Here is a 115,840-nt window from a genome sequence, read left to right as displayed (position 1 = left end):
TGTATGCTGTGAAGGGCCGTGTCTCAATCTGCGTTCTTGTCTGTACTTGTGTTCTTGTGGACTCGTGAAACGTCATCAGTCGCAGCCCAAGTACTGTTCCATTTCAGAAGATCACAGTTAGCCATGTACACAACTAACACCCGGATTAAAAAAAAAAAAAAAAAAAAAAAAAAAAACAAGAAGCTTGCTCTGCCTTTTATAAGCTGCCGTTATCATGGCAACCCTAGAAGGTTCTACTGGGACGCCACAAACCAAGCTTGACTGCTGATGACATCATAGTGGCAAGCTGGTGACATCACAGTGTTCCGTGTTCTCCCTTCTCTGTCACATGACACCAGCCAGCCAATCAGGAACTGTCCTCACACCCTGGCGCTGATGGCTGTGTCTCAATTCAGGGGCTGTATCCTTCGAAGGACGCGGTCTACGAAGGTGTGTCCTTTGAAGGATAGGTAGGCTGCGATGGCAGTACTGAAATGGGACAGTCTACCCTACGGAGTATTTCCTGTTTCCTGTTTGAGATTCTACCCGCCACAACCAAAGTCAGAGCTGAGAAATGAGCCAGAGATTTTGATTCTCTTTTTGCTTCAGACCACAAAATACCAAATGAATTAAGTCAAGGTTAATTAACTGTGCAATTACTTAAATATTTTAAATGTGAACGGGTGGAACTGAACATAAACAAATAAAAGGGCGTTTGAAATGAAGTTGGAAAAAAGAGAACAAATTAGAATAAAGTAATATGTTATATTATTTATTATATATATATTATTTAGTATTATGTATTATATATATATATAAATACTCTCTATATATATAAACAATACTTATAAATAAACTAAATAATACATTAATACATACACACACACACACACACACACACACACACACATATATATATATGTATATATATATATATTTTTTTTAAATATATATATTTAGTTATATGATTTAGTTTATGTAAATTAAGTATCTATAAACTATTAACAAATAACAACATAAGCATGATACTACATACATACATATATAAACTAAATAATACATGAATCCTGGGATACTGTAGGCTGTGAAGGATACAGCCGGTGCATCCTTCGTTTCCGAGGAAAAAAAGGCTGGAAAAGAAGGCTGCATTCTTCGAAATGAGACAGCCTAGTCGCACCGCGGTGACGTAATCGGCCTTCGAAGGATGCAGCCCCTGAACTGAGACACAGCAGATGTGTTTCGGTTGTGGTGTACCTGTGAGTGGTTACCTCTCTCTGTGTATTTAAGTCTGTTTGACTGGCATGTTCACTCTTCAAGTGTTAACCTGGGCTGTGTTTCACAAATTCATAGACATATTTAGTATGTTAGATCTGTGTCAGGATCTGCTTCTGAGAGCCAAACTGACATCAGAACAGCCCTCTATAAAAATAGATTCGCTTCCAGGAATTCAGTACTGGTTGAGTCAGGTTCAGCAATCTATTAACCATACGTAGTTAAACATTAATCAAATGTAATGCTTAAGAATATCAATAAGTGAAAATAGAATACACTTTACTGCCTGGCTAGTGCATTAAACAGCACTGTAAACAAAAAAAACAGTAAAGGACTGGCAGCAGGGTTGCCAAAAACGTACTGTTGCATTTTTTTGCGCTTGCTTAGACCAAAAACTAGTAATGTTACTTGTAACAACATTTTGGGAATTTCTAACTCAAATAACCTTTCAAAATTAAATATCCTCTTATATTTATACGAATATATGTACATATTAGTAATATGACTGACCACTCAAAAACTGAATACTCAAAAAACACAGACCATGTAGTGTTTTCACTTTATTGTCTCAGTGTGAAGTTGTTTTCTAGTGAAAGCTGTTTATTATATTGGTGTTTGTTGAAATTTGATGCGACAATAGGCCAATACAATTTAAAAAGAGAGGGTGAACAAATAAAAGAGATAATTCCAGAATCTGGGCCTTAGAGTCGAAACAACATTTTTAGGGCCTTAAAAATGTTGTTTCTTTCCTGACAGGTATAACTACAGATATTTTCTGTGATGTAAACAAGATTGTTTTCTTTTAATGTTGTCACGCCTGACCCTGTTTCCTGTCTGTCCTCGTGCCTGTGTTGTCCCACGTGACCCGTGCCCCTGTGTTCTGCCTGTGATTTTCCATTACCTCATGTCTCATTTGTAGCTCCACCCCTTCCCCAGGTGTTTCCACTCCCAGTGTGTTTCCTGTTTAGTTAAATAGACTTCCTCTGTCACTTGTCCTCTGTCGGTCTTTGCACCTTCCCCTGTTGGTTTGTCTCTCCGTGTTCTTCCGTGTTTCTTAGCCCTAGTCATTGCCCGTGTTTACCTCAGTTAATCTCTTGTGTATGTTTTCTAGTTTCTTGTTTATTTCCTCGTTTCCCAGTCCTCTGCTTAGTGTTTTGTTTCTAGTATATTCCTTTTATATAATTATATCCCTGCCCTGCTTAGTTTAGTTCCCCTTGTCTAGTTTAGTTTCTTGTTTAGCTCTATGTTCCCTGTATTTAACCTTAGTCATTTGTTTCTCGTTTATTTCTTGTTTTCACGTTTATAGTTTATTGCCTTGTTTATTTTCTAGTTTATTTCCCTTGTATATATATTCCTTATTTTGTTTATTATCATCGCTCGTTTGTTATTGGTTATTTGTGTTTCTTTGTTACATGTTTACTTGTTCCTCGTTTCCTTGTTTCTTTGTTATTTGTCACATCCGTGACAAATGTAAATGCAATTTTTACAGCTTTTTAGCATACATAAAATAAAAATAATATACATAAAAATGTATAAATGGATTTTACTTTGGAAAACCAATTGCACTAAAAAATGTAACTATAAATGTTATTTTTAGGTTTTGTTTACCTAATGTCTACTATATAAGTGTATTTAAAACACAGTTTATTTTAGTCTATTTAGTTGGACAGGGTTCTACAGCATAGTCATGTTAAAAGTTAATAATATAGCTGCAATCATTAATTGTCGATGTCCAAGCACAATTTAGATAAATATTGATGTACTTAGATAGGGAAGTTCCACAATGTCAGAAATGCCTGAGGTTGGGATCAAACCCACAGCCTTCTCATTCATAGGTGCATGTTTTACAGGAATGCCACTTGGCAACCATGGCAAACTGTAGGGTTTTCAGGCAGTTTATTGCAAGATAGTACAAAGGAAGCCATCACATTCTTTGCAAGATTTACATGCTTTGCATTATTATTGCTTTTATGAAATATTACTAAAATGTTAATATTACTAATATGGAATTCATTTGTTAATTTGTTCACCATTTGACAGTTTACAACAAAGTTAAAGATCCAGCTATGCACACAATTCAGGCTGCTCTGCTTATGCACTCTAGCCAAAATATGCACTTTGAGATTCCGAAGATTATTTTGAGACCTGATTCGTGACAATCTGATGAAAATATGAGAGTAGTTTGAAATTTCATTTTTTTCTTTAATAAACTCCAGCCAAATTTGTTTAATTATTGGGTTGGCCTTAATAAGTCCCTTATCAAATGGGCCACAGATGCAGCAGGCAAAGTTTCAACTTAACTGGGATCCGTAGTGGTTGTTGAAATTTGGATTCCTTCCAAACAATTTCCAAAAAAACTAATCAGATTCTGTGTTACCAATCTTTAGACTTTTATTAGAACTAAACTCCACCCCAGTAGCATTAATTATCACGTAGCATCGATTTGGTTAATAAAAGTAAAAATGTGATATATTGAAAAATTCCAAGATGCCCATGGTTGGGATCAAACCCACAACTTTTTTTGTCCTAAGGCAAATGCTTTAAAAAGTTCGCATGTGTTTAGGCAAATTATTGTTGCGATTTAAAAATCCAGCACTTTTTTAAAAGTATTTACAAGTTTTGTAAATACTTTTTTATTTAAATATTTTTTATTAGCATTAAATATTATTACTATTAAATATTATTGAAAAAATATTATATTATTTGGGGTTTTTATGGCCTTGTGGAAATAAATTGTCAGTTTGGGCACAATTTCATAATCTACAATAAAGTTATATAAACATATAAATATAGATAAATATCAACATAAACCATTCTGAACTGAAGTTTTTTTTTTCAATCTTTTATACTATTTTAGCTATTTTCCACAAATTGCTGTGAGATCTGTTTTGCAAACATTTGATGAAAACCCAGAAACTAGTTTACATTTGGATTTTTTTATCTTTAATAAACTGCAGCTATATTTTACTTTTTACATTTTTTAAGTCTCCTCAATAAATCACTCATCAAAAGGGCCAAAGGTGCAAAAAAAAACAAAGATTCAATTTAATTGAAGAAGTAGTGTTTGAGAAACATATTTTTTGTTTTTATAGCATGAAACTTGGATGCCTTTCAAAGAATTGTGTTCAACAAGACTGTTAAGCTGCATTGGAATACTATGGAAGCCCATTCCCGCCACCTAAAAAAAATAAATAATCCAGCAAAATGTTTTTTTATTATTATTAAGTAAACTGCTATCTCAATATTTTGAGATACTAAGTCAATATTTTGAGATACTAAGTCAATATTTTGAGATACTAAGTCAATATTTTGAGATACTATCTCAATATTTTGAGATACTAAGTCAATATTTTGAGATACTAAGTCAATATTTTGAGATACTATCTCAATATTTTGAGATAATATCTCAATATTTTGAGATACTAAGTCAATATTTTGAGATACTAAGTCAATATTTTGAGATACTATCTCAATATTTTGAGATACTATCTCAATATTTTGAGATAATATCTCAATATTTTGAGATACTAAGTCAATATTTTGAGATACTAAGTCAATATTTTGAGATACTATCTCAATATTTTGAGATACTATCTCAATATTTTGAGATACTAGTAGGCTGTACTATGGAAGCCCATTCCCGCCACCTAAAAAATAAAAATACTCCAGCAATTTTTTTTATTATTATTAAGTAAATTGCTATCTCAATATTTTGAGATACTAAGTCAATATTTTGAGATACTAAGTCAATATTTTGAGATACTATCTCAATATTTTGAGATACTAAGTCAATATTTTGAGATACTAAGTCAATATTTTGAGATACTATCTCAATATTTTGAGATACTAAGTCAATATTTTGAGATACTAAGTCAATATTTTGAGATACCTTAAATGCTGGCTGAATATACATGCGGCCACCTGTAGATAATGACCTGGGAATTAGGCCAAAAGTGAGAGCAATAACGTTTTAATTCATATTTAATTTTATTTACATTATATTTCACTCAGAGTTAAACTCTGTCCCTCGCATTGTGTTCTCCCCTTTATTCAGAGCGTTTTCACAGCACTTTGCTTACATGCTGTTTTTTACTGTTAAAATGCGACATCTACAGGCGGCCGCATGAATGTTCAGCCAGCATTTAAGGTGGAACGGAAATCTGAATAAGACACTGGCGAATAAGAAGCTAACTTCAGCCTCGTCCAAGATCCGGAGGCTTATTTTGATATTGTGTGATTCCTCTAGTTCCAATATTTCATGATTTGTGAATCCACGTCTGAAGTAGTCCTCAATGATGGTATCCATTTTGCATCTTTGTCTCACCTGCTTCTGTCTCTGTACAGCCTACTAGTATCTCAAAATATTGAGATAGTATCTCAAAATATTGACTTAGTATCTCAAAATATTGACTTAGTATCTCAAAATATTGAGATAGTATCTCAAAATATTGACTTAGTATCTCAAAATATTGACTTAGTATCTCAAAATATTGACTTAGTATCTCAAAATATTGACTTAGTATCTCAAAATATTGAGATAGCAGTTTACTTAATAATAATAAAAAAAACATTTTGCTGGATTATTTATTTTTTTTAGGTGGCGGGAATGGGCTTCCATAGCTTCCATAGAATACAGTCTAGTGATCTTGATTTTTTAGTAATTTATGTGAACTAAGCTCCACCCCAGGATGACTAATTTGCATATAGCAGCAATGTTGTTAAAAATATAAATATGTCCCTCTTGATCAGGGGCCTCTGCTGAATATATACCAATTTGGTTGAGATATATCAAATAAAAATCACAAATAGTATAGAATTTTTTTTTTTTTTTACATTTTGATAAATATGGCAGTGGTGGATATGGGTGGCTAAAAGCTTTGAGTTACTCATTGATGCAGAATAAGATTCAAAGAGAATTTTTACTCTAGATGTCACAGTTGCTGAGATATTTACCCAAAAGCAAAACATTGCTCAATAGCGCCACCATCAGGCCAACTGAGGTCATTTCTTTTGACTTAGTAGTGGGTAAATCACTGTACCTGTATGCCTACATTTCCTTCAGGATAAATAAAGTGTCTTTCTGTCTGTCTGTCTCTTTGTCTGTCTATCTGTCTGTCTGTCTGTACCGAGCTACCAAATGTGGAGCTTGGATGGCGTACAGTTACTGCTGAACAGCAATTTTTAGGGAAGAAGAAATAAGTAATAAATAACAAAAAAATAAAATACAAATAAATAAATAAAAAGCATATTTTACCAAATCAGTGCCGTTTCTGTCCCCAGGAAATTGCATGTATAAATGTACACACAAAATAACTTTAAAAAACATTTTGTTATTAAACATATTGTATTGTACATTGACCTAATTGCAAAAGTAATAAATGTAATCAAAAATAATTATAAAAACTACCTAGAACACAAAAAATAGCATGTGTTACCTGTCCCCACACTCTAACTATAACATTTACAATAAAATATTTTTTGTGTGTGTGACTCCCAATCCCATCTATGCTTTAAAAATATATTTTTCATAATAAATCCACAACATTTAAGTTAAAATAAAAATTTCAGTTTCCTGTTACTGTAAAACATTACCCCATCTGAAACATAACAAGGAACAATAAGCCACATCTACAACAAGGAGTGACATCAGCTGGTTCTTCTGAAGATCATGGGAAGACCACAAAAAAAGTTCCCTCATTTGTTTTTCTGTATATTTGATCTTATTGTAACTATGACTTAGGAGGTTAATCTCAACACTCATTCCTGTTACCTAAATTAATTAGCCTACAAATTTTGGGAAAGTTCTCTTTGTCCTAATGCTATTAGCATAGCTGCCATTTAGCTATTTTTCATGTTTTTGCTAATTCTATGCTTAAAACTTATTTCTGTTACTTTCAAACATCAAAAGTAACAGGAATGAATGCTAGTAACAGGAGTGAGTGCCAGTAACAGAAATGCGTATTGTCATACCTGTCAAGTTTAAAAATAAGGGATATTTTCCTCTGTCCGCTTAAAGCTGTCCCACCAGCCCAACGAAGGTTCAGTATCCCTTACATTTTAAGACAGGCTTACAAAAAATCTAAAATAACCACATGTGAACCACTTACACACTACAATTAGATTATCAGAATCTGAAATGTTGTGGACATTCCTACATATGTCATTCTTTTAATACAGCCAAATTAAAAATCCTTTTCTAGGTATTAAAAAAAAGTTAAGATTTCATGTCTTTTTTGCCATAAATGCACTCTTTTATATGATATATTTATTTATTTATTTAATAGATTTAAAATTGAACAAAGGGTGCACAAATTCTGCAAAATGAATGTAGGTGACCTAAAAATAGTATTATGAGCGTTTACTAAAAGGACATGGACCACATATATTCCTTCAGTAAAAATTAGTCCTAAGTGGCCTGCACAATTAATCATTTTTAATTAATACTTCTTTCTTTTGATCACTCAACCACTGATCAGTTAATTTCGGTCCTCTTCACATTTCTAGTTAAACTGAGTCACAAGCTGTAATTTTTTTATTTTAAAGGTTTAATCTGAAGAAAAATCGCTGAATATCCAGATATGTTTTAACATCAGCTGCTCCGACTAGCTGCCTGAACTCACAGCGACTAGGGTCTTCACCACACTGACTCTCCTTTGCAAGCTGATTGGCTGTTTCTCATGAAAGGAGGGACTTTCTCCTTGAACCGGCTCCACGATTGGTTAAGAGACACAGCGCGGTCAGTGCCCTGTCTCCTCAATAATATATATTTTTTAATCTTAATATAATAAGGGAAATTTACGGGAAAATACTAATACGGGAGGACGGCGGGAAAGAGGAGTAAAATACGGTAGTTTCCCGGCCAAAACGGGAGACTTGACAGGTATGCGTATTGTCCCCTGGTTTGCTGATTTATTAATATGAATATTGGTTTATCATTGTTCCATTTGTTTAACAAATTGCATGATAATAAATGTTTAATAATTTTTTAGGTTTGGATCTTCATCTATTAGAAAAATACAATGTGCATGAAAAGAGAGAGAGAGAGAGAGAGAGAGAGAGAGAGAGAGAGAGAGAGAGAGAGAGAGAGAGAGAGAGAGAGAGAGAGAGAGAGAGAGAGAGGTGGAATATTATCTTCAGTTTATGTTTCCAGTCGGTCTGGTTTGCTGGTTGCGCTCGGTGCTCGTCAGTGTACAGTAGTGTTAGCAGGGTTAGCTATTCTAGGTAAAGTTAGATTATGATGATTCTGATGCTTTAGGAATTAAATATTCATCAGAGTTCTGACCAGAATCAGAGGAGATTATATCAGAGACCCATCTTCCTTCAGTATTATCTAATCTCCTTATGGTGTGAGAGAGGTAAGTGTTTATAGTGTGTGAGATTGGATAGCTAGGTTAGCTAGCCGGTTAGCAGTAGCAGCTGCTGAGTTCAGTAAGACACTGGAGCAGATATATAAATAACTAGCTATCTGTATAACTTCTTCTGTTCAGACCCATAACTGCACCATTTTTATTACCTATCTCTCTGCTTCACACAGCCTCAGGTGTCTCAGCTCTTCTAGCATGGACAGTAATCAGAGCTCTCGCAGTGAGGGCAGTGCTGAGCAGTCCAGCCTGGTTTCTGAAGATGGGAAAAATATAAAGTCAGTGGTGTGCCAGCGCTGCGGCTCTAAGGTGCTCTGCGCAGGCACAGCTGTGCTTACAGAGAAAGAGGTGAGTGAAGGAAGCTAGTCTTACTGTCCTATAACCTGAGCAAACTATGGAAAATTCAGATAAACTGTATTCGTTCCTGTTTTCTGACTTTTTACTTCATCTCCACAACATTGCAAACTCAAAAATGCAGAATCTCAAAAAGCACAACTCACTAGGTTTGGGTTATGTGAGAAAAGACATATTAAAACAAAAGAAGCACCATTAATTAGCTCAACAATCAGGGTTCAGCATCCACTTAGTTTTGAACTTGTTTTTACTTGTTGGAAACATAATACTATATTACCAAAATCCAAAGTATTCACTCAGCCATCCAAGGCCGAATCCCATTTCTTTTTTGTGCCCTTACACTTTGTTTTCGATGGGAAGGGGTGAAATCGTCCCCGTAAGACTTGGGACAAAGCTTTAAGAACTAGATACAGCAACCATGTTGCTGGTTAAATAATAAAATAATAACTTTAGGATATTATATGTCTTTAGAAAGCGTTTGTGAAATACAATAGGTCTTTCTGAGTTGTATATGCATGATGCACATGAAACTGTTCTTCAACCTCCATTGTCTGCAATAGCTAGTAAAAAAAATGTTCAGAAAAACGTGTTGATTACGAAAAGCTCTGTGTCTATGTTAACCCATGAGTTCATGGCCTCACCCACCTTGGCTTGGGACTGCCCACAAGCAAAGCTATAGTCAGGCTGCAGCAAAGCCGACGCTGCCTAGCTAAAGGGCTTGCAGCAGTTGCGATGCCGCTTTCCCTGCGAGCGAATGGTTGCCACTCTCCCTGCGACCAAAAAAATGGCCTCTGTTTGCACCGTGGCATTGATAACAATTCTTTTGACCGCGTAGCCGCTCTCCTCGTGGTCGAGCGACGCTGAAAGTCTGATGTTAAGCGAAGTTTAAGGGTTAACTTTACCTAGCACTCAGTGCTATATCTTCACAACAAAGGCTGTATCTCTGAAAACATTTTGTCCTTTGAGTTTTAGAGGTGTAGCTTTTACTGTGATGGGGAAGACAGGTAGGCGTTCTCTGCTGCAGTGCTGTTAGCCAGTCTGAGGCGATATGTTTGCATGTATGAATATTCATAAACAAGAGCATAAATCCTGTCTTTCTTCAGAGACCTCTAATTCAGTGATCTAAAGCAGGGCTAAATAGAAACCCTTGAGCACTTTTTTTTTTTTTTCACAAAAAATGTCTCACATGGCATTCATTCATACTAAAGGCTAAAACTAGACATTTTAAAATCAATGAAAAAAAGATGAAATCTTTAAAAATAAAAAAGGTTTTAGCTAATGGAAATTGCATAGTGTTTTGTGTTTTATTATAGGGATGCACCAATGTGGGAAATGTATGGCTGATACCTAATGTATATATGTATATATATTTGTGTGTGTGCTGATATGCATATTTAAAACTTGCAGAGAGAGCATACACACCCTGGTTTAACTTTATATGTTTAAAACTAACAAAAACATAGCTTATATCAATTAAAGTTGGCCAATTGTAGTAGTGTGACCAGCATCAATCACTTAGTCCTTTTCCGCTATACGATATATGTGTAGGCAAGTATTGGTTTGAAATCTTGCCCAAATCAGCTAATGTTTTTTTTTTTTAAAGCATATATCGGCCGATACCGATATGTATTTCCAATATCATTGTGCATCCCTAGTTTATGACCATTTTAATTGACATCAGTGTCCAAATGATGAATGACACTCTATTAAAAGTTTGGTGGAGCAAGAGTGACGCTAGAATCCTTTCACCTAAAAATGAGCTGATTAATCAGGGTCTAGTTATAAAAATTCAGCAGGACATTAGATCGACAATTAATCATGGTACTTTTAAGTTTTACCTAAGTTCATTTGAGGGTGAATAATCTACTGGAAGTCTAAAGGAGACACTAAAACAGCATCATAGCTCAACTTCTCTAGTTACAAATGAAATACCTATGAGCTTAGTTCAGCTAACTCACTTTTCCGTATCAATGTGTTTCACATTTCCACTGTCCAGCTGTTTCTACCCTCGATGCGGAAGAAGAACAACATTAACCAGTCTGACGGGACGTTAGACGGGGACACGTTAACGGCTCACTGGCTGGTAGATGACATGTACACCTTTGAGAATGTGGGCTTCACCAAAGACGTGGGTAAGGTTAAATATCTCATCTGTGCCGACTGTGAAATCGGACCCATAGGATGGCACAGCCTGGACGACAAGAAGAGTTTTTACGTAGCGCTGGACAGAGTTAACCATGAGTAGCGTGGTGTTGGGTAATATTGTACGCTAAATGCCCTTTTTGACCAAGAGTCACACACCCATCCCTGATCATCAGCAAGCAGGGACCCTCATACTCCCATTTTTCATACTGGAAAGTTGTCTATTTTGTTTTGTTGTTAATTTTCTGGTCATAATGTGGTAATATTTTATAAATAACAATCTTAACTCTGTTACCTTGCTGTCAGTTACAGTAATTACAATATAATTAAACTGATACAGAAGTGAGTACACTGATTAAATACTTTTATCATTCCCACCCATAATGTGTCTGTGCTGTATAATTTTGCTGTTTATAGCTGTTATGCAGTAAAGATGAATTATTTAGCAGAATGTCTCATTAATCTCACATGTTATACTGTTATACGTTTTGCTGTGGTTATGTTAAACTCCTTTTCACGAAAGCAGAAGAATTGGAATTTAGAAATATTGTTTAATGGATTTGGAGTTTGGATTAATAAACTGATAAATACAAATTACAACTGAGTTTAGATTTATTTGTGAATGCAAAGCTAAAAACATATATTTTTTGTTGTTTAACTAGTCAGAGGTGGGTTTCCCAAAGCTTTGTAAAGCTAGGAGCTTCGTTAAGTAGTATTAACCCTTGTGTGGTGTTCATATTTTTGTTACTCGTTTACTTTGTTACTTGTATTTAATTCAGCAAAATTAAGCAATTTTACATTAAAATGCTTTACACATGCTTGCTTCACCTAAATTGCAAGCAATATAAACAGCTTACATGGTTAATATTTGCCCTTTACCTTTCTTATGTTACATTTCTTTCAAAAAGTGCTACTCTTTTTTTATTAGTTTTTTAATAAAATGTAAAAGAAAATGAATTAAACTCCAGATATGAGTAGAAAATTTGTTTAGTTTCAAATTTACAAATGAAGCAATGTTTATTAGCCCTTGGCCAAACATACTGTATGTAATATAAATGTTTAGGGGGGGAGGGGGGTGTACAGTGTGTGTTTATCGAAAATACGTTTTGAAATATGTTTTTCACAAAAAATGAGCCAATGCCAATGAGTTTGAGTTGGAAAAAGTATTTTTTAGTATCATTTGATGAAAAATGAAAACGGGTCCCACAGACCCGAACACCACACAAGGGTTCAGATCGATTGTTAATTAAATAGTGAATGTAGTGAATGAATGTAGTCAATTAATCCCTGCAGTCATGGTCTAAGCAAAGCTACTGTCTCCCAGTCTGTGCATTCTGTAACTGTGCCATGCATGCACCTAAATAAAATTCCTACCAGGCTGGGAATTGCAGGACAAAGATATTTCCATGCCACTGGGAATATCCTTAGTACTGTAGGTACAGTGCATGGGACGCTTAGCCTCATACACACTCCCAGTGTCTTTAATCCCACCTACTCTGTGGGGAATTTGCATATAATATGTCATCACCAGAGCTCTTAACTGACATTGTGGTCGTTCATCTGGACAAACTCTTGGGTGTGTCAGCTTGCAACTATATATACAGTATATATACAGTACCAGTCAAACTGTTCTTGTGCAATGTTTTTTATATTTTGTACATTGTAGAGTAATATTAAAGACATCAAACAATTAAGGGACACATATGAAATTAGGTAGAAAAAGTGTTTGGCCTCCTCCATCCCCTGACCTAAACCTAACTGAGATGGGTGGTTTGGGATTAGCTTTAAGATTGCTTTTTAAATAACTTTTAATAAATGAAATCAACATTTTAAAAGTATTTTTTTATTTACTTAGGTTATCTTTGTCTGCCAAATGTACGCTGTATGCAAATGCAGCCTTTAGGCGGTGGATCGGGGTTCCCTCATGCAGCAAACAGTACTTCACTAAATTCTAAATATGAAACTATAAGTAAATTGTTTCACTCCCAGGTAGTGGTGCATGCTGTGAGGGCCCTTTGCAGTAAATGCCCTACAATTGGGAGAATATGTTTATTTTTATATAAGAAGACATTTAATGTAAATTGTATATAAATCAGAGTTTAAAAAAACAATGTGAAGCATAGCAAAAGTTTTTAAACTCTGTTTGTGTGAGAAAATTTCCTGTAAGAATTCTACTGCCAAGAAAACGTGTAAACCATAGAAGACAGCTGATGTAAAAATTATTTTACAAGAAAAAAGGATAAAAACACATTTTAAATCATAGCAAAGACATTGAAATTTGATCATTAGTTAATGTGTTTGTATGACATGACAAATAAAGAATTTAAATTAAGCAAATTGTAAATTGTAACCGAAAACTACAGCTCTGGAAAAAATTATTAGACCACATAATCAGTTTTTCTGACTTAACTATTTATAGGTATATGCTTGAGTAAAATTAACATTGATGTTTTATTCTATAAACTACTGACAACATTTCTCCCAAATCCCAGATAAAAATATTGTAATTTAGAGCATTTATTTGCAGAAAAGTAGAAATGGTCAAATTAACAAAAAAGCTTTCAGACCTCAAATAATGCAAAGAGAACAAGTTCATATTCATAAAGTTTTAAGAGTTCATAAATCAGTATTTAGTGGTATAACCCTGGCTTTTAATCACAGTTTTTTATGTGTCTCAGCATGTTCTCCACAAGTCTTTCATACTGCTATTGGGTGACCTTATGCCACTCCTGGAGCAAAAAATTGAGCAGTTCAGCTTTTTTTTGATAACTTGTGGCCATGACACTGTATTGATCTGGTGGTCCTTTTTCCACACCTTAATTGATCTAACTGTGTGGAATTGAGCATTGTCTTGCTGGTAAGAAAAGTCATCAAAGTTAGGGAACATTGCCAGAGCAAAAGGAAGCAAGTTTTCTTCCAGGATAACCTTGTATGTGGCTTGATTCATGCGTCATTCACAGAGACCAAACTGCCCAATTCAAGCTTTGCTGAAACATCCCTAGATCATCACTGATCCTTCACCAAATTTCACAGTGGGTGCAAGTACACCTCTGTAGGTTTTCATCTAAACATTTGATGGCCAGGTGTTGAGCAAAGCTGAAAATTGGACCCATCAGTGTAGATGACCTTACTCCAGTCCTCTATAGTCCAATTTATATAATTTTCTGCAAACTTCAGCCTGGCTCTTCTTTGCTTCTAGCGAGTTCTGCCTCTTAAGAGATTGTTTTGAACTGTTCTTTTCAATGCACTTCACCCCAGCTGCCATTTTCCATTCTTTTTATAGATCTCTTTATGTCATCCTGCAGTTGCTGACTGACATTAAAATAAGTCAGCGGTCAATTTACAGACCTGAACCCCACTAAAAAAAACTCTGAATGTAATCATGTAAGATGTAAATTGGTCACAATCTATCAAACAAAGCTAAACTGCTTCAATTATTGTGCCAGGAGTGGAATAAGATGCCCAAAAGCAGTGTGAAAGACTTGTGGAGAGCATGCAAAGATGCATGCAAGCTGTGATTAAAAATCAGGATAATTCCAACCAATGTTAATTTCGAAACTCTCAAAACATTAGCATTGTTGACTATGAACTTCTTTTTTTGATGCATTATTTAAGGTTTGAAAGCACTGCATCTTTTTTGTTATTTTGACGATTTCTTATTTTCTGCAAATAAATGCTCTATATAACAATATTTGTATTTTTTAACTTGGGAGAAACGTTATCAGTGGTTTATAGAATAAAACTATAATGGTCATTGTACTCAAACATATGTCCATAAATCATTAAATCAGAGAATTTAGTGAAAAGTGTAATATTTTTTCCAGAGCTGTATATAACAAATATTCGTTGCCATTTATGACGTCATTTTCGCGATACATCTATTTCTACGTATATTTCTACTAATATTTCTAATAATAATTATGTATTACATAATTCAATTCAATTAATTATTGAAAAACGTTATGGGTCAGTTTAAGTGGTCGGTTGTGTTTGTATTTGAGCTGCTGCGGTGGTTGTGGGGCTGGATCTGATAGGCGGCTCGGTATCAGGGTCCAGTCTGGGGCGCTGCGGTTGGGTGCCGCTGGTTGACGTGCGGTACGTGCTCGCGGATCCTGAGTGAATGGACTGATGCGGGTATGGCTGTCCCTCTGCCGCTCGGCCCGGCAATACAGCGCTGCTGAGCGCATTAACCTACCGAGGAGACCCGGCGAGTCCTCGGTAAGGCAGCTAAGCAAGCTATCGTACCTCCTCCTCCCGCAGCTGGATACTATATTTACTAGTTTTCTATTATTTTATTCTCAGTGCTTTTCTGTGCGCTGTTCCCCAATTCAGGTCATGTGACGATGCAAATACGTGCACTTAGTAGCTGGCTAACGCTAGCGCTGACTCTGCTGAAGAGACTTTTACAATAATAAAAGTTAAAATGCTACGAATAAATGCATTAATATTCATTTACATATTTGTTTTAAGATTGTGTGGGTGGACAAAACAAAAAAACAATCGATATTAACCTCACACGCGCATGTTATATAAACTGTAAAGGATTATATCAACTAAATACGTTGGTTTGGACAACACAGTTCCAGAAAGTGAAATTCCGCGCCAGGATTTTGCTCATTTCGCCTGGGTAAACGCTGTAGGTCGAAGCGACAGTACGGCCGCCCATGAAGTTGAAGCAAAATCCTGGCACGGATTTCCATCATGTGGAACTGGATCCTCCACCAACACAATCCACTTCCGTGGGCAACTTGAAAGAGTCCATTTAAAGAAGTAGTCCCGGTCATCATTTAGTTCTCAGCTGTGCTAACGTTAGATTACTCCGCGCAAGTCACTTCTCCACTTCTGTACTTCTTTAAATGGGTGTTTAAGTGTACAGTTGTGTTGTATACCGAACATACCAAGTAGCTTACTATATTGAGTATGAACAAATAATCTTAAAGCAGGCTGGATTTATTAGAATATAAATGTATACCTCTAATGACATACCTTTTATAATATAAATTTAAAAAAACTTGTAGCGGTTCTTGTATTTATCTGCTATTAGTTTTATGTGGTAGCCTCTAGTTTATTTTTCAGCTTTAATTTTACTGTTTGTTACTATGAAGATCAAAGGAAAGGTGACATTTTTTTCAATTTTGTACTAACAAAAATATTAAAACAATACAAAGTAAACAAACCAAAGATACATACATATTACATAGGGGCAGTTTAAACAGAAATAGTTCAACAGTGTATTCATCTGTTATTTTGGCTCTTCCTTATTTCTTGGTGTTCTGATACAATCGATGTTTTTATTCGAACCTTAAGACTTTTTAAAAACACTGAATGGCAGCTAATTATTACAATGTTTCTCCTATTTATTTTTTACATTTATTTCGTTTTTATTTCGATGAGAGTCAAGGAAATGGGTCTACTTTTTTAGGCGGACCAAGATTACACACTCAAACGCTCACATTCGGCTTGGTGTGTACGTTTCCTAAAGTGGCTGAGGATGTTAATAGTGGGAGTTCAGGTGTGATCAGTGAGTGTAATGTTGGAGATTCGGCTGTAACTCTTTATTTTCTTCCACTTTGAGCAGTTTAGCAGTTTCTACATGTCCTCATCTGGATGCAGTTCCCCAGAATGACCCAGCCTCGACCCAGCGAGTTTATTCCGCCGCCGGAGTGCCCTGTGTTTGAGCCCAGTTGGGAAGAATTCTCCGACCCGTTCGGCTTCATCAACAAGATCCGCTCCATCGCAGAGAACACCGGCATCTGTAAGATCCGCCCGCCGCCGGTAAGTGCAGCCTGGGGGTCGGCAAGATGCGGTATTAGAGCGGTGTAACCGAGCGCGGTTCTCGCGGACCGTCCCTCTCACTTCTGCCCGGAACACTTTGTAGAGACAGGTTTCCAACATGGCGGATTGCGGCTCTGGCTGAGATGGCCAGCAGTAACGGCGTGTGCTCGGCCGGGTGAGCTGTGGGAGTGAGGGAGTGCACACGGCTGTACACTCACTGTAATCTCACTCTTTTATAGATCAGACACGGTTAGCCCGAGTTTATTATACAGTTAGTTATATCAGACTGTGAGGATTATCAGCACGGGCTGTGTCGGGGGGCTGAGCGGAGCTGCTGTCGGTATAAATACACTGATTGTTATTGTCTACAGCGGAGCTCTCAGGGCCACTCCACCCAAACAACCAACCAGCAACCGGTATAATCAGCCCTTTCAGCCCTAAATCACACACTTACTCCACTCCCAACTCCGTGTTAACTAGTAAAACTCGTAAATATCAAATATCAGCTATAAAATGTGTATTTTGAAGCAATATTATCACATCTACAGACCTCAGAATTAACCCATACGAGTCCAGACTCTTAGATTTCTGAATAGTGTTAGGATAACTAACAGTTTCAGAATCAGTATCAGATACATAAACACATGTTCGTTTTTTATTATAATAAAGAGAGCACATGACTGTACACATTTCTAACTACAGCTCTAGAAAATAAAATAAGAGACCACTTAAAAATGATGAGTTTCTTTGATTTTACCAAATTGAAAACCTCTGAAATATAATCAAGAGGAAGTTGGATGATCACAAGCCATCAAACCAAACTGAACTGCTTGAATTTTTGCACCAGGGGTGGCATAAAGTTATCCAAAAGCAGTGTGTAAGACTGGTGGAGGAGACCATGCCAAGATGGATAGTAACTGTGATTCAAACCTAGGGTTATTCCACCAAATATTAATTTCTGAACTATTAAAACACATAAAAATATGAACTTGTTTTCTTTGCATTATTTGAGGCCTGAAAGCTCTGAATCTTTTTTGTTATTTCAGCCATTTCTCATTTTCTGCAAATAAATGCTCTAAATGACAATAATTTTTTTAGAATTTGGGAGAAATTTTGTTGATTGTTTATAGAATAAAACCACAATGTTCATTTTACTCAAACCTATACCTATAAATAGCAAATTCAGAGAAACTGATTCAGAAACTGAAGTGGTCTCTTTTTTTCCAAAGCTGTATTATCAACATATTTTGTTCTAGAAATCAGGTCAGAACTAGTTGTAATGTGCTTTGTTAAAGTGTTCATTTAAGCGTTTAAATGTCTGAAAGGTTGGAACAGACATGTAGAAGCAAGTAATAATAATACCCCTTTTAAAGGATCTACTTTTATCTCCAGCACCAACTCAGCAATCCTACAATCTGTATATAAATTAGGTCATATGTAACTTAGGGACTTTACATAGTTTTTAAATGGTCTGTGACAGATACAGTACCATGGGATATTTAGGGGAAATTATGGCTACATAGCCTTCAAGTAGTTCTGGGAAGTCATAGCTTACCATTAAGTTGCATAGAATTTCATGTTCTGTTATATTTATATTTAAATGTTACTAGTAAGAACTGCAGTTACAGTTAACCATAATATATAAAATCTATTTGGACCGGCACTTTTTACTATTAATAAAAAATGACTTCAGCTGTGATATTTAAATCCTATATTTACCTCAGCGGTGTTGTTCTGTTTATACATATCATAGAAGTGTTGTTTAAATCATATATTTACCTCAGCAGTGTTATTATAACACTGTAACACTGTTGCTAAAATCATCAAAAGTTATTTTATTCTTATCATAGCAGTGTTATTCTAATCATATATTTACCTCAGCAGTGGTATTACTTACTATAGCAGTGTAGTTTTGGTCATATTTACCTTAGCATTGTTATTCTAATCATATATTTACCTCAGTATTGTTGTTGTTATCATATATTTACCTCAGCAATGCTATTTCTTACCATACATTTTTCTCAGCAGGGTTAATAATTTCATTTGGAAGCCTATACTAATGACGAACTGACTTTTCAGAATTTTTTGTGTATTTCACAACTTTCTCTGCCTATTGTTATGTTGAAGGAACTTGCTTCACTTACATTTTACACAATTTTTTTTTTTAATCAGTGTCAATGACTTGCGTTTTGCTGTGTGGAATGTCTGAGCAAACTAAATCACCAAATGCTAAAATCAAAAGTTTGAAATAATAAACTCTTTACAAATAAGAAAAGAATGTATAGCATTTAGGTTTTCTTTTCCAAATAATTAAATAATTCTCTATTCTCATTTACGTTTTGATTATAGAGTAATGTATTTGTGTATCTGTGTCTTTGTATGTCTGATTAGGAGGAATTTATCTTATAAAGTTCCTGTTTAACGTACCAGAACATGACATTTAAGTGTTGTCTGTGGAAAATGTAGTTTGCAAAAAATGTTAACCTGACACTTGACAGTGAGAGTAAGAAAGTGATCACAGTGTGGAAAGAATAGCGTAACGCAACATAAGGCCAGATGTGTTTGGACTAATTCCAGGCTGTTTGGGACAAATGGCCGGTCATTAAGCTCACAGTGTCTCGGTTTGATCCTGCAGGGCTGGCAGCCACCATTTGCCTGTGATGTGGACAGACTGCACTTCACCCCTCGCATCCAGCGTCTGAACGAGCTGGAGGTATGTGGTTTTAACGCCTGCTGTTTATGAGCTGTTTGGTGTACTGCAGCTGTGTGGTCTCCAGTGAAGACTGCCAGTCACGGTTTAATCAATACTCTATAGGGAGCAGCAGGACGTCCATTTTTGTTGTGGACTTTTAGGCCTTGAGGTCAGTCTCATTACAAAGATGTCTGAAGAGAAAGGTCAAAGGTGACTGGTGCTGGGTGATCACATGACCTTGCTTCAAAGGAAATTGGTTGGTGACACATCCAGTATTCAAATATTCTTCCCGTCTGATCAAACGTAGCAGATTTGTTCATGCCAGTGATGCAACATATACAATTTTAGTTATACATTACATGTATCAAAGATTAATTTATTGACTGATATAGTTAATATGTAATAAAAGGAAATAAGAATGGCAATGATAAAATGATACATTGTGCAGCCCCTATTGACAGGCTGGAGCATATTTGGTGTTCTTAGTCTTTAGGTTTGCATTGAAGGCGAAATGTAGTTTAATACAGAAATATGGAAGCAACTTCTAGATATTAAGCATGTTTTTCGAGGAGGATATTCAGGGTAAGACTGGTAAATGTGTGTTGGATTTTTCAACAAATTAATTCTATAAATAGCTGAACTAGAACAAACGATTAGTGAGGATTAGAAAGGATTGAATGAATACATTAGGCTCATCTCAATAACTAATATATTCTTTTAAAACACTCATTTAAAAGTTTAGAAGTATATTAGTAATGCACTATATGAAAATTGGACACTTCAGCATTGATTAGTGTCAAGCAAACACTTGATTAGCTGAGCCATGTTTAAAGCTCTGTCTGCACAGCACTGTAAAAGCACTGTTTTGGTCCTTTAATGTTATTTATAACCATTACAACCTTTAATGAATTGATATATGAGAAAATATAGGAAATTCACACCATCCAGCAGCTCATAACTGTGACTGCCTATATGAGCAAACAATGACTCCCGTTTGTTACCGAGCGAGAAGCGGCTATACATTTCACACGTGCGACAGAATTAACAGCCTCAAACACACCAACAAGAGACAAACACGGGGCGACACAAGCAACTTTTCACTTGCCAGTGTGAGCACAGGGTTACACTACGTGTACTGATCTGTTTTACTATAAACACCAGTGTGATCAGAAGTTTATAGTTTATAATGTCTCAAAATCATGTTCTTATTTCAATTTATAGTTAAGACACTGGGGCTCTGAGTGGTACAGCAGGCTAAGCGCTGCACCTGTGATCAGGAGATCACTGGTTCAAATCCTGTTTATGTAGCTTGCCATCGCCTCCCGGGAACCCTGGGAGAGCACAATTGGCCTTGCTCTCTCTGGGTGAGTAGATGGCGCTCTCTCCCCACATCACTCCAGAGGGTGATGTCCGCAGCACAAGGCGTCTGTGAGCTGATGTATTGGAACCGAGTCCAAATGCTGGCTATTCAGCAATGCTTCATCAGCCGCAGTTTAAAAAGAGGCGGTAGCTGACTTCACCCTCCTGTTGACCGTGTAAATTGGGAAGAAAAAGGAAAAAAAAATAGAAATGAAATTATTCAAAAATAATAATTAACAGCCCTTATCGGGCTGCAACTAATGATTATTTTGGTAGTCGACTAATCTAGATTAGTCAACAGTTATTTCTGTCATGTCCTCCATATTTAAAAACAATAAAAACAGCTGAACATGAGATTTAAAAGGCATTTAAATGTATAGATGTTGTTTAAATGTGGAAAGTACTGATATTTAGTGAGTAAATATGTGATCTGTTGTGTTTGGGCACTTTTGGAGACGAGTGTAAACTGTGTGAGTGAGCCTTTATCCCCAGCACTTTGTGTAATGCTTTACTGTTACAAATTATTGTAATTTGTCGACAATGAAATTTGTAGTCAACAAATGTAATTAATCAACATTGTCGATTATATCGATTAATCGTTGCAGCCCTAATGGCTGATTTACTTAGTAGTGCCCTAAAACATTAATAGTCCATGACACTCACATCCTTTGTTTGTGGCCATTTGTACTGAGACTTTTGAGACTTTTGTGTCATTTCCCCACTCCCCCTTTTATAAAAAAAAAAAAAAAAAAAAAAAAAAAATCAGTTGTTAGCTTATGTAACCTGTGTCTGTCCTGTGAGTCTTATCTGTATGTATGGAGGCAGCATTATTGATGCATTGCTCCTTGTGCTAAATTTATGTTCTTATGTAAACAATGACTCAAAGAAAAACACAATGGACAATATAAAGCTCAGCAAAAAAATGACTAGGGTCATGGCCATGTGTAGGTTAATAACATGTTTTAAATAGATGTTAATGGTGTTTCTGCCACATTCCTCAGGCTCAGACCCGAGTCAGGCTCAACTTTCTGGACCAGATTGCCAAGTTCTGGGAGCTGCAGGGCTGCACGCTGAAAATCCCTCACGTGGAGCGCAAGTCTCTGGACCTCTACCAGCTCTACAAGGTACACTGTTCTGAAATCTCTCCCCCAAGTTTTGCTTTACGACCGGACCTTCACTCTTCATCTCGTCTACCCATCCTGATCTGATTTGTTTAAGTGAAACCGGCTCTCTCTTTGGCTCTCTGACCCCTGCAGGTGGTGTCGGAGGAGGGTGGCTTTGAACAGGTCTGTAAAGAGCGGAAATGGACCCAGATCTCAACGAGGCTGGGCTTTGCCCCAGGCAAGGCTGTAGGTTCTCATCTGCGGTCCCACTACGAGAGGGTGCTGTACCCGTACTACCTGTTCCAGATCGGGGTCAACCTTTTGGTAAGGCCGTTAGAGCCCAGCTTCCCCCTCTCTCTCTGTCTCTCTCTCGCTGTTTCTCTCTCTCGCTTTCGAGTTTCCTTCCCCTTTTCAGCCTCTCTCTGCGTCTCTCGCCCTCACTACTGAAGCCTGTAGGCACCTGTTCATGCAGTCGGTTTTCTTTTTTTCTGAAATTAGAAGGAGTATTAATAGGCAGTTTGCCCTGCCCCCTTGTTCCACTAACATCCCTCACTCTTTTAAAAGGGCTTTACATTAAAGCAGGATTATTACTTTGAGAATTTGAGAATAAAACAATTATCGATGTGTCTTGAAGCATTCTTATCTTGTATACAGGACATTTATTTTTCTTCGTTGCATCATACTTGCTACTTTTAAAGTAAAAGTCCATTATAGATCCTGTTATTTTATAGGATATTTGATGCAGTTTCAATTTACTTAAAAAAGTATAGTTATTTCAATTAACAAAATGATTAATACATAAATCTATGATTAATGTTGATTGGGTAATGTTTAAGCAAGCTTCAGCCACGATATAAAAAACAGCTACAAGAAAAGCAGAAACAAGAAGGTCATTATAATGTTATGGCTGACCTGTGTAAGGTCTATATATTTATTGTTGTGGCTGATTTGTTTGATTTGTGTATGAATAAAGTATTATGCAGTGTGTATATAATAGTGTTACACATTTTAATATGCTTCTTAATGATTTATATACACAAGAGGCTTACCTGATATTTTTTGCATCCTGTCATCATCTAGGAAAAACAAATTGGTTCTTGTTTTTTTGTAAATTAGTTTTCCCAATCCCTAATATTTGGCAACTAAAGGCTAAGTGAGGTCAGGTTGGATACAGGTCACAAACTTTGTCTCCAAACATATGGCATTCTGTCAGTCAGAGAACACAAAGTGAACCAGGTTCACTACTCCACAGTCCAGCATTGGGGCATAGTGATCTTAGACTGCGTTCACATTACAAGCCCAATTGCTCAAATACGATTTTTAGCTCAGAACGTATCTTGACTGTTCACATTCACAAATGTAAGTGAGCTGTATCTGTGTGTAATGTGAACGAATCTGTTCCTGAAACATTGCCTCACATGCGCACATTGATACGTGTTTAAACGTCACCCACTTCACCAACAACAAAAAAACATCATATTTGAGAGACGACTCGTAGCTTTATAAAGGAAATGGATGAGTTAGCAGCTCATATGTGGAGCGTCTTTTGCTGGAGTGGAGAGTAAACAGCTAGTCTGAAGTTCATGCTCAGGTCGAGGAGGAGAAAAAAGGTCAGGTGGTTTGCTTTCTTGCAGCTATAGCTGCACCAAGAGAAAAAAAGCATAAAAGGAAAAAAAAAAAAAAAGCATGAATTCCGATTTGACCATTCACATTCATGTTGCACGTCCATGGCTCGGATACATATCCGATTTAGGACCACATATGAAAGTGACTCAAATCTGATTTGAAAAAAAATAAGTTTGGCATGTTCACACAACCGTTCAAAAAAATCAGATCTAAGCCACATTGGGGAAAAAATAAGATCTGAGCCTCACTGGGCAAAAAAAATCTGATTTGAGTGAATTCAGCCTGGTGATGTGAACGTAGCATTAGTGAGCTCTAGATCTAATGATATATCTACTAGAGACAGATTATATTGGTCTAATTTTGTTTATTTTACTACAATCTATAATACACAGGGTGCATTATTAATGTCATGGGACCCTTGTCTAAATTAACTAAATTCTTCCAATTTTATCCAATATTTTATCCAATATTGTGCAACCCTGTTCAGAACCCAATGTCAAGGGACTTGTCAGTCTAGTTTGCACTTGGTGTATGAGGCATGGTGACCTTAGGCTACTGGTTTCACAAGTTTTGGAGATTACTCAAACTGTGTTGCTGCAGTTGATCAATGTATTTTGAGTAGATTTTGTCGAATTGTTGTCAAATTTGCTCATATTTCTGGACATATAATCAGCAAACATCTAAACAAATTTGCTTAGTTGTTTTTGTGTTTGTACTATAATTGAGACGGTGTTAGTGGATGTATTTTTTTCCTGTGTGTTAGGGAATTAAATATGTATGTAGCGGTTTACTGGTTCCAGTTGGCAGCTCTTTCTGTTTTTTTGCCAAATGTGCCACCTGCACTCGGAGCATCAGAGCAGAGAGGCTGGCCTAGTTTATTTTCAGCACTGGTATTATTCTTCACCCACTTCCAGTATCAACAGATGATACTGTGTGTAGTAGCTGATGTCTGGGGCGCACTGTGGTGTATATGAGATAATAAATTGCTGGTTGTGAAGTAGGTTTTAGAGGCTGTTCTGTATGTACTCTACTCGGACTGTGTATTTACCTTTATCACGTTATTGTTGGTTATTGTTTGTTTTTGTTGTACAGACGCGTCATCTTTTTCCTCTTCCTCTTGGTGTTGTCGGTGCTCGGGTGGCGGTGAGGGTTTGGTGGTTGGAGATCTTTCAGTAACAAATGTTGCTCAGTTCTAAAGCACCCTCCCCCACCCCTCTCATGCATACTCTCTCTCTCTCTCTCTCTCTCTCTCTCTCTCTCTCTCTCTCAGTCTCTATCTTTCTCTCTCTTGCTCTCTCTCTCAGTTCATTCCAGGGTGCTTTATTGCCATGACAAATTTGTGTTGCCAAAGCCTGAGTTATACAGTTTTAACAAAAAAGTGAAAGAATAATAAATGGTCTCAGATCAATTTCTAGGAAAGAAAAGAACAAAATAAATTTGACATTTTAGAAAGATGCAAAAAAAATAATAATACTCAATAAATGAAAGTAATGAGACAAATTAAGCAAGTATTTTTGTTTGTGAGTGTGTCTCTATTTCTCTCTCTCTCTTTAGCACTCTCTCTCTAGCTGTCTTTTTCTCTCTCTCTCTCTCTCTCTCTCTCTCTCTCTCTCTCTCTCTCGCTCTGTCTTTCTCTATCGCTCTCTCTAGCTCTGTCTGTAGCTCAGTTTTTCTCTCTTTCAAGCTCTCTATATCTGTCTCTCTCTATAGCTGTCTCTCTCTCTATAGCTCTCCCTAGCTCTGTCTCTAGCTCAGTCTTTCTCTCTTTTTTAAAGCTCTCTATCTCTCTCTCTTTCTCTGTCTCTCTCTCTAGCTGTCTCTCTATCTCTATCGTTCTGCCTAGCTCTGTCTCTAGCTCAGTCTTTCTTTTTTTTTTTTTTTTTTTTAAAGCTCTCTGTCTCTCTCTCTAGCTGTCTCTCTAGCTGTCTCTCTATCTCTATCGCTCTCCCTAGCTGTCTTTCTCTCTTTCAAGCTATTATCTCTCTCTCTCTTTCTCTCTCTCTCTCTTTCTCTCTCTCTAGCTCTTTTTCTCTCTAGCTTTCTCTCTAGCTCTCTCTCTCTCTAGCTCTTTTTCTCTCTAGCTCTCTCTCTTTCTCTTTAGCTCTCTCTCTAGCTCGCTAGCTCTCTCTCTTACCCTCTAGCGCTTTTTCTCTCTAGCTCTTTCTCTTTAGCTCTCTCTCTATCTCTATATCTCTCTCTCTCCAGCTCTCTCTCCATCTTTCTCTCTTCAGCTCTCTATCTCTCTATCTCTCTCTCTGCCCCCAGAAGTGGTTATTTGTTTACTGAGCCTCGTGGGCTTGAGTCACAGCACCCTTAATAGTGAATGCTCAATGTTGTTTTTTTGTTGTTTTAAACAGATGTTTGTTTCTGATTATCTAAATAATGTTAAACAGTTTTTTTTTATTGTAAAAAGAAAATATATCAATAAATAGAAATGTAGGAATGAAAATTCAGCAGTCACCCCCTGCTGTACGATCCTCTTTTTTCTGCTCTGATCATATGCGTGCATGCACAATTAAACAGCACTATGTATGGTCTTTTTTATTGTTATTTGCATAGTAAACACAAGGACTTGTGTACATAAGAATAGTTAAGAGAAAAGAATAAAAAGGTAGATTTTTTTTTTTAAACTCATGTCTCTTTATTAAATAAACACATAATCTATAAATATGACCAAAATTATTTAAGCACAGTCCTTTGTTCAAACGAGGCAAAATGTAATCAATACATATAGGGCACAACATAACATTTAGACATTAAAAATAGTTTCAAATTTATGAAGGTCAGTTGACTAATCCAGAGTCCATATTGTATTTATAAGTTATAAGTCAAAATAGGTTGCCAGATACTATAAAATATAAAATACTATGAATACCACTACAGCCTGCGAAAGTTTTCTACTCTTTGGTTTTTCTACAACCAAAAATTATTATTATTATTATTATTATTATTATTATTATTATTATTATTATTTTTTTTTGTCATTAAAAATGTAGTGTTTCAGTTTAAATATTTCAAATTTGTTTTCTTTCTTTCTTTCTTTCTTTTTTTTCTATTGGAAAAATAAATTTGGGAGAGGGGGGGTGGTGATTAGTTTTTTCCTTTCTCTGTTTTGTTTACTTATTTAATTTTTTGTTTTTGTTTGCAGACCTCACAGAAGCCCACGCTCACCAACGACACCAAAGATAAGGAGTATAAATCTCATGATTTACCCCAGCGCCAGTCAGTTCAGCCGGCCGAGACCACCACCATCGCCCGCAGAGCAAAGCGCACCGAGGTAAAGCCTCCGCACGGACGACTCGTAGCCATCTCACACTCAGTGTGTGAGAGTGTGACACTGCTATATATATATATTCCCAATAATCCTGGTTCCCTCAGTCTGCATATACTCCGCATGTACAGAGCAGTACTGGGCTTTTTCAGTAAGTGTATCTGAGTTATTCGCGTTCTGTTCTCAGGGCCGCTGCGTCAAAACGGAGCAGGGCGAGCCGTGTGAGAACCGACCCAACCTGAGGAGAAGGATGGGCTCTTGTGTGGCAAAATCTGAACCAGGTCATTTTAATTTTTGTTTATTCATTTGGATCATTTATATTTATAGCATATTTACTTTCTTTTTTTAAGCAGAAAACCTGATTGTAAATGGAGTTTGTTCATTTGTTTCAGTTCTTAACATTCCAGTCCAGGTCAAACAGGAGCCTGTGGAGCTGGCTGTACCTGCACCACCTGAGGGAGAAAAGTCAAAGGTGAGGAAACTGGGCGGAGACAATCAATAAACTGATCACTAATGATTGTTCGTTTTAAGCATATAGATTAATAATATAGTAAAACTATATATATATATATATATATATATATATATATATATATATATATATATATAATTGTACAGAATTATTGTAATATTTTACAATGCTTTATTTATTCTCAAGAAAAAAGTACTGATTATTAATGAATAGATAGAATGTAGATAGATTTAAAGATTGGTGTCAGAAGTGGTTACTACCCACCACTAGATAGCAGTGTTGTTCCTCCTCGTTAGATCCAACTGTTCTGACTGGATAAAAAGTCTTTTAACTTTTTTTACTTAGATTTTATGCAGATGGGAGTTTTAATAGGTTAGCAGTTTTCCTGAAATCTGATTTAAATTTGATTGTAACTGTTGTATTGTGATGTATCATATCAATTGATTCAATTTAATCAAATATTGATGCAATACAATGTTTAAAATTCAGTTTAATTAGATTTTAGGAAAACTGCTATAAAACACTATCTCCATAAAATCTGAGTAATCGAAAACTTAAGACTTTTTTTTAACCTGTCAGAACAGTGGGATCTAATAACAGACGACAACACTGGTACTATGTTCTTGAGAATAAATACAGCATTGTAATGCGCACACACCTACTAACTATAGTTTTTTTGCTAATACAAAGCCCCATAATACTTAAATATACTAATATATTTTGCACTGGTTGCTTATACTGTGTATGTCATTTTATGGTTTATTCTGTTTATTAATATCTCTGCGTTGGTGTATTTTCCGCAGGTGGAGCAGTACATATGTTTGGTGTGTGGGGGTGGGGGTGATGAGGACCGCCTGCTGCTGTGTGATGGGTGTGATGACAGTTACCACACCTTCTGTCTGATCCCACCACTCCACGATGTTCCCAAAGGGGACTGGAGATGCCCCAAGTGCCTGGCGCAGGTGTGCTCTTAGTGTTTATGACTTTAGTTGTTACATGTTTTTCCTTAAATCTGAATCTCTTTCATTTTCATTTTGTTGTATTCTGTTTATTTTATTCAGAATGTTATCTATGTAGCTTTTTCTCAGATTACAGTTCTGACTATATCTGCTTCTCTCGTTGCCACAGGAGTGTGGAAAGCCTCAGGTGGCGTTCGGGTTTGAGCAGGCCTCCCGGGACTATACCCTCCGCTCTTTTGGAGACATGGCAGACTCCTTCAAGTCGGACTATTTCAACATGCCTGTTCACGTAGGTTAAAGCCGTTGAATGCTGTTTGTTTACAGTGAATAATCACAATTTTCAGTTAGCAATGTTTCCTAAATTCTGACTAGAATGTTTCTACACATGAATTCTAGTCTATGTACATTTGGATTTTTGCCATTCATTTGTTTGACTTAGACGTAAAATTATAGTAATAATTCCTTATTGGAAAATTGACCCTATTTCTTTTCACTTAGTGTAAATTTCCTATTCAAAATGCTGTGTAGTCTAGGGCCCAATCCCATTTTATTTCTTGGCCTTACAGCTCTGTTTTGTGCATGCACCCTAGAGGAAGAAATAGTTTCAATATTTTTTATGGCTGTTTTCTTTATAATGAGCATAAAAAATAATTCGTAGTTAGTCTCAGTAGCTAGCTATCTAGTTCCTGTTCCACCTTAAATGGTGCAAAAGATGGCAGAGGCTGCAGCATTTAAGGTGGAATGAAAAAATAATAATAAAATAAAAGCCAATAACATCTGTTAACATTTCTGCACTTCATCACCTAGGAATTAAGGACAGGACAATAATAATTAAGTGCTGCACCACTAATCTGTAGCACTCCACTGCTAACTATATATCAGTTATATCTGTATCTGGTGCTTGTTGAAGAGTTGTCCCAGTTCTTAGGATGAGAACTTCAGCCCTTTCCCTTGTATCCCCGGTTAAAATGGACGTGTTACATTTGAAAACAAGGAGTAGGGGTACAAAAGAGAAATTAGATTGGGCCTAGGCTTAAACTGGGCTTATATTTATGCATATATATTCTTTCAGATGGTTCCTACAGAGCTGGTGGAGAAGGAGTTCTGGCGTCTGGTCAGCACCATAGAGGAAGACGTGACTGTAGAGTATGGGGCAGATATTGCGTCCAAGGACTTTGGAAGTGGTTTCCCTGTTAAAAACGGCTCCTTCAAGGTCACACCTGATGAAGAGGTACGTTGTATGAGAGGCATTGTTCTTTTATTGCATCTACCTGGGAGAGTGGACGGGATTGATTTGTCAGGGACGTCTGAGAAAATATTTCACACTTCTACTTCTCAATCACATGGCATCATGTTCATTAGCTCCTCCATTTCCACTCACTGTTGTGTTTACATGGATATCCGTAGAAACACGAGCCCAAAGTGTAATTACAGTGCGTGGCAGTGGACAAATGGCTATTTTATTAAAAGCGAGGTGACTTAGAGAGGTGAGTCTGGACAGGACTAAAATTACCAGAGGACCACAGAGTTCAGCAAAAAACAGTAGGTAATTCAGCCTGTAATTTCTGAGAAAAAACACATGCGTGGTCGTTTCGGACGAGAATAAAATCACAGAGGACCCCCCATAAAAGAGAAAATTACCTCAGGACCCCCTGAGAAACTAATCCCCTCCGGATATGGCTTAATATAGCCACTAGTTCAATGTTAGTCTATGGTTTTCTGACTGTTAATCTGTTAACAGTGAATATCCACTCTGTTCCTCTAGCATTATGTCACAAGCGGCTGGAACCTGAACAACATGCCAGTGCTGGACTCGTCGGTGCTGACTCATATTACAGCCGACATATGTGGCATGAAGCTGCCCTGGCTCTATGTTGGCATGTGCTTCTCCTCATTCTGCTGGCACATTGAGGATCACTGGAGCTACTCCATCAACTATCTGCACTGGTAAGACTGTTTAAAGTATATACTTATTAAATATGAAACAGTGCAGTTATTAGAGTTTACTGTGTACTGTGATGCTTTAATTCTCACAGATTGATCAGTTTGAATTGGAGTTAATGAGTCTGATCTGTATCTGCTTGTGTGGGTTTGTGTAGGGGCGAGCCGAAGACGTGGTACGGTGCCCCCGGCTACGCTGCGGAGCAATTGGAGATGGTAATGAAGAAACTGGCTCCCGAGCTCTTTGAGTCCCAGCCAGATCTGCTCCACCAGCTGGTCACCATCATGAACCCCAATCTCCTAATGGAGCATGGCGTCCCGGTGAGTGCTCAAATGTACTGGAAAAACTGTTTTCTCAGTTGAGAAATTATATTAATCCTAGTCTGACAAAGAAAGTTTTTTTTAATATGCCCTTTTTTTTTTTACACTTGCAATTTTTGAGTTAAGCTAGTTCTGGTCTGCATCAGAGTGTAAGTACTACAGTCACAGCAAGACTCGCAAGAGGAGTTTTTTTTCTTGTAAGACAGGCCAAGCCATGACAACCATGTTAATCCTGCTTCTGCTGCGCACATGTGACCTAATATGTGATTGGTGCGACACCAAAAAAAAAAAAAAAGGGAACCTATAAAACTGTGGCGTTAAATCCGATGCAGTCAATCTTTTTGGTGGAGCCAGGCACATCTCGTCAGACAGGAGCTAACAGCGCTAGGAACAACATTGCAGTTCGTTCCTGTGTTATTTGTGCAAATAACACATTATTAGTGGTATATGCTTTGCCCAGTAATTCAGAGCTAATAAACTAGACCAAATCCAATCCAGTGTAAAATGCCCCATATTTACAATTTAACTAATTCAGATAGACTACAGGTTTGAAACCCCCTCAGTTTAGGCCCAGACAAGGCATAATTCATGAAGTGTATGACCATAAACAATTCATGTTTTTGCTTTTATTTTGTTCCAGATCTACCGTACTAATCAGTGTGCGGGAGAGTTCGTCATCACCTTCCCCCGAGCCTATCACAGCGGCTTCAACCAGGGCTTTAACTTCGCAGAGGCAGTGAACTTCTGCACAGTGGACTGGGTAAATACTGCTCACTGAATGGCAGGGTTTTATACACAGTATAATACAGTCTTAAACTGTACATCACCCTATAAATCATAATATGTAATCATAATAATGAAGTAATGATGACCCTGTTCTGCTTCCAGATGTCTCTGGGCCGGCAGTGTGTGGCGCATTACCGCTCCCTGAACAGATACTGCGTCTTCTCCCATGATGAGATGGTGTGTAACATCGCAGCCAAAGCAGACAACCTGGATCTTGTGCTGGCGTGCGCCATCCAGAAGGACATGAGCGCCATGATGGAGGAGGAGAAGGAGCTGCGGGAGAGGGCCTACAAGCTGGTGAGCAGTGGGGTTGGGTGGTTACAAATTGAAGTATAAATTTAGACGAGTGATTTTTGTTGCCAGGAGCAGATTCTCTTATTTCTCCATGCTTCTGTACAACAAAACATGCCTACTCTGTTCTTTGGTTCCAACTGGGAACGAATGTTCGGATTCCGTAACCTATTTTTTTTGGTGGAAAAGCACTAAAAGGTAGGGGTGGGCAATATTTTATCGTATACAATATATCGTGACACAGAAATATCATGATATTAAAAATCCATATCGTGATAATAGGACTGTTCTGTCTTAAAAGTAGTCTATTATTTACTGTGAAGCTTTAGGTGTATTTATTGTATAATTGTTTTAGTTTGCAGTTTATATGCATGCACTAAATCTTCTGCAATATTATTTGCTGCATTATATTATTTTATGCTATATTGTTTATTTTGCCACATTATGATTATACTGTTATACTATTATACTATATTCCTGAAATGAAATAATTATTTTAGTTTTCCTATATCGCCAAGTATATCGTTATCACAAAAATACACTAAAATATCGTGATATTATTTTAGAGCCATATCACCCACCCCTAATAAGTCAATTCCTCGTTTATGGAAAAGGGCTACCTGTATATCACACCTAGAACTGTACACCAAAAGTGCTCCACCAGATGCGTGTGCATTCGGAACGGCTGTCCTGCTTTATGTTGTATCTTTTGCTGTTCATCAACAGTGCAGCCCCCCCAGAAAACAGGACCCACAAGATCTCTCATTCACACATCATGTAATATAGCAGGATGTAGTTGCTATAAATAGAATCATAAAACAGTTTCCACTTAGAGGAGCAGTAGAACAACTCTGTACTCATCTTTTAACTCATTCACTCACTTTTCAGTTTTACTTTTTTTTTTTTTAAGAATCTGATTCTAACGTGGGTTACATACTATATTTATAATTAGGGATGTCCCGATCTTATTTCTGTGCCCCTGAGTCATTTGATTTTGAGTATCAGTGCTGTAAAAAGAAAAGAAAACATTCAAAAGGATTTTTTTTCCATTATTTTTTAAACAAAAGGGTAGGGTTTTATCAGTGGTGTGCAGTGAGGCCCTTCTAACCCTGGGGTGACAATAAATGCATGTAAATAATTACATAATTTTAAAAACGGAAATATATATCATAGCTATTGTAAGAGGAAGAATTAATTATATAAATTAGCTAAAAAAAAAAAAAAAACAACTAATTTAAAGCATTAGTCTGCGTTTTTTCAGTTGCTACAGGACTCCTATGTGACTGACAGCGTTCTTAGCCAATCAAAGCTTTTTAAAATGTCTTCTCCCCCCGCTTGTCTGCGTGGACCCTTCTGCTGATTTTGAGAAGGATGTTGTAATGAGTATATTGACAGTATATTAATGAGTATATTGAGTCGAAGGACAGTCTAACCAATCAGATTCATGGTGTGAGGGGGTGGTTGCAGAAGTGGTACCCACTATATTCACTGCACACCACTGAGTTTTATACTGTTATCACAAAAACGTGTTTGTAAAAGTGTTATAGTATGTACTAGCCTGCATGTCTTAAAGGATGATAATTGCTTACCAAATATATTAATGGAAATGTAAATATAATTGAAGGCATTTTTTTTTATTTACCTAAAACAAAATTAAAACATTAAAATTACGTAAGTATTTACCGTTTGCACGTATGTGTAAACAATATGACCTATCAGCTTTTAATAATGGGTATTTAAATGAAAATAAAATACATAAAAATAGTTATCAGTGGCTACATATTGGCTACATTTAATTATATTATATTTATTTTAGTGGTGTTAAAAATTATTGTACTGATCATCTCAGTATTAGAATCATGTTTTCATGATTTAAAAATGCTTGTATGTACCTGTATTTTTGGGAGGTGGGAACAGTAATATTATTGTGGTTTAGTTTAGTTCTGGCAGACTAGAATCTGTTTTATTTTTTTTTTATAATAATATCTCAAAATAGTTTTGATGCTTTTGTCTGTTATCGAGAACCTTCCAGCCACTGGCTACCTGCCACTCAAGCTGCTTAAACGGTGCACCCTCAGTGGTCTGGATCTTTTCCATTTGATTTTGATCCTTTGAAAATTACATCACATGATCAGATTGGAAACATTACATTTTTATAATATTTATAATTATATACTCAATTGAAAATAACTTAAACACTTATTTTGTGTTTATTTCTCACTTTTCACCTTTTCTATCATTCGATCAATAATCAGTCTAAATGGACATAGTCATCGAAATAAAAGATAAAGTACATGTTTTGTGTAAATTATTTGCTGTTTTTAATTGTCGTGCAACGAAAATGCTTTGGCTGTCTTAGTCTGAATAATAAAGGCTGCTCTTCATCATTAATTGATCCCACTGTGCGCCCACTCTGTACTTCAGGGGGTGTGGCATTCCCAGCAGGTGGATTATGAGGAGCTGCCAGACGAGGAGCGGCAGTGTATAAAGTGCAGGACCACCTGTTTCCTGTCTGCAATCACCTGCCCCTGCAGCCCCACCCAGCTGGTCTGTCTGCACCACCTGCAGGACCTGTGCTCCTGCGCCTGCAGCAACTACACACTGAAGTAAGTGCCAAGCCAACTAATTAGGAATCTGCATGACCATGATTGTCAGAATATGTGAGATTAATGTACATATTTATTTTTTCTCAATAAGGGGTTTAAATAAAGCATATTTAGACTACATAGATACATTTTAGATATAGAAATATACATTAATAAATGGAATTTAGGCTATTCCTGGACTTGACAGTGAGTGAAGTAGTTGTGTTCGTCCATGCTAAATAGAGCAGATCACTTATGCCAGATTCACAACACAAATCTTTGCCATGCTAAATATCTGATCCAGTTGGTGACTGGGAATCAAGAGCAGTGGCTACATAGAAACAGAGAATCAGGGGTCAGATGCCCAGAACTGTTTATAGAGACTCTGACCTCTTTGTTTTCCCCCATTAGATCATTAGAGCTTTATATGAACCAATTCATGTTGGACTCACTTTAAGTGGGTATTCTCCTCTATAGAGATTCTCTGCATGGCATTGCTAGTTCTTAGTTCTAGTTCTAGTGTGCGGTAATTCAGGAGTGTTCTTGTGACAAAATGTGTTTCTGGAGAGCAGCCAGATGCCAGTAGCCAGTTGTGTAGTGTGAAGACCACAAAGACCTGACCACTTAAAAAAAAGTTGTGTAGTGTGAACCACAAATTTAGAATCTAGAAAATAATTTTTATTTTACTTACTGCTGCTCAAACTTGTGGAGGTTTTGTTGTTTACTTTATTCTCATAGGTGTTTCCTATTTTGAAAACCTTGTATAAGCTAGGATAAACTTTCCAAATTTGTAAAATATGGAAAAAATGTAACAAATATTTGGAAAAAAATATATAATGTATAAATTCCTTTTTTGTATTTTTTTATTTGCAGTTATAAATACACACTGGGCTTGTTAAACCAGATGTTTAAGTCTGTGGCGGGGCGTGCTGTGTCGTATGATGACTGGGCTTCTAAGGTTAACAAGATGTTAAAACCTGAGCGGGAGAAAAACGGTGAGTAATGTGTGGTGTCTCATCACTGTCCAATATTGCAAAGTTTTTCACCTCCTGACTAATATATTTATATATTATAATATAATATATTTAAACCAGACATTTTTACTTTTTATTGAAAGTTAAGGTTTTCTTCTTTCTCTTTTAAAGTTGACAGCAATGATGATCTATATTTGTCTCTAAAAGCTACTGGTTCTTCTGTCCCTCTTCTAGATGTGGAAGATCTCCGGGCGCTAATGGTGGAGGCGGAGAAGAAGATGTACCCTGAAATGGACCTGCTGCGGCATTTACGGCAGATCATCCAGGAGGCAGAGAAGAGTGCGGCGATGGCCCAGCAGCTCCTTAACGGCAAAAGGCAGACCCGGTACCCACACCTATTTAGTATCAGCACCAACCAAAATACATAGACAGCTAGATTTATAAAGCAGGATTAGGATTTTCTGTTATGGTGATTTCATCATGAATGTGTGTGTGTGTGTGTGTGTGTTTAGGTATCGGACCGGAGGAGGGAAGTCTCAGAATCAGCTTACTGTGGAGGAGCTGAGGTCATTCATACAGCAGCTCTATGATCTGCCTTGCACCATCCGACAGGTTCCCTTCCTTAAGGTATTGACCCACATTAGAGTTTAATCTGTTACATTTTTTTGTTCTAGTGGGTCAACATCTATCAAGAAAACATAGCAAACCTTATGAAGCATATGTCTCCCCACAAAGACATTTAGAAATGGGTAAGCTCATTCAGATTTCCAGAGGCAGATTATGCACGTAACCTATATCAAACTAGCTAGCTCACAGAGCTGCCTCTGGTTTAGTTTTAGTTTCTTGCCATCCATCATCATTAGCTAAGCTGTTTCAGTTATATTGGCCACAAACTCCTCATAAACTCGAGCTGCGATTTCATTTACTAACTTCAGCATAAATGAGTAACTGATTAATAAAAACACGGGAGAAGCAGCACTTTCCATCTTTTTCCTAACGCTTAGCGTTTCTGTCATAAAACTCTATAGGTAAACTTCTCCCCTGTCTCTGTTAATACAGTGATAGCTTGGGATGCAAAGAGGGTTTGTTGTAATGGATAGTTTACATAAAATCATAAAAGCTCTGTAGAGACATATAAATGAAGATTGCTGTCTTTGTAAATACACCCACAGCTAACCAGTGACTTCATACACTAGCTAAACCCTGCTGTTACTAGACTGGATGAGTGAAAAAGAATTTGGATCCTCTTTCAGAGGCTGTACGTGTGACGTAAGTACGTAAAAACGTGTGACGTCGCCAGAAGAAGAACTCCTGCGAAAAGTGACCCGACACCCCAGTTTTTAGAACGAATATATTAGGCTTAGCAGGCATGGTCGTTTCAGCACACTGCTACCATTAAACACAATATTTAATCCCTTTTGCACTCAGAAATGATTCTGCTTTCAGTTTAATAAATATTCTGAAAATAACACTTTAAATTTTAAGAATAAAACTAATACCTATTAAATGACTAAAATGTGACGACCTATTACACATTTTAGTCAAAAGACTTGAGTCTGAATCAAAATAACCTGTCAGAGTGAACACTTTCACAAAGTCTGGAAGGTTTTGAATACCCCACCAGTTACAGTACATGATATGATACCACACACAATATTTTATAATATTAAATTTTGATTATTTTTTCCTCCTCTCTGTTCTCCTCAGGCTCTGCTGACCCGTATTGAGGAGTTTCAGGCGCGTAGTGCTGATCTCCTGGCGGAGGACATGCCCGGCTCGTCTGCGCTCCAGGGCTTGGTGGACGAGGGCGCCGGGCTGGACGTGGAGTTGCCTGAGCTGGCGGTGCTCAGGCAGAGGCTGGAGCAAGCCCGGTGGGTGGAGGCGGTGCAGCAGGCCGGCGAGCAGCCGGCCAGCCTCAGCCTGGACTGCATGCGGAGGCTGATCGACCAGGGCGTCGGGCTGTCGGCCCACGCCTGCGTGGAGCGCACCATGGCCCGGCTGCAGGAGCTGCTCACCGTCTGCGAGCACTGGGAGGAGAAGGCCCACAACATGCTCACGGCCAGGTCTGCTTCTAAATCTGATACTCAAATCCCAGCACACTATAAATGTAGCATAATGTAGTATAACAGGGGTGTCCAAACTTTTTTTGTTGGGGACCAGAAGGAGAAATATATTTGAAGTCACGGGTCACAGACTCTATAATAAAACAAATAATAAAATATTCCACTTTAAATCATACATTTTCCTGATTACTTTCATTTACACACTATTTTATTTGACTTACTATCTTTATCTATCTTTGACAGTGTTGTGTAAACTAAGATTTTTCAAGTGATGTTTCATTTCATGATGTCTCTTAATATTAAACTCCTTAATTACGGCAACTTTTAGACGCTTTGGCCCGTTTTTTTGCACTACAACTTCATCCTCTCCGCTTTTAGGCTCTTTGGCCCGTTTTTATGTGCTACAACTGCGCACCCTCTCCGCTTTTAGACGCTTTGGCCTGTTTTTCTGCACTTCAACTTCACTTTTGCCGCTTTTAGACTCTTTGGCCCGTTTATCTGCGCTAAAATTGAGCACCCTCTCCGCTTTTGGACTCTCTGGCCAGTTTTTCTGCGCTAAAACTGAGCACCCTCTCCACTTTTAGACTATCTGGCCCGTTTTTTCTGCGCTTCACCTTCACTCTCTCCGCTTTTAGACTCTCTGGCCAGTTTTTCTGCGCTAAAACTGCGCACCCTCTCCACTTTTAGACTCTCTGGACAGTTTTTCTGCGCTAAAACTGCGCACCCTCTCCGCCTTTAGGCTCTCTGGCCAGTTTTTCTGCGCTAAAACTGCGCACCCTCTCCGCTTTTAGACTATCTGGCCCGTTTTTTCTGCGCTTCACCTTCACTCTCTCCGCTTTTAGACTCTTCGGCCCGTTTTTCTGCACTACAACTGCGCACTCTCTCCGCTTTTAGATGCTTTGGCCCGTTTTTCTGCGGTTCAACTTCACATTCGCTGTTTTTAGACTCTTTGGCCCGTTTCTGACACCTAGCGTTCAAACTTTGAATCTCACATTTATAAAAACCTGCTTAACAGCGGGCCAACTTTCATTTTATTTCTAAAATACCTCGCGGGCCGCTCCAAAAAAAGGAAATGGGCCGCAAATGGTAGTAGAACAATCATGTAGTAGAACAATCATGGTGCAGTACATCACTACAACATACAAAACTTCACTTAAAATTTCAGTTGTGAATAAATTGTGAAAAAGTTTAACGCTGGACAGGAACAGTTCTGTGCGTGAACAGTTCAGTCAGCCCCATGAGGTAAAATGTGCTGAGTTAGCTTTTGTGTGCACCAGCGCCAGCTTTCTGACAGATTAACAGGATCAGTGCATTGTGACCTCGCACAGTATGATCAGGTCACTGTCTGTACATGGAGAACAGTGGAAGCAGCACCCTGTAGCAGCCATGGTTCCTACACTTTATCCAATATCCATATATGCACACATGGACATGTATGTATTACTGTGCAAAAATATGTTAGGCATCTGTTTAACTCAGTAAAACACTGAAATTAGAATACATTCCTTCATTTATTCATACAGAAAGAAGGGTTTTTGCATTTTTTTCTTTGTTCATTAAACAACTGCAAAGCTCTGGAATTGAACATTTTAACTGGGGTTCTGGCTGGGGGTGTTCAAAAAAAAAAAACCTTAAACCAAGTTTTGTTTTACACATTATTATTAACTTTATTAACTAATTTTTCTTCTCTTTTTTTTAATACTGATGTTTTCATGTCTAGCTGCATGTTCTCACTGCTCACAGAAAGTCATTCACAATAATGGGATTAGTTGCCTAAAACTTACAGAGCTTGATAAGCCCCTAGGAACCACTTTTCAACACTGTGGCACCCATCTAACAACCTCTTCAAAACATCATAGCAACCACCTAGGGCTGCAACTAATGACTCTATGTTGGAAATGAACTAATATGCCGTTTATTTTTTTTATTGGTCGATTTGTCGTGATTATTTTGTCATTCCCTAGATTTGTGTTTTCTATTGGTGTGGCACCTGATACAATGCATGTTTTGCTGCATCTTGACTGCTAACCTTTTAGGGCCCTAGACCAATTTTGAAGTACATTTTGATAGTTTGACATATCTACATTTACCTAAACATTACAGAGTCAATTTTAAATTTTCGATAGTGGTACCGATACAATACTTTGGATTCGGTACAGATACCCAACCAATATTTTTTTTTCGATACCTCTTTCTAAATTGCAACCAAAAATACAAAAGCGATAATTATTCTCACACAACGTATTTATTTAAAAGCTGACCTAAGTCAGCATCTGTTTTTTGAAGGACTGCTTCCAAAAAAAATGTGTAGTGCAGTGTTGTAAAATATATACCTTATGAAAATATGTTTCTTATTTTTAAGACTTAATGTTGATTTATTTATTTATTTATTTAATCTGCAGGCCTCGCTGTAGTCTGGACAGTCTGGAGACGGCCCTGCAGGAGGTAAACAGTATTCACGCTTACCTTCCCAACTGCCTTCAGCTCAAAGACTCGGTTAGCAGGGCTCGAGAGTGGATACGAGAAGCTGATGCACTTCAGGTAAATATCCTAGAAGTAAAATGATATATAGGATTTTTACGTATTAGCCTCATCACTGTTCACATGTTCACATGTTTATTTCTGTCTTGTTTGCAGTTTGGAGGACGTGTCCCTGTTCTTGCATCCTTGTCTGACCTGGTCTCAAAAGCTAAGGGCATCCCAGTCCTTCTGGAGCCCCTGGCCCGGCTGGAGAGCCTGGTTTCGGAGGTGCAAGCCTGGAAGGAAAGTGCAGCTAAAACGTTTTTGTTGAAGAACTCGTCCCTTTCGCTCCTGGAGGTAAATGCTTGTCTGGGGTTCTGTATGAAGACTGTTAGAGATTATCACTTTTAATGCACGTTCTTTGTAGGGCTGCAACAAAAGATTATTTTGATAAGTAATTATTTATTGGGCTCCGAGTGATCCAGTGGTCTAAAGTGCTGCCACTATGAGCGGGAGGTTGCAGGTTCGAACCTCCACTCATGCAGCTTTGCCATCAAGCTGCCGGCGCTCAGAGGGAGCAAAATTGGCTCTGCTCCCTCCGGGTGGTAGATGGAGCTTTTTCCCCACATCACTCCTAGGGTGATGCCCGCAGCACAGGGCGTCTGTGAGCTGATGTACTGGAGCCGAGCTGCTGCGCTTTCCTCCAAGCTTTCCTGCATCAGCAGCAGCTTAAAAAGAAGCGGTGGCTGACTTCACATGTATCAGAGGAAGCATGTGTTAGTCTTCACCCTCCTGGTGTGTTGGGGCATTACTAGTGATAGGGGGAGTCCTAATGAGTGGGTTGGGTAATTGGCCGTGTAAATTAGGGAGAAAATAGGAAAAATTAGAAAAAAAAGTAATAATTTATTGAATAAAAAGGAAAATGTGTTTATCAAAATAACTTATTTAATATTTGTATTCAGTATATTTGACCAGATTTTAGAGACTTAATGTTGTAATTGTATAAGTAACACACAACCCATTATAAAAAAAACATGTTTTACATGAAGAGTTAACCCAAGATTTACATACATTTTACTATCATTATTTAATAATACATCAGTGTGTGTGTAATGTACACTTTTACTTGGCTGTGTTTCTCAAACACTTTCTTACAATGTCAGTCAGAAAAGACGTTGAAAAAGCTTGAAGTATATTATTTAAAAAAGGGCTCAAAAGTGTGAGTGAGATACAAATGTACTAAGATAGAGATGTCTTATTTAACTACTGTAGCTGGCTCTAGTAACATTGAGCGAGAGAAAAAATAGAACTTGTAGCTAACACTAGCTTGATTTGGAACTGCTGGTTGAATGGTGACATTTAAGGTGGAAGGTAAACTTCTAATACAAACTTGTTCTCCAAGCATCAGGGAGATTACATTTACTAAGAATGAGACTCATCTTGTTTAACTACTCTAGCAGGCTATATAGGAACACTGAGTGAAAGAAAATATGTAATTAAGACTAACTTACCTTAACAGTAACATGCTTTCTCTTCAGCTACTCTTGCAGTGATGTGATGTGATCTGCTGCCCTGCATGATCAGATGTAATCAGCTTTTGCAGCTAAGGCTGTTTTTTGAAGGCATTAATGTAAAGTGCTCCCAAATTTTTTATGACTTGCATTTGTTGTTTTTCTGCACAAAATTGGTGACCTGAGGCGTTTATTGAGGGTGCATTCTGCACGGCTCCACTCGCAGCTCACCATAGATCCATCTAGTGCTGTGCGATATGACGATAAATATTGTGATATACCCTATCGTTTCTACAGTAATTTCATCAATTATTCATGCAAATATATAAAATAGGCTACGATGTAAAGTATTGGCATGGTCACTTTGCATAAACTTGGTTTATATAAGTGATAATAAAGTAATCTTTGCAAAAAAAGCTTCACAATGTGGTTTTGTGACATGACTCTGCTTTACGTTATTTGACGGACACGCGCTGACACGCTGGTTTGTGGCGTGCTTTACGTTATTAAACTCATGAGAGCTGAACAATAAAGAGACGCATTGTTCTTTTGAAAAAATTAGCTACTGCATCTACCTCATCTGTTTTCATTTGATACATATTTATGGCTGCAGTAAAAGGCAGTTATTCTCATTTGTGAAAGTTGGGTTTAATGTCACTTTGAAATAAAGTTGGAAAAAAGTAAGCAATGATATTATTTAGTCATATTTTTTAAAGAATAACTGAAAACACACTTTAATGTAGTAAATCATGATATATATCTTTATCGTGATATAAAAAATTACATATCGTGATATATGATTTTTTTCCATATCGCCCAGCACTAGGTCCAACTAATAGTTGCCAACTATATTAATAAATAATGGTAATTGTTATATTCAATGTATTTGATGTAGTCCTAGCCCAGTGTTGTATTCTTTTTATTTATTTATTTATTTATTTATATGTTCATTTTAAGGTCCTGTGCCCGAGGTGTGAGACGGGTTGTCCGAAATCGAGATCTAAACGAGTGAAGGAAGTCTCGCCGACAGGGAAGAAGCCTGTAAAACTGGAGTGTCTAAGTGATGTGGAACGAGCTCTGTGTGAGAGTAAAGACACGGCCTCTGCGGTATGTTTTAGTTTATTTATTTTTTATGTTAATTATTTGCTGCTGTCTAACACTAAAAGAGTAAGATTTGGCTGCATATGGTTTCGCACATTTTAATAAAGCCTAATCTGTACCACCCTCATGAGCTGGAAATGAAATGGCTGTAATGCATAATTAAGCATCTGATTTTTTCCGGAACATCTGCTTCGCTCATGTAATAACTCGTGTATCACCGTTGAACAGATGGCGACTCTTGGTGAGGTTCATCAGAAGGAGCTGGAGAGCCTGTCTATCCTGAGGACCACGAACGAGACGAAATTTCATCCCACGCCCAACAGCTCGGCACCTACGGTGTGCTTGTGCCACACGGTGCCCGCTGGCCCCATGCTCCAGTGTGAACTTTGCCGCGATTCTTACCACAGCGGATGCGTGCCGGGCTTCCAGGAGACGCAGGCTGACCAGCCGTGGCTGTGCCCGCTCTGCAGTCGGTCCGAGAAGCCCCCCTTGGACAAGGTGCTGCCCCTGCTAGCTTCGTTGCAGCGGATCAGAGTCCGGCTCCCAGAGGGTGATGCGCTGCGCTACGTAATCGAGAGGACGGTGCGGTGGCAACACAAAGTGCAGCAAGTCTCACCTTTTACGCAGCAGTATAGTGGAAAGGTAAGTTTGCGCTCTACTCAGAATCTTGGTTTTAACAAACAAAAAATAGTAAAAAAAAAAAAAAAAGCAGCACTTCTTGACTGGAGAATTTTCGATTAATTAAGAGATACAAAAAAAAAAAAAAATAATCATTGCATTTCGGCACTCAGTTTTTTAGTATCTCTAATAAATAATAAATCTGAAATTCTCCAGTCAACAAGTGCTTCAAGTTTTTCTGTTATTTGATCAGTGAATTTATTGCCAGGCAGCTTGTTGTGCTGTGAAGTTGCACCAGATCCATTCACGTCTAGTAGTTTTCAACACCTTACAAGATCTGCTCTTTTCTCACTATTTTTAATTGATAGAATTCTTGGCATCATCTTGAGGTCTTAGAGAACCCAGGCATCGAGCCAGTAAGCAGAACATTTGTAATAAAATGCCTTGGATCACCTAATATTTAGCTGCTTTGCTGTCAGCAGATGGAGTCAGAGCAAGGTTAATATCGTTAACGAAAACTAACAAAATAATGAAAACTCCCCCCGCTCATGCAGCTTTCCATCAAGCTGCTGGCACTCAGAGGGTGCTTCCTCTTGGTGGGTAGATGGCGCTCTCTCCCCACTCCTAGAGTGATGTCCGCAGCACAGGGCATCTGTGAGCTGATGTATCAGAACCGAGCTGCTGCACTTTTCTCCAAGTGCACTAGCTTCTTAGCAATGCAGCTCGAAAAGAAGCGGTGGGTGGCTTCACATGTATCGGAGGAGGCATGTGTTAGTCTTCACACTCCTGGTGTGTTGGGGCATTACTAGTGATAGGAGCAGTCCTAATTAGCGGGTTGGGTAATTGGCCGTGTAAATTGGGGAGAAAATGGCAAAATTTTTAAATAAAATGATAAAATAAGAAAATAATGAAAACTCAAAGTGAAAAATCAGTTTTGTTAATAAATAAAATTCAATGAAAAAAATATAGCTAACTGAAACTGTATTGAGAGTTTGTCAGTTTATTTATAAGCGATGTTTCAGACATACTTTGCACTTAAGGCTGCTATCCTTTGTGTGGTTAAAGTTACTGTGTACAGTTGTTTTTTTACATTACCTGAATATTTATTTAAATATTTTATTTTCTTAAGTTTTTATTACTCAGTACCAAAGTAAAAAAATGAATGATAACTAAACTAAAACTAAGTATTAAATAAAACTAATAAAAAGCAGCGAACACACTCTAAAAACAAATAAAAATAATAATAAAAAATAATAATAATGTGAAAAAAAATGAGAGTGCAATTGGCAATAGGCCTGTCACAATAAGATTTTTTGTGGATGATGTATTGTCTCAGAAATTATTGTGATACTTGATATTTTTGTAGTTTTATGACTATTAAATGCTACTGACATGATAACACAATAGCATAAAAAAGCAATTAAACACTTTTTAAAGACAGCTAAAATTTTAATAATCATTTATTATAATTAGTTTAAGTCACAGTTATTGAAGCATCACTGGCTAAAATACTGTTCACTGTTATATATGTGAACAAACATACAAATAAACACAATAGACGATATCACGATTATCAAAAATGATGAAGAAATGAAGAAATCTTGTTAATTTATTGTACGATAAATTGATGTTGCAATTATTGTGACAGGCCTAATTGGCAATGCTCTCTCTGGTGGATGGGTCTGTTTGTGGCACGCTTCCCTAATTACTCCCATTGTGATACTGGCCAGCACAAACTTCTGTTGGCTGATGTGTCAAAGCTGGGGATCCAGCGCTTACCTATGTGCGGGTTGTGGTGCTGCCTAGTGATGCTGCATTGATTGGCTGCAGCTGGAAAAGAGGTGGAGCCTGACTCCACATGTATTGGAGGAGGCACATGCTCATCCTCACCCTCTTAGTGTCAGGGGAGTTGCAGTAATAGAGGGAGTCATAGGTGGTGGGTTAATTGGGAAAAAAATGATTAGAAAATAAAGATATGTTTTAAAGCTACCTATGTTGCCATTTTGGTTTCTGATATATGGATCTGTTAATTACTTCATTTTCATCTCCTCTACCACAGATGAGAGCTTCCTCTGGAATAGCGTCAACCCTGAGCCTGGAAGGGAGTAGTGGATCCTTCTACATGCAGCACTCCTGTATTCCTCTCAGCGGTAAATAGAGAATTTCACACTTTTACTTTAATAAACTAAAGTCTTCTCTGTACCTATTTATCTAACTGTGTTGTATGTTTGTGTCTCAGTTCTGAGTCCAGAGCTGGAGGAGCTGCTGGTGGAAGGCCTCCTGCTGCAGGTTACTCTTCCCGAGCTCCAGCAGCTCTATCAGGGCCTGCTCAGCCGGTTCTCCCCCTTCCATCACCTCCTGCAGAGCAGTGAGCACGACCATCAGTACCACATCGCCCAGGACAGGAGTCCCCTTCACAGAAGCCCACCACACAAGAGCCCACTCAACAGAAGCCCACCCCATAAGAGCCCGAGCCACAGAAGCCCACCCCACAAGAGTCCAGCTTCTACAAGTCCACCTCATCAAAGCCCTCCCCACAGGAGCCCTCCCCACAGGAGCCCTCCCCACCGGAGCCCTCCCCACAAGAGCCCCACACATAAAAGCCCACCCCACAGTAAAGGACAGGTTAGACCTCAGTGTTCTTCAAAAATGCAAATTTAGCGTGAACGTTTTAGTAAATTAAGGCTCTGTCCACACAAAAATACTTCAAGACATTTTGTTTCTTCTGTTTTTAAAAAATATTTCCATCCAAATAGAGACATAGCATTAGCATGAGCATGTTAGCCTTGTGGGGGACAATAGTATCTATAGTATCTAAACACTAAGGGACAAAGGGAGCTAAACGCTACCCCTTTAGTGGTGTACTCTGCATGTAGACACTGTTTTATTTTATTTTGAGTTATATAGTGCACTATACAGGAAATAAGGAGGTAGTTGAGTATCAGCCAGAAACATACATGCATTGTGAAGTCAGTAAAAATATTTTTTAAAACATATATCTACCTTGGAAACCATTTTTAAAAAGTTCTAAAACTGTATTTTTTGTTTTGTAGGCAGGAGATCAGAGCAAAGACAACCCCTCCCATATTTAAAAAAATATATATATAGTCCTAAATTCGTTTAATATAATTCTGATCTGTCTATAGTGGTGTTATACCTTGGTAAAAACATGATTCTTAAAACCTTAGGCCAATTTTTATAGTTTGATACATCTTTGTCTCCTAAAAATTCTGTTATTTTAGGTGAATAGTCACACATCCCAGATGCTATTTTCAAGAGATCCAATCCTACACAAATAGCGTATTTTTCACACTATAGGTGAAATCCTTTCATTTTCCCAAAAATTGTAAGTGTGCCTTTTAATCCAGTGCGTCTTATGTATTAATTCTACCAGTCAGGTTATGAGGAGCAGTAAAGCCAATTCTGCCAAATTACAGTGTTGTTCAGGAGTTTTAGTTTTTATTTTCAAGAGATCCAATCCTACACAAATAGCGTATTTTTCACACTATAGGTGAAATCCTTTCATTTTCCCAAAAATTGTAAGTGTGCCTTTTAATCCAGTGCGTCTTATGTATTAATTCTACCAGTCAGGTTATGAGGAGCAGTAAAGCCAATTCTGCCAAATTACAGTGTTGTTCAGGAGTTTTAGTTTAGTTCAGTTCAGTCACTAGCCTTAAACCGATATTTCCCTCTACAGAGGTGAGTATTATCGGCCTATAGCCTGCTGCTAATCCCGACTAGCACTGCTGGAGCTGTTAGCCGTTAATGCAAATGCTCCAGCCTTAGTGCTGGAGAAATTCGGACATCTAAGCTTACTGTAAATAAATGGAAGAGCTTTAATCACCCAAATAAACAGTTTTCAGAAGATAAATCGGTATGGATTTACACCCAGCGTTGTTTTTAAAAAGAACGTATTTTTATTTTTTATTATTTTTTTTTTTTACAGTTTTGTTTACTTAGCTTACTTAACTAAACATACAGCACAGAACCTCTTGTGATTCATGAAGGCAAAGAAAAACTCCCTTAGAGCTGAAGGTTGAAGAAACCTTAAGAGGAACTAAGGCTCACTTTAACATATGCATGCATTTATTTATGCATATATATATAGTGGCAGGCCTCAACAGTGTTTGGGACAGTTTAGCTATGGTACAGCCCCGATACTGTTTGATAGTTTCTGTATAGTTACTGGTATCGATATCAGGATGATAGTTACTGTACTGGTATCGATATCAAATTATTGTCCAGCCCTAGTGTGGACAGGGCCCTGGTACTTTTAATGAATAAATTCAAAATGTTTGTTAGTGTATATTTAAAAGTATACATCAAAAAGATTGTAAAATATGTTTCTACCATTTCATTCCAGGATGTAGTTTTCGAGTTGCGGAAGGAAAGTGAGAAGCCAGAGAAGCATCCTAAGAGGCGTCTGGAGAAGGAGAACCCTGATGTGCAAGACAGAGACAAGATCAAAAAGCCCAAGAAAAAGAAGCCCAAGACTAACAAGGAGAGGAGACGTGAGGAGAAACGAACCATCTCCCCATCCAATTCCCTCTCAGATCCATCCTACTCCGACGATTCTGAAGAGGACTGGTCCGTGTGCTCAGCAAAGCGGTGTCTGCAGCCAGAGGGCAACGAGGTCAGTTCAGAATGGGGTCATTATAAGCTGTGATAACAAGTGTGGTTCTTCCTCAGTACTCAATACTGAACAATATGGGTTCCAACTGGTTCAGCAGACTAATGCCCAATACCATTTCTAATTTGTACCCCAATCCCTTGTTTTTTTGGTGTAATCCTTCCCCTTGAAACAGAGTGTTACAAAAAGGTGAAAAGAGGTGAAAACCCTTTAAGCACCCAATATAGATATAACAGATATAGCAGTGGAGTTCTAACGTTCAGCAACCCAGCTGCTGGTTAACTAGTTAACTTTAGGGCCTGGTATGTCTTTAGAAAGGGGCCAGTTGATCCAGAAACTAATTATTACTGCTATTTCCTCAATTTCTTAGTGATGTGGGGCTGAAATTAGCTTTTTTTTTTTTTCCCCTATTTCACCTTAAATACTGCAGCCTCTGCCGTCTTAAATGGTGCAGCAGAAAATTTGGCTAGCTAGCTACTGAGACAAACTACTTCATAATTTATGCTTATATTAAAGAAAAAGGCCATAAAACTTTGGAACCACACATTAAACTATGGTAATATAGTGGTTATTGTTATTTTTATCAGGGAAAATTTTCAAAATTGTGGGTTTCTTTGGTCTCTTGTGCTGCTGCCATCTTAAAAGTGATTCGCATTGCCCTACATTTTGTAAGTACCACTAGAAAGCTTAGTTTGAAGCATCATGTAGCGCTAACACTGTTCCCCCACATCCACCCCCCACCCCTCCAGCCAAACAAGAATCCGGACACCCTACTTCTAGGTGTGAACCCGCAAAACAGAGGATAGGGCTAAATAGTAGGGCCAAGGGGTGAAATGGGATTAGGCATAAGGTTTGGATTGAGGATTGATTGCACGTTCGAAGCAGGGGTCATGCTGCTGCACCCTCAGCAGCTGGAGTCAGAGAGAGCATAGTTGATAATGCACTCTTAAAAAAGAGGAGGGTTCTGACATTCTCTCCTTGTATTTTGAGCATTGCCAGTGATGGGTGGAGCGAACGGGTGGGTTCATTGGCTCAGCCAGATCGGGTTAAAACATAAATGATCGCCTCATATTCTTCCTTTTTTTGATCTTTACAGGTAAACTGGGTCCAGTGTGATGGCAGTTGTAACCAGTGGTTTCACCAAGTGTGTGTGGGTGTGTCTGCTGAGCAGGCCGAAAACGAGGACTACATCTGCGTCAACTGCTCGAGAAAAAAACTGACACAATGAGGACCAAAACTGAAAGGCTTTGTGGAGTCTAATGACTTTTGAGTTTTGCACATGAGTTATAGCACCAAGTATGCACCACGTCCGCTCCCCTGCCCTCAGATGTCCCGGCCCATCCTCCCTGTTGCTCCGGTGCTACTTTCTTCTCGATAGGACTGTTATCCCAAACCATTAAAGACCCTTGTCGCCTTTTTTCTGGTATTTTTACATTTCCTCCTATAAACTTTCTTTCTCTTGTCTAGAAGACAGACATGATACAGAGATGTACCTCAGGGGTCTCCATCCCATAAATACCTTCCTGGTAGAGGGACATCAGCTTTCCCCCACTCCCCAGTCAAAAAAAAAAAAAAAAAAAAAAAATATTGGATTGTGTTTTTCCAGAAGCCACGTCACCTTCTAACACATGAAGTAATCAGAAGACTAGGCTTTGGGGATTTTTTTTTTCTTTTTTTTTTTTATATAAATAACCCCTCCACCAAATTGTATTAATTGGACTAAACAAAATGGTCTGAATTTATTTTTGGAACCCTGTTTTGGTACATGTATCTAATAATGTTATTTATTTATCCCAGCCTTGCTTAAGCTGGTTTGCCCTGGTTTTCATTAGCTTGAGATCTGCTCTGATCTGTAGCTTCTTGCGTTAGAGATGGTTGTACAGAATCCTGATGTAGGTCGTCCGAGTGATGTAGCAGACAGGAGAAGTGTGTGAACTATACTTTGTGACTTTTGCTGTTTCTTACTTTAAAAAGAAACGATATCAGATGTTAATTAAACTGTGGAATAAAATGGGATGTTCTCACTGATAATACACAAACACCATCAGACCGACGTTAATTGTGTGCTTTATTGTAGGACAAGACCATAGACTGTATACAGTATACTTTATATACAGTCTATGGACAAGACTGAGAGTCGCTGAATTAATTTATTTTTCTTCTCAAATATATGAGCAGTTCTGGATTAGGACTTAAATTTTCAGTTCTTATGTAACTTCAGTTTGTTTGTTTGTAAACAGACAGCATTTAAAGACCATTTAAAGTGATTGTTTCCTTACATTTCTCTACATTTAATTACAACGTTTTTTTTTGTTCCTCAACTTTAGATGCAGACTTTATTTTAAACAGGGTGTAAACATAACCTTCATATATTGCAGTTGGATTAGTGTAAAATATTAAAATCACTGCAACATACAGGACTCCTTGACAGCATCCTGACAGAAGCAAATGTTTTTCTACTGAGATTCCTTCTAGCAGCTTTTATATGTAAATATGTAAAATCTGGATTATCCCATTTTGAACATCACATTAAAACAGTAATTTGATCTCCCAGCCATTGCTGGAGGACTTAGCCAAAATTATGACCAATTTCTTATTTTCAATGTATATATGATATGATATTCCAATATCGATCTCAACAGTATAAACCCCACCGCTTGTGGTGTATTTTATGACACACTGACCCTGCCAGACTACAGTAGTCTATAGCATTCTGCTTTTTCTGCTCAGTGTGTATGCAGTGATGATGGCAGCTTCCTTTATGAAACATCAGTCACTAAGCTGTAAAAACTGTACATCACTTATAACAATAGACCAATTTTTATAATTTGATGCATCTTTATTTGCCTAAAAATGACAAGGAATTTATCGCAAACGGTCCCACATGCTAGGATTTTGTAGGCTACTTAAATATATCTTAAATATATATTTTTATCTACTGTAACTACAGTAGCTACACTTTTTTTTTACAGTTATAGCTGAAACTGGGGAAAAAATGCTTAACAAAAATACTTATTATTAAATAAATTTTTAATTATAAAAAATGAAATGCTAATGTTTAGAGACTTCAAATACTTGAAAACAATCTATGAAAAACAGATTCTTTATTGTATATATATATATTAATTTATACAATCTGGCTTGAGGACCTTTATTATGGAGTCCATTCTAGTAGCAGCCACGATGGTTAACAGCTAATTGGAGATGCTAACTGTTTTCTGAGCTGAAATAATCACTAATTTATCTGTGTTACTCAGGTCTGCAGTTCTGAGTCGTAATAAGTTGCTGTCTTAAGGAAGACCACAGGCTGGTTCTGAGTGATACTTAAATATCAGAAATGTGTTAAAAATTATTTCACAGAAATGTTCTTCATCTTGATAAGTACTGATATCAAATAATTGCCCAGGTCTATAATATGATAATATAATAATGAATGTGCATGACTAATAGCTGTCTACTTTAGTGCTTACCCCATGGTCCTATATAAAGTCTCTTAGAGACTACCTATGGATAGTGTTTCTCCAGGGATGCGACAATTGTTAGGCGCGAGTATGGTGGCCTCTTGGCGAGTGCTTCAGTTGCAAAAGTCGAGTAACCCAGTCATTGTAATGAAAAATAAGGTTATTGAAAAAGACAAGATACATACATTAAGCCTTAGGACACAGTTTAAAAGACATCCAGTGGATAGAAAGATAAAAAAGCAGAACATTGTAGGATTCAAAACCCTAAAAATCAGTGTCTCGGAAATGGTTTGGAGAGTCCCTGGTGTTGGTTGACCTTGTTATATCAAGTCCAAAGTCAGTGCAGTGGTTTCCCTGGAAAATCTTGCTGCACTTCATGCTTCCCTTCGATGCAGATTTCATTTTCCAGCAGGACTTGGCACACTGCCCACATTGCCAAACGTATCAATTGGCCTTATATAATATTGTCTGAGACACTGATTTGTGGGTTTTAATTGGCTGCACGCCATCATTATCTACAATAAAATTAAATAAACATTTAAAACATATCACTCTGAGTGTCACATTTGTAACAAAATTACTGAAATAAAGTAACTCAATTATATTTTAATTGACTAATAATACACATGCGCTGCATGTAAAAAAAAAAAGTCAAAAGTATTAGAACACTCCTTTAAAAAAAAAAAAAGCTCTTTAGGTCCGGTGAATAGCTAAAATGGTGCAAAGGTTAGCAGTTTAAGGAAAGAAATAATAATATATGATTAAATTACAGATTAAGCCTACACATTCCAAAGACTACTGGAAACTGTAGAAAACTGGTACAGGAAAAGGTCTGGCTGACCCATATGGCAACGCCTTTAGCTCAGTTTAACATTGGACATTGGAAGTCTCAGTTTGAGCACTGAAGAGAAGAGTTAGAGGTCTGACATGTGAAGTGCAGTAAAAGTAAATCTGCGCTAAGATAAGATAAGATTTTTTTTTGTTGTCCCTAAAAAAATCGTGCAGCCCCGGTGGTTGTTGTCCCTCCGTTCCTGAAGATGGTGCTGAAAGGTTTGGACGGTAAAGGCTGGGGAGGGAGAATGGCAGCAGTAGATCAGAGCTCCTCCTCTGGGCTGCTTTGGCGCGCTGGGCTCCTCTCTGCTCCAGTGCAGCACACCAGTGCTCCCACAGCTTTGCGGAAACTGCTGGGGAAATGGCGGGTATGAGCGCTTCAGCACCGGGCGCCGGTTCAGCCTCGGGTCCGGTTCAGCAGGGACTGAAAGTGGCGCTAATAGAGACCCTGACAGCCATTCTGTCGCCGGTTCAAGAAGTGCGCGCCGCTGCGGAGGAGCAGATTAAAGTGCTGGAAGTGACGGAAGGTGAGAGATGCGGAGATGTGGAGAGTCCGGATCCAGAACATTGAAATCCGAGCCGGGATTTTGCTCCGACAGCCCGGGCAGCTCTGTGTGTCGTTCGCCTGCAGCAGCGCTGACCAGACGGAAAGAGCAAAAACCTGGCGCGGAGTTTCAATTTCTGAATTTCTGGATTCTCGTAGCTAACTAGCTAACATAGTCTGGTTAGCTTTAGAGAGTGGCCTGTGTGAAGAATCACAGCTTGTTTTAAAAATAAATTCATAATCCTTATTTTCAGACATTTTCCAGCCATTATTTTATCTTATTAACTTCTATAAGATGCTGTCTTTAAGGGGACATGTGTTTGCAAACCTAGCTAGCTAGACGGGTAGCCTAGCTAGATGCTTTAGCTGTTAGCTAAGCTAGTGGCTAGCCGCGCTGTAAAATTAGCTAGCGGTTAGCAGTTAGCTAGCCTGTGTGGTTAACTTCTCCTGAGGGGCGAGACATGTGCATATAGGGTTATAGTTATGAGTGTGAGGAAAAACTTTGGTAACGCTATCTGCCACATTAAACAACTACTGGAATAATAAATAATATTCAAAATAATTATGTTAAATAGTGTTTAGAAAGACTGTGGTTTGCTTGGGTTTGTGTGACAAATTTAAACTAGCTATTTTTGTCATAACTTGCTTAGCGTAGCTACCTAGCTTTCTGCCATCAGCTGAGAAGAGAGGCTGCTGTTACAGTTAGTCACTTGGCTAAAATGTTTACTTTTGTAGATTAATTATTGAATCTTTTCGAATAACTAATATCTAAGTATAATGACGTCTGTCAATGGATCTTAATATCTATTTATTTTATTATTTAGTAATTTGGCTAGCTAGCTATCTAGCCGGATAAAGCATCATGAATTCTTCCCGCCTTGGGACATCCTGCTGGTCCTCATCCTGCTGGTCCAAACTATATATTCAGCTTTTTTATACGCCTGACCTCCACTAACGTAGCTTCTCTATGGTCTTGTTTAGTCTTTATCTATGTTTACTTAGCCAATACTGTTTTGTTGCTTATTGGGACAGGGTAAGAATGAATTAAGGAACGTTACTATGAAAAGCTTGCTATGAATGAAGATGCTGGTGGACAGGTGTGTAAATATTTCTGGTCTGATGTCCTGATAGCTGCCAAAAGTGTGAAAAGTGTTCCCATTTATAGTATAGGTCGTAGGGTTTAAAATACTTCTATAGAAGTTAAAGTATCAAGTCAAGCTTTTTTCATCCAGTAAAAGTGTAAAAGTACTGTTTTCAAAACTACTTAAAGTATAAAAGTAAGGGGCAAAATGCCATTAAGGACAGAAGCTTAGGCCGAACCACAGAACCATATAGTACAGTACCACCCAACTCCCTAAATAACATTTTTCTAAAACCATAATTACTATAATGTTTAACTATAATGTTTATGTTGACAAATGTGGGATTCACCAGGCTCCCTGTTTCAGCTGCAATTAAGGCAATTGAAAATGAATGCATTTTAGTTCAATGTAAATGTATTAAAGAAGCTCAGTTGGGATGTTTTACTCAAGTTCTCTTGAGCCTCCGCCACGGACTGTCTTTCCCATTTTCTGCAAATAAATGCTCCAAATGACAATATTTTTATTTAGAATTTGGAAGAAATTTTGTCCAGAGTTTAAAGAATAAAACAACCATGTTCATTTTACTTTTAAAATATAGCTATAAATAGCAATATCAGAGAAACTGATCCCATAATTCTTCCCAGAACTGTATAAAATAAAAATATACTTAACTAACATGTCTGCTTAAGTAAGGTAATAAAATATTTGTAAAAAAAATAATGTTGACACTTCTTCCTTCACAGTGGACAGATTATTACTAGGGTACTAGAGAAACACTTTATATTTTTTGTATAATAATATAATATTCTAGAGATGTACAGTGTTTGCTAGGGAAATTAATTTGTTACTAAATCACTTTTCAGTTCAGATGCATCAACTAGCAAGAAGTAGGTTGCGCCTATTAACGTTTTTTTTTACTCCAATCTTGACCACACAGAGTGCATTACTCGTTCTCAAAAAAAAATCTATTTTCATATCCAAACAAAACACCCTGCTATAACCAAACTATCTCTAAATGATTTGATACTGATGTCACAGATGTGGATGCAGACATATTGTAATGTTGATGCTTAATCAATATATTGCGCAGCCCTAGACTAGATTATTTACTGAGGTCATGCTGTGTATGGATGCTAGGTATTGTCCCTTTTGGGATGTATTGTGTTAAAGGGTGTAATTTGAGGTCTGTAGAAACAGGATTTAAAGTTGCATGATTCTTCTTTAGGGTTCACCAGTATACTTTATTAAACTAATAACCCATTTCCAGTTTTGAGTAAAGGTAAATAAATGTGTTTGCAAATCAGCAAATCAGTGATTGGTGTGTACAGTGATATGAGGCACATGTGAGGATGTGAGTAAGGCCGATTTTTGCAGGCAGTGGGATTTGCTACAGTGAGTCCCACCAGGCCTCTGCCCCTGTCTGAGGTAGTCATATACATGCCGGGTGTCAGCAGTAGCATTGTGTCCTGGCCTCCAGTGTCCCTTTGATCTAAATCCTGCCACAGAGAGGCATGGCACCTCTGATTCATTAGCTCTGAACATACGTTACACATGCTGCTTTCCCAACCAGAGAGTTCTTTTTATTTATTAGTCATTTAAAATATTTTTTGTTTGCGTAAAATGAGGAGTGAAACAATTGAGTTCAAATTAAGTCATGTTTTAAGGAGTAAATAATGAAATAATAATAATTACGTTTGCTTTCTGTATCCCTGACAGAGTTTGGTGTGCACCTTGCTGAACTCACTGTTGACCCCCAGGGAGCGCTCGCTATACGGCAGGTGAGAGACCCTTAAACAAAACACTAAATTAGACCCCTGTACTCTGAAATCCATAAATATAATCCAGGGCAGTCAGTTGCTTACAGAAGTCACTTAATTCATTAAGAGTCCAGTTATGTGTAAATTACTGTCAGTATAAATACACCTGTTCTGTGAAAGCCTCAGTGGTTTGTTAGAGAGCACTAGTAAACAAACAACATCATGAAGACCAAGGAACTCACCAGACAGGTCAGGGATAACATTGTGGAAGTTTATAAAAGGGTTAGATTATTAAAATGCATCAAAACAAAACTTTGAGCATCCCAAGGTGCACTGTTCAATCCATCAGCCAAAATGAAAAAAATGATTCTACAACTGCAAACCTACCAAGACATGGCCATCTACTCAAAAAAAAAAAAACACCATTCCCACTGTGAAACATGGTGGTGGCAGATCCATGCTGTGGGGTGCTTTTCTTCGGCAGGGAAAGAAAAGCTGATCAGAGTTAATGGGAAGCAAAATTGAGCTAATTGCAGGGCAATTCTGATGCTGCAAAAGACTTGAAACTGGAAAGGAGATTCACCAAGCCAAAGCTACAGTGGAACTGACCTAAGTTCCATTTAGCATCTGTGCCAAGCAATGAAAACTTCTGTTCACAGACGCTCTTTATCCAACCTGTCGGAGCTTAAGCTACTTTGCAAAAAAGAATGGACAAAAATCTCAGTCTCTAGTTGTGCAAAGCTGGTAGAGACAAACCCCAAAAGATATGCAGCTGTAATTGAACTGAAAGGTGGCTATACTTTTTAAGATTTTCATTTGATTAATATTGTGGGAAACCCTGTATGATTATTATCGTCCCACTTCACAATTAAATGCTAAATTGTGTTGGTATATCATGTAAAATCTTAATAAAATGTGGTTGTAAGGTGACAGAATGTGAAAGGACAAGGGATATGAATACTTTTGCAAGACCTTAAGTAGACATGAATCCTTCACAAATTTGAAAAGTTCATTTTTTTGGCTTTCAAAAATGGCCTTTAGACTGATTTCCCCTCTTTATGTCCTCTTTTATCAACTGCAGCTTGCCTCCGTCATTCTGAAGCAGTATGTTGAGACCCACTGGTGCGCACAGTCAGAGAAGTTCAGACCACCAGAAACCACTGAAAGGGTAAGTTGTGGTTTAGGCCAGTGTATACACATATAGATGGTGAAGATACTGTTGTGTGGGTTTTTTTTTTTTTTGTCTGTTCCACCTTAATTGTTACTGCTGTACTAATTAAAGTGAAAGAGACAATACTGGCATTGTTTAATCTTTTTTTCTTCCCCCTCCTTTTTTTTTTATTTTACAGGCCAAGGCAGCGATACGTGAGCTCCTGCCGGGCGGCTTGCGGGAAGCTATCAGTAAGGTGCGCTCCAGTGTTGCCTATGCTGTGTCAGCCATTGCTCACTGGGACTGGCCGGAGGCGTGGCCTCAGCTCTTCACTCTCCTTATGGACATGCTTGTCAGTGGGGATATCAATGCTGTGCATGGTGCCATGAGAGTCCTCACAGGTACTGATTCCTCCCAGTCTTGATTGATGAGACACAGTGGATAAACACCAGCAGATGACATGTCTCTCCAAACCATCACTGACTGTGGAAACTTCACACTATACCTCAAGCAGTTTGGACTGTGTATCTCTCCACTCTTCCTCCAGACTCTGCTCCCTTGATTTCTAAATGTAATGTAAAATTTACTGATGATCAGTGATGGTTTGGATCAGTGTTTTCGTGGAAAATCTCACAGCACTTCATGCTTCCCTCTGCTGACAACTTGGAGATGTGGATTTAATTTTCCAGCACGACTTGGCACATTTCCCACACTGCCAAAAGTACCAATTGTTCTTATATAATATAAAAAAAAAATTTTTTTTTGGTCTGTAAACCATAATCGACAATAAAAAAATTAATGCTTAAAATAGATCACACTGTAATACATCTGAAAAAATGAGTTTCGAATTTTGAATTACGGAAATAAAGTAACTTTTTAATGATCTAATTTTTTGACATGCACTAGTATTTTAAATGTATCACGGTGTGAAGTAGAAATGTTAATTTATTCTAAAAATGTTTTTCCATAGAGTTTACCCGAGAAGTGACGGACACACAGATGCCACTGGTGGCGCCTGTTATTTTACCAGAGATGTATAAAATCTTCACCATGGCAGAGGTAAATGCTACATTGGTATTAAACCTCTTTTAGAGATCCCCTTTTTGTGATCCCCCTCAGTAGCGATAATCTACAAACCAACTCAATTAAAAAATGCTTGCTTTATAAATGATATAATGGAAAAAATCTGTAATGCAGAAATGCGCAAATTTCCTGTTTTATTACAGATCTACAGCATTCGAACACGTTCCAGAGCCGTGGAGATCTTTACTACCTGTGCCAACCTTATCTGTGCTATTGAAGTATTTGAAAAGGTGAGGATCAAAACAGAAGGGTCAACACAATAATGTCTGTAGTGATTTGATTTGTGCACTAAATATAACATCTTTTATTATTATTATTTATTTATTTTTTAGGGTGCTGCCAAAGCTCTTATCTTTCCTGTAGTGCAGCAGTTCACTGAGGCGTTTGTGCAGGCCCTGCAGATGCCTGATGGACCCACTTCAGACAGTGGCATTAAGATGGAGGTCCTCAAGGTAAGGGGTGTTTTTAAACAGTTTTTTTAATATCAGTAGAGCCTTAAAGCTGATAGAGTATATTGTGGTCAGTCCTGATTAAAACTAATAAGATCCTTGGCCCACCGAGAATCTGTAAATTATACTTTGTGTAAAAAAAAAAAAAAAACAAGAATAACAAGTGCTGCTAAGTTTTGCTTTTTAAAAGAGGGCAATTGAAGAATAAAAACTGAAATATCAAACATTGATTGCTTTTGTAATATTATTATTTCACTATTAATTGTATATATATTTTTTTAACAGGCTGTGACCGCCCTTGTGAAGAACTTTCCCAAATCCATGGTGTCCTCCATGCAGCAGATTCTTCCCATTGTGTGGAATACACTAACAGAAAGTGCTTCCTTATATCCTTCATATGTATGTTTTTATTTTTTTTTAATGGCTGTGTTTATAATTCACATGTATATTTTAGCTGTGATTTGTTTTAATAAAACTGCGTTTTATATGTAAAGATAATAATGGAACAAATCCAAATGAACAGCCCTCTGTGATTCTGTCTGTGTTAAGTGGTCGTTCTCCTCATTGAAGCCCAGTATTTACAGAAATGTTCCTTAACCATGTGTTCACTTATGTAAGAACAGAGGTAAACTACACAGAGGAAGTGGATGATCCTGTCGACTCTGATGGTATGTAATACAGTCTTTAGCTAAAGTACTGAAGTTTAGATCGTTAAGTATGAAGCTGTGTTCACTTAGTGTTTTCCTGGTTTTCTGTGCAGGGGAGGTTCTAGGCTTTGAGAACCTGGTCTTCAGTATTTTTGAGTTCGTCCACACACTGCTGGATAATAATAAATTTAAGAGCACGGTTAAGAAAGCTCTCCCGGAGCTCATCTACTACATCATCCTCTACATGCAGATCACAGAGGATCAGGTACAGCTAATCTTCACATCTACACCTTCTGTTACATCGTTTACATAGTAGTGCTGGGCGGTATACCGCTTCATCCGAAGCACATGCAGCTCGCTAGCATAACCAGTTAGCATTACAAGCTAACACACCAGAGTCACAGTAGGCCAGCCCTGTGGAGTCAAACGCTTATCTCACTCAGTCCTGCCTGGAGAGAAATGAGAACAGCACTTTATCTGAGGAGCTCCTGTTGCTGTTTCTCACTGTATGAATGATTTTATCTGAGTAAAATAGAAAGTAAATATAACCATTTTTAATATATAAATAGTGTAGCTTAAAGGATAATTTTAATGCACACTGAACTGAATTGATTTGTTAACTGTAGAAAAAAGGAATGAGTGGCTGATGTTAAAACTGTAATGCCTCTAATGGCTTCAATAATAATATATTGCAAATTGATATTAAACTTGTGTAACTTGTGCAATAGAACATTTAAGAAATATATTTTTTAAATCCTTAAACATTAAGTATTTTATGACCATTTGTAGTGTTTATGAAACAATTTAAAATATTTAGTATATAAAAGGAAACAGTGTTTTGAAGGAAAGGTTTTTGGCGTATCTCTTTTTAAGGTCTATTGTTTATATTATTCAGCTATTTTTGTGCTAATAAAGTCTGATTTCTTCATATATTGTGTAATTTTGTGAGAAAAAAACTATACTAATCAAAGCCTTCATATAAAGCCTTAGTGTTTTATATTATATGTACTCCTAATAGTGGAGTAACTCATAAACCTATATAAAAGCTATAAACTAATAAATAAATAAAATAAATACAGTGATGTACCATAAAACCATCAGAATCTTAAGAAAAAAAGAAGAAAAGAAAAAAAAATAGTGATTTACATTTTTGGCCATACCGCCCAGCACTATTACATAGTAATTTTATATATTTAATTACATAGTCCGCCCATGTGTAGTATAATTGTTATGTACTGTTTATTCTGTTCTTTCAAATGTTATAGTTTTTTTAACTCTGTTATTTTAAGCTCATATTTTCTATTTTCTTTGTTAAATTTTCTTGTATTATGTATTGTGTTGTAATTAGAAAAATATATAAATATATATTTTTCTGTCAGTTTTGTCCTGGTCCTGCTGTGAGATTGAAACAGGGTTATTTTATCTTGGTACATTTTTTATCTTTCTATGTAGATTAAAGTTTGGACTGCCAATCCTCAGCAGTTTGTGGAGGATGAAGATGATGACACCTTCTCTTATTCTGTCCGAATATCTGCTCAGGATTTATTACTGGTAAAAATATTCAAGATCATATTAAGGGAAAACTGGTAACTGTAAAAATAATATTTCCTGTATTAATAGAGCTCTTAGTTTTAATAATTTATTTGGAAGTCATTGATTTAAGCTGTGGATTTGTTTGCACCAACTCTTCACATTCACTACCCCCATCTTACTGGTTTTGCCTGGAACTTTTTTATCTTCAGGTTGTTGCAGCAGAGTTCCAGAACGAGAGCGCGGCAGCTTTAGCAGCAGCGGCAACGAGACACCTGCAGGAGGCAGAGCAGGCCAAGAACGCTGGAAACGAGCACTGGTAGGTTCAGACTGAGACCAGAGCTGCTGAAGGTAACCAGTTAATTTGCATTAGTCTTTTAAAGAACAATACTGTACAGTACAGTATTATTAATAAAGCTAATTAGGAAGGAGTAATACGATTAGGCCTCTCTTGTAGGTTTCTCTATTGTAACACTGCAACTAATGATTATTTTGATGATAGACTAATAAAAAAAAAGACTAATCAATTAATAATCAGATAAACAGGAAGTGCATTTATTATTTTAATTTATTTAACATATTTTAAATATTTGTCTAGATATTGTTTAGAAATTTAAATATTTTAGAGAACTAATGTTGTGATTGTTTAAGGAAAACACAACCTACCATTATTAAATATATTAGTTTTTACACAAAGAATTAACCCTATATTTACATTTTTCTATTTTTTTTATCATTATTTAATATCAATATTTAAATACAAGAACACTGTATGTAATGTAAATATGCATGTGACAGACAAACCTATGGCTTGTAGATTAGCATTTGTACTTACTACTAATTTGGCACAGGATTGTATTTATTATTTTATTTATTTAGTAATGAATTACGCCCTGTGTTGTGGAGTTACTGAGCCTGTGTGGATTAAAAGGGGAAGGTGAGGGTTTAAAGAGATGTACAGATAGTACCATACTGTGTGTGTGGTGCTGGTGGTGGTGGAGTGTGTGGTGCTGGTGGATAGAAGGCAAATAGGGATTTTAAAGAGATTTATAAAGTTTTAAATAGATTTAGATGGCTTTTAGAACAACGTCCACAGCAGACTGTTAAACTACAGTTAAGTTCTTTGCAGCTACTGGAAGTGTGCGCTTGTATTTTATTTTTATTTTTTTAATTGATAATAATTAAATTAGAATTAAACAATTGGATTTTTTTTCATTTGTGTGTGCAGGTGGAAAATCCACGAAGCCTGCATGCTTGCTCTGGGCTCCGTCAAGACCATCATCACCGAGAATGTAAAGAATGGCCGCATTCAGTTCGACATGCACGGCTTCCTCGCCAACGTCATTCTTGCTGACCTCAACCTGGCCTGTAAGTCTCTTTTTAATGAAACTCTGTAAACTGTTGAGTGCTGAACTGTTTATTATACGGCTCTGAGTCTAAACACTGCAGTGGGAAATGAAAACACTGTCCTGATGGTGTTTTAATCTGTTGAATGGTGCTGTGTGCTCCTCAGCGGCCTCTCCGTTCCTGCTGGGCCGGGCACTGTGGGCTGCGAGCCGCTTTACTGCAGCCATGTCTCCAGAACTCATCCAGCAGTTCCTGCAGGCGACGGTGAGCGGCCTTCACGACAGCCAGCCGCCGTCAGTGCGGATCTCCGCAGTGCGAGCAATCTGGGGGTGAGGTGGCTTTTATTTTGCATCTTGTGGGGTTTTACTGATTTCTTTTTACTGAACTGAAGCTTCTTTGACCTTATTTTCTGTCCGTATCGTCTGTTATCGAGTATGCTAGCATAAATGCTTATCAAGTAAACCTGTCGAACCTTCTAGTAAATAAAAAAAATTGCCTCAAATATTTATTTTTTGTTAATATGTTTAGTAAGCAATTATCCATTAAGAAGCGCTGACTAGTACAATATAAGCCTTTCACACACACAGTTTTTGTGTTTAAATTGTATGTTTTGATACTGTTTCAATAATATTAAAAAAAATAAGAACCTTAACAATTTGAATGTTTTTTTTTTTTTTTTGTTTTTTTGTGTCTTTCATCGGATTAGGATTTGGAATTGCAAATTCTTAAAATCAAAATAAAAAAAAAAACACTGTATAAAACCCAAATTGTTCAGCCAAAATGTCAAGAAAGGACATAATATTTAATCAACAATATTGTGCTTAGTTTGTGTGTCTGTCAAGATGTCAAAAGTATTCAGTGCTTAATTAATTATTTTCTTTGAAAAGCAAGACAAAATATATTAAGGTAATGTCATTTATTCAGCGATGTCAAAAATGCCAAAATGAATGAAAACCTGCAAAAAGTTTAATTTTCAACTGAAATTCTTTTATTTCTTTTTACACAAACTCAACATATTTTGTGTATTTATATAATATTTGCATTATTGGGCTCTTCTTGCTAAGTAAACATTGTAGACAATATTGAGGTCACCCAAATAAATTTGGGGACCTGTTCATAAGTTGTACGATAAATGAATGAGGGCTCCAGCATTTCTTATTTCACATTAAAAAATGTGGTTTCCACCAGGTACTGTGATCAGCTGAAGCTGTCGGAGAGCACCCACGTCCTGCAGCCCTACCTGCCCAGCGTCCTTGAGGGTCTGGTTCAGCTGGCTGCCCAGTTTAGTTCAGAGGTCCTCACGTTAGTCATGGAGACTCTGTGTATTGTGTGTACTGTGGACCCAGCGTTTACCACCAGCGCCGAGAACAAGATCTGCCCGCTCACCATCGCCATCTTCCTCAAGTACAGCAATGGTACGGTCTGTGGTTTATATATTTATTCATTTTATTTATTTTTTTTATTGTTCAGTTTTGTATTGTTCAGTTAAAAAAAAAAAAAAAAAGTTCAAGCATTTACTGAATTTCTTACAGTAATTGGCATTTCTCTTTCTTTATCTCCTCAGATCCTGTTGTGGCATCCTTAGCCCAGGACATCTTTAAGGAGCTGGCACAGATCGAGGCATGCCAAGGCCCGATGCAGATGCGGCTCATCCCTACGCTGGTCAGCATCATGCAGGCGCCGCCGGATAAGATACCCTCGGGCCTGTGTGCTGTAAGTAGCTACTTTTTGGCTTCTGTATTACAATCTTTTCTGATCATAATTTGTTTTTTTTATTTATAAAATTAATATTTCATTAATTAGTTAATTAATTTCTGCTCTAAACAGACAGCTATTGATATCCTGACGACGGTGGTCCGCAACACTAAACCCCCGCTGTCAGAGATGCTCGTGTGCCAGGCTTTTCCTGCTGTGGCGCAGTGCACCCTTCATACAGACGACAACACCACCATGCAGGTAAAGGGCTGAAGGTTTTTTTTCAAGATAGTAATATTGATCTTAGGTGCTTCACTACTACAAAAAATATGTTAACTGTGCATTTTTTAGGAAAGGTCATGAAATTGTAGTTACAAAAATCTGTAGAGGACTTGCAATTAGAAATGGTGAATACAGGAGGAAGACAAGGAGAAGTAGATTAAATTAGCTAATGTTGGATAGCTTAATTTAACCAAGGACTATTAATTATTTTATTGTCTGTAGTTACTCATAACATGTAAAGAACCGATATTAAGGAAACATGCTAAATTTAAGCATTGGCCACCCTTGTCAGCAAAGCTTCAGACAGTATTTTCTTACTAGAACTTTGCAGTACGTCACAGTACTGTGTGTGGGTTGTTGCCTCCGAATCTGCGCACCACCATTCCCCTAGCCCCATTTCTACAGTCCACAAGGTTGCCAGGTATAGACAGCCATGAAAATGAGCAAAGGAGCAATTTTTCTGCTGAACAAGTAATCACGTAGATTCAGTAAGGTTGCTAACAATAGCTGGATAATGTAACACAAAACTAGTGTAGTAGAGACATTTTGGAAACAAACATTTTTTTTTTTTTTTACTTAGACATTTCCCCCAGTGGCAAGACATGCTAAATTAGAAGGTAAACATAGCGACACTGTCACTTAATGCGCCTTATGATCCAGTGCGCCTTATGTAAGAAAATAAACCCGAAAATAGACGTTCATTGATGGTGCCCCTTATAATCTGTTGTGCCTTATAGTCCATAAAATAGGGTACTGTCACAATTTTAGAATATTGGTATCGACTAAGTACAGAAGTATTGGTTCTTATGTCCCTAAATGGTGATTACACAATGATAAACAGTGTTTTGACACATCCTGCATCCAGACTATTCCTTTTTCTCTTTTGCAGAACGGAGGTGAGTGCTTGCGGGCCTACGTCTCGGTGGCTCTAGAACAGGTGGGTCAGTGGCAGGACGAGCAGGGGCACAGCGGCCTCTGGTACGTCATGCAGGTGGTCAGTCAGCTCCTGGACCCCCGTACCTCAGAGTTCACCGCAGCCTTTGTGGGCCGTCTGGTTTCCACCCTGATCGCCCGTGCTGGCACACAGCTGGGAGAGCAGCTGGACCAAGTACTGCGTGCCATCCTCAGCAAGATGCAGCAGGCTGAGACCCTGAGCGTCATGCAGGTAGGCCCTGATCATCATCTTTTATAGAGTAGAGAGGAGGCGTCTCTAATCCAGGCATATTCTAACTGATCGAATCAGCCTGACCCAGTTCCAGTGTCTGATGTTTTTGATTTTGGCATATTTGTCACACTTCCCTGTATCAGATCTTTAAGAAAAGAGACAAATACAACCCCTGGCAAAAAGTATGGAATCACCAGTCTTGGATGAGCACTCCTTCAGACATTTCATTCTGTAAAACAAACTCTGATCAAAAACATGATACAATAATAAGGTCATTCCAAAGTGCAACTTGTTGGCTTTCAGGAACACTCAAAGAAATGAAGAAAAACATTGTGGAAGTCAGTGAATGTTACTTTTATTGACCAACCACAGGGAAAAAAATATGGAATCACTCAATTCTGAGGAAAAAAGTATGGAATCACTCAAATTGAAGGTAAAAAATAAGGACACACCCAGTCAATTTCCTTTTCCTAAATGGACACCTGCCTCAGATTAGATCTGCTCGTTAGTCTGCAGTTAAAAACACCTGCAGTCATGACACCTTGGAGGGCTGCTGGACGAATTAGAGTGGCAAGAACCATGGCTCCAACAAGAGAAATGTCTCTTGAAACAAAAGAGAGGATTGTGAAACTTCTTGAAGAAGGTAACTCTTCACGCATGGTTGCTAAAGATGTGGGCTGTTCACAGTCAGCTGTATCCAAGATATGGACCAAATACAAACAGCATGGAATGGTTGTTAAAGCCAAGCGTACTGGTAGACCGAGAAAGACATCAAAGCGTCAAGACAAGCAACTTAAGGCCATTTGTCTTGAAAACCGAAAAAGTACAACTAAACAGATAAATGGGAAGAAGCTGGAGCCAATGTATGTGACTGAACCGTAAGAAATCGCCTAAAGGAAATGGGATTTCAATACAGGAAAGCTAAAAGAAAACCATCATTGTCACCTAAACATAAAAGAACAAGACTGCAGTGGGCTAAGGAGAGGCAATCATGGACTGTGGATGACTGGATGAAAGTTATCTTCAGTGATGAGTCAAGAATCTGCATTGGACAAGGTGATGATGCTGGAACTTTTGTTTGGTGCCGTTCCAGTGAGATTTATGAAGAGGCCTGCCTGAAGAAAACAACCAAATTTCCACAGTCCTTGATGATATGGGGCTGCATGTCAGGCAAAGGCACTGGGGAGATGACTGTGGTTAATTCTTCTATCAATGCACAAGTTTACATTGACATTTTGGACAGTTTTCTCATCCCTTCAATTGAACAGATGTTTGGAGATAATGAAATAATTTTCCAAGATGACAATGCATCGTGCCATAGGCCAAAAACAGTGAAGGCATTCCTTGGAGAAAGACACATTCAGTCAATGTCATGGCCTGCAAATAGTCCAGATCTCAACCCAATTGAAAACCTGTGGTGGAAATTGAAAAAAATGGTCCACAAGAAGGCTCCGACCTGCAAAGCTGATCTGGCAACTGCTATCAAAGAGAGTTGGCACCAAATTGATGCAGAATACTGTTTGTCACTCATCAAGTCCATGCCTCAGAGACTGAAAGCCGTTATAAAAGCCAAAGGTGGTGCAACTAAATACTAGTGATGTATTTTGAATCATCTTTTGTTTATCTGTTTTTCATGATTCCATACTTTTTTCCTCAGAATTGAGTGATTCCATATTTTTTTCCCTGTGGTTGGTCAATAAAAGTAACATTCACTGACTTCCACAAGTTTTTTCTTCATTTCTTTGAGTGTTCCTGAAAGCCAACAAGTTGCACTTTGGAATGACCTTATTATTGTATCATGTTTTTGATCAGAGTTTGTTTTACAGAATGAAATGTCTGAAGGAGTGCTCATCCAAGACTGGTGATTCCATACTTTTTGCCAGGGGTTGTAATAATAAAAGACTCAGACAGCCTCACTGAAGACAAAATTCAAATTTCAAATGAGCGTTTTATTGTGGTATAATAAAATTATACCACAGTTCCGACCCTGCAATGTGATTGGCTGAGAAGCGCTCTGTGAGTGCCATTATCAGCCGGTTATGCACTGTAGCCGAAGCTCTCCGTGTGTTACTCTGCGACATACGGGTAACCTAGCAACGATGCAGCGCTTACAAACCAAACAGCGCAGCTACAAACAGAGCAGCAATGAAACTGTTTTAACTCACGAAGTTTTTAGAATCAAACAGATCATATTTTCTCATCCTCTTTAACTTTTTAATCTTTTAATAAACAGCGATAATGGAACCGTGGTATAATGGCAATAATACACTCAAGGTTCGTGCTATAATGTGTAACATCAGCCGCAGATCAGCACAGTTGTGCTAATATTACACGTTATAGCACTCCCTCATGTATTATTGCTTAAATCTAAATTAATAGAAATTTCACTAAAGGACCTTGTGTGAAAAGGAAAGTGCCCTCTTAATTAAAAAATTAACCAGATTTAGTTAATCACAACAGTCTGTAAATCTAGACCCATACAAGGGTTTTGTCTGTCACTTAAACTGACGTTTTTCAGTAGTATGTAATGGACTAAAAGATCTAAACTAGCAGTGCTAAATTTTGAGTTTAAGAAAGGTTAAATAAAAAAAAAACATGATGGGTTATAGCATTTTGATAATTTTGTGATATTTTGAAGAAAATATAATTACAAAACAGGGTTTCTGCTGTATTTATTAATAAACATGGCAGAAAGCCAACACACATCGGTAACCTTGATGATAAATAAAGTCTTAAATAAATATCTTAATGAAATTTGATGGGACCCTTTATTCATAAGTCATTTACATTAGTTCAATAAATATCTTACCGCCACGTGTCCTTCCACAATGACAGCAGGTTATTATATGTTATCTGTTTGCCAGATAATTAGTGTATTACCTAGTATATATTTGGCCTGTCTATGTTAAAGCTTTTATGCAAGCAATTAATTTGGAATCAGTAACGCTTTTTTTTTTTTTTTTTTAATATGTAACACTTATTAATTGCGTCCTTAATTTTTTGTAGTCTGCTGTAGTCTGATATTCTCTTGAAGAATTCTAATACAAAACAAAGTGATGATTGCATAATGCTTCATGCACCATTCTTTACAGCTGAAATGGAGTTGCTTACCTTCTGCATTTCCATTGAATATCGACTTCTTCCTGTGTTCACGTTCTCCCTCTTCCCCTGCAGTCTCTGATCATGGTGTTCGCTCACCTGGTCCACTCCCAGCTGGACCCTCTGCTGGAATTTCTGTCCAGCCTTCCGGGACCCACAGGAAAACCCGCTCTGGAATTTGTGATGACTGAGTGGATGAGCCGCCAGCATCTCTTCTATGGGCAGTATGAAGGCAAAGTCAGGTGGGTGTCTGAGAGTGCAGATTATCTTAATTTCTTATTTCTGTAGTAAGAATAATTAATAAAACAATGTTTTCTGACTGTATTTCTCCTCCTGCAGTGCTATAGCTCTGTGTAAACTCCTTCAGCACGGTCTCAACGCCAACGACAAGCGCCTGCAGGACATTGTGGTGAAAGGGGAAGAAATTTTTAACGCAGAGGAAGGTATTCGCACACGATCCAAATCGGCCAAAAGTAAGACTACATTTCAGCTTTTGTTAATAGTTGTTGTTAGTTGATGTTATTGTGTATGTAGCAAATTTTGGTTGGATGGTAAATTGTCCCGAAAAGTGTAGCCATTTTATGCCACTAATATAGCAATAATATAATAATTCTATTACATAATTTTAAAGAGCAATTGACTTTTATTATTAGAACATTTCTGACATTGGAATATAAATATAACATTAAAGGAGACATATTATGCAAAGTTCTACTTGGGTCTCTACCTCTATAAACACTCCCAAGTGCCAAATAACACTAAACTAAACTTCTGTGAATCAGTTGAAAGATTTTGGTGGCAGGGATTAAATGCTTTTTTGAGCTATTCATTCACTCATTCTGACATCAGAATAATCCCACCCCTCAATGCTTGCTGCAATCTTGAAGCTGTTTGTGCAGGTGGCTTCTCCTTTTGGGTCTGACTCAGAGACAACCTACAGCTCTGTGAAAAAGCAGTGTGTAAGACTAGTGGAGAAGAATATGCCAAGATGCAAGAAAACTGTGATTTAAAAACCAGGGTTATTCCACCAAATATTGATTTCTGAACTTTATGCAAAGAAAACAAGTTCATATTGATCTTATTTTTTTTTTTTTTTTTTTGGTATTACAGCCATTTTTCATGGGGGGGGTGAATGGGGTGGATTTGGGAGAAATGTAGAATAAAACAACAATGTTGATTTTATTTAAACATATACCAAAAATGGCAAAATCAGAAAAAATGATTAAGAAACTAAAGTGGTCTCTTAATTTTTTCCAGAGTTCTAGAGTTGGATAGCGCCTCTGTTTTCTGTCATTTTCGTAAACATGGGATGGGTGGGGCGTGGCCAGCAACAGCTTATTTGCATAAAATTAAACAGAGCCCTTAAAACAGCACATTCTGAATGTTTTAAGGGCTCTGAAGGTCTATGTGCATGTTTTGAAAATAAATATATGTAATATGTCCTAATATAACCTGCATTAATATGAGGTATAATATGTCCCCTTTAATAAACTTGTCATGCTCAGCTCATTCATGTTAAAAGGCTGTACTCGTTAAGAAAAATTTGACTGTTCACAGTAACAGTTTAATTTTAAGGTAATTTCCAAGTATTATACTGTTGTTACTATTGTAATGGCTTTATGTTTTGTGATTTTAATGCTCTTAATATTTAATAACATTTCAGACCCAGAACGATGGACCAACATTCCTTTACTTGTGAAGATCTTTAAACTTATAGTGAACGAGCTCTCGTCTGTAGTGGAGGCTAATGCTAACAGATCTAATCCTGCAGATTGGAGTCAAGGTATGTACCTTTTTCTTCCTCCAGAAACTATAATTAAAGGGACAGCTTTAAGACGGATGAATGATTTTTGTATGATTTATCCAGTGGCAGATCTAGGGGCCATCAAGAGCCACAATAGTCACAGAAGGGCCAAGTATTATTTCACCAGTAACACCATTTTTACACAGTATAATCTATAAAGTCAATTTTGTACCAAAGTTTTTACACACACGAAAAACTGCAGTCAAAAGAAAAAAAATGTATGTTCAAACAGACTTCATATATCAAATAGACTTTTAAATATACTTGGTTTCTTTATTATTCTTTTCACTTATTTAAAAATTATTTGCGAGTGGATTTTTCCATTCTTTCCTTTTATTTTTTTTGTTTTATTTGGATTTATTTGATTTTGCTGCTAAAATCTTAGCTGCTTCTTAAATCTTGTTTGCATCTGCTTCATTTTTTTTTTTTTGCTTCTGTATGTACATATTCTACAATTTTTATTGCAGATTTTCATATTGTTGTGTAAAACTTTTTGCACAAAATTACCTCAATAAAAATCTTCTTTTCAATTTTGCATGCAATATTTACTTTACATGTAAGGGAATCCAATATTTTATTCATCATTTTTTTTCTTAACCTTTTTTTTTTTTTTACAAATACTGTAATTTCAAACAGCTTTGTTATATAAGATTTAATCACACTTGAGATTCCTATTTGGCTCATTAGGAATGTCTCTAGTGTTTGGACACAGAATTGCTTTTACCTATAATCTGATTATTCTTGTGGGAAGAACAAATGTGACAGGACAGGGGCACTTTAGGGGCCAGTCAGATTTTAGCTGGGGCCAGTGCCCCTGTGGCCCCGCCCCTAGAATCGCCAGTGGAGTTCTCTCTCCCGGGTCTGTGGTACACTTCGGTCAGGGGACTGGGATTGAAAATTGCTTTTCTGTTTAAAGCACTGTTTAAGTGTTTGGATTAAACTAAAGAGTAATTAAGGAAAAAACTGATTTCAGATTCAGGAGGAATGTGGGAGGAACAAGAGGACGAGGAGGAGGATGATGACGAAGATGAAGGATTAGAAGGGCAGCTGCTTTCTGAGCTCATATCTTCTAACAAATATGGTGAGACTGGACAGCAGATCTTTTTTTTTGTACTATGAGAGAAAAGCTCCTAATTAAATCTGGTCTGTACCATTTGGTGTTTTTTTCAGGTTAGAGCTGTTTGCAAGCTCTGCTGTGTGTTAACTGTACACTAATATTCAGATTATGGGCTGAATGATGCAAGAGATGATTAATTAATTAATTATTATTAATTCATTATTAAGAGATAATTAGTGAAATATCTATTGCATAACTTGACTGAAAATCTGATGATACAAAACAGTAGATTCTAAGAATGTTAAAGCTATAGTGTTTATACAAACCAGTGTAATGTCATTCAAGTGAATCTGTTCTGATCTGAGGGCTGGTATAAATTACTTGGCCATATCACCTCAATAAAATACAATACAATACAACACAAAACATAAAAGTCTCTCAGAAAATTATTAAAATGAGAATTAAGGCTAACAGTTTAATCATTGTAGCTACTTACTTGATCTCTAAGATGTTTGGGGTCCTACTTTGGAGCTGAATCAGCCTGACTCAAATAGTCGCAATTCTTGCACTAGTTGGTGATATTTCCATGCGGCCCACATGCTTGTGGAGTTGCCAGCTCCTAACTGCCAGTAGTTGTACCAGCTCAGGTGATACTGGTGCTGAATAAAACTCTCTAAAGCTGGAATACAGGCAGGAATAATTACAGTGAAAATATATTTACATGTATTTAACAACTGTCGCCATTATCTCTTATGAAGATAAGCAATGTGCACATTTACTGTAAACATGGCAACACAAGCAGCATCAGTCAACATGGCTAATGCTTTTTTGTAATGGATGCTTATTTATAACTGTTTTTTGTTTTTTTTTTAACCAATGTCTTTCAGATGATGATTATTATGAGGATGATGATGAAGATGACCCAGATGCCTTGAAGGATCCTATATATCAAATTGATCTTCAGGTAATTTATTCATTGTGTTGTTTTAATATATTAACGGCTTTCAGGTTGCCTCCTTAATATTCACAGGATTAGGTCACAATAAGGGTGAAACGATTACTCGAGTAATTAGAGTTACTCGGTTTAAAAATTTGATCGATAAATATTCTGTTCCTCAAGGAATCGTTAAATTAATTTTAAAACGCAGAGCACGGAATTTAGATCAGAGTTTTAATGTGAAATTACCCACGCACCGGATCACCCACGCACAGGAAGCAGGAAGTGGAGGAGGTGGAGGTTTATGTACCTTAATAACATAACGACAGTGCTGTGGAGTGAATATTATTAGGACTAATGTGTTGTGTGATTTGTTTATTACAACGGAGAGAAGTTCTAGACTTAATACAGGCTTTATGTAATCAGTGAACACAGCGCTGTGGAGTTTATAAATCAATACATGTTAAAGTTAGCTGGCCGTGAACTTACTGTATTATCATTTAGCTAAGATGCACAACATGAAGCCAATGTTTATGCCTTTGTCATTGATTAATGCCCTATATTTAATACGTTCAAGAAATTAATTAAATTATTACTTCTGGTATTTGTCTATTTTGTGTTTTTATTTATTTCCATTTGTGTTTGCAATGTGCAAATGTATGCTGTGAATGGAAAATTTTAACCAATTGGTCATTTATTACTAAGTAAAATTTCTTATTTTATGAAATGTCTTTTTTTAATGTTTTATCCGATTACTCGATTAATCGAGTCGATTTTTCAGTACTACTACTAAAATAATCGATAGCTGCAGCCCTAGGCCACGATAAACATTTTGTCTTGCCTTGTGGCCGCTCACGCTGCTGCGCTGTTTATCACGTGTCTGTTCAGCAATGATGCTTATCCAGCAAACTACCTACCAAGCCATCTGCTACTTTCATCCACTCTTCATATATAAAACACACTGAGGTCGGCAAAAATATATTAAGGTCATGTCCATATATTGTCCGATAAATTGACAACATAATAATCATGGTAGGACTGTAAATTCTGCTGTTTAAATGAATGTATTTTTTCCCTCTTTTTTTTAACCAGGCTTATCTGACGGATTTCCTGACCCAGTTTGCCCAGCAGCCCTGCTACAGCATGTTTTCTGGACATCTAAATGAATCAGAGCGAAGAGTCTTGCAAACCATCGGTATCTAACCTGCACCTCTCCCCGTTATCAGCTCAAACTGTGTCCTTGTTTCAGTGTTTACCACTCGCTCGTATCTTTCCAACCTGGGACTAGAGTGGCCTCGAGAAGCTGGCACTTACAAACAACCCCAAACAGCACAACCGAGGACAGATTTCCAAACATGATGCACTTGTTGACACAGCCTGCCTGACGGTCTGCTGAAGGAGTGCGCTTTTAAAATGTAAAGGAAGTGGAACCTCCTGGATGTCGACCTCCAAAGATGACCGGGAGGGTGGAGCCAATGAAACGGTTAACAAGGCACAAATAAGGCCCAGTGAACTGGGAGGAGCTTCGGGCGAAAGGAAAGGGGGTTAAAAAGGGTCTGTGAGTTCTTCGCAAAAGGGCCGATATATCAGTATCGAAATGTTTACGAAGTTTCAGCTGTTGTCCATTTGTACATTCTCACTTTGCCGTTTCATGGTGGTCTTAAACTCTTTCTGTAAAGGAAGGCATATTTAGACAAAAGACTGACTTTAACTTTGACAAGTTGCTGGCGAATGTTGGCGGCCTTATCGAACAGAACCAAGTCTGACGTGAAAAGCTCTCCTAAGCCTCGTCGTTATGGCCGTGCAGTGTGGTGGGTATAAGGGATTCACTGTGTGCCATGGTGATGTACGGCCGACTAGTGTCCTTGTACCCGCTAAAATTTGGGGTGATATTTCAAAATAAAAGGCCCATGAAAGTACTACTTTTTTTGTGCTTTTGTTTATTTTCTGCATGAGTGGGCATGACTGGCTGCATTTTGGCACAGACCTTGAAAGTGACCCTATTTTTAGTATTAATAGATTAGATTTTATTGTATTTAACATTTCATCGTGACTTGTTCATGCTTTATTATTGCTATGAGCCCTTTTAATAATTTAGTTAATGATATGAACTATGTTAGGAATAATATATATTTTTTTATATAAGTGTAATTTAAGTGCAATGCAAGTGGGGCAAGTTTCTGTTGGACTATTAATTAGCAATACTTCTTAACATTTTACTTTGAATCAGTGTTTCTCAAACCTAATGAAGTTTTATTAATTTGAACAGATATAAGCACTATTGTGCTGTTTCTATGATCCAAGAATCGCCAGTCCAAATCCCAGGTTTGTGCTGCTTGTGTCAGCAGCCAGAGTCCGAAAGAGCAGACTTTGTCGTGCTCTTTCTGGGTGGGTACAGTAGGTGGTGCTCTATCTCCTCATCATATTAAATTATATATATTTTTTAATATTATAAATTACTGCAATTCTTGGTGTAAAGTTGGTGTAATTACCAGATATATCTTAGGCAGACCGTTTTAATACATGTATTCACAATGATGATTTAAAAAAATAATTTCTAAAGACAGTTTATCTTTTACAAAGAGTATCACAAAAATATGAACGTTTTTCAACATCTTCAGTGAAAGTGCACACAGTAAAAGTTTCAATAACAAGAACAAAAAGTAGAAATATCAAGTGTCTTATCATAGTTACTGTATACGTTTTAAGCATAATGGAGGATATCATCAGTGCTTAAAGTATATTGACCCAACTGTAGCATATTATATGTATCGGTGTATAATATAATATACATTTTAAATAAATAAAGAGACGGGAGCACAATGTTGGGACGAAGAATAAAAACCCAGTTCTCTTTTTTTTCTTGTTATTTTTTGTATGTCTTTAGCTGCTTGGGATTGCTTTGCTGCTTAATTTCGTATTAAAATGTCACTAAATTGCATCATAATTAAGTTGCAGAAAAGTTAAGAAGGATTCAAGGAGATTTTGTCATTCACATTACATATGGTACATGAGGAGAATGAAATTGTATTCACAGGTTTGAATACTGTTCATGTAGCTTGCCATCGGCTACCGGAGCCCTGAGAGAGCACAGTTGGCCTTGCTCTCTCTGGGTGGGTAGATGGCGCTTTCTCCCCACATCACTCCAAAGGGTGATGTCTTCAGTACAAGGCATCTGTGAGCTGATGTATTGGAACCAAGTCGCTGCGCTTTCTTCCGAGAGCAATGCTGCATCAGCATCAGTTCAAAAAGAGGCGGTGGTTGACTTTACATGTATCGGAAAAGGCATGTGCTATTCTTATTCCTCCTGGTTTTGGGGCATTACTAGTGAGAGGGGGAGTCCTAATGAATGGGTTTGGTAATTGGCTCTGTAAATTGGGGAGAAAATGGGAAAGAAAGTTAAATTGTATTCTTATGGTTCCACCCAAAAGGGCAATTGTTAAAATAAGATAAATATAAAGTGTATATATATATATATATAAAAATATATATATAAAATTAAATCAGACAAAATATAATAAAATATATTAAGATAAATACACAAAATATAAAGGGGAGGTAAAGTATTAGCAACATCTTAATTCAATGTATTTATTTACTCTAATAAATCGTGTATTAATTGATCACAGTTGTTCCTCCTCAGTGCGCGTTCTCAGCAGCTTTCAGTCCATGAAGGCGGGCGCGCCTCCGCAGCGCCATCTAACGACCGATACCCGGATCACACCGGAGTCTCAGTACATCACTGTTTGCCCGCAGGCTGTGTTGCTCGCGCGGCGGCGGCGGGATCTCGCGTGCGCATTGGAACCGGAGCGGATATTTTGGATACAGCGGCGCCGCGCTCTCTCTCCGTACAGATGTAAGGTGCTGTTCTGTTCCAGCCTCTTCTCTCTACTCTCTGCGGCTCCGGTTCAGGTCCCGGTTCGGTCGGTGGTGCGGAGCGGAGATGGCGCTGGCCGCGCTGGCTGTAGTGGCGCTGTGGGCGCTGCTGTCGGTGTGTGACGGTAAGGCGCGGGATAACGGTCTGCACTCGCTAGGCCTCGGTAGCTAAACATATAACTAGCCGTATTATAGCCTAACCCGGGTCATAACGGGCTCAGAACTCCGGGGTCTGAACCGGTACCGGGCTAAACTCGCGACACAGACCGTTAACGTTAGGTAAGATAGGTTAACTGGGTTTCGTGTGGAGTAATTCAGTGAATTAGCCGGTTAGCCCGCTGCTAGCTATCTGTGTGTGTTTATGATAATATTAGCTTTAGCTTTTTACCGTTAGCTAACACTAGCTAACCCGCAGACCCGCTTCGGTATTTTTGGTACCGGTGTAAAAAAAAAAGAAAGCCCCACATTTAAACATGCTTTCGGTAAGATATGTAGAAAGCCTGAATCAATATATCAGGATAACTGTGACAGTTTAGAGTTATTATGGGTGATTATAACCAGTATTTTTAATTGCTCACTTACTATTTATTTAATTATTATTAACTGTCATTTACACATTTGTATTACTCAGATAAATACAATGGCAGTGGGCTCCGGTTGTTTAATGCACCCAGGATGAACAAAATTACCTTAAAAGAAAACTAATAAATGAATTGAGAAGCACATTTCGATGGGTAGCACAACCTGACAGAACACCCCGGATCGTTTTCAGTCAGAGCTGCAATGAAATAATAAATCCAGTACCAGAACAATTCTGTTCCAGTTTTAAACAATTGACTACATTATAAACTGATAATCCAGATCCAGAATGTAAAATCTGCTGGTTGGCTCCACTGCAGCAGATTTCTACATTCAGGACCTGGTATTAGGATTTTTAAATTTGGCTATTGCAGTATATCTAATTTAAATCCACCTTAAATCTAGATCTTAAAACTAAACTCCTGATCCTGGCGCTCTAAAACCTGTCTTTACATTTGTGCCTTTACATTTTGCCAACACACCTGATTCAACCAGTCAGCTCTGTAATTAGCGTGCAGTGGGTGTGTTAACACAGGCAATCCTCTAAAAATGTGCTGAGCAGGGGTGGCACTAGCCCAGGACTAAATGATTAAACACTGCCTTAAAGAGGCACTAAACCCTAAACCATATTTTTTCATTAATAGCTAAAATGTGTTCCTTCAAAGTAGTAAAACATACCAGTTCTGCTTAATTTTTTTATAAACCTAATTTTATTATTATCTTTTAAAATTGCTTTTATTGCTGTAATTACGCCTCTGCAGCCCACTCAAAGGTTCAAATGTGCAATAGACAAGGAAGACACTTTTATAATATGCAAATCAGTCAGTCAATAGTACCGCCCTCCCTGGTGAGTTGAACTGTCTGCGCATCACCGCTATCAGAGGCACACTACTGCTACTGCAGCTTAGCCCAATCAGCTTTTCCTCCTTCCCTGCCCCTAAACTATACAGGTGCTGGTCAACGAATTAGAATAATTTGAAATAGTGCAATCATGAAATTCTTTGAATGCATTTTTTGTGCAGAAAGCAAATCAGGTGTTCACCGCACCTGTCCTACTCGTTAGACTAATCACAGAACTCGTTACCTGGAAAAAAATTTGCTCAGCTGAGCTTTCCAAAAGGCCCATTTAGGCCATTTAACTGTGACACTGTTGTTTTATTGAATTAGAATAATGGAGAAACCTTTTCATTGAATTAGAATAAATGCTCGAATTTTTGTTTTCTGTGAAGAGTGTTCACTGTGCAGTATAAAGTCAGGGTTGAGTAGAATTTCTAAGTTGTAAAATCAATCATGGGTAAGCAGCGCGACCTCTCAACCGGAATAGTGGCTCAAATTCAAGCCCTTCGCCACCATGCTTGACCCAAACTAAAATTGCTGAGCAGCTCGGCATCAGCCAGTCTTCCGTCTGCAAAGCTCTCAAGAAAAACTGCAGCAAGCGCACCAACTGTTCCGGCGTCCGGAAAACTTCTGCTCGCGACAACAAGCAGCTGAGAAAGATCGCAGTCAGCAACCGGTTCAAGTCCACTTCCGAGCTCACCGACTTGTGGAACAAGCAGACCGGCGCTGACGTCTCCAGATCAACCACTTACCGTCGTCTGCGCGAACTCGGCTTCAAATCTCGCGTTCCAGCAGTAAAACCGATGCTGAACAAGAAACAAATGGAGAAATGGCTGAAGTGGGCCAAAGAACACGGCGAGTGGACTGCTGAAGACTGGCAGAAAGTGGTCTTCAGTGACGAATCACGCTTCTGCATCTCCTTCGGTGACCAAGGTCCTCGTGTCTGGCGTCGTGGTGGCGAAACCTACAACCACGAGTGCGTGAAAAGATCCGTCAAGTTTCCCCAGAGCGTTATGGTCTGGGGATGCATGTCCGCTCGAGGTGTAGGGAAACTCTGCTTCCTCAAGAAGACTGTCAATGCTGCCGTATATCAAGATATTCTGGAAACGTTCCTGATTCCGACTGTTGAGGAACAGTTCGGCGAAGAAGACTTCATATTTCAACAGGATCTTGCACCGGCTCATGCGGCAAAGTCGACCAAAGATTGGTTCACTAAAAAACAGCTTGAAGTTTTGGCATGGCCGGCCAACTCGCCTGACCTCAATGTCATTGAAAACCTTTGGGCCATCGTCAAGCGGAAAATTCGCGACAGAAAGCCTACTACGCTGGACCAACTGAAGCAGAACATCGCCACTGCCTGGGAAGTTGTGAGTGCGGAAACTTGCGACAAGCTGGTCAAATCGATGCCGCGGAGACTTCAGGCAGTCATACAAGCCAAGGGGGCAGCCACAAAATACTGAGAAAGTGATGATTGTAATTATAATAAAAATTATTCTAATTCAATGAAACGGTTTCTCCATTATTCTAATTCAATAAAACAACAGTGTCACAGTTAAATGGCCTAAATGGGCCTTTTGGAAAGCTCAGCTGAGCAATTTTTTTTTCCAGGTAACGAGTTGCTGTGATTAGTCTAACGAGTAGGACAGGTGCGGTGAACACCTGATTTGCTTTCTGCACAAAAAATTCATTCAAAGAATTTCATGATTGCACTATTTCAAATTATTCTAATTCGTTGACCAGCACCTGTACATCACCCAGTGCCCTTCCCATACAACACCTCCCCTTTTTTTTAACATTTTTCAGCTAAAATCAGGGGATTTCGTTACCCTTTCAATGGATCAGCAAACTACCCTGTATATTTATATAAATATTTGTTGACACCTAGACCTGTCATGCTAACATTTACAATGGATGATATAGCTACAAATATTCTACATAAACAGAAAACAGCATCAAGGGATACATGTTAATAACGCAGAACTGTAAAGTCTATCATTAATTAATCTGATTGGCTAACTAGGTGGGTTAATTTCATTTTCTGGCCTATTCCTATTTAGCAAAATGTCTTTGCATTTCAACATTTTGGCAAATGTTTCTGCACAAAACTGCAACACCTCTGGAATTTTAGCTTGATTTTAACCCAATTTGTGCCAGTTGGCTGTAGTATGCAGACTTCAGTGCAGTCTGATCTAAAAGTCGCAATGTTTGGTGTGTGTGGTCCGGAATCTGTTGGTTTAGTGTATCATGCCAAGTTGTATATTTGTTGTATGTTGTGCTCTATATTGGTTCAGATTCTATGAAAATCAGTAAAAACTGTTGTGTAGTGTAATATGTCCAGTCTGACTTTAAAAGTCGTGTAGTGTATCCTTAAACAACTACCTAGCAATCATAGGAACACAGAAACATATTTATAGCCACAAGTTGCAAAACATTAGCAACCAACAGTAACATCACAGCAATACTTCTGAACTGCAGTCACACATACCATTCTGCAGAACTTTAACCTTTACTTTATGATTGTTATAACATACGTGATATGTTAATGTTATCACTATATTTAAAATTTGTTTCATATATATTTAATATATAAACATTTAACAGTATTTATCACAGATACACATGATTGCAGTCAAAACCAGTTGCGGCCAATTGCTAAAATTCTCTGTCCCATACTAAGTACAGTTTTTTTAATTAAATGGTCTTTTCCTTCTTCTAATTAAACTAACTGCACGCTCTAATGATATCCTGCATATTCTTGTAAAGTATATTGCAATTCGTTATCAAGATACGATAAAATATTCTCATATTGCTCGCACAAATTTAAACACATCTACAGTTCAGGTTATGAACAAAAAAATGGAAAACTGGCGAAAGTCACTCAAACATTATGAACAAGTGCAGTAAATGCTTTTTTTTTATGCCAGATTAATATACGACAGCTTTTATACTTGAATATGTATCCATCTGTATTTTGATGAGTCTAAATGTGTTTTATATGTTTGGATGTGTCTGCTGCTCACAGTGAGTGCTAATGAGGACTGCTTGTGGTATGTGGATAAAAATGGCACCTGGCACAATGGCTTTGACTGCCAACTCATCTCCTTCTGCTGTGGGACCTGCGCCCGGCGCTACTGCTGCCTTAACCCCGCAAAGATGATCACAGAGTCAGTACAGAAGCGCTGCATGCTCCTCCGCCTCAGGTACAGAATTTATTCTTCCATTTGAATCAGACCGAAAAAAATAATACAGGTTTAGAGCTTAGAAGTTCTTGACAAAAGAAGTTCTTGAAAAAGGAACCCAGAAAACAGAAGTAGTAAGGATGGGAAATATAAATTGAATCCTGAACGTTTTTTTTTTTTTTGGATTAGAGTGAGTAATTGTTGGTCTGATCTGCAGCCCGTCCACCATTGCTGGAATCGCTTCCTCTATCCTGCTTTTTGTGGCGGCCATTGCCACCATGGTCTGCTGCTTCATGTGCTCCTGCTGCTACCTGTACCAGCGCCACCAGCAGCGGGGCCGATCATCTTACGAAGGTATCTCACACACTGAGTTAGAAAATCGAAGCGTCACGTCATCAGGCATGTCCAGTAGGTTAGACACAGGTGTATTCTGGGAAACTGAGTCTTTAGTGAGTGAACTAGAGTATGTGGTAGGCAAACGTACAGCAACAAGACTGACAGTAAAACTAAAATGATATAAAATAATAAAGAAAGAGATGAAAAGAAAAACTCAACTAAAACAGTTACAAGATGTCTGAAGGTGGTTAGAGATTAAAAGTTAAGAATGATTTAGTTTTAGAGTTTCCTGTGGTGAATACCAGCTTGCTGGTTCTCTGTAGCTAAAAAGCAGATTTTCCCAGTTCAGTTAAAACTCTAGGAACCACTCTAGGTGATCCAGTCAGTAGAGCAGGTCTGATAATTACTGTTGTTTGTAGAAATTATGGATGAGATATAAGATGGCATATAGCTAAAGAGTTAGTTATAAATTATAGTGGAGATGTGTGTTATCGTAATTTATACTACTAATAAAGTACTAATAGATTTTTTTTTACAAGTAAAAATGTAATTATTTATAATAGAGTAAAATTCTATATGAATATCACTAATAACATATGACAAGTCAAATGCTGGTCATGTGACTATTCAGAATGAATTTATAGATTTGTAGACAAAGAGAAATGTAGAGAAATGCAGTAAATTGCATTACAGAGATGTGCTTTCCATACTGTCCCAGTGTTTGAGTCAGGTTTAGGTCAAGGCATTGACTTAATCATCTCTCTAAATGGTATTTTATCCCAGTTTTTTTAATTCTTGGAATTTATGGCTTTGCGACATTATTTTCTCTGTATTGTACTGTAAAATCACATTTAACAGGAGAGAGAGTATTTAAGAGACTGTCCCTTGAGGTGATACTTCATGACCAGTTCATGACCATACTTCTGTCCTATGACATGTGGCATGTCAATGTATAAAAAAATTAATTAAGCTAGCCTTGGTAGCATAGCATTTTCAAACTTTATTTATTATTATTATTATTTGTTTTTTTTTTTTTTGTTTTTTTACTCACTTCATTTAAACTTACCCTTTATCTGTAATTCTGTCTTGTGTAGTAAGTCTTCTTACATAACATCACATGACAGAAATCATACAGTAATAATCTAAACTAAATCTGAGTCTAATTGTGTTAAAAAAACAGCACCTCTGTATCTGTAAAATAATAAAGAAAGAAATAAAAAGGAAAAGAAAAACTCAACTAAAACAGTTACAAGATGTCTGAAGGTGGTTAGAGATTAAAAGTTAAAAATGATTTAGTTTTACAGTTTCCTGTAGTGAATACCAGCTAATTTATTTTTCAGCTCAGCACATTCCGATGGCCAGCTACCCTGTGGAACCCATGTATGACGTTTATGGAAAACCCATCCGAAACCCGGAGAACCCTGGATATCCGATGGCTCCACAGTACCCTGGTGTGCCCCCGCAGTACCCCATGATGGCACCGGGGCCATACCCTCCATATACTCCTGCTGACCCGGGTTTCAATTTTGGAGGTGAGAGGATTTTTCTCTTTAAGAGAGAAATAAGATAAATGATTTTTTTTTTATAAGAATTTGTATTAGTCTTGTGAAACGTTCTTGCTGTGGATCTGTGTTTATTTGATTTTTAACTGAAAAATGAGTGAATATCAGTTAAAATCCTGCAGAAATGAAAAATGTACTGCTGGCACTACTCGCTACAGCACTTAAGATAAAATGGGTCTGGGTCATGGTGCTCCAGCACAGACAAATGCTGACATTAAACAGTCCGGGAGCTCCAGTCTAACCAGTTTTTCACTCCACATCCTTCTCAGTCTGTCAGTTGATTTTATTAATAGTTTTACTTGTGTTCAGTTAGGATGTCTGAACATGGCAAAAAAAGGATTTTATAAGTGACAAGACAGAATACTTTCTAATTTATTCTAAATCATATTGTGTTTTGGCGGTATGTCTGCTGTGGGATGTGAAAAATATTTTTATATTGTAGTTTTGTAACTAAAGTTCTGTTTTTTTTTTTTTTTTTTTTTTAAATGCAAGACAGAAATACAGTTAAGCTATTTACATTATGCAATGGTAGAAAAGTGGCAAAAAAAATAAACAAATCTTCGTATTCAGTATTTGGTCTAAACTTACAATTTTAGTACAAAATAGGCCATTACTAAATACCTATTAAATGTTTTTATTTTCAATGTGCATCTTTTCTAAAATAAGTGAAGAAAAAATGTTACAACAACAATTCTGTGATCAATCATAATTAAGATCATGATTCATGTTGTTTTGTTGTTTTGGGGGAAGGGAGACAGTAATAATAGTGTAGTGTGATTTAGGACTGGCAGATTAGATTTAGACTAGGCTTTTTTTATTTACTGTATTATAATATCTACATTAAAAAAATAGTGAAGTTATTATGCTTTTTAAATTGTAATGGGCTGAGTTACTGAGATAAACATTTCTTTAATGGAGAAAATAAATGCCAGTGCATGTGTGTGAGGGAGAGAGAGAGACAGAGAGACAAAGAAAGTGGGTGAGAGAGAGTGCCTGAGAGTCTTCAGCACAGTGACGGTGTTTCGACAGTTTGACAATACCGAATGGTTTAATAGGTAGCTTGCTGCATTAGCCTTTGAGCTAACCAACAATAAATCGGGGTTGATAATCAGTGCGAAAGTGGGAGTGGTTACGAACACTCTCACAACTCTGGGCATTTTCAGTGCATACAACAGAGTCAATATAATGGAGTAAGAGTGGAGTAACAATGTTACGTACATACATGTAACATACATCAGTGATCCGGATCTTTAAAAATGATCTGCTCAACCCCAATTTATGATCACATGATCGAATCGGAGACATCCATATCTGTAACTTCAAATAAATGTACCTCAATGGTAAAAATGTTGAGGAATCTTTATTTTTCATACCTAAGATTTAAATTTTAAATGGTTGGTTTACAATCTGAATCTTCTGTGGTTCTGTGTTTCAGCTCCTCCACCATATTCCCCCCCGCAGTATCCGGGCCACTGAGGGGTTGGCCTGTAACGGATCAGAGCTCAGACTGGCATGAGAGACTCTCCTCGAGTCATTAAACTGACCTGACAGATCGTCTTCAGAATCTCTTTATTTATTTCCTATTTATTTCTGTTTTTTTCTCTGGAGTGCAGCATGAACGGGCCGGGTCCGCCTGATGGAGTGAGTCCAGGAGTGAGTACCGGGGTGAACACACACTCATCTCACGAGTCGCTGAGACATTTTACACTCTCTCTGAAGCACAATGACTCCCCCTCCCCTTCCCACTCCACGTCACAGAGCTGACCTTAGTCCGTCCAGAATTTTACTGCTACCATCCTCCTGCGTCATCATACACGCCCGCTAAACCTCCTTCAGAGGCTCTGGTGTTGGTACCCGTGGGGTGACGGACTGGTTGCTTCTGTTTCTGCTGCCACAGGATCCATTTCACTTGTCTGTTTAAAACTCATAATCCATAGATCATAAAGCATGTTATCTGCAACAGTACAGACTGGAATGTTCTACATATAATAAAAAGTACATATAATAAAACACACTACCCGTCTTATTAGAGTAAAAAAAAAAAAAAAAAACACTAGGCAACGTTAGATTTGTCTGTTTTTGACCACAAAGGTAAATTAGAGTTAGATTTTTCTTTATCTTTGTTGAATTTAGTGCCCTATGATATCCATTCCAATTTTCCCCAAAAAATGTTGTCTGTTATTATTTATTTATACAAAATAGTCTTTATATCTGAAGTCTGTTTTATTTTCCCCACATTCCATTTTTGTGTTTATAGTTTTTGTTTCCAGATGTTTTTTTCTGCATTCCAATTTTTAGTTTGACACACATTTTAGTGTTTTTTCCCAGACTATTCACCCATTCCAAAATGTAGAATTTTATCTCACATTATTGTCTTTTATATCTGAAGTCTGATAGAATATTTCCCCACATTCCATTTTTTTTTTTGTCAATTTAGTTTTTTTTTTTTTTTGCATTACAATTTTTGATTTGTTTTTCACAGAGTTGTATCTTCATATCTAAAATATATAGTGTGTTTTTTTTTTTTTTTTTTTTTTTTTTTATCTTATCAAACTTTTTTTTTTCCCCATTTCAAATTGTAGCATTTTTGGACGCATTTTTTGTCTTTATGTCTGAAACCTGTTTTAAGTCTTATCTCTGCAATTCTCTCTGTGCTCTCTGCATAATGGAAATCATAGGGCCTTACTTATGTAAAAACAGCAGTATTTAATTCTACAGCTGCTGTTTAACTGGAGCTGTAGTTCAAACTGCCTAATTTAATTAACTTGTTTTGCCTTATTTACAGAAATCCCTACATTGATGTACAGCTATAACAGATACACTCACCTACACTCCCAGCCTTTATATAGATTTGGGGTTCTTTGGTGTTTCCATGATCCAACTTTAATCATGGCAATATCTTTGTTATTTGTGTTGTTTTAATGGATCATTTTGGTATTTTTGATGTCAAATGTAAGTAACTAACTTAAGAACAATAAATTATGAAGAATGGTAATTTGAGAGTGATAAGGCCTGTAACAATACAATTAATATTTTTAACAATATATTGTCAGAGAAAGCTAAAAACATTAATTCCAAATACATAATAATGATATAGTTGTGTAATAAAGCAATTAAACAACTTATAAACATTTAATGATTAAGAATATCGAGACATTGGATTAGGAATATAAAAATGATGAAATATTTTAAATAAACAAAACATAATAATTAACCCTATATTTAAACAAAGCCTACATAAAGGCTCATTAATGCTAATCGGTAGAAAAAAGTTAAATTAAATAAAAATTAAATGCTAAATTAAAGTAAACACAATGGGCAATACTGAGGTCAACTAAATGGATTGAAGCCATGTCCATATATTGTTTAATGAACTGAAAACATAATAACTGCTCAAATTATTCAGATTAAAGCATTATAGGAATTTCTGAGTAAACTCGACTGGAATGAACTGCTTCTGTTTGAATTTAAGTGGAACTATTTCTCAGTGTTTATACCTGCAGTGATTTACGTCAGCGTTTCTACCTCCTCACGTTTACGCCATAAACACCGATCTAACCCGGAGCTTGTCCCGCTGTAACCCAGTTCAGATTCAGCTTCTGTGCTCCAGTATTCCCCCAGCGACCAGGGTTGTGTTGGTTTGTGTGTTTTTGAAATGACTAAATACTTTACTGCAAATATTCTGTGCTATAATGTAAAGAGTGCTTAATGTGAAACATGTTAATTTATTGTTATTTTATTCCCTTTGGAATGTGAAGTGTAAACTAAAACTGTATATGTATGAAGGAAAAGGATTTTTACATTAAAAAATCATAACTAACTCACACACTGACTGAAGCACAACTTTACTAGAGTAAAGTTACACCTGGTATAACAGAGTTCTAATGTAACGGACTGATATGGAAGTACTAAACTGCATAACTCACTTTTTACAATAAAAAGTTGGTCTTGTACTTGTAACTCTGTTTTGTCATTGTTGTTTTGTTTATTATTAATATTGTAATGATATTTGTTTGAATCAGATGTTTTAGAATATAAGGGAATACATTTCAGAATGTACAGAATGTGTTAGACCTCAGATGCAGTGTGTAAATTAAAAAAAGGAAAGATTTGAATATAGTTTAAGTACTTATTTAAATATTTTTTTTCTTTTTTATTTCTTTCCTTCCATTTCATTCCCAGTTTAGCTAGGCCAATCATCACACCCATTCAGCTGCGACTAAGCTGAAAGCCACGATACAAGGAGGGTGAAGAATAGCACATGCCTCCTCCGATACATGTAAAGTCAGCCACCACCTCTTTTTGAACTGCTCCTGGTGTAGCATTGCAGAGTAGCATCACAGCGCTAATGCTCGGAGGAAAACGCAGCAACTCGATTCTGATACATCAGCTCACAGACGTCCACCCTGAGAGAGCAAGGCCAGTTGTGCTCTTTAAGGGCTCTGGCAAGCTGCATGACCAGGATTCGAACAAAATCTCACAAATTCTCTTAGATTTGTAATAATGTATCGTACAATAAAAGTCAAAATGTCAAAAGTGAGTTTGAGTTTGCAAACAGATATCAACTCAAAAGAATAACAAACTAACTAAATAATTAAGTATAAAAACATCACAATGAGTAATGCAATATTTAGACAGGCAGGGAAAAGATGTGGAAGATTCTACAAAAACAACTATTAAAATCCTCTCCCATACCAGGTGCAGTGATTTATATTCATTAAACTTGGTTAATTAATTTCGCTTTCTATACTGTAACATGCAGTTGGTCAGAGTTCTTTAAAGCATATTCTCACCAAAAACCTACAGACTGTTACTTTAAGCACTGATGATATCCACAACATTCAAAAAACAAGTGTATTGTGTATTTTTTTATTACGATATAAAATTGACCATAATACGATAAAATATTGTCCACTTTCATATGATAAAACAGTAACACATTGATTTATTAGGAATGCAGAATTCATTAAATTATTGCTTGGTATTTTCAAGGTCAATGTAGGGTTGCCAAGTCTTCTAAAATTCCTCAACAGAGCTTTGTAAAATAAAGATTTTCAGTATTTCCAGCTTAAGATGCTGCAAAACTCAGTTCTGTAGATTTATGTTTTACTTATTGCTGTAAAAATGTTTAGAAACATTCTAAGCTTTACCAGAATGTGGGGATGTGACAGGAACCCCAAAATCAGTGTCCTTGTTTGCTTTAACGATAGACACTTGCAGTGGCATGAAAAAGTTTTTGCCCCCCTACTGATTTTTTGTGTTTGCTTTTTTTGTCCAATTATCAAATAAACTTTATTATCAGACATAGATAACTTGAGTAAATATTTATATTTAAATTATAATTTTATTTATTCAAGAAAAAAACTATCCACACCAATATGTGAAAAATTGTTTGCCACTCTTGGCGGCAACAACTGCAATCAAGCTTTACTAATAATTGACAATAAAGCTTTTACATCTCTGTGGAGAAATCTACAGGTGTACAGATGTCAATGACTTTGTGACATTATGACTCCATTAGGAACTTCTACAACTCTAACTAATGCTGAGAGACCTGAGGCATGTTGCATTATGCATATACACTACTTTTACATGTGTAACTCAATTAATATTGCCTGTATCAGTCTAAATTCATAATCATTGTTGTTCTTGATATCTTTCTTTCAAATAGCATTGCAATCCTACTGTTCTCTTTGGGTGCAAAATTTGTTTTGCAGAATAAGTAATTTGAAAAATGTATCCATAGAAAATCCAACATAAAAAGATCATCAGAAACCCTAGATAATACAAGAAATTTTTCAGAGAAGAAGAAATGGGTGTCAAAGCATGTACTCTATATGCCCTTCAAATTTGTTATACTCTGCTCAACTTAAAACAATAGCATATAGAAAATCTTTTATATCAAATCAAATCAAATTTATTTGTATAGCGCTTTTTACAACAGGTGTTGGCACAAAGCAGCTTTACAGAAACATGATTACAGGACAAAGAATCAGGCAAAACATTACACATAGAAAATACAGAATACAGAACCCCCAGTGAGCGCGGAGGCAAGGAAAAACTCCCTCAGAGCTGCAGGAGGAGGAAGAAACCTTGGGAGGACCAAGACTCACATTAAAGGGGGGACCATCCTACCACTGGTCAAACGGCTTTTAAATAGAAATTTAAAAAGTCTTTTATACATCTATATAGGTTTTATGTACTCAGGAGTGTAATAGCGCCACTAATGGCTTGGATGTAATCAGTAGTGGAGAATAAGATGGACGATGAGCAGCTGATCTGTGGTGGTGGTGGAGAAGAGCTGACTTCAGAAACTTCCATCAGTCTGGCCGGACAGGAGACGCGAGAGCCTGAGGGTCCAACATCGGTATCGGGTCAGACAGGTGGGCAGTCAGTAACTCGGAGGAAGGCAGAGAGATGGAATTAGTTTTGACTGGATTTATGCAAAACTGAGAATATTAAAACATTATCAGAGTGTGGCAAATGACTCCGGCAGAACTGAATAAAACAGCCTAACTAAAGGCAGAGAGCCAGAAGGTAACATAGACATGGAGGCACCCTGAAACACCAGCATCCACCCACTCCACCGTCCACAAACCTGAGTGACCGTGTGCAGTGGGAGAACAACAGCACCAGCATCTCAGTTTACCACAAATTCCTCTGTCCATGAATCCCTGAATCTGCAGCCTTATCTAAAGGGAAAAACATTAATTACCAAAAGCTAAACTAAACAAGTAAGTTTTCAGTCTAGACTTAAAGATTGAGACTGTGTCTGAGTCCCGAACATATTCGGGGAGATTATTCCAGAGTTGAGGCGCTTTATAAGAGAAAGCTCTTCCTCCTGCAGAGCTCCTCTGAATTTTAGGCACTACTAATAAACCAGCACCCTGTGATCTGAGTAATCGCGGTGGTTCATAACAGGAGATGAGGTCTTGTAAATACTCAGGAGCGAGCCCGTGTAGGGCTTTACACGTTAACAGGAGAATTTTATAGTCTATGCGGAATTTGACTGGAAGCCAATGCAGTGCTGATAGGACTGGACTAATATGCTCAAATTTTCTAGTTTTAGTAAGGACCCTGGCTGCAGCATTTTGAACTAGCTGAAGTTTATTTAAGTTACTGCCGGAACATCCAGACAGTAGCGCATTACAATAATCTAGCCTTGAGGTAATAAAGGCATGTACTAATTTTTCTGCGTCATGCAGTGATAGGGCATTTCTTAGCTTGGCGATGTTACGGAGGTGTAGAAAAGCTGTTCTAGTAACATTAGATATGTGTTTATCGAATGCTAGATCTGAATCTATGATAACTCCAAGGTTTTTAGCTGCTGAACCAGGGGTGGCTGAGAAGTCAGCCAGATTTAGCATTAAGTCTGATAATTTATTTCTAGCAGCTTTGGGGCCTAATAGGAGAACTTCTGTTTTATCACTATTTAATAGGAGGAAGTTGTGCGACATCCATGATTTTACATCTTCTACACAATCCTCGATTTTCTTTAATCTCACTCTGTCGTCAGGTTTGGCTGATATGAAGAGCTGCGTGTCATCCGCATAACAATGAAAATTCACATTGTGTTTTCTAATAACTTTGCCCAGTGGGAGCATATATAATGTAAATAATAACGGTCCTAATATAGAGCCTTGTGGAATTCCATATCTTACCTTGGTATAACTGGAAGACATATCATTTATCCTCACAAACTGATAGCGATCGGTTAAGTACGATTTAAACCATGCTAAGGCAGTTCCGGTTACACCGACCATGTTCTCTAGTCTTTCTAAAAGGATAGTATGATCTATTGTATCAAAGGCTGCGCTCAGATCGAGAAGTACGAGTAAGGAAACACAGCCTTGGTCGGCGGCTATAAGTAGATTTATAGGCAAAGTTTCACAGATTTCTTTAACAGACTCTCGTAAAAAAAACCTTCCAGCTGAAGATGCTGCAAAACATCTCTGTTCTGTTCATTGTTTTTTTGCTGTTTTTTTTTTTGCTTATTGCTGTAAAAATGTTCTGAAATGGTCAGAAATTCTCCAGAATGTGGGGACGTGGAAGGAACGCCAAAATCAGCAAGTTCTTGTTTACTTTAACGACAGACTCTCATTTCAGTGCCGCATGAGAAATACAACCCCACTTTATTATCACTAATAGGAAGTGAGTCTCCTGGATACTTCAGAGTTTTATAAACCGTAGCCCTCCCTACTGCCTTTAAAGGAGCGAGCACCATCGGCTAAATATGGGCATGCAGTCGCAATGGATTTCAAGGAATGTCCAAGCAGACCCGACCCGAGCAGAGCCGTGAGGAGAGCCTCCGGGACAGCGCCTCTGATCGGACTCGGCTGCTCCTCTTAAATGTATCACCGTGGCTGTATGGGACTAGACCTGGGCTAAGAGGGATCTGTGGTCGTAAACCTATATACAGTTTATATACACACGGTATATAAACAGATTTATTGATTGTGGGTTGGTGAGTATTGGTGAGAGTTTTTTAGTCATGTCCAGAAGAAAGGTGAGGGGGTTGACCCGGACCGGGCGCCAGGTCAGCGAGGACCCGGACCTTGACAACCTGCTGTCAAACCTGTCGCCCGAAGAGATGGAGGAGCTGCAGAAGGAGGTGTCCACGGTGCCTGACCCCGACCCCAGCGAAATGATCGTTGTGGACCATGCAGATCAGAAGCAGAGTGGACCTAACAAGAAGGAGTCCAGCTCCAACAACCGGGACGAGCAGCTTGAGTCCAAGATGCGCCTGCAGAGGAACCAGTCCACCGAGGTACAGTACTAAAATGCTACTGTATATGGATGCATTCCATACCTGCAACTGCTCTAAACGATATGGGCTGGGTGTGGAGTTGTTAAAGTAAACTTTAATGGAGGAGTATCATCTGAAAATGCTCCCAAAATACGTCAGTAATCTTTCGTTTTACCCTGAGGTTGCACCAAATATTCGTCAATTTAAATTGCACTTTGTTAAAGTTGTGTTCCATATTCGATATCTGGCTTTTGGCCAAAGGTTTCTCCATTTGGCTAATGTATTTTCGGTTCATCCAAACTGTTAGCCATTCTAGTATCAAATCTCTAAAAGGTGTCTGAAATGACAGCACCTCCTTCAAAAGCTTGGGAGTTGCAGGTTTGGCAGCTTTGGCAGATTCGGCAGGTGCACGGTATGGTACCATAATGGTGATAACTGTAACTTTTGGTCACGTTGATGGTATAGCAGGTGATTTTATGACATTTAGAATGATGAGGCAAGCCTTGCCTCTTATCCTTCAGAAGAGCTGTATTCTCTGGTGCTTCTGAAGGTCAGGCCTGATGGGATTCCGTGGTTGATCGCTCCTTTGCTCACTGCCTTTTAAGGTTACGTCTGCCAGGGCTGGAGGCTTTCCACAGCAAAACAAACCGAGGTTCACAAATCAAACACTCCAGCACTCGGCCGCTGTGTAGATTCACGTCTCCCAAATAGATGACTGAACTTGCATGATGTAAGCATGAATTGCCAAACGCTGACTGTCCAGAAGATTTACCGTTATAGTTTCACAGAGTAATAAATGGTACATGGAACTGTATCTGAACTTAATCTACATAAGCTGTGGTGGGATATATGTTTTTGGCTCCAGTATGAAACACTCAGAAGGTTCCTATTAAAATACATATATAAATGTGGAGATGGACTATTGTAAGGTCTATTACTTACACCAGGCCCAGAGTTCCTAATCCAAATTCAAGTTCTGTAGGTACTTCTGTAATCTAGATTTAAAATAAGCATTGAGCAGGGGTGTTAAGTCTTATCTGGAAAGGATTGGTGTGACTGCAGGTTTTCTTTTAACCAAAATAAAATCAAAAGCTTGTGTTATCAGTTGTTTGACAACTGACACATTAAGTAAACCAGTAGAATGAGGTTTTCCTGCTGGGTGTTTAAAAATAAAACTTGAGTCCCATCCAGGCCCCATGTGCAGTGCACAACCCAGATGGGGCCCATGTTTAACCCTTACTTGTCCCATCGCTGACTCTAATGCAGACATTACTGACAGCCATATGTGGGCCTAATACGGAACCCATGATCAAAACTTTCTTGTTCCCAGTTGGGTTATCCATACAGAACCCCATGGACATATTATTTGGGAGAATATGGGTCCAATATGAAATTTTTAAGCATTGTTATAAAAGTGTTCAAAAGTCTGGACTGTCTTAACAACACCCTATCTCCCTTTCTAGGGTGAGACTCGAAGGGAAAGTCGGAAGCAAGAGTATCTGAGAAAAATGGGTCTAAGCCAGGAGAAGAATGCTCCCCCATCAGACTCCAGGGATGGAGGGCTTCAGAGGCAAACCAGCATCTCCACACCCAGTTCTTTCCCAGCTAAGCAAGATAAGAAAATGGAGGACAGGAACTCAAGAACCGTAGAAGAACCCAGAAGCATCCGAGCAGGACAATTCAAACGAGAGGAAGAAAGTGCGAAGAAAGGTGACATGAAAGAGAAAGTGCAAAACGATGACAGCAAACTCAGAGAACGACGAGAGACAAGAGAAAGTAGCAGCAGCAAGACAAAAGAGCTGATCTCCAAACTTCAGGAGAAAAAGGAAGAGCCCAAAGAGAAGGACAGAAGAGATGACAGTCGGAAGAGGGAGTCGACAGACAGCAAGACGCGGGAGATGATCTCCAGGATACGAGAGAAGCAAGATCAGGAGGAAAAGAAGGAACGTGAGAGACGAGAGGAAGCCAAGAAAAGAGAGGAGGTCAGGATGAAGGGACTTATCTCGAAGATGGAGGAGAAAAAGAATCAGGTTGAAGAGAGCAAGACGAACGGAGAAGAACGACAAAGGAAGACAGAGGACAAAGAGAAAGAGGAGAAGGTAGAAAAACAACTGGAAGTAGAGAAGTCCAAAGAGATGGTGAAAAGTGGAGTGAAGAAGGAGCCTAAAATTACAGACAGAGAAGACAAAGAGAAAGAGAAAGAGAAGGAACAGAAGGATAAAGATCTACCTAAAGGTAAAGAGGAGCTAAAGACAAAGTTTGCCGAAAAGAAAAGCTCTGCCGACAAAGAGCAAACTGTGATTCACAACGACATCCACGAGTCTGGCAAAGAGAAAACGATTGAAAACTGTCAGTCGGAAAATAACACCAAAACAAAGAGCAAAGAGGAGGAGGAGGAAGAGGAGTCCACCAGTATGTTTGCTGAAGATCTGGAACGAGTCCGCCGCAACGATCCCACCATGGCTGAAGTCAATGTCAACAACTCTGAGGTCATCAAAGTCAAAACCCTCATTCAGTTTGCTGAAGCCCTGAATAACAACACTCACATCAAGAGTTTTGCCCTCGCCAACTGCCGAGCAGACGACCACGTAGCTTATGCCATCGCTGGCACCTTACGCAACAACAAGACCCTCACCAGCGTCAACCTGGATTCAAACCTTCTCACCAGCAAAGGGATCATGGCACTGGTCCAGGCCCTTCAGTACAATTCCACCCTCACCGAACTCCGCTTTCACAACCAGCGACACATCTGCGGAGGCAAGTCGGAGATGGAGATGACAAAGATATTAAAGGAAAACACGACCCTCCTAAAGCTGGGATACCACTTTGAGCTGGCCGGACCACGCATGACCATGACCAACATCCTCAGTCGCAACATGGACCGGCAGCGGCAGAGACGACTGCAGGAGCAGAAGCAAGCCCAGGCCCAGGGCAACGGCGACAAGAAGGACTCACTCGAAGTCCCGAAGATCGGCTTCAGCAAAACCTCTCCGAGGAGTTCACCAAAACCCTCTCCCACCCCCTCTCCTGTTCCGTCTCCCAAGTTGATCCCCAAGAAGGGACATGGTGGTCCTCCACCCCCACCTCCACCACCTGGAGGCTTGCCACCACCACCGCCGCCAATTCTGGACGGTGACTTTCTGAAGAACTCCCTGACCCCTGTGTCTCAGAGAAAGGTCGAGGACAGAACTGGAGGCCGAGGCGGAAGCCTAAACTCACGAGACCAACTTCTGGCCTCCATAAGAGGTGCCAACCCTAAAAAGCTAAAAAAGGCAAGAAGTTATATTTCCATTTCATCATTCTTTTTTCATTAAAACCAGTTAAACTAGTTAAAAATATTAAAACGACACATTAAAAATGTGAAAATTCAATACAAGTCAAAAGTTTTAGAACACCCCCATTTTTTTCTGTTTATTTTTGCCATGTAAGCTATTTAGATCAATATCCCTGAAAAAGTACAAAATTGTGCAAAATTTTGAAGCTTCCTATTAATTGGTTAACAGCTTATAGGTAATACGTAGCAATGGAAATAAACTGAGCTTTGGAAATTGATTATAAAAAAATGTTTTACAAAGCCTTCATCTGTTGTAAATCAGTGCTGGAACAGATTGTGTTACTGTAATCAATACTGCAGCATTTATACAACATACAGCGCATTCACACTTTCATCATAATGCCTAGAAAAACACAGACAATTCTTTCAGGAAATTACAAATAAAGGCAAAGAGCAGTGAGTACTATTTTCTACACCTTCAAAAAACTCATGGAAGCTGGAGATAAGTGATAAGCAGTAATAAAGTAATTGCTAAGATAATAAAATAATAAAAGCAGCTTGTCTTGGTCATACAGCACTGCTACTAGATGAAAAAAATAGTTTTTTTTTTTACTTTTGACCAGCAGTGTATGCATAAGTTAAGAATATGTTAATAATATTTTAAGGAATATTTTCAGGCACTTTATTGACACTAACATGCAACTCATTCTAGCACGAGATAATGTTTACAGCTACTAAATGTATTTATTCATTTATACATTCCTTAGTATTTACAGTAGAGTGACTCATTTGCTTGCTATTAGAAAAAACATGATTGTGTAAAATCAGCTAAGCTAATAAGCTAATAGAGCATGCTAACAGTGCATGCTAGCATAAGATCATATACATTTAGGTATTTTATTACTTTTTTTGCTTCATTAGAAGCCTCAATAACTTTTTTTTGTTTTTGTTGGAATAAACTTTACTTTAAGAATGTTATTTTGGTTAACAAATTATTATAGCTATAGGAACATGATACTGCCATGCTAGCTAATGCTAATGCTAGTTTTGTTTGTTTATTCACATTCATGTTTTAGAGCTAATTTTTGTGTGTAGACTCGACATACCTGATCTTTTTAATTCAGATTTGGGTCCTGCAAGACTACAAACAAATTTAGACACCCATTTTCTCAACAGTGTTCTATTGTATTAATGACAGTTAATAATAATAAAAGTAATAAAAAATAAAGGAAAATACAAAAATAGGTTTTAAAAATCCCTCTTTATTCCCTTAACTGTACCCTGTTATATCAATTTAGTCTTTCCAAATATCGTACCAAGATTTTACTGAGTGCATTTTTTTTAAATATGGTGTTTTTTTCTGGTATTTTTACGTTTAAATTTACACTAGGGTTGCTAAGCTTGATAAAGGTAGCACAAGTCCTCAGAACACCGGTGCTTATTAATAGTGTTTAAAGGGCTGTGCTAGATGCTCTTAACAATAATCACAGTGAAGCAGATTTAAACATTGTTTTCACACAATTTTAACCAACATACAGTCATATGAAAAAGTTTGGGCACCCTTATTAATCTTAATCATTTTTAGTTCTAAATATTTGGGTGTTTGCAACAGCCATTTCAGTTTGATATATCTAATAACTGATGGGCACAGTAATATTTCAGGATTAAAATGAGGTTTATTGTACTAACAGAAAATGTGCAATATGCATTAAACCAAAATTTGACCGGTGCAAAAGTATGGGCACCCTTATCATTTTATTGATTTGAATACTCCTAACTACTTTTTACTGACTTACTGAAGCACAAAATTGGTTTGGTAACCTCATTGAGCTTTGAACTTCATAGCCAGGTGTATCCAATCATGAGAAAAGGTATTTAAGGTGGCCAATTGCAAATTGTTCTCCTATTTGAATCTCCTCTGAAGAGTGGCATCATGGGCTCATCAAAACAACTCTCAAATGATCTAAAAACAAAGATTGTTCAACATAGTTGTTGCCATTCTTCAGAGGAGATTCAAAAAATCTCAGCCTGAACTGACACAAGTTTAGATTGGGTATTCAAATCTAAATATGAAGAACATGTAATTCATAATAGTGTACTTAAAAAAACAGTGGTACATTTTTTTTATGTTCAGTCATAACATTTGTCATTCTGTTAATTTTTTGTTGTGTCCATATAGCTCTGGGGAAAAAATAAGAGACCACTTAGAAATTATGAGTTTATTTGATTTTACCAAATTGGAAACCTCTGGAATATAATCAAGAGGAAGATGGATGATCACAAGCCATCAAACTAAGCTGAACTGCTTGATTTTTTTTACCAGGAGTGGCATAAATGTATCCAAAACTGTGTAAGACCGGTGGAGGAGAACATGCAAAAACGCATAAAAACTGTGATTAAAAACCAGGGTTGTTCCACCAAATGTTGATTTCTGAACTTTTAAAACTTTATGAATATGAACTTCTTTTCTTCTTCATAAAGCTCTGCATCTTTTTTTCAGCCATTTCTTGTTTTCTGCAAATAAATGCTTCAAATTACATTATTCCTATTTGGAATTTGGGAGAAATGTTGTCTGTAGTTTATAGAATAAAACCACAATGTTCATTTTACTCAAACAACTACCTATAAATAGCAAAATCAGAGAAACTGATTCAGAAACTGAAGTGGTCTCATTTTTTCCAGAGCTGTATGACAGCAGTCTTATTTTGCTTCAACTATATGTATCTGTATTTAAGTTTGAATATAAAAAATAATGTTGTTCAAGTTTGTGTTTTTAACCTGAACTGTTTTCCATTTTTTTCCCTCGAAGGTTGAACTACCGAAGCTCCTGCAGTAATCAGACCGAGATAGTGGAGTGAAGATGGACGAGAGAACGAGGCCGGACCTCTCATGGACCCGGAACTGGTCAGAACCAGGCATAAGTAACCAGTCTACTACTGCCCTGTATGATGGACCACAGGCGAGGGGTGGATATTGGTCGGTTTATGGGATGGATTCTCAGCTTCAGCCAGGATCTCTCGCAGTACCCCGGACTCTGTAGAGAACCGGAACCTGGTGAAGCTGTGGGGCGACACAGAGGCTGAGGGTGCCAGCCTGAGGGGATGCCTTGCTTATTTTTTTGCACTAAATGAAGCAATTCTTTTGAGAGTGTGCAGTACAGTGTGTTTGTGTGTGTGAATGGAGAAATGGTGCATTTTAGAGCAGATTTAACTCAGCTTCCAGTGACTGACTGCTTAAACTCAATGGGAATATTTTTCTGTTTGGAATTTTAATTATGCTACCATAATTCATCAGATGTAAGAAGATTCATTTGGAACGGTTTGTTGGCAAATTTGCAGACTGAGGTTTTTTTAGAATGGTGAAGATGGGAAGTAGAAGCCTGTTTACACCTGGTTACTTAATTTAGTTTTGAGAATCAGGATTAGGCCAAACCGCATTAAAAATACTAGTGTAAACACATCCAATACGCATCTTCTTTGTTTGTTTTTTTGTTTTTTTAATAATCAGGGAATTTACTTCTTAAACCCTAGATTTCAGATTCTGTTATAAATTCTAATGAAGAAACAATAATGAAGTATTTGTATACAACTGTTTCTCATATTGTCTGCCGTCTCACAGGGTTTTTTTTAGGGCCTATAAAACTGACATTAATTAATGTGGTTTGAAGGTGAAGATCTTTGAGCATGTGTACGGGTTTAAGGAGTGAAAAAAAAGGAATTCAATCAAAATCTCACTAAAGAACCTTTTCATGTCTTTCAGAACTTTTAAATGAACGTTTCTTTAAATGATTATATTTGAAATTTACTGTACTAAACGTGGGATTCAATGTCCAAGAACTAGAACTATATATTAAGAGTGTATTAATATAAAACCTCTTAAAGTTATTTCTCAAACGTTCCTGTAACACAACAATATAATAGAATTAATAATAACAATAATAATAGAATAATATAATAGTTCTTAATAGCCAGAGGAATCCTATTAAAATAACAGAGTTTGGTGGCGCCGAGTGGTCCAGCGGTCTAAAGCGCTGCCACTATGAGCAGGAGGTCGCCGGTTCTAACCCCAGCTCATGCAGCTTTGCCATCAAGCTGCCGGCGTTAGAGGGAGCAAAATTGGCCATTAAATCATTAAAGACCACGTCCATCTTCAATAACCTCATATAGAACATTGCAAAATTGTCATATAGCAAAATTGGCCCTGCTCCCTCTGGGTGGGTAGATGGCGCTCTCTCCCCACATCACTCCTACGGTGATGTCTGCAGCACAGGGCGTCTGTGAGCTGATGTACCAGAGCCGAGCTGCTGTGCTTTCCTCCAAGCGCGCTGGCTGCTCGGTAATGAAAAAGCTCGAAAAGAAGCGGTGGCTGGCATGTATCGGAGGAAGCATGTGTTAGTCTTCACCCTCCTGGTGTGTTGTGGAGGGTGACACTAGTGACACTAGGGTGACACTAGTGACAGGGGGAGTCCTAGTGGGTGTGTTGGGTAATTGGCCGTGTAAATTGGGGAGAAAATGGGAAAAATTTGAAATAAAATTATTAAAAAAAAATAAATAAATAACAGAGTTTATAATTATTACAGGTGACTCAGGATGAAGATGTGATTTCATACGACTACAAATGTTCTATATGAGGTTAGTGAAGATGGACGTGGTCTTTAATGATTGATCTCAGTCTCTTTTACAGCTGTATGGATTTCTGCTCTAACTTGTTTGCTTTTTGGATATTTGGTGTTGTTGTACTCTGCCACGTCTCTCACGCTCTGGGTATCGGCTGTGTGGGTGGAAATATTGTTCAATGTCAGCACATCAATAAATTGCATTATTTTAATTAACCTCTTTTATGGAGACGTGAGTGATCTCATTACAACTGCTGAGTTTTGAATTCTGATAATATTACATAACATTACAATAGAATGTACGAAAAACTGAATTTGTGATTCTGTTATTAATTCTTATGATGAAACAACAACAAAGCATATGTCTACTGTTTCTTATATTATCTGCCGTCTCACAGGGTTCTACTTTAGGGCCTATAAAACTAATATTAATCAATTTATACCTTTGAGCATGTTTTTAGGGTTTAAAGAGTTAATGTAATAGTGTATTGGATTTTAATGTATACAGGTTAAAGTAGTTAATTGTAGTATGGGCATGCAGTTTAGCTCCGCCCATACATGTTGATGTCATAAGCAGTGTTTCAGCACTGACTGCTGACTGTGATAAAGATAGAGCTTCTTTGAGTCACATTAAAAGGGTTTGATTGACAGTACTCACTAACAATGCTTACTAAAGATTACTGCTGAACCACATGGAGAAAGAAAAAGACTTCTGAATACTATAGTCCAGTTTATAGTCAGCTGTTTTGATGTGTAAATGTGAGGTATTTAATCTCAAGAACACTGTACCAAACTGTTAAGCATGGTGGTGGGAGCATCATGCTCTGGGGTTGTTCTGCTGCTAATTTAACTGCTACACTTCACACAGTAATTGAAATATTGAAAAAGCAGGACTGCCTCAGAAGTGGTGGAATGAATAAAACAGGCTTATATTAAGATCTGGAATGGTGTTAATTTTTAAGTAATGAGTCCATATTTCAGCCTATATTTTGCTTGAAGCATGTGGATGACTACCAGAAGTCTCTGGTCAAAGAACAAACTTTTTAGAAAATATTGCTTGTGCTTTATGGATACATCTTTATTGTTTCTTGATTCCAGAAAGCATTAAAGAAAAATTACAGATAAAAAAAAATCATATTTATTGTTAGAGTGAGGGCCTGTAAACTTCTAACTACAACTGAAAGTCTTACATTTACAGAAACAAAAAAGTCTGTAAAGTTGGAGTATTAAATTCTGTAAAAATAAATTCATTAAGCCATATAAATTCTCTCAGTACAGTTTTAGTGGACCTAAAAGTGAATGTAAAATGTGCAGTATGATTCCACCTTTTTATAATGTACTTATAAGAACATTAGTTTGATCCTGACCTTTTGATATCTTAAAGATTAAAGGGCCTTACTTCACTCTTGATCATGTGTAGTTTGATACTCAGCAGTACAGAATGATGGATGATGAATGGCTGATGAATCGTTCTGGTAATGATAAACACAGTGTCAGACCAATCCTAATAAAGCTCTGCAGCGCTAACACAGTGTACTAAAACTGTTCCCTGGCTACAGGAAAACAAATGATCTCATGCTCTGCTATAAACACAGAGGTTTTTCTTTTATCAACAGAACTAAAAATAACATTAAGAGTAATGTAAGTGAACTAAAAATGTTTTGTGTTTAGGGTTGGCAGAAAAAAAAATCAGTGTTTACAGGTATTTTCTGGTTTCCTATTTATTTTTATTTTTTGCATATACAGCTCTGGAAAAAAAATCTAGAGATTACTTAAAAATTTGGAGTTTCTTTGATTTTACCAAATCAAAAACCTTGAATATAATCAAGAGGAAGATGGATGATCAGAAGCCATCAAACCAAGATTAACTGCTTGAATTTTTGCACCAGGAGTGGCATAAAGTTATCCAAAAGCAGTATGTAAGACTGGTGGAGGAGAACATGACAAGATGAATGAAAACTGTGATAAAAACAGGCTTATTCCACCAAATATTGATTTCTGAACTCTTAAAACTTTATGAATATGAACTTGTTTTCTTTGCATTATTTGAGGTCTTAAAGCTCTGCATCTTTATTGTTTCTGAAACAAATACCTATAAATAACGAAATCAGAGAAACTGATTCAGATTTTTTCAGAGCTACATATTTTGGCAGTTTAGCTATATATTCTGGCAATGTATTTGACAGTGATATAACACAATTACGGTAATGAAAACTGTGCTGCTTTCTATCTGTATAGAATATTTCTGATTATATTGTAGTTTTGTTAAAATTAATTATTGATAATTGATAAAAACAAATAGTTTATGTATTCCATTTACACAGATGTTTATCATAAACATTTTTTTTTTGTATATTAAAATAATTGTATGATTTTCCAGAGACGCAAAAAGGTAAAATACTGTAAATTTAACTGGGCAAAGCTTGTAAGCCAGATACTGCAATTTCAATATATTGTCACTTTTAGTTTTAAAACTAAAAAAATACAATGTGATTGCTTAAATACCACATTCTGAAGGATATAATAATAATATGTTTTATAGTTGCTTGTTATAGAGACATTATATCCTCACTGCATGTCTTTACAGTAAAGGCAAATTCCAAACATCACTATTCATAATAGCATTTACATCATCACACCTGCTAAACGAGCAACTGTCCACGTATTTGTGAGCGTATACACTGGGACAGTGGTGTCTTAGCCACTCAAGAACCAGGTTATTGTAGGCAGAGTTCGATACCCAGTTTCAACACTGATAGGCCCTCAAGCAAGGTTGGATGTCATGCAGTGATGTCATACCTCATACCGTACCGAGAAACAGCAAGAGCTGTGTCAAGAACAACATCACATCTTAAGATGTTTCTCCGAACTTGGAGTCCTGCTGGAGTTCTGCTGGACTGTATTGAGGGGTGTTGTGTGCAGCGGCAGGCTCGTTTATACTTCCTCTGCCCTGTCTTGCCCTCTGCACCCATGAAATGCCCATATTTGGTCATTCTGAATGGAGACGCAGTCCTCACCTCATTCCTTTCTCCTTCCTAATAACTGGAAGATAGCCAACATTCTGTCCAACTACAAACAGCGACCACAGAGAAAGAGAGAGTAATGGAGGTACATGACTAGTCTTTCACTAATACACTAGTTAACAGGACAGAGAGAGATTTCTGAGCATGTCTCAGAGCAAAAATACAATAAAGTCATATTGTAGCTGGGCCTGGAGAGCCTGTACACTTATAGGCTGCGAAAGCTGGCATGCAGGTCAAGGAAGTGTTGCAATCTGGTTGTGGCCTTCCTGAAGTACCCTTGCTGTGTGTGGGTAGACATTATCCTGCTGAAAAATGCCCTGCCATGAGGAACAACATGACATGTGTCCTGCACATATTGCTGAGCTGTCTTTGTATCACTACTAGGGGTAACCGACTGACTGTCGTATGAGGTCATTTTAAACCTAGTCAATATGGTTCTGTTGCATAACAGTCCAGGTTTCTTGTTTACAAAATCACCGCAAACACAAAAAGGTGATGATGGCTGGCTCATGTAAGGCCTTGATGGTGAGAATTTGTCAAAATGACCATTTTGCTTCTCTCAGTCTAGGAATACGCCCCTCTTAAAGTCTGTCAACTGGGCAAAATGTGTTTGAATGTGCTCTAGAGACACATCAATAAATAATCTCTCACCGAAAGAGATAGACTACCCAAATGTAGCCTCTGAAAACCTTTTTTATATAAGGCAGCGGGGGGGGGGACACTTTTACATCCTCTTCTAGCAAGATGTGTCTAATCTGACCACACCGTAATCGTTTGTATATCTGCCTGAGATAAATCTGCTTGCAGAGTTTTGCAGCTATCCGGGCATGTTATTTTTTTCTTTAATGAATTTTTACTGTTTTTTTTTTTTACTGTTTTTTTTTATAGAATTTGAACCAATATAGAGTACACTACACTGGGCATGATACACGACACAACCAGATTGCTGGCGCCACACGCCAAAATGCGTTTGACTGACATTACCGACAAAAATAAGATGTCGAACATAGTGGTGCATGAGCTTGCTGCAGTGGTTTTGTTGTGCTGCTATACATGCAGAAGCAAACAAACACAAAAACATAAAAACAGTGTTGGGTAACGTTTACTAAGCTTAATAAGGAAATAGAAAATTGTGTAAAACGTCATTATTTCTTTTTTTCAAAAAAACATTATTTTTTTATTGTTCTACTTTTTCATTTCTACCTTTCAAAATAAGAAAACCAGAAAAAAAATTCAGTCCAAAAATGGATGGTATGATCCATTTAGTTTTAGATTTAAAAATAAGGGATATTTTCCTCCGTCCGCTTAAAGCTGTCCCACCAGCCCAACGAAGGTTCAGTATCCCTTACATTTTAAGACAGGTTTACAAGAAATATAAAATAACCACATGTCAACCACTTACAGACTACAGTTAGATTATCAGAATCTGATAGGCCTACCTTTGTTGACACTGAAATGTTGTGGACATTCCTACATATGTCATTCTTTTAATACAGCCAAATTAAAAACCCTTTTCTAGATATATAAAAAAAAGATTCCATGCCTTTTTTGGCATAAATGCACTCTTTTATATGATATATTTTCTATTTATTTAATGGATTTAAAATTGAACAAAGGGTGCACAAATTCTGCAAAATGACTGTTGGTGACCTAAAAATAGTATTATGAGCTTTTACTAAAAGGACATGGACCAGATATATTCCATCAGTAAAAATGAGTCCTAATGGGGTCTACACAATTAATACTTTTTAATTAATACTTCTTTCTTTTGATCACTCCACCCCTGGTCAGTTCAGTTCATTTCGGTCCTCTCCACATTTCTAGTTAAGTCACAAGCCGTAATTTTTGAATTTTTAAAAGGTTTAATTTGTGTTTTTATTCAGAGACGAGTATTTTCAAGCAGCTATCAGAAAAATCTCATCACAGTTTATATGACTAGCCTACCGTTACCTTTCTTTTACAAAAATCTCCGTATATCCATATATGTTTTAACATCAGCTGCTCCGACTAGCTGCCTGAACTCACAGCGGGGGGCGGGGCGTCTTCCCCACACTGACCCTACTTTGCGCTACGCAAAACCAGCAAGCTGATTGGTTGTTTCTCCTGAAAGGCGGGACTTTCTCCTTGAACCGGCACCACGATTGGTTAAGAGACACAGAGCGGTCAGTGCCGTCTCCTCAATAATAAAGTTTTTTTAATTTTATCATAATACGGGAAATTTACGGGAAAAAGGTATGTATAATCAAACCAATTAATGTTACAAAATGCAAGAATGGAAAATTAAATAACCTACTAAAGATTCAGTTTTTCTGAAACTCTGATTGTGAGGGGCAGATATTAAAAAACTATTTAAGTTTTACACCCTGTTTTATATTTTACAATTTAGTTCTCACAGTAAGAAAGTTCAACAGATAAAGTTTACACTGACCTGTGTGTGTGTGCAACCAGTTGTAGGTACTTAACCTACTGTAAAACTAATCAGTAACAGGTGAACTGGGTGAAATGCTCCTGTAGATATTTTTTTTTACACATTTATATTTAGATAATATTATATATTATCTTAAACACCTTATCTTATATAATATCATATTAAACAGAAGGGGGGCTCACTGGCTGCAGTTCCCCCTCACGCCGCCAGGTGGCCCGTTGTCGTAACCGGAACCTGCTGATCTGACGTCAACCTTGAACTGTCTTTTGTCCGGTGACGTCATTCGGAGCAGTAACAGAACAAGATGGAGGAGTACGCGAGAGAACCGTGGTAAGCCGGCCTGGCCGAATTTTACTTATTTTTATAATTTATTAATGTTCAGATCAGCGCGGTTTAGTGTTTTTAGTGGAGATTAGCGCGCTGTAACGGGGAGTCTGAGGGGAGCGCGTGCTGTCAGGGTTTGGGTTAGACCGGGTCCAGCGGGAAGGTCTAAAGCACGCGGCCGGAGAGCTCGAGCTGACAGGCGGGGTGACCTTGCTCTGAGAGCGGCGGAGCGGGGGACTCGCGGGCACACTCATAACACAGCTACAAACTAACTACATAACCACGAGACTGAGCTAATTTTATATCACCGATTTAACTAAAATAATCCAGACAGAGCTGAAATATTAACTTAAACTCTGAGTGATCTGACATGCTCCACAGATTAATGAGGTTTATACCTCAGAGGTGATTTATTTTAACTAGTTACGTTATCTAGCTTCGCTAAATTAACTATAGTTAGTTAACGCTAGCTTACTAACCTAGTTAACCTGGTTACCATAGTAACCGCTGCGCTAAATTGTGTAATTTGTTTGGTATGGTTAGCTAACCGCTAGCGTTAGTTTCCCCACAGAAGTAACCTAGTTTGTTTAGTAACCTAACTAGCCTTTTCTCCTCTAATTAGTAAACCGTGCATAATTTAACCCATAGATATTTTAAAACATGAACAAAAACAAACATACTAGGGGTTAAAATGTAATAATTAAATTTGTTTTCATAATTAAATACTTTAACCCCTTAACAGGCCAGGATTTTTGTCAATATTCTGCCTGACATTACACCCCTAAATCTTGAGGATTTCTATTCAAGCATTACATAAAAAGCTTTCATGTTTGATAAGGAATGTTACTGTAGCCCGTATGCAGTTCAATGCATGTTAATAGGTTAAACAATGAAGCAACGTTGCCTCTCTAATTATGGCATGATTTTTCCCTCAGACAACCAACCAACTTTTGGTTATTAGTTAACTAACTACATTCCATTCCATTCCATAACATATCTTATTTTTATGTAACAGCTATTTATTTTATTTTCAATTTAATGTTAGAAGGCATATCTACACCCATACTACTAACCTAGTTAACCTGGTTAGTTTCCATAGTAACCGCTGCACTGAGTTTTGTAATTTGTTTGGTTAGGTTAGCTAACGGCTAGCTTTAGTTTCCCACAAAAGTAGTTTAGTAGCTTTTTCTCCAGTAATTAGTAAACAGTACAAAATTGAACCCATATATATTTCAAAACATGTACAGAAACAAACATACTAGGGGTTAAAGTGTAAAAATTAAACTAGATGTTTTCATAATTAAAGACTTTAAACAATGAAGCAACCCCTCTAATTATGGCGTAATATTGCCCTCAGATAACAAACCAACTTTAGGTTATTAGCTAGTTACCTAGTTATACCATTCCATTCCATACAATACTTTACTCTTTATGTATTTAGCTATTTATTTTATTTTTAATTCAATGTTAGAAGGCGTATCACACTACAATGTGGTGTACAACAGGGTCATATATACAATATGCTTATGTGCAATCTAGGACTGTAGTAGTGATTTTCATATTTTACACTTTTGGGGGCTGCTTAAAATTTTGCAAAAGAAAGAAGTATAAAAATGTATAAAATGTAGGGATCATTGAAACGTTTTGACAAATAAAAAAAAGAAAAGGATTATGTCTAAAAGACTAAGTTAAAGGACAATCCCAAAACAAATTAGCTAGCCAGTTACAGTTTTTACAACATTACAAAGACCTTACAAACCGAACATTGGTTGTCAATATCTTTCCTAAACCAATGTAAAAAAAACCTGTGTAACTGTTTACCTGTACTAATGCTACTACCTGTGTGAATGTAATATGACAAAAAAACTCATTGGATTTAGTTTGATTTAGTAATGCAGTGTAGTATTGTTATTTTTTTCTTTTTATCTTTTTTTTTCTGTTAACATTTACCAACATGATCTACATACAGTATGCTGTTAGTTATCTGATAGTTGTGTCTGTATTTTCTGTGTTTTTTTTCTTATTTAGTCCCTGGAGGATAGTAGATGACTGTGGCGGTGCATTCACAATGGGAGCTATAGGTGGAGGAATCTTCCAGGCTGTTAAAGGTTTCAGAAACTCACCTGCTGTAAGTCCTCTGGTTTTGTATGATTAAATCACATTATAGTAATGTGCAATGGTTTTGCTCCTTTGGTTATGAGTGAATGGTTATAAAGGTTAGCAACCACTTGCATCATTTTCTAGCACCATCTAAGGCTGGATGGCCTGTGTAGCTCCTCCTTTATGCAAAACCAAAACAAAAGTGATATACTTAAGATTCAAATGGTTTTTAAGTATTTAAAATGTAAATTAAACATTTTCATTTATGCTTTTTGGAATGTAAGGTGGGGACATATGTTAATATAAATTTTAAACAAACAAAGCCATTGGTAGGTACTTCTTTATTAAGGAAATTCTGGAGTGTATTTTTTGGTTAAGGTGGGTGTTTGAGTCACATGTTGGGTTCTTCATAAGGTTCACCTTGGAACTTATCCTGAGCTCCCAGTGTCCTTTGGACAAGGTCAAAGTGTCTGATGCTGAGCTCTGTTAGTTGAATAGGAGATGATGGACTGCTTACACTTTTATCTGTCTCTCTGTTTTAGGGAATAAATCACAGACTGAAGGGCAGCATGACTGCCATCAGAACCAGAGCTCCACAGCTAGGAGGTGAGAATGGGTTCATAGTGCACTGATTGATTGTTTGATTAGGTTGGTAATCAAAAAAATATACTGAATGTTTTGATGATTAATGTGGCAATTGTTTATTTTTTTAAATAACCAATCTGATAAATGTTTATTCAACCAAATCCAATCATTGATCCAGTGAGCCTAACAGTGTTGGGCAACTCTAATGTTGCTTTTTTGAACACCTGTTTCTTGTTAATCTTTGGCCATGTTTCTTTTTTCTTTCAATAAAACATTTTAGGATTGTAAGTTTATTAGCGATTATGGTCTTAAAATTCAAACCTAAATGTTTTCTGCGTACTACAGGAAGTTTTGCCGTCTGGGGCGGACTCTTCTCGATGATCGACTGTGGGCTGGTGAAAGTTCGGGGGAAAGAGGATCCCTGGAACTCGATAACAAGTGGAGCCATGACTGGAGCTATCCTCGCTGCCAGAAGTGAGTGAAAATTTGGGCCTGTGTTTCAGATTCTTACATTATTTTTCATTCCTTAATTCATTGTGTTGGGGAGCTTGGAGTAGCCTACCTAAATCCCATGAACGCCAAATGCTGCGAGACTCATACTCTCTTTATGTGGTAGTGTTTGCTAAACATGTAACGATTAGGGGTGTCACGATTCTCTAAATCCTCGATTCGATTTCATTTTCGATTTGAGGGTCACGATTCGATTCGATTCTCGATTTTCTTGTTTTTTTTTCTTGTTATTATTTTATGCCTCATAAAATTTAAATAATATATTTATTATTATTATTATTATAAATATTATAAATATTATTATTATTATTTATTAAGATATATATGGTAATGCCATCTAGTGACTTTTGTGGGTAGCAACAGTGTGCACTATTAAAACAAGCAGTTTATCAGAGCTGTGTGTGGATGGCTGGTGAAACTGCTCACTTACATGAAGCTGCAGTTCTTCATCAAACCACTAGTCGGAGCTGCAGCAGCACAAGCCCCGCTCTCTTCACTCAGTCACTACTTCAGTACAGCCCAGCCACGGGCTACAGAGCTCAGCCAGTCCGTTTTTACTGTTTCTGTAAACAAATAAAGGTTTTAACCCCACTAACCGGATAATACAGCTCACTACAGTTCATCTTTCAGCCCAAGCAGCTAACAGCAGCAGGTTAGAACAGCCGACACGGAGTCACTGCTCGGATTACATTATAAACAGGTCAGTTAGCTCGCTGCTAACCTCAGGATGTTTATAACTACGGAGTTTAGTGGACACACCACGGCCGCCAGGTAAGTCTTTTAAAGGCTACTGAAGACTATTAAAGACTATTAGAGGTTATTGAAAGCATTATTGGGGGGCAGAAATCAGTACAGGCTGGTTAGATAAGTGATGTGGTGAAACTGTGACTAGCGCTGTGACAGTGATGTTTATTAACGTCATTAAAACAGATTTTGTCAGGTATTGTCTTATAAATATTTACACATAACTTATATCTCTCCTGAAAAGCTTTTATTTTAGTCAGAAACACGCTTGTGTTTACTTTATCTGAGAGAAAGATTTTTTTTAATTCAATGGAAAGCAACAGGTGTAGTCAATTATAAGTTTAAGATTTTTAATCCACCTCACTGTGATCTATAGTCAGTGTTCTCAAGTCACACTGACACACGCATTTCAGCGAGTTCACACGCTCTCACCTGCGCGCACCCACCCCTCCGTTAGATACAGATACAAAACCTGCGCGCCCAACCCCCGCCCCCCCCTCCCCCGTTGGACAGATAAAAAACAGTGATCACACTCCCGCCGACACTCAAAACTTGAGAGCCCTGTTTATATTTCTATAAATCCGTTTTCAGTTTCTCCTCCGTGGTTGAAAGGCAGCTGTCTCTCACACAGCAGAACTGAGGGCGGGGCTGCGCTCATGCAGCGGCTCTCTATTTAAATGAATAGGATGCGCTGTGTTGGTGCCGCGCCATTTGCGTAGCGCGCTGCGCCATTTGCGTAGCGCGCTGCGCTATTTGCGTAGCGCGCGCGGGAGGGATCGTCGATCCTCTTTTTGACTTCGATACTCGAGACCATGACCTCATTTCGATTCGATTTCGATAAAATATCGAGATCGTGACACCCCTAGTAACGATCATGTGTCCCACCGAATCCGAGTCACATGATTTTTCTTTAATATCAAGCATACCCTACTATCTGTTTTTTCTGCCAGTTTTGAATTGGTATCTGATATTTATTTGTATTCTTTTTCTTCTTTTCTCTTTTCTAAGATGGGCCTGTGGCCATGGTTGGTTCTGCTGCTATGGGAGGCATACTGTTAGCTTTAATTGAAGGTGCAGGAATCCTTCTCACAAGGTTCGCTTCAGCACAGTTCCCCACTGGTAAGTGTCTAATAAATAATATATATAAGCAATGACATACCAGACTTTTTGAGATATACTGTGTAATAGGGGTGTAGCAAAGCACTGTCTGAACATCATTAATTAAATGTTCTTTTTTGTAAATGTTGTTTTGTTTGTTTTTTCAGGTCCACAGATGGAGGACCCTGCCCCCATGCCGGCTCCTTCCTTTGGGGACTACAGACAGTACCAGTGAGGTCCGGTCCAGTCTGTGGACAGGCTTTAATATTCCATGAACTCGTCTGAGAACTCATCTGAGTTAAAACTTCAGCCTCTGTGGAACTTTCTGTCTCTCTGTTGTTGAATGAGCATGAACCGAACCAACGCACCTCACCAGTACGGACTTGTGTCGGAGAACGAAAAGGGCAACACTTTTGTGTTTGTTAATGGACTTGTTTTAGTTTTATTTAGTTTATGGTCCCTCCTCCTTCCACACTGGGTCGTCTTCAGTATGCCTTTTGCCATCTAAGCCTTCTGTCATCTATCTACACCTCTGTTATCTATCCCGTTGGCAGACAGGGGGTGGGTCAAGAAACATCTCTCTTTAGCAGGTTGTGGCAGTTTGTTCCAAAAAGGCTGGTGGTTTCCTGTTTTGTTCTTTTTGTTCTAATGCACTGATGTTAAGCTCAGTAAGGGTTTGTGTATTAGTTTATGGTTTCTGTGCTTTGTAGAACAAAGAACTCTAAACTGAAATTCTGGAGTACTTCACAACTAAGACCGGGGAACAAAAGTACTTGTCCAACTTTGGACCTTTTGCTCAGAAAGAAGCAGAAATTGTGTGGATAAGCTTGTGTGTGTGTGTGTGGAAGGTAATCTATCATTATTATTATTATTATTATATTCTGCCTTAATGTTCACTGTCTCTTTAGTTCCACAGAACTCTTGTATAGATAAAAAAAGTTGTAAATTTATTGCATAAACTTTACCATCTGAACATGTCCCTGAATTGGTAGTTATTTATTTTTTATATATTTTTTGTGAGGGATCTGAAATGTTTGTCTGAAGCTTTACTTGGCTTTACATAATAATAATATTATTATTATTATTATTACTATTATTATTATTATTATTAACAATAATAATAAAAAAATTATGAGGTGTATGCGTGTGTTAGATGAGTGGATAAATTAAAGTTTTTAATTCGACCTAATTAAAAACGATACTGAATAAACAGGTATTACTGAACCACCACTGGATGTACCTTTGTTCAAAAGAGTTGAGTTTTATAAGCTTTAATATTCTAACTACTGGAAAACATTGAAGTTGGCCAGTAATCCAATCAGCACGTTTACACGACCTTGGGTAATCAGATAGGATGCTGTTAATTTGCAGCTTCTAAGGCTGGTAACTAATGAACTTATCCTCTGCAACAGAGGTAACTCTTAGTCTTCTTTTTAAAGTTCTTGATGTTTTGGATTAACTGACCTTAATTCCCTAAAGTATTCTTAGTTGAGTAGTTCTTCCCACACTATAACCTTGGGTTATCAGAAAATGTATAAACTCACTCCAATGAGTTTAAGTGAGCCAGGCTATGATTGGATTTCTGTTTTGCAACCAGTCAATGAACTCACAGTTATGAGACATGACATAAACATCACCTAAAGCTTGAAGTTCATGCCACTGCGTTTTAAGCACATCAAGCCACAATATGAACATATGCCAGGTAGAAGATGAAGGTTTTTAAAAGTCTTTAAGTTTTGTTTCTAAAATGATTGGATTCTGGTTAAGGGTATACATGCAAACAATATGATTATTAGACTAAAATCCATTTCAGGGGTCCAATTTGTAGATCTTACTCTGATCCAAGAAATTTTGAATTTGAATATGCTGTTTACATAAAGACTATTTACATAATAACAGAAGAAATCTGAATTATTAGCAATTGTGTATGAAATTCTGATTTCATTTGGTTGAGTGTTCTCCAGCGTTGGATCAACCTGTGTAATTGTATTAAGGGTATTAAGAGTATGATGCACACCAAACCTGGAGGCATATTTGACTTTAGAAACCAGCATGACAAAATTTACTGAAACTGAATCAGTTTATTAAATACTTTACAATTAATTAACAGTACTTACGACAGTAATAAACATTGTTAAATGGTAAAGCCTTAACTAATTATTAACTGATACTAGGTAAGACATTATTAAACATTATTATTAATATTACAGATTAAAAATATTGTAAAGATTATTACTGTCCTAACTAGCAACAATTAATAATTGTCAATCTGTTGTAAATATTGTTAATATACCGTACATCAAAAAAGATGGATGGATGGATGGATGGATGGATGGATGGATGGATGGATGGATGGATGGATAGATGGATAGATGGATAGATAGATAGATAGATAGATAGATAGATAGATAGATAGATAGATACTTTATTGATCCCTGAGGGGACATTCTAGACATCTAGCAGCAGGTATAATACACAAAGTTAAAAAATAATGATATAAGATACATATAAATACAATCAAATAAAAAATTGAATGTACAATGTAAAACTACAGTCTTTAGTGTGTGTGTAATGTAGAATGGAGGTAGTGCAGTTGACAATGGTAGTGCAATAGACAGTGAAAACCAGTTGATGTGCATAAAGTGAGGATAACTGATGTCAGCCATATAGAAAGTGCAAATACACAGTTATATAATAATTTAAATTTAGCAGTGCAAAAGATACGTAAACAGTAGATGAATTAACTAGTGAATGAACTACTAGTGCAAAATAGGGTAGAACTATAAAAATAGTGTTATAGGCATCAGCAAGACTGAGAGTGTGTCCATAGCTGAGGGTGTGTCCATGGTGTGGCCAGTTACCAGAATGAAAAAGTGTCACATAGTCTTCAGTTTGCTGTGCTGAGAGGAGTTGAACAGTCTTATGGCCTGAGGGACAAAAGACTTTCGGAGTCTGTCTGTGGAGCAGGACTGGGACAGTAGTCTGCTGCTGAATGAGCTCCTCTGCCTGGTGATGGTGCTGTGCAGAGGGTGGTGAACTTTGTCCATGATGTTCAGCAGCTTGCTGAGTGCTCTCCTCTCTGCCAGTGGTGTTAAGGTGTGAAGTAATTAAATATTTTAGTTAATTGGATTTCATTTTATACAGATTTCTCTTTAGACTATTAGAGTCTTCTTATGTGTTCATTGCAGACAGAAAACAGCGTTTTTTTTTTATATTTTTCCCGTGAACATGATTCAGGTCTGAAGGGGTTAATTTTACACAGGAAACACTAGAGGGCAGTGTTGTGTAGTAATAGAGTTATATTAAAACGTTACAGAGGCTTATTTTGTGGACAATTTTTTCTTAAATTAATTTAATCTCGCTTTTCGTTCATAAAGTAGATACATGTTAAAATGGCAAACAAAATATCCATGTATTACCAATATAGTGTATAAAGGCAATACCACCAAATGGGTGCCATTTCTGTCCACAGGAATTGCATGTATAAATGTGCACACAAAATAACTTTAAAATACATTTTATTATTATAAGTGTTTTATACATTGACCTCACTGCAAACGTAAGATATGTAATAAAAAAAATAAACTACTTAGAACATTGAAAAAATAACATTTGTTACCTCTTCCCACTCTCTAACTAAAACTTTACCATGAAATATAATTATTAAAATCCTTTAGAGATGTAATTATATATGGATTGTTATGTGACTGCAAATTACATATATGCTTTAAAAATATTTCATTCATAATAAATCTGTAATATTTAAATGAAAATACACATTTTAATTGGGTGCCTGGGTTTCACTCATTCCTGTTACAGTAACACATTACCCATCTGAAAAATCTGGAACATTCTACAACAAATCACTTTTACAACAGGAAGTGACATCAGTTGGTTCTTCTTGGGAAGACCAAAATTAAATTCCCTCAATTGTTTTTCTGTATATTTGATCTTTTTGTAACTATGAATGAGGAGATCACTCTCAATGCTTGTTCCTGTTACCTAAATTAATTCTTAATAGTTTTATTTTTATAGAAATTTTGGGAAAGTACTAGAATGTGCATTAGCATAACCTCCATGTAGCTATTTATCCTGTTTTTGTTTATTCTATGCTAAAACCTTATTCCTGTTACTTTCATTCCTGTTACTCAAAAGATAAAAAGTGACAGGAATGAGTGCCAGTAACAGGAGTGAGTTCCAGTAACAGGAATGAGTGCCAGTAACAGGAGTGATTTTCTTTTTTGTCATGAATATAAATTATTTGAAAATGCAGTCAACCATTTCTTTAACATAAAGACTTTCTTTGAAAGAAAATCAAAGGAATTAGTGGACTTGCTTTTAAACATGCTTCTTAAATGTCACATGAGTTTTTTTAACCATCTTTGGCTCAGAAACCTTGTCAAAAAATAAGTAAAGCTGCCCTTGTTTGACCAGTACATCTTTTGAATAGGTAAATATGTGTTATTAGATTCAGCGTTTAAAAAAGAACAGCTATTCAACTTAAGCTGTGTAAAATTTCTGTATTTCTAGTTTAAACTGCCATGATATTGTTACATTCCATGTCATATTTCTGTTTTTTGATGTCATTTTTTATTTTCTGTTTTGTTTTGGAATTATTTAAAAATGTATCTATTTTGTATCACACAAAGTGTAACTACAGTACCAGTTAAATGCTTAGACACGCCTTCTCATTCAAAGTTTTAATTTATTTTTCTTCATTGTAAAGGAATATGTACTCTAGACTGTGAAGGAACACGCAGGGAATCATGTAGTAATTTAAACTTGTTAAACAAACCAAACTACCCTGTGAAGCATTTGGATGGTCTAATCTAAACTAATGATAACTTGCAGCTTCTGAGGCTATAACTCCTGTGGAACAGAGGTAATTATTGGTCTTCCTTTTCTGGACCGGTCCTGATGAGTGCCAGTTTTGTCATAATGTGTTTGATGGTCTTTTGCGACTGCACTTGAGGATACTTTCAAAATTCTTTTTTTTTTTTTTTTTTTTTTTTTAGATTGGTTGACCTTCATTTCTTAAAGTATTATTTTTTTTTTACGTATATCTGATATACCAACTACACATCATAATTAGCTATTATCAATAAAATAAAATATATTCTTCTTTTCTAAATCCTCATGCTGGTATTAAAAAAGTCCTCTGAAACAGGCCAATCTGTGTATCTGTGTTTTGTGTTTTCTGAAGCCTAAAGAACAAAGGTTCTGTTTTGGTGCAAACAAATCATTAATTATGAATAACGCTGCTAATCTACACGGCCTTTAAAACAATGCGATTCATAATTCAGCAGTTCTGAACGGAGACGGAGCATACTGTAGCACTATAGAGTACTTTGTACTTTAGTGATGTCACTAGAGATTTATAAACAGGGGCTACACTTTAACTAAGGGGGTCTAGAGGTAAATCTTCAAGAATCTTCAAAAATATATAGATACAGCTCTGGAAAAAAAATAAGAGACCACTTTAGTTTCTGAATCAGTTTCTCTGATTTTGATATTTATAGGTTTATGTTTGAGTAAAATAAACATTGTTGTTTTATTCTATAAACTGCAGACAACATTTCTCCCAAATTCCAAATACAAATATTGTCATTTAGAGCATTTCTTTGCAGAAAACGAGAAAAGGCTGAATTAACAAGAAAGATGCAGAGCTTAAAGACATCAAATAATGCAAAGAAAACAAGTTTATATTCATAAAGTTTTAGGAGATCAGAAATCAATATTTGGTAGAATAACCCTGGTTTTTAATCACACTTTTCATGCATCTTGGCATGTTCTCCTCCACCAATCTTACACACTGCTTTTGGATACACTCTTGGTGCAAAAATTCAAGCAGTTCAGTTTGGTTTGATGGCTTCTGATTATCAATCTTCCTCTTGATTAAATTCAAAGAAATCCACATTTTAACTAGTCCCTTATTTTTTTCCAGAGCTGTATCGCCATATATCAAAGTTTATTTATTTCAGTAATTTAATTAAAAAGGTGAAAAAGTAGAGATTCATTACACACAGAGTGATTTTTTTTTAGGTGTGTACTTCTCGTAATGTTGACGATTTCAGCTTTCAACTAATAAAAGCCAGTATCTCAGGAATTTTTCATTATATAAGACCAACTGGTACTTTTCACAGAATGAAGTGGAGCCAAGTCCTGCTGAAAAATGAAATATGCATCCCCATAAATTTCTAACTTACTTAAGTAGAAATTGGTCATCTATACTTCACTGGAGTTATTCTTTTTCAGACCATTTTTTTTCTTCTACTCCTTACATTTTTACACAGTTATCTGTACTTTCTGCTCATTACATTTAAAAAAAATAGCCTTGTTGCTTCTATTTTATTTAATTGCAAAAAAAAAAAACAGGTCAGGATATATAAATCTGGATAGACAATCCATCACACCTGCACACGTCAAACTCACAGTCCAGCAAGAACAAAGCAGACATA

At 37.4% G+C, this 115,840-nt stretch overlaps 6 protein-coding genes across 8 annotated transcripts; all 6 read left to right on the top strand.

Annotated features, from left to right (window-relative positions):
* The first annotated feature begins 8,403 nt into the window (after positions 1–8,403).
* rabif (RAB interacting factor) lies at positions 8,404–11,708 on the top strand. Its single transcript, XM_007248416.4, has 3 exons — positions 8,404–8,606; positions 8,786–8,960; positions 10,963–11,708. Exons 2-3 carry the CDS (start codon positions 8,811–8,813, stop codon positions 11,209–11,211), a joined length of 399 nt encoding a protein of 132 aa, XP_007248478.1. The 5' UTR covers positions 8,404–8,606; positions 8,786–8,810; the 3' UTR covers positions 11,212–11,708.
* Positions 11,709–15,055: 3,347 nt separating this feature from the next.
* On the top strand, positions 15,056–49,693 carry kdm5ba (lysine (K)-specific demethylase 5Ba). 2 transcript variants are annotated; one of them, XM_049471576.1, is made up of 28 exons: positions 15,056–15,326; positions 16,687–16,883; positions 19,519–19,596; positions 21,936–22,058; positions 22,191–22,361; positions 26,812–26,940; positions 27,122–27,215; positions 27,327–27,406; positions 28,210–28,368; positions 28,535–28,654; positions 29,438–29,596; positions 30,131–30,312; positions 30,465–30,627; positions 31,268–31,387; positions 31,516–31,710; positions 34,129–34,310; positions 35,163–35,284; positions 35,498–35,648; positions 35,776–35,890; positions 36,971–37,326; positions 39,729–39,867; positions 39,964–40,143; positions 42,255–42,404; positions 42,627–43,040; positions 45,076–45,166; positions 45,256–45,641; positions 47,380–47,649; positions 48,743–49,693. In XM_049471576.1, the coding sequence occupies exons 2-28, from the start codon at positions 16,716–16,718 to the stop codon at positions 48,872–48,874; spliced, it is 4,629 nt and encodes a 1,542-aa protein (XP_049327533.1). In that variant the 5' UTR covers positions 15,056–15,326; positions 16,687–16,715; the 3' UTR covers positions 48,875–49,693. The 2 variants fall into 2 exon arrangements, with proteins under 2 accessions (XP_049327533.1, XP_022538378.2); XM_022682657.2 differs by lacking the exon at positions 15,056–15,326 and having other exon boundaries at positions 16,487–16,883.
* Positions 49,694–52,184: 2,491 nt separating this feature from the next.
* ipo9 (importin 9) lies at positions 52,185–73,485 on the top strand. The gene is made up of 24 exons (XM_007248415.4): positions 52,185–52,465; positions 55,281–55,342; positions 56,403–56,489; positions 56,671–56,872; positions 57,442–57,530; positions 57,698–57,784; positions 57,887–58,006; positions 58,289–58,389; positions 58,613–58,671; positions 58,764–58,915; positions 60,103–60,201; positions 60,393–60,499; positions 61,409–61,548; positions 61,694–61,856; positions 62,716–62,942; positions 63,092–63,240; positions 63,355–63,483; positions 64,394–64,669; positions 67,844–68,010; positions 68,108–68,241; positions 69,432–69,551; positions 70,546–70,653; positions 71,517–71,593; positions 72,659–73,485. The coding sequence occupies exons 1-24, from the start codon at positions 52,300–52,302 to the stop codon at positions 72,767–72,769; spliced, it is 3,132 nt and encodes a 1,043-aa protein (XP_007248477.3). The 5' UTR covers positions 52,185–52,299; the 3' UTR covers positions 72,770–73,485.
* A 1,803-nt stretch (positions 73,486–75,288) lies between these two features.
* On the top strand, positions 75,289–84,470 carry shisa4 (shisa family member 4). The gene is made up of 5 exons (XM_007248414.4): positions 75,289–75,567; positions 79,881–80,058; positions 80,255–80,391; positions 81,714–81,905; positions 83,371–84,470. The coding sequence occupies exons 1-5, from the start codon at positions 75,510–75,512 to the stop codon at positions 83,409–83,411; spliced, it is 606 nt and encodes a 201-aa protein (XP_007248476.2). The 5' UTR covers positions 75,289–75,509; the 3' UTR covers positions 83,412–84,470.
* A 5,737-nt stretch (positions 84,471–90,207) lies between these two features.
* lmod1b (leiomodin 1b (smooth muscle)) lies at positions 90,208–98,786 on the top strand. The gene is made up of 3 exons (XM_007248413.4): positions 90,208–90,702; positions 92,145–93,953; positions 96,765–98,786. Exons 1-3 carry the CDS (start codon positions 90,427–90,429, stop codon positions 96,789–96,791), a joined length of 2,112 nt encoding a protein of 703 aa, XP_007248475.3. The 5' UTR covers positions 90,208–90,426; the 3' UTR covers positions 96,792–98,786.
* A 5,436-nt stretch (positions 98,787–104,222) lies between these two features.
* Positions 104,223–110,359, top strand: timm17a (translocase of inner mitochondrial membrane 17 homolog A (yeast)). 2 transcript variants are annotated; one of them, XM_007248412.4, is made up of 6 exons: positions 104,223–104,351; positions 106,374–106,473; positions 106,988–107,051; positions 107,376–107,504; positions 109,293–109,403; positions 109,550–110,359. In XM_007248412.4, the coding sequence occupies exons 1-6, from the start codon at positions 104,326–104,328 to the stop codon at positions 109,615–109,617; spliced, it is 498 nt and encodes a 165-aa protein (XP_007248474.1). In that variant the 5' UTR covers positions 104,223–104,325; the 3' UTR covers positions 109,618–110,359. The 2 variants fall into 2 exon arrangements, with proteins under 2 accessions (XP_007248474.1, XP_022538377.1); XM_022682656.2 differs by lacking the exon at positions 104,223–104,351 and adding an exon at positions 104,564–104,750.
* The last annotated feature ends 5,481 nt before the right edge of the window (positions 110,360–115,840 follow it).

The sequence above is a fragment of the Astyanax mexicanus genome, chromosome 24 (genome assembly GCF_023375975.1).
Source record: "Astyanax mexicanus isolate ESR-SI-001 chromosome 24, AstMex3_surface, whole genome shotgun sequence".
In the NCBI taxonomy this organism is placed as follows: domain Eukaryota; kingdom Metazoa; phylum Chordata; class Actinopteri; order Characiformes; family Acestrorhamphidae; genus Astyanax; species Astyanax mexicanus.
Note: the sequence above shows the minus strand (reverse complement) of the source record. Positions and strands in the feature narration are given on the sequence as shown.

Coding starts and splice junctions, on each gene's coding strand:
- shisa4 (XM_007248414.4), top strand. CDS start 75,510: ATGGCGCTGGCCGCGCTGGCTGTAGTGGCGCTGTGGGCGCTGCTGTCG. Junction 75,568..79,880: donor GCTGCTGTCGGTGTGTGACG/GTAAGGCGCGGG, acceptor TGCTGCTCACAG/TGAGTGCTAATGAGGACTGC. Junction 81,906..83,370: donor CCCGGGTTTCAATTTTGGAG/GTGAGAGGATTT, acceptor TCTGTGTTTCAG/CTCCTCCACCATATTCCCCC.
- rabif (XM_007248416.4), top strand. CDS start 8,811: ATGGACAGTAATCAGAGCTCTCGCAGTGAGGGCAGTGCTGAGCAGTCC. Junction 8,961..10,962: donor CTGTGCTTACAGAGAAAGAG/GTGAGTGAAGGA, acceptor TCCACTGTCCAG/CTGTTTCTACCCTCGATGCG.
- kdm5ba (XM_049471576.1), top strand. CDS start 16,716: ATGCAGTTCCCCAGAATGACCCAGCCTCGACCCAGCGAGTTTATTCCG. Junction 19,597..21,935: donor AGCGTCTGAACGAGCTGGAG/GTATGTGGTTTT, acceptor CACATTCCTCAG/GCTCAGACCCGAGTCAGGCT. Junction 27,216..27,326: donor TGTGGCAAAATCTGAACCAG/GTCATTTTAATT, acceptor CATTTGTTTCAG/TTCTTAACATTCCAGTCCAG.
- ipo9 (XM_007248415.4), top strand. CDS start 52,300: ATGGCGGGTATGAGCGCTTCAGCACCGGGCGCCGGTTCAGCCTCGGGT. Junction 56,873..57,441: donor TGCCATGAGAGTCCTCACAG/GTACTGATTCCT, acceptor GTTTTTCCATAG/AGTTTACCCGAGAAGTGACG. Junction 58,390..58,612: donor CTAACAGAAAGTGCTTCCTT/ATATCCTTCATA, acceptor CCATGTGTTCAC/TTATGTAAGAACAGAGGTAA.
- timm17a (XM_022682656.2), top strand. CDS start 104,716: ATGCTCCACAGATTAATGAGGTTTATACCTCAGAG. Junction 106,474..106,987: donor GTTTCAGAAACTCACCTGCT/GTAAGTCCTCTG, acceptor TCTCTGTTTTAG/GGAATAAATCACAGACTGAA. Junction 107,052..107,375: donor CAGAGCTCCACAGCTAGGAG/GTGAGAATGGGT, acceptor TGCGTACTACAG/GAAGTTTTGCCGTCTGGGGC.
- lmod1b (XM_007248413.4), top strand. CDS start 90,427: ATGTCCAGAAGAAAGGTGAGGGGGTTGACCCGGACCGGGCGCCAGGTC. Junction 90,703..92,144: donor AGAGGAACCAGTCCACCGAG/GTACAGTACTAA, acceptor CTCCCTTTCTAG/GGTGAGACTCGAAGGGAAAG. Junction 93,954..96,764: donor ACCCTAAAAAGCTAAAAAAG/GCAAGAAGTTAT, acceptor TTTCCCTCGAAG/GTTGAACTACCGAAGCTCCT.